The sequence below is a fragment of the Saimiri boliviensis genome, chromosome 17 (genome assembly GCF_048565385.1).
Source record: "Saimiri boliviensis isolate mSaiBol1 chromosome 17, mSaiBol1.pri, whole genome shotgun sequence".
Classification (NCBI taxonomy): Eukaryota; Metazoa; Chordata; class Mammalia; order Primates; family Cebidae; genus Saimiri; species Saimiri boliviensis.
In genome coordinates, this window is record NC_133465.1 from 43,697,633 (window position 1) to 43,819,528 (window position 121,896).

Sequence of the window (121,896 nt, forward strand, 5' to 3'; positions counted from 1 at the left end):
AGTAGAGACAATGTTTCACCATCTTAGCCAGGCTGGTCTTGAACTCCTGCCCTCATGATACACCTGCCTCAGCCTCCCAAAGTGCTGGGATTACCAGCGTGAGCCACGGCACCCGGCCAGCAAGGGCGCTTTTAACAGGACTATTCAACCTAGAGAAACTCGGCATCTATCCCCTGGGACCATGGTGCCTCCTCTGTGCCTTCCATGGTGCTGGATCAATGGCAACCTGCAATTTGGTGAAGAAACCCTGAGTCTGGGTTGGCATTTGTGGCCTGAATGTGACCCCTGCCCAAGATTCAGCTTCATCCTATCTCATCTTCCTCCCACAGTGGGTGAGAAACAGCCAGAGTTTAGGAAGGAAGAAAAATGAACCACACTGGCCTTGCGGACTTGGAGATCTCAGACCCAGGGTGGGGACGGGGTCGGGGGTGGCAAGGCTACCTTTTGAAGAGCAGGTCCTACCTGGGTCACGTTGTTGGACGCCCCCTTGTTGTTTGTGAGCTTTAGTTTCCCAAATGAAACTTCCTGGCGCATCCAGTGTGCTCCCGTGTTGGGGGAATCTGGGTGGACGTACAGGCGGTTTCCTGTGGACAGTTCACCACTTTGACATGCAGCCCCTGGGACAGAACCCTGGTGATACGGGTCTTTGCCTGCCCAGAGAGGGACGTGAGGAAGGGCACAGGGGGAGGACCAGGCAGGGAAGGGCAGACGACTCAGAGGACAGACTAGAACAAAGCAGAAAGCCAGAGGTGGGACGGAGTGGGAGGGGGATTTAAAATCTGGGCATTGGGGGAAGGGGCTTGGGGGGCCCACCAGGGGGCGCCCAGTCCCAGAGAAACAGAGCCCACAGCTCCCGGGGCCGCGCACCTGGCATGCTGCCCTCGGCCTTTCCACACTGCACCCACTTGCCGCTCTGGTACCGCCAGTGGTGCTGGTCCACCAAGACCACATCCACAAACATCCTGTATTGACTGGTGGGCTCCAGCCCAGCCACGGTAAATGACAGGAATGGGAACATCCGCCTGGAGAGAAGAGAGAGACCCCCCCACCCAGCACTCATCAGCCCCAGCTCCACAGCCAGTCCCTGCAACAGTGCCCAGGCATCAGTGGTGCGCTGTAGCCGGCTTCCTCCCACTCACAAGAACCAGCTGGAAGGTGTTTAGGGAGTTTGCCAGCCAGTGGTTAAACACAGCCATAATTAAAAATTAAATTACATAAACTTGCAATTCAAGGCATTATATTAACAATCAAGGTAGGCCAGGCACAGTGGCTCACACCTGTAATCCCAGCACTTTGGGAGATGGAGACGGGCGGATCACTTGAGATCAGGAGTTCAAGACCAGCCTGGCCAACACAGCAAAACTCCATCTCTACTAAAAAGTACAAAAAAAAAAAAAAAAAAATTAGCTGGGCATGGTGGTAGGTGCCTGTAATCCCAGCTACTCAGGAGGCTGAAGCAGGAGAATTGCTTTAACCTGGGAGGTGGAGGTTGTGAGCCAAGATCACACCATTGAACTCCAACCCGGGCAACAAGAGCAAGACTCCAACTCAAAAAAAAAAAAAAAAAAAAAAAAAAAAAGGTAATAAAAACTCTAAAGTCATCACTGCCCAGTTATTTCACCAGGTTTTACTATTGTCTGTGCTGTTGAGGTTCCTTCCGGCTATCACAGCCGCATGGAGGAGGTGCTAGATCACAGCACACTGTGCGTCTCTTCGCAGCACAACTGTCTTCAGTTGCTTAAAATCATCCATAGCAGGAGTATTTACCCCACAGGGGTCAGCAAACACTACACATCAGAGCTTTCTAACATGTTCTTTCAGAGGGTCAGTTGCTCGACATCTACCTGTACACCCGTGTCCCTACCTTAGCTGCTTCCCAGAAGGGGCACCAGCCAGCTCTCCACAGGCAGTTCCTGGTAGGTCCTCACACCTCAGTTTCCCACCCACCCTCCCTGCTGTGGCTCTTACAGAGCTAACGCACTCCCAGCCCCCTGGCACCCACTCACAGGCCCCCTCTCCCATGTTCCTGGCCCTGCCATCTGTGGTGTGGCGTGCCCTCAGCCTTCAGAGAAGTTGCACACATCCTAGTTGAACAGGGAGCTTCCCACCCACCTAAAAGAAGGCTCTCTTGAACACGGGGCTCATACTCAAAGTCCTGGTTTCCAGGAAAAGTTGAGGAAGTTAGGGGGTGGGATGCTGTGTGATTCCGCTATCGTGCCAGAGTAATAGACTCAGAAAAGAAGCACTCTCCTACTCTCCCCACCACTAACACCGTCACTACCCGCATCACCACCATCACTACAACCAGCGCCATCAGCACCAGCAGCACTGTAACCACCCATCACCACCATCATGACCACCGTCACTATGACCATCCCTCTACCATCACAACCACCACCACGATAACCACAGTCTCCACCGGCACCATCTACAGTCACCACCTTCCCCATCACAACCAGCACCTCCACCAGCACCTGTTCCATCACCAGCTCCAGTGGATTAGCTTTCTCTTCTAACCCAAGCAGGAAGAGCAGAGTTTTCAGAATGGCAGAAGCTAATCCTCATCAGAATTACTTTTCATTTCCACACACTTCCCCCTCCTCTCATGAGAAGCCCTGAAGGATAGGAGGAAGGGGACCTATCAATGAGTCAGGAAACCTGGAGGAGGGAGAGTTCCAGGGGCCCAGGAACAGTTTTTGAGGGATTTCTTATCCCCAGAGGTCCCCAGGACAACTTCCCTAGCAACCTTAGGAAGGTGTCCTAGAAGGGCGCTGTCCCACACCGGTCTTCCCCGACTCTCTTGAGTTGAGAAAAAGAGATTACTACCCTATGACTGGGGATAAGTTAATTCTCAAACCAAATCTCAGTTTCTTCTTGAAATGGAGTTTTGTTCTGTCACCCAGGCTGGAGTGCAGTGGCACGATCTCAGCTCACTGCAACCTCCACCTTCCAGGTTCAAGAGATTCTCCTGCCTCAGCCTCCTGAGAGCTGGGACTCCAGGCACGTGCCACCACAGCCAGCTACTTTTTGTATTTTTAGTAGAGATAGAGTTTCACCATGTTGGCCAGGCTGGTCTTGAACTCTGGACCTCAAGTAATGCACCCGCCTCAGCATTCCAAAGTGCTGGGATTGCAGGCGTGAGCCGCTATACCTGGCACTCCCAGCCCCATGGCGAGGAAGAAACTTCCTCAGTTTCTTCACATGTAAGTGGAGAGTCTGACTTCTGTCCATCTTTCCTCTGAAAACTGTTAAAAAGTTCCAAAGATGGCTGGCTGGCCACGGTGGCTAACACCTGTAATCCTAGCACTTTGGGAGGCCAAGGCGGGTGGATTGCCTGAGCTTAGGAGTTTGAGACCAGCCTGGGCAACATGGTGAAATCCCACCTCTACTAAAACACAAAAAATTAGCCAGGCATGCACCTGTAGTCCCAGCTACTTGGGAGTCTGAGGCAAGAGAATCACTTGAATCCGGGAGGCGGAGGTTGCAGTGAGCTGAGATGGAGCCATTACATTCCAACCTGGCCAACAGAGCAAGACTCCATCTCAAAAAAAAAAGAAAGAAAAAAAGAAGTTTGAAAGATGTGAAACTTAGGTCTTCCTTCCTTAGGTCCTACCTCCATCCACCTTTTCCCAGAGCCAGAGCTGTCAAAGTCCTCTGGCCTGGCTGGAGGAGCAAGACTCAGAGCCCTGGTGCCAGGCCTGAGTTCCAGAGGTTTGGTGCAATGACTGACTTGAGAAATCAAAGGTCAGAGACTAGGCTTTGGACAATGGAGGATGGGAGAATATTTTCAACCCATTGTCACCATCTATGATGGTGTCGAGGGTTCTCAAATGTTTCCTATATCATAACCAGTTCCTATCCAAACTTGTAGGAATAAAGGAATGAAAGGGAATATATTCATTAAACCTCTACTTATACTCCAGCCAGTTTGTCAAACCAGTCTGTTAAGACATATAATGTTATTTCCAATTTTATATTTGAAGAAACTGATGCTCCAAGAGATTTGGTGACAGTCCTTGGTGGAAGGGCAGAGGTGAGGTCTTCTGGCTGCGAGTTCATGCTGTGGTCTCCATTTCTTCATATTAATTTTTTTTTTTTTTTTTTTGGAGACAGAGTCTTTCTCTGGCCCCCAGGCTGGAATGTGGTGGCATGATCTCGGCTCACTACAACCTCTGCCTCCCGGGTTCAAGTGATTCTCCTGCTTCAGCCTCCTGAGTAGCTGGAATTATAGGTGCCCAATACTGTGCCTGGCTAATTTTTGTATTTTTAGTAGAGACAGGATATCTCCATGTTGAGCAGGCTGGTCTCAAACTCCTGACTTCCCGTGATCAACCTGCCTCGATCTCCCAAAGTGCTGGGATTACAGGGGTAAGCCACTGTGCCTAGTCCATACTGATTTTTTTTTAAGAGATGGAATCTTGCTATGCTGCTCAGGCTGAACTCAAATGCAATCCTCCTGCCTTAGCCTCCCCAGTCACCTGAGTGGGGTAGGCACTCACCACCACACCCAGCTCATCCTGTTTTTATTGCGAGTAGAGGGAAAGGGAGGAGACACAGGAAGAGGCTGGGGAAAAGGGAGAGAAGGGAGATCTGGGTTTCTCCCTAAAAGTCTAGAATCACCACCAGCTGGAATCCCAAAATAGCCCCTGATTTACATGACACTTTGCTGGGAAGGAACCGAGAGTGGCGATGGGTCTGGTGCCAAATCAAGCCTTTCTAAAAAACCACTTGGCATCCCACCCTCATAAGACAGGGTGCAAGACCCCACATTCCTCTGCTGGCCCTAAGAACTAAGTAGCCTTGGGATGGTTCACAGGGTCATCGTACTGCTCAGATTCTGAGCTCCTGGCACAGGTTCTGCTTCACTGTAATTAAGGGCAAATTTAAATAACAAGGAGATAGACAGATCTTCTCAGTCGTACTGGTAAATGTTTAAAAATTGATAATATCATCCAGGTGCGGTGGCTCATGCCTGTAATCCTAGCACTTTGGGAGGCCGAGGCAGGTGGATCACCTGAGCTCAGGAGTTCAAGATGAGCCTGGCCAATATGGTAAAACCTCGTCTCTACTAAAAATACAAACATTAGCCAGGTGTGATGGTACACGCCTGTAATCCAAGCTACTCAGGAGGCTGAGGTGGGAAAATCGCTCGAACCCGGGAGGCGGAGGTTGCAGTCAGCCGAGATCATGCCACTGCACTTCAGCCTGAGCGACAGATCGAGACTCTGTCTCCAAAAAATAAATAAATAAATGGATAATGTCTACTGCTGATGAGGCTGTGGGAAAATGAGTCCTCTCATAGACTATCGATGGGGGTGTAAATTGGCACCACCTTTTGGGAGGGTTTGTATCTACCAAAGTGCAAAATGTGCTCGGGCATCAAGGGACTTCCTCCTCTCACCAACCTCAGATCCACTTCATAGACTCAGACGGTCACTGGCAAACAGCCAGACAAAAAGCAAAGCTAGGGCCGGGCGTGGTGGCTCACGCCTGTAATCCCAGCACTTTGGGAGGCCGAGGCGGGTGGATCGCAAGGTCAAGAGATCGAGACCATCCTCATCAACATGGTGAAACCCCGTCTCTACTAAAAATACAAAACATTAGCTGGGCGTGGTGGTGCGTGCCTGTAACCCCAGCTACTCAGGAGGCTGAGGCAGGAAAATAGCCTGAACTCAGGAGGCGGAGGTTGTGGTGAGCCGAGATCACGCCATTGCACTCCAGCCTGGGTAACAAGAGCGAAACTCCATCTCAAAAAAAAAAAAAAAAGCAAAGCTACAGCCTGGGCAACATAGGGAGACCCCCATCTCTACAAAAAATAGAACAAAATAGCTGGACATGGTGGTGTGCGCCTGTAGTCCCAGCTTCTCAGGAGGCTGGGGCAGGACGATTGTTTGAGCCCAGGAGATCAAGGCTGCAGTGAGCCATAATCACACCGCGCTCCAGCATGGGTGACAGAGCAAGACCCTGTTTCATTTAAAAAAAATAATAAATTAAAGTTGTTTTCACTTGCTCCAAGAAAAATAAAACCAGTTAAGCATGCTTAAGCCTAAAAAAAATTTTTTTTTTAGCTGGGCACAATGGCTCACGCCTATAATCCCAGCACTTCGGGAGGCTGAGGCAGAAGGATTGCTTGAGATCAGGGATTCGAGACCAGCCTGGGAAACATAGTAAGACTCTGTCTCCATAAAAAAAAAAATTTTTTAAAATTAAGATCTGAAAATTTGGGCCAGGCACAGTGGCTCATGCCTGTAATCTCAGCAGTTTGGGAGGCCGAGGCAGGGGATCACTTGAAGTCAGGAGTTTGGGACCAGACTGGCCAACATAGTGAAACCCCATCTCTACTAAAAATACAAAAATTAGCCAAGTGTGGTGGCTCATACCTGTAATCCCAGCTATTCAGGAGGCTGAGGCAGGAGAATCGCTTGACCTTGGGAGACAGAGGTTGCCGCGAGCCGAGATCGCGTCACTGCACTCCAGCTTAGAGGACAGAGCGAGACTCCGTCTCAAAAAAAAAAAAAAAAAAAAAAAAAAAAAGATTTAAAAAGTTCTTGACTAAAGTTATCCATGTGGGTTCGGATCCATTCCTGGCCCATGAAAAAATTTATAAATAAAAAAAAAATTAAAGTTCTTGAAGTTGGGAATGTGGACAAGAAAAAATCATAATGACATAATGACTGTGAGGGTAGCAAGGATAGCGTAGGACTGAAATTGTTGTTTTACCAACCCCTGTCTTCACATGTACAAACCCAAATGCAAATTTGAGCTTAACACAACACAGCTACCCAAAGTTATCTTAATTATAATAATCAACCAATCACACCCAGCAGAGTGGGGATTGCCAGCAATTAATACACACCCACACACTCACAGAGACACAGGCCTCTCTCTTCCTCTACTGAGAATGTCTACCATCAACGATTGTATACTCTCCAACACATTCACAACACACACACACACTGCCACACAGAAACCCTCGCACAAGCCTGTGTGGGGCATTAACAGGCTGCCCCCAAACTCCTCAGACACAAACATAGACACCAAAGTCTCCTATTGGGCCAACCCATCGTTTTGTTCTCAGTTCCCCTCTCTCAGCCCCATTTGAGCTGCCTTAACCAATCTCCAGACCCGGGAATCACCCCCTGTTCCCTGCCCCATTTCTGCTCACTGGGGAAAGCGGGTCACTGGCGCTGGTCAATGCCCAGGGATAGCTAGGGTGGGTGGGAGAGGAAGGATCTGGGACGGTGTGAGTCAGCTCAGGCGAAAAGCCGCCGGGCTGTAGGTGGGCCTGGGGCGGGGGAGAATTTTTCAAAAAGGAAGAAGGCCATGGGTGATGTGGTGTGACTGGTGGGTCACTGGAACCCACGGAGGGACAGGCCACCCCACAAAAGCAGGAGGGCGGAAAGGAAGCTGTGCTATGAGCCCAAAAGCCTGTTTTGAGAGGAAATGGCCACTGACTTCCCAGATCTCAGGAACCCAAGCTGAGAAGGTACAGGGGTGATCGGGAGCTGGTGGGCCTGAATTGGGGTGGTGTGTCCTCTGTCCCCTCCATGGCAGCGTGGGGCTCCTGAGGCCTGATCCAAGAAAAAGCAGCAAAGGAAACAGTGAGGAGCCACTGCCCACTTCAACAGGGACTCCGCATTGCCCGAAGTAGCCCCTCAGGATGGAGCAAAAAGTGGGAGGATTGTGAAACACACACACACGTTCATGAAGCAATCAGAGAAACTTGGTGATATTTAGGAAACTCTTTTCAGGTTTGCTAACAGTATTGTGTTCATTTAAAAGCCATTTTTAGAAGTGCAGAGGTAAAATAATATCTAGAATGTACTTAGTAATTACTATATTACTGATACAGTAGCAGACAGAAGAGCCCAAGTGAAGACGCAGAAACAAGACTGGACTTGTGTTATTGACAATTGTGCAAACGGGGTGATGGAAGTATGTTACATTCTTCTGTCCACATTTGTATGTAGTAGAATTTTTCATAATAAAAAAAGTATGTGTACGGGTCTAAAAGGAGGACCAAAAAAACTTGTCAAGTGAGAATTACTCAGCAGGAGCACCAAGGAAAGGAGGCCCTATGAGTAGAGATGGTGATACACACTTCAAAAACCATCCCCTCAAGTGCCTCCCCGAAGTGCTGGCTTTGCGGAGCTCTCTGCCTGTAGCTGGCTCTACTGGCAGAGAGGCAGCCCCCCAGCACTGGCTAATTCCCTGAAATGCTGGCTGATGCTCCATCCACCCCATGTTCCATCCACCCCATCCCTCAAGACTGGCAGGGGGAGGCTGAGGCCTGGCAGAGGCTGTGGGGAGACCCCGGCCAGGGCCCAGGGTGGGAAGACCTCCTGACCACACGACAGAGTGGAAGGTTCTGCTGGCCTGCTGTGTGATGGAGGGCAAGCCACTATGTCCCTGCAACTCAGTGACCTCAACTGTAAAATGGGCAGACTGCTTGGCCTACCTAACGCACAGTGAAATAATGGAAGTGAAAGCACTCTGAATGCATCATGGCCTTCGGAGAGTGTGGGTGGCTGTTTTTACGGGTGGCCATAGGGGGCCAGAGAAAGAAACCCAGACGATACCATTTGGGCTCTAGTGCCAGCTCTGCCTGCAGTGGGTGTGTTGTGTGACCGGGGAAGAGTCTCTTGCTGTCTCTGGGCCTGCTTCCCTGTGTATGCAGTGAGAGGGACAGGATCTTCTGGGTCCCTTCCAATTCAGACACCTTGGGAGCAGAAGCCTGGGCTGTGTCTAGGTACACCCAAAGGGTTACTGACTAGGGTTGCGGGGAGCAGAGAAGAATTATCAGAAGGCTAAGGAGATGAAGGATGAGCCATCAAAGAACATGCCAACTTCCCTGGGTTCATCCGAGGGAAAGTGGAACAGCTCAGCAACTTGAAGCCAGTTGTGGCTGGCAACAGGTTCCCCAGTCCCAGGACACCCCACAAAAATCATCTGGAACAAGAATGTTCCAGCAATGCCCAGATCCAATACCAGGCAACCCCTGGGGCCCAACACGGCCTTCTCCCTCTCCCCTCTACCCCAAGCCCCACATTTGGTATCCACACCTCCCCGACCTCAGACACAGCATCCTAGGTCCACCAATGGCAACAGCCCCTCCACACTGGTCCTCACTGGTGCCCTGCCCACATCAGCCCCACTGGAAGGGTGGGTGCACACAGCCCACATCAGACAGGGCCCACTCAGGGTTTGCTTACTAAACAAATACCACACAAGGCACAGCTTTCTGTTTCTTCTCTTGTGCAGGAGGCTCTATCCGGAAGCAACACCCTCAGCCCCAAACCTCCCTATCACGCACAGGGCTCAGAGACCCTGAGCCATGGAGCCATGGGACTTCCCTTCCCCACTTCTGCCGGCCGAACCAGTGAATATCTGGACAGGAGTGTGGGACAGTTTTTACCAGACCAGCCTCAAAGGGTGCGGTGTGGGGCTGGCCACCAGGTGGGACCCCTGGGTGAACTTCATCTGTCCAGGCCCGGAGCAGTTGTGCCTGGAAGGGATCTGTGCCCCCTACAAGCTTTACTGTCACTCTCATCCCCATACACACACACACACACACACACACACACACACACACACACACACCAGACATATGATCTCAAAGTGAGACCGGAAAGGAAACTTGGCGACTGCTTCTCCATGTCACCAAATCCCAATCTCCCCCCCCCCACACACACACACCACCATCACCACTAAAGCTGACCTGAGCACACCAGGGGCTGGGGGAGGTGGGCGCAGGGAACCCGGAGATAAGAGGCTCCCTTCCCCTCCATTTTCCCATACAGGAGACTGAGGCGTCCGGCGTCCGGTCCGCGCGGAACTCAGGCTTTCGCTGCCCGCTGCGACTCCTCTCCCCCTTCCCCTAAACAAAGGTGACTTCTCACTGCCCCGCACTCAGCGTCTCCCTCGCGATCCTCTGGCTGTCGGTGAAACAGCCTGGGCACAGACGCCCCTCCGGAGCTTTCCCTGTCCTCACTACAACCCCACTCCCCTGTCTCCCCACGCTGAAGCCAAAGCTGTGAGGGACACGGAGTCAGAAGCACTGTCGAGCCAGAAAAACAGACGAGACGTTCCCGTTCCGGGCGGCGGCACCCCGGGCCGGCGCGCCACACTTACCGTCCCTGCTTGGTGATGATCATCTCCGTCTGGTGCTGATTAAACTTGGACCACAACAGGTGGTTGTTGAGCGCGACTCTCAGCTTCCCCGACACCTCCAGTCCCGCGGGCAGAGCGTAGTCCTCGCGCGGTCCCGGGTAAAGCCCGGCGCGCGGGTCCGGGGCAGCGTAGCCCTCGCCCGGCGGGTAGCCCTCGGCGCCCGCGGGCGGCGGGAAGGACTCGCCCGCCCCGGGGAAGCCCGCCGCCTGGGGCCGCGGAGGGTAGGCGTAGGCTCCGAGGAAGCGGCTCGGCGGGGCGGGCACCAAGGCGCCCCCCGGGTAGGGCGACCCCAGGCTGCCGTCCCCGCGACGCTCTGCCGCGTCCTGCGTGCCTGGCTCTGGGTAGAAGTAGCGGTGCTGCGGGTCGGCGCCTGGCGCCCGGCCCTCGTCGCTCGCCGGCATCGGCTCGGTGCCCGTCAGCATGTCTCCGCAGCCCGTCTCCACGATGCCCATCCGGGGCGGGCTGGCACCTTCCCGCAGCCGTCGAGGACCCGCCCCTCCGCGCACGGAAGCAGGTGAGAGGGTCGCGTGGGCTGGGGTGGGCAGGGGGCGGGCGCCCCGAGGGCCGGGTGGGGGACCCCACTGGAGCCGGGGTTCGGACGCCTGGCTTCTGCGCCGGCGTCCGGCAGGCGCGCGGCAGCTCTCGGGCTTCCTCTCCAGCGGGCTGCTGTCACTAGAGTCGCGGCGCTTTGCTGTGGCTTTATGAAGCTCTCCGACTCCCCCAACCCCGCCACCTCGGCCCTGCTCTGCCTCGCCCCACCCCGCCCCCTCGTGGCTAAGACTAGGCAAATTCTGCGTGGTTGGCGAGGATTGCAGGGCCCCCTACGGTGGCGACCAGCGAGTGCCCGCGCGCGCGCCCTGTGGTTCGAAGACCTTGCTTTCTGGGAGCATCAACTCCGCCGCCTGACACATCAGCCCGTGGCTCTTTCCTGGACCCTCGAGGAAATTCAGCCCATCTTTGAAGGCTCAGCTCAAAGGCCCTCTCCTACAGGAAGCCTTCCGAGATGGCCCAGGTGATACTCGCTGGGCCTTCTCGTAGCACTCAGAGGCTCGGGGAGCTGGCACACTAGAAGCAGCTTTGACCATAAACATTCAACCGATCTTTATTGATACCTACTGTGCCCGGGCTCTGTGCTAAGTGGACTTTGGGGTGTCCCTCTTTCTCCCCACCAGAGGTCCACATATGCTGAGTCGGTCGCATCTTGTACCTCTAGCCCTGGAGGCAAACCTGGATGCTGATGGACGGTAGGAAGCATTCCTTAAAGCTCACTGCATCAACGGCAGCCAGGGGCCTGGCGGGGCCCACAAAAGCTCCCCCACCCCGCATGGCAGTCATGGGCACTGGAAGTAGCGTTGAGTGCTGAAAGTCCCAGGTCTGGCTCTGCCTATCAGGTATATGTGACCCGGGCAAGTCACTTTCCTTGCCTGAAAGTCAGCCTCACGTGCCTCATCCATAGACTGGGGGAAATAAACAGATCTACTTTTCAGGGGGGCCGTGAGCCTTACATGAGAGGGTGTGCGTGTGCAGCACTTTCCAATCTATTATTATACCTGGATGGAAAAGCTGCTTTGAACAGATTCAGAGCCGGCTGACAGGAAGGAAACCCACCACATGCTCTGAAGGGCTGCCTCGGGGATGGGAGGACGGAGGCTTTTCTTTCTCCATTTTCCTTTTATGTGAACTAATGTATTAGACTCCTTTTATGATGAAAACTCTCCTTCCCCCCCCCCCAATTGAAAATAGCATCATTGGGAGTTTTGCTGTGTATAAAGATGAAACATACTTATGTAGGAAATTTAAGCAGCACAGAAAAGTAAAAACAAGACTGTATAAATCGCCCCAAATTCCACCCGCTAAAGGCCAACAGGATTACCATTTCGGCGAACGCCGCCCAGGCAGCAGTCCTCGCGGACTCTCTGCCTCTGTCTTTTGCACACACGCACAAATATACAATTGATATAAACACTACACATGCTGCTTTGTAATGTGCACTTTTTTTTCCCCTCCACAAGGTGTCACGGAATATTTTTCATGTCAGTATACAAAGATTTACATTTTTAAGAGTACTTTGAAAAAGTACTTTAATAATTTTTATCACGTTTAAGTCGAACTTCTCCTCTGCCTACCCTCACCCCAGCCCTCCCCAGTTCTCCCCTGGGAACTGGCCCCAGCTCTACATTTCTGTCCCAGCCTGACAGGGCTTCACCCGTAGGGGCCCATGGGGACTCTCTGCTCCCAAATAGAGCTGAACCAAGAGGCAGGTTGGCAGGCAAAGGCAAAGCTGGGGACCCCAGGAGGTGGGCATGATCCGGGGAGGGTGGAGAGAGACAGAATCAGCATATCCCTTGAGGTTGGAGACCGGATACATGACAGTACCAGAAACACAGGACTGGCCGCCTCCCCAACACATCGCCTGCCATTTCTCCGTGCCTTAAGGAAGAGGAAAGTTTCTGCCTGATGTTCAAAGTGGGGCAGCATTGCTTGGAAGAGGGTGATTTGGGGACCCTTCACTACTTTTGGGGAAACATGAGAGCTTTCAGTAAGACCCTCCTGAATGGCTGAATCCCTAGGAGGGGTGAGACTGTTGAATGCCGACCCCTCTTTGGATGGACATTTTTGCTCAGTGCTGGGCTGCTGAAGACCAAATGGAGTCTTTTCCACACTAACCCTCAAGTCAAGTGACCCATCCCACTGCCTCTGAAAAGGATGACCGGAGCTCCCACCCAGTTTTCTGGAGGAGGTGGGATTATGAATCTCAGAGTCAAGTGGTCCTGGGGCCATGCCTCCGGAAGAAGAGGAAAGGCTGGGGGCAGTCTCTCTAGAACCTGATGGGCTGTTACAGGGTCTTACCGCCTGGTTCCTCAACCCCAGATTTGTCGCCCCCTCTCTCCAATTCCTTCCACCCAAAAAAGAAAGTGCTTGTGAAAAGCGGGGGCTGAGTGGCTCTGGTGTCACTGCTGCCAGTCCCGCCCCTCTGCCAGCTTGGGTGAGAAGAAGGGCCCTGCAGTGACACCTTCTCCTCCAGCTGCCACCTCACCCTCCTCCCAAGCTCTGGGCCTGGAAAGGTGGGAAAAGAGGGGCGAGGCGACCAGGCCCCCTGGGATCCCCTCACTTCCCCATGGCCGCCCCTCCCAGCCCCTCTATCCCATGAACACAGGAAGTGTTTATGAGGCTGGCCCTGTTGGTACAGTAGTGAAGAAACACAAGGTAAGTGTCCAGGAATGAGAGAGACATGGCCTCCAACCAGCATCCCATTTTATGAGACCGGATGGATGGTAAATATGGAAAATGGAGTAAGACACCAAACGCACACTGGAACCCAGGTCTCTTGACTCCCAGGCCGGTGCTCTTCCCACAAGAGTGAGGAAAAATCATACTAACACTAGAAAAGGTTTAGAAAACAGGCCAGACACAGTGGCTCACACCCGTAATCCCAGCACTTTGGGAGGCTGAGGTGGGTGAATCACTTGAGGTCAGGAGTTCAAAACCCACCTGGCCAACATGGCAAAACTCTGTCTCTACTAAAAACACAAAAATTAGCTGGGCGTGGTGGGTGCCTGTAATCCCAGCTACTTGGGAGAATCACTTGAACCCAGGAGGCAGAGGTTGCAGTGAACCAAGATTGCGCCACTGTACTCCAGCCTGGGAGACAGAGCAAGAGTCTGTCTTAAAAAATAAACAAAACAAAAAATTAGACAAGTGTGGTGACTGGCCCCTGTAATCCCAGCTACTCGGGAGGCTGTGGCAGGAGAATCACTTGACCCCGTGAGGCGGAGGTTGCAGTGAGCCAAGATTGCACCACTGCACTCCAGCCTGAGTGACAGAGGGAGACTCTGTCTCAAAAAAAAAAAAAAAAAAAAGGAAAAGAAAATCATCCTGAATCCCACAGCCTGGACACTGGTTCTCTCCTCCCTGTCTTCCTCTGCAAGCATTCAGGGCTTCCTTTCAAACTGTTTCCCATCAAGACTCAAAATGAGAGAGGCTCCCCGGAGGTCACACGAGAGGGAGGCTGCTTCACCTATGGGCTGCAGACTGTGCCAGGAAGCTGTGACGCTGTGGATTTCTGGGACTCGCCTCTAGAGATTCTGAGGCCCAGGCCTGTGGCGGGTCTCTAGAGTCTGTATGTTTAAGGACTCCAGGGAACAAATCAGACTTCAGGGAGTCCGTGCACCCCACTCTCTGGCTCCCTCCCACTTTGCCGTCGCAGCTCCAAGTCCCATCCTGAGAATCAGTGTGCCCTGAGCTTGCTGGGTGTGCACACTGAGGGTGGTGGAGGCAGTTTTATGCCTGAGGAGGGCGGCTGCAGGTATTGAGATTTCCTTATTAAAGCTCTAGGACCAGCCAGGAACAGTGGCTTAAGCCTGTAATCCCAGCACTTTGGGAGGCCGAAGCGGGCGGATCACCTGAGGTTGGGAGTTTGAGACCAGCCTGACCAACATGGAGAAACCCCACCTCTACTAAAAATACAAAATTAGCTGGGCATGCTAGCACATACCTGTAATCCCAGCTACTCGGGAGGCTGAGGCAGTAGAACCCTTTGAATCCCAGAGGCGGAGGTTGCAGTGAGCCAAAATCACGCCATTGCACTCCAGCCTGGGCAACAAGAGCAAAACTCCATCTCAAAAAAAAAAAAAAAAAAAAACTCCAGGACCAGATGATTCCACACCCTAGTTTACCAGCCACCTGGGTCCCCAGGGACCTGGAGGACTCTTGGATGGGCTTGGTGGGGCAGCTGGGGAGGTGTGGCTATTACTGGATCTGTCCATGCAGCAGGGCATGGCACCAGGACCCAGGATTCCTGCCTTCCACCCTACTGGGCAGAGTCTTAGAGGCTGTGAGAGGGTAGACAGTAAAACAGAGGGGGCAGCGAGTTGGGTAGGAGGCATGAAAAGAAAGAGAGAGCAAAGCGAGAGGCTTACGGTACAGTTCCGAAAGAAAGATCTAGAGCCAGAGAGGGACAGGGACCATAAAGTCAGAGACCCAGATCTTGACTCAGTGGGAAAGTCTCAGGCTGGCCCTGTGAGAGAGGCATGAAAGAAAGGAGACAGAGAGACCTGGGCCAATGGGAGGAAAGTCTGCAGAGGCAGAGAGGCCCGGGGGTGCTGGAGGTGGGGCTGAGGGAAACCGGGTAGGGAGACTTAATTAGGTAGCTGGATTGGAACCTCAATCCCGGCCCTTACTGGCTGTGTGACCCAGTAGAGTCTCTTAACCTGTCTGGTTTTCTTGTCAGTAAATGGAGCTATCAGACCTCTACCAGGACTAACTGAGTCTGCTGTGTGAAGGTTGAGGGGTGCTGCCCTAAGGCTGAAACCAAACAGAGGCACAGGCTGTGCTAAGCCCTCTTCCTCTACTCCTGGCCACCTGCACCTGCCCTTTCCTCCCTCTGGCTTAGTGGCTCATCCACGAAGTATCCTTCAGGTCCATCCTCAGCCCCAACTCAGGGCCTGAGGCCAAAAGAGAGCCCCTCTGTTGGTAAGACTCCCATCTTAGAAAGGGACAGACTTCTCCTCCTGATACCCATACACCATCCCCCGGGTACCTGAAGGCTGGGATAAACCAGGCCTTTGGGGATCTTGGATCACAAAGATAAATTAGGGTCAGTCCCTGCCCCCAAAAAGCTCCTAGCAAGGTGACCCCGGAAGCCAGAAATCTCAAGCCCCTCAGCCCTCTTGCCCCTGGGGTGTAGACTCACAACACACCATGTGCACACACACCAGGGTCCAGACATGTGCACACACCCCACGCAGAACTATGCTAGGGAAATCTCTGCCTGTAGTCCCTGTAGCCCCACCAGCCCCACCAGCTGCTCTCCCCCGACATCCAGCCTCCCAGAGCTCCTTGAGAATCTGACTCTGCCCGCCCTGCCCGCCCTGAATCCCCTCCCCCTCTAGGCCCAGACTGCCAGTCCTTCAGAGGGCATGGCCGGAACCATCGGATTAACAGCCAGAGATGGGGGAAGGGGAGGGACAGGCACCTGTAGAACCCTCCGTCCCTGTGACAGCTGCAGGAGTTCCGAGTCCCCAGCACCCAGCACCAGGTGGTCAGTGTGAACACACAACAGAGGTCTCATCCCAAGGTCAAGAGCTCCAGGCTCTCATCCACAGGCTGGGTTACCCTTCCGCACGCGCACACCCCCAAGCCTGAGCGGCCCTTACCCCTGGGCTCTAGGCCGGGCCTGGGTGCCTTTCAGTCCTCCTCCATGACATCTTATCTTGAATCATCTATCCTCTCTCTATCTCTAGCTGCTCTCACCGCCCCCACCACAGCATTTCACACAAGACCCACACCCCCTACACACACCCACGCCAAGCAGCAGGCCGCCCCCGCTGCATTCCCAGGCTAGGGTTCCTGTGCCCTCCGGAAGAGATGTTCAGACATCTCGCACTTGGGTAACTGTTATCGGGGGTCATGCCAGGGTATGGATGGGCAAGCCCAAGCTTTGGGGAGCCCCTGTGGAGAGGCTGTGCCCCCACCCTTCCTGGGGAATCTCAGCAGACAGGCCCTTAATCTCAGGCAGGAAGTGGGGTCTGGTTACCAGGAGTTGGTGGGGGGGTTGAGGGGAGAAATAGCCAGGGCTTTGGGTAAAAGGAGCTGGGAGAGGAAGAAAGAAAAATAAGAGCCAAGGAGAAGCGACCTGGAGGGAGGGTGCCGGCTCAGGGGTTAATCCCTGTGCTGCCAAGCTCCTCTCTGCTTCCCATCTTGCCATCTTGGCACGACTTCCTGGCACAGTCAGGCTCTGCCAGGCCAGGCCTTGCTGTCCTTCAGAGCGCAAGCCAGCCCCTGGGGCCTCCTCTCTCCCCAGGGTTCTCTCTGGCTTCCTGGGAGCTGTGTACAGACCTGTGTGCCCGCGTCTCTCAGGGCTCCTGAGTCTCTGGGTTCTTCTGGTCTGATTCAGCCCCTCCCTGAGTCCCCGTTGCTTTTGCTGGCATCTTGGTGCACCCTCTTCACATCCACTCCTATCCCTGGGACCTGTGAGAGGCCTGCACGCTGGTCCTGTATGTAGATTCTGTGCCTCTCTCTGTGTCTCTGTCTGTCTGTTAGCTGTGGGCCTCGGAACCTGCTGATGCCTCTGCAGCGTGTTGGTGTCTGTCTCTGCATCTCCATGTTGCTGTCGGTGTCTCCAGGGCTATTCAGCGCTCCATGTATCTCCTGCATGTCTGTCTGTCCATCCGGGACTAGGCCCCATTTGTGAATGGGCTCTGGCCTGCCTGCACTTGGCCTAGAGCTTTTTGCCTTGTCCACCTGGTTAATGTCGCAGGGTGGGCCTGAGACAGGGCAGACTTGTGGACTCGGCCAGGGAGGAGTGAGAGAGGGAGAGGGAAAGGGGCATGGGAGGTGCTGAGGGGAAGAGTCCCATTCCTAATGGTATCAGAAGCAAGCTGCCCAGCCCTGAAATGCCAGGGTGAAGCCCTGCATGGCCAGCGGGCAAGGGAGAGAGGGCATGGCAGAGAACACGCCTGTTCAGGGCTCACAGTGGAGTTGCATAGAAACAGGCCTAGAATGGGGAAGACCCAGAAACAGGTAGAAAGACAAACCCAGAGCTCTGGATTCTGATCCTGGCTCCACCGCTGGCCTGGATGACCTTGGCCTGGGCCCTTTTACTCTGTGTGCCTCAGTGTGCACACGCGCCGTGTGTGCCTCAGTGTGTATGCGCACAGTGTGTGCCTCAGTGTGTATGCACGCAGTGTGTGCCTCAGCTGTGTGCCACAGCTCTATAACAGGAGATAGTTAGCAAGGACCATCCCCTAGAATTCTGTAAGAGAGCCAGAGTGACAGAAGACATCCCTAAACCCAGGCAGAACACTAGTTCCCCCATTCTGTCCCTCAAGGAGGTGTCCCAAACACCCTTCTAGTACCAACAGCCTCTGTGTCTGCGATTCAGCACCACTAGGGGCAGGACAGAGGGAAGAACGGAGGTTAGACAGCAGGAAGGACTTCCTGCCAAGCAGCGGGAGGGTGACGGGGCCCCAGCTGCTCCCAGCAGTCCTCCAGGGTCCCTCTGTCAGGGCTAGGGGTGGAGGGGCAGGAGTGGGGGGCGCTCAGCAGCTGGGTAATTAGCCATCGCTCTCAGGCCCTGCGGGGAGGGGCTGGCTGGACTGAGAAACCAACGCAAAGTGACAGGGGTGGTTTTGACACGCGGTGGAGCTGACGGGCCCAGGGGGCTGGGGCTTTGGTTTGGGGGGGGGTGAAAATCCCATCAAATGATTAAAAAATAGGTCAGAGGGAAGAAGCCACAGCCAGCACTGGGTCCGTGGTAAGAACGCCATGTCACTTCCCCAGGGCTGTGGGCCAGAATGGGGTGGGGGAGCTGAGGAGTGTTTGCAGGGGGCGGGTGAGCTGGGAGTGGGGGCAAGAAGGCTGCAGGCCCAGCAACTGGCCCTCTGCTTCCCTCAGCCCTGTCTCATGAGGACATTTTGGAATTCTACCTGTAGTCCACCTCCTGGCCTTCCTGTTGTACCATCTTCCTCCTCAAAGGCTCTTCTTCTGTCCCCCTTCCCCCACCCACAACATATATACACACTCCATTCCAAAAACACTGAGACTCCTCCTGCATGTGGAAGCCCTTCTTACCTGCTGACCTCGGCTTCTCCTGAGCAAAGTCAGCTTGCTGGCTTATCTTACATTTCTTGTCCATCTGAACTAATTCACCTGGCACTGCATCCCCTTTCCCATCTTGCCAACTCAGCATCCTGCTTGGGGTCCACTTTGGCCCTCTAGCTTGTTCTCAGAGCTTTCTTTTCCCTCCTTCCCTCCTTTTCTGCCTTCCCAACTTCTGCCACAAATCATAACCACAGTAGCCCGAGAAAGGCAGAGTGAAGTGGTAGACTCAGGCAGAGCCTGGGACAGGTTGGTCAACTCTAAGCACTTTAGATGGAGGCTGACTGATTCTGTCTGCATTGTACAGAAATCTGAGATTCCTGCTTGTGTTCCCTCCATTTAGGCAGTTTAGAGCCACCTCCTACCCTGTCTACTGAAGACTGGGACATTCTTTAGGCTGTCTTCCCACACGCCCTTAAACTGCAGCTTAATCCCATTTCCTTTTCTGAGGTCACTGAAACTCATGGAGAGATTAGCACCTGAAATTTGGGAGTGGAACGGAGGCCTGGGATCCACATGTCACAACTCCCTTCCTTATAAATCCCAGGCACAGGCAGCAATCAGGCAAGCAACCAGTGTCTGAAGCAGAAGGACAAACCAGGCATTGGGCTCCCAGCAGTGCCGTCTCCAGCCAAGTGGGCACCTGGGTCCCAGCCACTGCAATGGAGGACACCCAAGGCCATGTTGGCACGAAAATGGATTGGCTAGGTCTGACCTTGAGTTTAACCCCACTTACCACCCCAGACACAGATCTGCTCTGACACACAAGTCTATTTCCCCAGGAGCCTGCGGTCTGCTGCTTGCCCTGCTCAGTTACCCAGGAAGTGTCAGAAGGCGTCCAGCCTGCCTCCTCCCACCAGGGCCATGGGCAGCTGGCTGGACTAAGCTGGGCACTGAGAAGGGCCTGGACCGTCATCTCTGGCCACAGGGAGCATAAAGCTGGCATGGTTGCCCAGCATTGTCCCCTCTCCTTGCCCACCTCCATTTCTTTCCAATCACTGGCATCGGAACCTGACATTCTGTGAGTTGGGGAAGGATGGTTATGGTCAGGCGAGTTCTTAGCAACTGGACCAGTAACTGGGAATTGAGACACTCATTACCTTGCATTTCACACACATGTACACACTAACCTGGAGCCACTACCCAAGATCCAGGGTCCTGCAAATGGGCAGTGTTCTGGGGCTTCCAGCCTCCCATGCACGACCCTGGATGTTGCCAAATCTAACTTGTACTTTGTCTCCATCCTTGACTCCCAGTGCGTTTGGAAACTGTAAAAACCCCAGTTCTTCCTGATTAACCCCCTCCTCCCATCACTGCTGAGGGTTGAGGAGGAGCAGGTAGAGGATGAGATAAGAGAATATCCCCAGGCAACTCATTCCCTTTATTTCTTTTCTTTTCTCTTTTTTTAAAGACTAGTCAATATACCTTTGATTTCATTAGACTTCACAATGGTGTGAAGGCAACTGGGTGGGAACCATTGTTCCCATTTTACAGACAAGGAAACTGAGGTATAAAAAAGTTAAGCACCAATGGGCCACAGTGGCTCACGCCTATAATCCCAGCACTTTGGGTGGCTGAGGTGGGTGTATCCCTGGAGGTCAGAAGTTCGAGACCAGCTTGCCCAATATGGTGAAACCCCATCTCTACTTAAAACACAAAAATTAGATGGGAGTGGTGGCAAATGCCTATAATCTCCCAGCTACTCTGGAGACTGAGACAGGAGAATCACTTGAATCCAGGAGGCAGAGGTTGCAGTGAGCTGATCGTGCCATTGCACTCCAGCCTGGGTGGCAGAGCAAGACTCTGTCTCAAAAAAAAAAAAAAAGAAAGAAAGAAAGAAAGAAAAGTTTAATGTCTTGTCAAGATCACACAGCTGGTGACCTAACGAACACTTAGGCTTATACTGTGTGCTTTCCTCAGGGGAGCCTCCCACAACTGTGTGAAGAGGACACTATTGTTTCCATTTTGCAGATGAGAAGCTGGTGCTCAGAGATGTGACACAATTTTCCCAGCCTCTCAGTTATTTTTCTCCCCTGACCCTCTCTCCTTACAAGGTACCCAACCCAACCCGGGCTGAGTCCTTTTCCTCATTCTCTCCGGAGAAAGGCAAGATTGAAGGCCCATCCTATGTCACCGTAGTGAGCGTTCGCCTGGGTTTTGGGAAGTCATTCTGCTGCCCTAATATCATCCCTTGCCTCCACCTGGCCTCTTCTTGCCTCTCCTGGTGTCCTTTCTGTCTGACGACTCTGCAGAACTGGGCCCCGTTACTCAGCACATCCCCTCCCTCTGATGGGGCAGGAGCGTGGGAAGCAGGGCTGAGAGACGGAAAGGGACGGGCTCCATCACGCAGCCACTGTAGCAGTGGAGAGATGAGTCCAGACGGGAAGGACCCAGCCGTCCTGGTTTCCAGGTGGAGTGAGAGGTGGGGGTCTTCCTCACTTCAAACTCCCCGCCCCAGGCCACGGAGCCCACTACCAGCATCGAAGCTGTCAGGTGTTTCTGTCTGAGGAGGGGAGGGGCCTGGGCAGCTCCTGGAATGGGAAGAGGATGCTACTGGGCATGCGCCCTGCCGGGCAGTGCTGCCCACGCCCAAGTTCATCACACCTTCCTCTCTGGCCTCCTGCTAATCCAACCTGCACTCTCCTCCGTCTTGCTTCTCACCTTGGGACACATGAGCCAGTGGCCAAGAGTGAGGCAGCAGAGCCACGTGGAGCCACCAGCTGCCTCTTCCCCTCCATGCCAGCCAGACTGCCTGGGATTCTGGGGACCCCTGTGTGCCCCTGCTGCAGCCTCAGCAGTAGCTCTGCCAACAGCTTTTAGAAGCTCCTATTCTGGGCTGGAAGTGAGGAGGAGCTTTCCTTGACAACAAACAGGGAGATGGGGAGGGGCCCGAGCCCTGGCTCCAGACTGTTCTCACACTCTAACCGCCTAGGGAAGGCCTTTCTTCTCTAACAAACCCAGAGAAAACTTCCAAAAAGATGGTTTGAGGCAGAGTCCCTTTCTTGCCCAGGGCTGTAAGTTTTTCTTCTAGTCTAACCTTGATCCCTTGCAGAGGGGTGGAAGAGGGCAGAGATGAATTGCAGTTTCTTATAAACCTGGTGGCTTCTAGTTCCCCGACGACAATACAGCGGAGGAGCCCTGTGGTTCTGGCTCTGAGTCAGGCCCCAGCGCCCAGGCGTCCCCAGTGCCATCTCCCTCCGCCCCGCCCCGGACTGGAAAATCAGGCTCATGCCTCTGCCGAGAGTCAGTGCTTCCCCTGCTTCCCCTCACCATCTCGCTTTCCCCTAAAGGGAGGTGTTTCCTCGAAGCTGGGAAAAGTCAAGGGGGCAGAGACCTCACCAGCCACGGGGAGGCGGCACTCGGTAGGCTAGGGCACGGGGTGGGGGTGGGGCGACCCTGCCTTCCTGTCCCTTCCCCCTCCTCCGCTCCAGCCCGGCTCCCCAGTGCTGCTCTTCCAGCTGGCTGCATGTGTGTGTGTGTGCACACACTAAACACACGCGTGTGGTTGGTATGTGGGGGTGGGCCCTCTACCCCCAAGGGCGAGGGAGGGTGGAGGAGGGGAGGCATCATGCCTCTGACATGCCTGTGACACACATTGTTTCCACACGTAGGTTCTTCACACGTTCTGTGTCTGCACGTGCGCTCCATGCCTCCTGAGTCACAAGTCCGATCGGTGTCCTCCTCCCCCTCTTGGCATTGATCCCTGGGTATTAAGCAGATTCCCTCCTCCTCCCAATGAGGAGACCCGCCCACCTCGGGAGGGAAAGGTTGAGGATTCAGGAGTCTCTGAGGATACCGGCACCTCCCTCTCAGAAAACTGGCTCCTCCTCCCAGCAGAGGACCCTCAGCCTGGCGGGGGCAGGTCACCTACGTGTCGTGCAGACCCTCAACATTTTCACCTGTTTGAGGGCTCGAAGAGATATTAGAACCCCACTCCTGGCCCCTGCATGTGGGTAGTGTAGGTAGGAGAGTTTGGGAAGGGTCTCACCCCTTGAGGAAATTGAACCCTTGGGGGGCGTTGGGAGGGAGTGGTTAGGAAGGTCTGGGCCAGTGATCAGAAGAACTCCTGTGCAGTTCACTGTGTGTGTCGGGGGTGGGGGGGGGGGGCGGGGAGTAGGAGGAGCCGAAACAGAAAGTGAGCAGGACAGAGGGAGAAAGAGAGGGAAAGAAAAACTGAGATGATGGGGAGGGCAGTGCTGGAGGTGGGCGGGACCTTCGGGCCAGCAGGGCAGCTCGGTGAGGGGGCTGCAGAGAGGAAGGGTCTAGGTAATGGCTGCCTTTTCCCTTTCTTCTCTAGAAGCTCAGCGCTGAGAGAATCCAAGCCTTTATCTCAAGAAGGAGAAATTGAGTGTTAGAGCAAGACAGCTCAGAGCCACTAAAAGGGAACATGGAACCTGGTAGAGCCCACCCTCCTACCTCCCAGGCTGTGAATTTTCTAACCTCAGGGGCAATCAGGAGGACCCAGCACCTGGGATGTTCAGCACAGCAGAGCAGTTCCAGGACTCCCTGCAGCTCAGGCAGCTGAGTTGCCTTGCGGGTGCCCAGGCCTTGCCCAGGGGACCCATGGTACCCAGTCCAGCCAGTAGCAGCAGTAGCTCAGCTACCCCGAGAACTCGGGCTAGAAGAAGCGTGTTGAAAGGAGTTCAAGCTGTTGGGTGTGCAAGCCCAGGGATATTGCTACCTCCACCCTGGTGACCCCCCAACTCCTGAGCCCGCAGACATGCCAAGATAGTGCGCGCAGGCCCTGCCACCCGAGAACTAAGATCCTAGCAAAAGCCTCCAAATAAAACAATTTTCTGCCTTGGCCTCTGACTCCCCTGAAAATCTGGGGGTCTAATGGGAGGGGCTTTTAACCCCCTTAGTCATCCTAGGAAGCCAAGCTGAATAGCAGTGACTGATAGTCACCCAACCACAAGCCAATTTTGCGGTTTCAGTTGTTATCAGAAGGAGCAGCAAAGCAGTGGCAGGAGGCCCTGGGCAGAGGAGTGGGCTGTCTCCTGGACCCCAGCCCCTGCCCGGGACACTCTGCCCTGGCATGGCTCAGCCCAAGGCTCAGCAAGACCCAGAATTGCACCCACTTTACAGATTCACACGGATGGGGTTTGCAACAACTAGAAATAGCCCTCTGTATCTCCTCCATGTATCCCTGGTTACTTTACAGGCAAGGCTGGCTGCTCTCTACATCCATGATGAGCCCTTTTGCTTTGCTTATCTCTTTTCTTTTCCTTAATTTCCCTTCCTTCCTTTTCTTTCATGTCATTTCACTTCCTTTCTCTCGCCTGCTTTCATTTTTCTTTCCTTCTTTCCTTCCTTTCCTTTCTTTCTCTTCCTTCCCTCCTTATCCCCTCCTCTCTCCCTCCTTTTCTCTCTACCCCTGCCCCATTACATGTGTGCCTGGCAGGAATAATCCAGGAGCCACAATTAAGACAGCAAGAGATCAGAGGCCCCTGAGTATCCCAGTCATATTCCCCAGACCACATCTATCACCTCCCTCATGAGCTACAGGGAAAGAGATCAAGATTCGCTCTAAGGGAAGCTTCCCACTGAGTGGAGTTCGGAATAATCTCAGAAATAGAGAATGCCAGCGTGTCAGAGCCATGATGGACATTAAATCACTAGCCCAGTCCCTGCATTTTTTCAGACCGAGGAACAGAAGCTCTGAGAAGTGACACCATGTTCACAGAGTGCAGCTAGAATCAGAGGTGCCCTCTCTCAAAACTCTTAAGTGCTCTAAGAGACTCACTTCACTTCCCTGCAAGCTGAGAATTCCCTCCCCTTCTCACAATTTTCAGTGTAAACCAGACCCCTTGTCCTCACGACCAGGCAGAAGAAGAAAGTAACCAGGGATAGGCTTGGCTCAAGGATGTGGATACAGGTCAGAGGCAGCCCAGGCACACAGAGCTACAGCACGCTGGTAACACGTGGCATTGCCGTGTCCTCTTCCTCCAGGAAGCCTGCTAGAATTAGGGATGGGTCTGTCACTGTCCATGCCTGGTGGCCTCAGCCATGGCAGAGAGAAAGGGTGAACAACATGTACCAGCCGCTCGCACCCACACCCCTGAGTGACAGGGAGGGAGGAGGAGGAATGAGAGGGGAAGGAAGTGGGGTCTGGACAAGAGTGGGGGGGTGTGTGAAGCTAGGGAAGGGGAGGCACTCCCACGGGGAAAAAAGCTGCCCTGATGAGTCACCGCTGCCCAGGTGCAGCCCTCCTGGGGGCTGCCCAGCTGCATTTAAGGTTTATCATGTGACTTCTATGAAGGATAATGGAGTGGTGGGCTGGAGCTGGCTCATGCCAGCTCTTAAGAGCTGATGATGAGTATCTCTTCCCAATGCTCAGTGCTGAGGTAGCTTATGCCGCAGAGCCGGTTGTTAAACGTTTGCCAGCACACCACTGGATAATGAGGTCAGCTTCACAGCCAGGGCTGTCTGTGTCTACATACAGGTGTGGGATTGCCATGCCTACTTTGTAATAGCGTGCACTATTTCTGGGTCCCTGTGGCACTGGGATACACCTGTGTGGCACTGTGGCATTGTGTTCCTGGTTGTGTGTATTGGGAGGGGTGTGTCCCTGCACGCCTGGTAGGTGGGGAAGGGTGTACAGGGAACTGGGTCTGTCCTGTGCTTTGCGCGTCTGGGGTGATGTGACAAGGTGAGTCTGGAGGGTGGTGTGGTGACAATGCAACTGCCTGACTGCCTGTGGGGAGGAGACCTGCCTGTGCCCACTGTGGGGGACTAGGGCAGCAACTGAGACCAGAGACACACACTTCTGAGCTGCAAGGACATGGGGTGCTGAGACCCTGTGCCAAGTCTCACCTCTGCACTGCCTCTGTCCTCAGGCACAACCATCTACCATCCTGGGAGGGAGTGGGATGTTCAGGTGGGCATGGGGCTCTCTGACCCCCCATGCAAATTCTCTATGTGTGCTGGACACACCACAGAGGCCAGCACCAAGGGGAACTGTCCTCTCCCGCCCCCTCCCCCCTGCTGGGGTAAACTATGTCCTTCACACCATCTCCTGATCCTCCCCCTCACCTCCCATCCTCAGTGTGCTTTTGCTGTCTGTTGGGGGAAGGGAGAGTTGGGCTCCAGCAACACACACAAGGCCAAGGCCCCCAGGAAAGCAGAGGCAAGGTCATCACTCAGTCAGCCCAGCCACCTTCTCACCTCCGGGCGGGAGGACTGGCACAGGCGTCCCTCTGAAGTGACATGGCCCCCTGCCCCTTGTCTTGCTGGCTGCCTCCAGCTGCTCTACCCCAGGGGACCTGGCTCCACTGCCGCAAGACTTTCGAGGCTCCAAACGAGGTCTCAGTCTCCCCACCAAGAAGTCCTGCAGGACTCTTACACCAGGGAGGAATGGGTAGAAGGACCAGAGCTGTTTTTTCCCACCTCCTCTCTGCCCTGGCCCATAAGGCCAGAAGAAGAAAAGCATGATGATAGAGCAGGTGAGAGGATGTGCTGAGAGGTGGCCTTTCCTCCCTCAAACCCCTCAACCCAGGCTGTGGCCTGGGGACATGTATAGTCTGACGCCTGGACTCATCCTCATTCCTCCTGCCTGGGGCCTTCTGCCACGCCCCCCTGCCCCCTCTCTGCCTCCCCGCCCCCACACCCCCCGTAGTGGGTCCCTCTGCTCATCTCTCCCCCTCTGTTCTCAAGTGCAGGCCAAGTTCCCCAGCCCTAGAGGGATCTGTTGTGGGGACATCCAAGGGACAGGATCCCTCAGTTCATCTTTGGAAATGTGTCCCCAGGAAGTTCTTCCTAAAGTTTAACCTAAGGTGGCCGGGTGCGGTGGCTCACCCGTGTAATCCCAGCACTTTGGGAGGCCGAGGCATGTGGATCACAAGGTCAGGAGTTTGAGACCAGCCTAGCCAATATGATGAAACCCCGTCTCTACTAAAAATACAAAAATTAGCTGGGCATGGTGGCTGGCACCTGTAGTCCCAGCTACTCAGGATGCTGAGGTAGGAGAATCACTGGAACCCGGGAGGCAGAGGTTGCAGTGAGCCAAGGTTGCACCACTGCACTCCAGCCTGGGTGACACAGCGAGACTCGATCTCAAAAAACAAAAAGTTTAACCGAAGTTTCCTTCTACTGCGGCCAGTGTCCAGCCCCTCCCAGGCTGGAAGTTGAGTCTTCTTCCCACTCCAGCCAACGCTCTCCTTCAGGTGAAGCCAGATCAGGTGGAGAAACCACCCAACTCCAGAAACGAAAACAAAAGTCTCTGTTCATCGCCTACCTGCCCTGCCCACCCCTACCCCCAGCCGCCACAGAAACCCGCAGGGCATTGGGGCCTTCATCCCAAAATGAGTCAGGACCCTTCAGAGGGTTGAACTGGGGTGCAAGAATTCCCCTTCATGCCAAGCAAGGGCTCTAGCTGACAGCAATCTCCATCCAGCCTCCCTGGGCCAAGGAGCAGGTCGGCCTGGTCATCAGGAGGGGTCCGACCTCCTGTGGGAGCTCGGCTGGCCTGGATGCGCCCTTCGCCCTGGCTTTCTCTAACATCAAATTTCACCCCGCCTGCTTGGCACTAAGGGAGGATCTGCACAGAGCGCCTAAGTGTGGAGTTGGGGGCAAGAACTCCAGCCCTGCTGAGCCAGGCTCGGTGCCTGCCCCACAGTCTGCCCTCCACACCCACCTTCCAAGGAAGCGGAAGACATAGAAACTTCCCCCCAGGTCTGAGGCCCCAGGGACCCTCACACGGTACCAAGAAGCCAGCTCCAAATCTCCTGGATCGTACTTTCCACCCTCACACTCAAGGGAAGAAGACTTTTCCAGAGAGGAGGGAAGCACTCAGGGACCCCAAGGCCAAAGATGCCTAGGAAAGTGGAGGCAGCAGAGGCCCGCTGACCCCATGGAAGCCGGCCTGTCCCCACCCGCACCCCACACTGCATATATTCTCTCCCCCTGAAATAGCATCTCTGGAGAGAGGAGTGGGGGAGTTCTCAGTTCACTGTTCTTTCCTTCCCACAGTGCGTTCACAGCTCTCTCGCTGTCTCTCACGACCTGGTTTCCCTGCCAGGCCCTTCTGCTCTGCCTCCACCCTCACCACCTCGCCCTGTCAAGTGCCAGGACCTCTTGGCCGGAGAGAGGGCCTCCTCTCCACAGCCCATCATTTCCAACTTCCAAGCTGTGACTGTCACACCACTCCCTCCCCTCTTTGGGACAGAAGTGAATTCGGTGCACACAGTTTGAGCATCAGATGTGTCCGTGAGTCTGTGCTGCAGTCACTGGGGCAGGGGATCAGTGTTGAGCTACCACAGCCCTGGTCCTTTTCTTCCAGAGGCATCTGGCAGAGCTGGGAGTCCTGGAGTTGCGGGGGTGGGAATCCACCTTTGCCCCACCACACAGCCGCAGTCTCACACTGGACCCGGATTCACTTCATGTCATTTTTAGAATCTCATTGCAAGCCCTTCTGCTCTATTATGTGGCCGATTTCCCATGTAGAATGGTCCCTTGAGCTGCTCCCAGATTGTCAGGGGAGATTCGGACCTTGGCCCTGGGAAATGCCCAGTCTGATGGAGGAGGCAGTACACAGACTGAGAACATTGGCAGAGACAACTCCCCAGCTAGGTAGAGCTAGCGTCATCACAGCTGCCAGAGGGGTGTGCCAGGGAGAGGGTTCCCAGAGGAAGAGAGAGCGGAGAAGACTCTGAAGAAGGAAAGGCCAAGGCTCGGGCATTTGGGGTTAAGGGAAGTGGGAAGCTAGAAAGAGATGTCTGCCCGACCTGGAGAGGAATGAGCCACGGCAGGTGCATTGCTCCTGCACAGGGCCCCGCAGCGGGGCTGACCTCCTGCCTCGGCACCGTGGGAATTTGGAGGCAAGGGAAGGGAACCTCCAAGTCCTCCCAAGGGAACTGCCTCCCTTGTTATTTCTGGCTCCATTTTCTTGGTCAAGAAGGGTGTCAGTGGTAATGCAAATCAGGAGGTGTTGGAGGTGCTGGCCGACACCCATCCTGTCCCCTCAGCCCCCCCCTCCCCTCATGCCCACACTTACACAGCCAAGCGCGACATCTGTCAGCTACGCCTGGTGACTGCCCTTGGCTGAGTGGGCATGGAGAATAGTGAAGCTGAGGGCTGAGGCTGGCTTCTCAGGCGCATCTGCCTTAGCCACAAGGAAGGGCGGGCGCCAAGAGGGCCTCTAGCTGATGCCCAGGCTCCCCCTGCACAACCCCTTCCTGCCCTCAGCCCTACCAGACCTCCCCGGGTCATTACAGAGAGCCGCATGGCATCTGCATGGACCCTGAATGCACAAACCAGTAAGTGGCTCAAGCTGGAGCCCTCTCTCCCGGGCTGCAGTGTGAAGGGCACAGCTGGAGGCTTCTGAACAGCATGGCTCACAGCCCTCTGCAGATGTGGGGTGGCTCTCAGAAGGCAATCAGGGGGCATAGCCCTGAGCACCAAGAATGGCTCTGGGGTCAAAACAGAGAAAGTGGAGGAAGTGCAGGAATAGTGGCAGGCGCTGGAGGATTTCACATGTTTTCCCCACATTACCTGGCCGCCCTTCCCAGCTAGGATCCCCCTGGCCCATGAGGTTCATCCTTATGTCTGACCTCTATTCTTCCTGTGGACACCAAAGTTGCTCTGTTCTTGACTTGCTGAGGGGGAGATGGGACCTGTCCTGCTCCCCCGACACTATAAAGACGTCACTGATGAGCCCCGCACCCGCTCCGTGCGTCTTCATTAGTCCTAATCAGCTGGGTCAGGTGTTTCTCATTAACACGGCTGACTCACCCACACACCCGTCCCTTGTTAGGATCCGCCGCGCCATACTCTATCCAGCACATGTGTGCACGTACACACACCACGAGCTGCTCAAAGGAGCTGTTGCTGCGCTCAGCTCATCACCTGACACAGCCTGCACGGGGACCCAGGCCAGGGGCAGGTGTCTCCATGGCTTGGTATCTCTGGCTGGGGAAACCGTGTGGGGAAAAGGGTCAGAGCCAGAGAGACTGTGGGACACTGGCCTTTAATTCAGCATGTGGCGATGCACCCTAGGGTGGCTTGTTCCTCGGGAAGTCATCTTCCCCAACGCCTGCATGTCTGGCTTTGGGAGAGTAAGTGGGTCCCCCACGTGTCTCTCCAGCCTCGACAGAGGTCTTCCCTCCCTCCCCCTTGCTCCTGTGGCAGCTGTCTTGCCCTCCTCCCCTTTCCAGGAGCCTAGAGACCCCTTTGCCCCGCATTTTCTCAGCCCCAGTGCCCTGCCTCCCTGTCTCCACAGAGTAATGAGCAGCAAGTGTCCTTCCGTGATCATAGTCCTAGAAAGAGAAAGGATAAGGACTGGCAGGGCTCCCCAGCCCTCCCCCAGCTCCCCACACCATGTCCTCTCCTTCTGGTGGGTGGGGGGGCGTTAGACGAAAGGCTGGAGCGTGCTAGCTTTCTCTCCTTCCCAGTGTTCCCTCCCAGCCCCCAGCAACTTTCCGCCCTGCACCTGAGCCCTCTCCCAGGTCCCTAGAAATCAAGGAGACAAGCTGCCAGAACCTGGCCCTGTGTCCCCACACTCCCCCTTACCCTGCTGACAGGGGAATGTCCAGGTTTCGGGACACCTGGGTTCCCTCCCACCTTCAGACATGTGCAAGGACCAGCAGTGGTTTCCTGGGTCATCCGCCTGCCTCTATGCTCTCCTTCCCCGCCATCCTCTGCGCTTTTTCTCAGCAGCAGGATTTCTCTTTGCCTTGTGTGTCCCTAAACCACCATTATTCGTTCATGCATGACTCCCAAGTGCCTCCGAAGATCCAAATGGCACCCAGGTCCAGAAACTTGGGTGCTGCCTTCCTCCATGGAGGTGAAGAAATAGCAGGGGGCACTGAGCACCCATGTACCGAAGGTTCCAGAACCTCCTTCCCCAGGGCTGTGAAACCGTGTCACATGGGTACGGTTGGTCGAACTTCTGGCACTCAGGACTTGGCTGCAGACAGAAGAGAGCTTGGATGAACTTTGAGAGGGTAGCAGAGAATCCGGGGTGGCTGGCAAGTCTTCCCACAGGGGTGTGGACTTTGGCACTGGATGGGAAGGCACATTTGCCCTGGGTCTAGCACTGAACCTCACGCCTTCAATGAGCAATTGCCTTTGTCACCTCCCAAGGTGCTGGGATTACAGGTGTGAGCCACCGTGCCCCACCCCCTTTTTGTTTTTAAGTGAACTATTGGCCAAAAAGGGCCACATGGAAGAGAAAGGCATCCAGTTGATGAACAAGTCACTGAAGCACTTTTTGCAGACCTGGGGCCGAAGTCATGGGTTCATGACCCAGCTCTGACCTTCCACGGCAGCTGCTGAGCCTGGAACCCAGCCCCTCCATGAGAACATGGAACACCGATGTTCTTCCTCTTTGAGGCCCCAGCCTGGTTCATGACGTGTAAAAATCATTTGATAAAGACATAACTGCTACTGAAAACAAACCCAAGGGCTTTAGCACCTCAACTGGCAGACCTACTGGGTGGGAAATTCAAGAGGCCTGCCTGCTTCGGGCTGAGTGGCTGCTTTCTATCTGTTCTAATGACCACTTCATTAGAGCCACATCACAAGTCATCTGCGACCACTTACATGTCTGCGTCTCCAGAACCTCTCTGCATGTGGGTGCCCCAGGTATCCCCTACTTGCCCAGTGTCTACCTCCCACGGTCACAGTCCCCTGCTACTGAACGCTCTACCCACCCCCTCCCCCCCAGCCATAGAGGGCACAGACTGAGCGCAGATGGAACAGGTAAGTTTTATTTGGACTTTCAACTTGTTCAGAGAGCACAGGGGCCCCCGCCTCTCCTCTCCAGGCCCCCTTCCCCATTTCCCCTCCCTGGGGACGATCAGGGTTCAATGACAAGTGTCCTTTGCCCCTTTCCTGCCCAACACACCCCTTCACTCCCCTGTTCTATGGAGGGGAGGGGTGCGGGAAGGTGGGGCCTGGAAGAGTTGGATCAGAGCGGGACATGCGCTATCAGTGGCGGCCACTGCTCCCCGCCCGGAGCTGAGACCTGGGAGAGGTGCGCAGTGGAGGGGGGTGGATTCATTGTGGGGTAGTAGGCTTTCGCCATAGGAGGCTCCCCACCTCAGCCCTGGGGACCCCCTGGCCTCCTGCTTACCCGTCCTTCTGAGGGTACGACTCTGAGGTAGATTTCACAGAGGAAATGTAGGTGGGTGGGTGGGGTATGGGAAGGGGTTAGCTCTTTTGAAGTTGATCTCCACAGCACCCTGGGCCAGTTCTCAGGTTCTGGCCTGGGAGGCAGGGGCTGATGACACCCACCCAGCTAACAGAGGCTGAGTCCCACAAGGGCTCCAGGGCACCTGTGGTGTCAGGGGCTCCGTGGAATAAGGGTTGAGGGGGCATCTGCCTTGACGATATGTGCCTCAGTATCAGAGGCGCCAGAAGGAGGGCATGGGCCTAGGAGGCTGGAAGACAGTCCCCTGGCCATAGGGGCACGGTGCAGGGCCCTGGCTCTCTGAGAAGCCTCTTTTGGCTAGATCTTCCCAGTCCTCCAGAATCCCTCCTCTCTGCTCCTCCCGTCCCTTTTCGCCAGAGTGGGCAGAACAGGAAAGGGAGGACAGGGCTGGCCTACAGGGAAGGGCAAGGAACAAGATGCCTTCCTCCCCCAATGGGGGCCCATGCCATGAGCCCTAGGCTGGCCACGGGATGGAGACACTGGCGTCAGTGCACAGAGCAGGCCCTGGGACCCCAAAGACAGCCTGTGGGTGTTCCCCAGACCGAGCCTGGTCTAAGAAACATGAACATTTTGGGAGGGGTGGAGGAGCTCCTGGAGCCCTCTGACACCTTCCCCCTCCTCCAGGCCCAAGCACTAGACACCTTCTTGGATCCAACTCTGTTTAAGAACAGACAGGCAGAGGGAGAGGCCTGGGAGGGGTATGCTGTCCCCAACCCAGCCCAAGTCCCCACCTCCCACGCAGAAACCAGGAGCGTGGGGGGAGCCTCGGCTAACCTCCCAGGAAGAGCCAGAGCTGAGTGGTGCCTGGACCAGGGAAGATGGCACGCACGTTGACTCGGTAGCTAGTGGAGGTATCTGGGGGTCGCAAGGGGCAGGGGCCCCCCACGAGATTCATGCAGCATTCAAAGTGAGTGTTTGGGGTGATAGGAGAGGGCAGAGAAACAGCCAGTGAGTGGGGGTGGCGCCCTAGATCTTGCTGTTCTCCAGGTGGGAGTCAATGTGTTTGATGAGGGCATCATCCGGGTACCCGACAGGGAAACCCAGCTGGCAGAGGGGACAGCTTCGGATGTCAGAGCCCACTGTCTCCATAAGCAACTGTGGAGAGAGAAGCAAGTCACTTATCATCCTCAGTCCCCACCCATGGTCCCCACATCCCAGCCTGCCCTGTCCCAGGACCCAGGGCAGGGAGGGCTGTGGCATGCAGGGCGGTCTGAGCACCCTTTCTTCAGCACCATCCTCCCCCACACCAGCTCAGTGTCCACCCCCCTGCCCAGGGACAGGGTCCCCAGGAGGCAGGTATGAGAGCCACTTGCCAGGACATCTGTAGTAATGAGGGAAGCCAAGACCCAGACATGCCCCCAGAGTGACTAAGAGACAGCTCCCGGATCACTCAAAGCAATGGACAATCCTAAACAATGTACAACCCCAAAATAATTTTCTGTCTGGCTTTGGAATATATTTTGGTCTTTCCAGATTGCAAAGGGTGGCTCTGACATTCAGGGAACTCATTATTTCTGTGAAATGACAGAGCCCTGAGATAGGCTTCTGTCTTCTAGGACAGACAGAAAAGGGAAGCCTTCAGGCTCTGAGGCCTGAAGGAGGGAGCTGGACCAACAGGCCTGTTCCTTTGTTGGCTGGCGGCCGGCTATGGTCAGTAGCCACCATCACCATGGCCAATATAATAGCAGATGCTTGAGCCAGGCACTGTGCCAACTGCTTTAAGCTCACTGCCTGCTTCTTAAGAACCCTGTAAGATAATCAGATACTATCATCATCGTTCATTTTGCAGATGAGAATACTGAAGATCAGAGAGGATAAGCAACTTGCACGAGGTCCTGCAGCTATTAAGTAGTGGAGTTTAGAATCAAAGGCAGGACTCTCACTCCAAAGACCATATCCTTATCCAAGGAAATAAACGAAATCTTAATGGGGCAGGCCCCAATTTCTGGAAACAGAAGGCCAAGGGAAAGAGAGGTGAAGAGACCTAGACTGTGGCCAGGGGTCCAAGGAGGGTGAATAGTTTGGGTGCTGACACCCAAAAGGGTCACCCAATGGAGGGTGGGGCTCTGGGGTCTTCTCAAGGCCCGGGGTGGGTGGAACGCGGGTGCCCCACTCACGTTGATGGATGGCCAGGACTGCGCGTGCTCGGCGTGGGCGTAGGCGGCGGCGGCGGGCGACTCCGGGATGGGGAAGCCCGCGCAGAAGGACGCGCAGCGGATGGTGCCCACCTCTGGGCTGGGTGGGCTGGTGGGCACAGCCCACTCGTCCTCCTCCGACGGCTGCTTCTCGAAGCGCAGCCGGATGCCCTCGAAGGCGCGCCGCGGGCTGAGTGGCCTGCCGGGGCCGTAGAGCTCGCCGCCGCCGTAGGCCCGGGGCTTGGGGAGCGTGGCCGCCTCGGCCTGCAGCCAGGGTGGGGAGGCGCCCGCGTAGGCCGCGCCCTCCACCAGCTCGGAGTAGCTGCGGCGGCTCTGGAAGCCGGCCTTCACGTGGTGGCTGGGCGGCTTGGCGTAGGCGCGCTCGGTCAGCGTCCTCTCGCCCGGCGGGGGCGGCGGGGGCGGCCGGGGCTGCGGGGCCGGGCAGCTGGGGGGCACCGGGGAGCGGCGCTGCGGGCTGGGGGACTGGCACGGCGGCGGCACCGGCGAGCGGCGCTGCGGGACGGGCGACGGGCAGGAGGGCGAGGCTGGTGAGCGGCGCTGCTGCGGCGAGGGGCATGGGGGCACGGGAGAGCGGCGCTGAGGCACGGGGGACTGGCACGGGGGGCACGGGGGCGCCGCTCGGGCAGGCGGGGAGGGGGAGGGGCACTGGGGGGCCGGGGAGTGGCGCTGCGACAGCGGCGAGTGCCTCTGGCCTGCAAGAGAAACCGGGACAGGGTGGGGGGACAAAGGTGCAGAGAGAAGACCTCAGAACTGAGGCGCCGGCGGCTTGCCCCGACCCATGCCCACACACTCCAGGCCACAGGAAAGAAACTAGAGGGTGGTGCCCAGGACCCAGATGGTTGCCATGGCGACCCGGTCTTTCCCGGGGTCCCGCGGCGGCCTCCCCCTGCCCTGTCCCATCTCACCGCCACTCCGGGCCTGCTCCTGCAATAGAGTCCTCAAGATTCTCCCCTGCAGGGAACTCAACTCCCGAAGCCGGCCCAGCTCCTCGGTCAGCTCCGTGTAGGCCAGCGCCAAATTCACCCTGAAGTCAGAGGGCAGTGGGGAAGAAGAGTGGGACAGTGGGTCTACCGCTCCAGCTATGGAGGAAGAACTGGCTCTGCCCCAGCATCCGGCCCCACCGTGCTACCTCCCACCCACAGGGCCCTCCGATCCCAACTGCAGAAATCCTTCCTACCCTTAAGGTCCAGCTCAAAAGCCACCTCTTCCAGGGAGCCTCCCTCTGCATCCTGAGACCCATTCCCTGGGCTAGGGCAGTGGTTCTCAGCCTAAGTGCAGGGACAGGGAGCAGAGAGATTCCAAGGGCTCCCTGAATCCCTGCATGCATTAGGCACTGTTGGTGGTCTGAACACAGCTCATACAAGTATGTGTGAACGTTTTTCTAATCGGTGCAAAAGCTGTAATGATGAATTAAAACACAGATTCATCAAAAAGCTGCACTGAATTTATAGTAGCTTCTGCCACTGTGAATTTTCTCAAGCAGTGCATACTAAAAGTGTTGCAAGTAGAATCTATATACTGGGAGTGGGATCCAAGAAGAGTCCTCACCTTTGAAAAGGTTGGGGACCCTGCTGCATAGAATAGCTGGTTCCATAAGTGAAGATGGTTTCCTGGCTGGTGGAGGTGCTAACTGATAAACTTCACCCCAAGCCAGCCCCATTCCATGTGCACTGCTCCTGACTCGACCTCAGAGCTGCCTCTGGGCTCTGTGCAGCCTTGCCCCTTCCAGGACCTTGCTGTACAAGTCCACCAGGACCTTCACACTGAGATCTTTGTGACCTGTTCACTGCACACTTGCAGGGAGTGCCAGTCACACCAGGCACTTTTCAAAGGCTGCCTTGTTCTAGAACTTTATGGGGAGTTCCTTGATGGTGAGGATTACGTCACTGTATTTATATTCCCAGCACCTTGTCCAGGGCATGGAACCCAGCAGGTGTTCAGTAAGTGGATGATGCATTTGAGCCTCTCCCTCCATTTTTCTTTCTCCCTCCCTTTCTTCCTCCCTGCTTCCTGTTCAGGCATCTTGGGCACCCACCCTCATGGAGCTGGAACAGACTTGGCAAGGAGCCTCACTCACTCCCTTTTCCCTTCCCTTCTCTCTAGGTCACTCACAACTCAGAACCACAGAAGGTCATCACTCCACTGCCCTCTGCTTTCTCCTGCTGTGGCCTGCATGGCCCCAGGAGCCCTCTCAGACCTCGTGGGAGGCTCTGCCATGCCCCTGGGTCCTGCCTTCATCACTCTTCTAAGTGTGGACAGAGCCCTGAATCTCCCTGAAGGCAGAGATTTAGGTTTCTTTGGCTCTCCCAACCTCCAGCTCCAGAAGGGACTCCGGAACTGAGTGGAAGCTGGCGCTGGAAGGAAATACCAGGTGTCACTCCAGACGGATCTCCTCCCAGGGGAGGTCTTGTCTCAGGACACAGAGGTCAAGAGGGCCCAGTTCTAAAGCCTGGAGGATGCTGTCCCCACCCCATAGTGATGGACGTGTGGATGGGAGAGTGTGGAGGCAGGTGAGAGGCCAGGCTGATGAATGAGGAAAGGGGTGAGTGAACGTGTGTGTGTGTGTGTGTGTGTGTGTGTGTGTGTGTAACCCTAAAGGAGAGGAGGGGAAGTCATGAGGTTAGGGCTTCAGAAGGCAGGGTTCCCTGCTCTCGCTCACTGGCTCTCTCTTACTAATCCTGGGGCAGAAACTGCCCCTCCCACAAGACTATTTTTAACCCATTTGGGCCAAAGCCAAATTACTGCAAATGGGCCAGGTCTCTGAGAGACAGCCCTCTTCTTAGGGAGGGAGAGTCCTCACCGCCCATCTGATGGTGGGTAGGGCTGGGCAGGCAGAGGGGAAGGAGTCCCAGAAGCTGCTGCTGAGACCCTGCAGCCTCCATCCCATCACATCTCAGCCCTCGTTTTTGCTAAATGTGTCCTGTGCCCCCTCACCCTCAGCTTATGGGTCTATGGGAAGAAATGGCATCTCCCCCATCAGACTGGGAAGTCCAGGTGTGTCCCACATCAAATCAGGGGCTGGGAGCCCAAGGGAAGGCTCCCCCTCCAGACCGGAGGACACCTGAGGGCAAGAGCTTAGACTGGGGGCTTTCGGAGGGCAGGATCATGCTATCCCCTTGGCAGCAGGGTCAGGAGAGGGCTCTGGGCAGGGCACGGATGGAGTGTGGTCCTCTGTCCACATAGCCACAGCTTCTCTACTCATCCACTTTCACTGCTGTATCTCAGGTGACAGATACAGGTCGTCATCTTCACACCCCGCCTCAAAGATTTCAGCTGCCATACTCACTTCCCAGGCCCCTGTCACTCCCCTGCTGGCCTCCCTCCCCTTGTCAGGAGCTACCCCAGTTTCTACCACCCAGCTCCTGGCATCCTTCTCACAGTGAAACAGACAGGGTGGCTAAGAATGGAAGGAAGCAGCCCCTGGCCCAGAATGCCCAGCCCCTCTCCCAGTTTTGCCACCTGGGGCCTGGGGCAGGTGGGTTCTGTCCACCCAGAGCCTCAGGCAACCTTCACAAAGACTGCTAAGTCCCCGCAAGACCTGACCTCCTCCTGATGCCCTGCGGCCTTTTGGGACCTCCCCCTTCATTGAGTGTCTCTCTCCATCTCAAGATGCAAAGGCCTGGGCCGCTGAAGATTCCAAGTACCTCAGTGACTCACTGAAAACACTGCTAATTCAGTGGGGAAAAAATCTCGACTTCACAATACAACTAAGAGTTGCACACGTGCGCCTAAATACACATTCCATTTCCTGGCTTCCTGGCCCACACCTGAGCACTTTTTTTGCCATCATGACTGTTTGGGAAGAATGGGTCAGGTAAATGGCAGCAGATGGCTGCATCTGGATGCCACTGTATTGATTACATGACAGGAGAAAGTTCAGAGTCTTTCAGAACCTGGGAGGCACCCAGAGAGAAAAGAATTAAATGATCTGTATGAGTGCTCGCCCCAGGCCAGGCACTCTGCTAAGAACTTTATTCATCTGCACAACAACCCTACAACATTGCCACTGTTACCTTCCTTTTATCGATCAGAAAACCAAGGCTTACAGAGGTTAAGTCACTTGACCAAAGTCATAAAACCTACTAGTAATGAAGTTGCTGGCATGGGAGCTCTGGCCCTCTAGACTCCAAAGTCCAGGCGACTGATAGTGCTATACCATCCCCCAAAGAACTGGGAAGGAGGGGAGAGGAAAGGCAAGGCAGCAGCAGAAGGGGAGGGCGAAGAGGAGGAGGGGGCTGGGGACCTTGGGAGTGGCCTAGAAGCCCTGAGAATCACCACCACTTCTCTGGGAGGGAAAGGAAGGTGCTAGATACAGGTGGAAATGGAAGACCAGAGCGATTAAGAGGCTGGCTCAAGGTCACAGAGTGGCAGTGGCACACAGCAGAGTCAAACACAGGCTCTTGGCACCTCAGCCTACCGAGCTGGCACCTTCAGAGGAGCCAGTGAGCAAATGGCAGAGCTGGCAGGAAGGAGGGCCTCCTGGGCTGCAAATCATTCCACCCTTCATATCCTTTCATTCAGTCTTTCCACGAATAATTCAGGGATCTCACACACTCTTGTGGAGACGATAATCCTCATTGTACTATTAAAGCAACTGAGATCAGTAAGGTCTACCACCTAAGCGACCTCCTCTGTAAATAGCCTCTTTCCACCCACACCAGCTGTGAGACATTTGGGCTCTCGAGTGCCCGGTGCTGCCCTGGAGCCAGGTGAGGATGCCTTGGGGTCCAAATTCAGGCTAGTGCGGTGTCATTAGAGCTGGGGATGGCCTTGAGGACAGGATTCAAGGAGGCAGGTCACTCGTCATTCTATAGGTGGGGTTGATGTAGCACATGGCCAAGATTGTGGACAGAGTTGAGGGTCAGGATTAGGGATCGGGTTAGAGTCAGGGATGGGAACAGTAAAAGGGTTAGGATTAGGGTTAGGTTTAAAGCTGTTCACGTGGTCAGAAACATCATCTGATTCAGAATTGAGAGGGAGACAGAAATCCAGCCTTCCCGGGCCCTTCCATCGTAGAGGTGGTGCCCCAGCCACCTCGCCCCTGTGGGGGAATTTAGGGACCAAACTTTCCACCACCTACAGACACACCCAGTGTCGGTCTTCCCGCCCGACCCTCGGGGAGGGGACCACAGGCACCGGGCCGTGGAGCGGACTTGAGGTTGCGGGCCTCGGGGAGGAGGAAGTTGCTTTGCAACAACCCAGTGCTCCACCACTTCCTTTCAAGCGCCTTGAGCCCCTTCACTCTCCTCGGCCAGGTATGACTGGTGGGTCCTCAGAGTCCGGCTCTTCATGGCAGCCACTGCCAGGAATCCACCAGAGCTGACAGGCCGGGTCTAGATACCTTCCCAGATGTGGCTGATCAGAGCAGCTCAGGGGTAGGCCTGGAAACCAGGGTTCCCATGTAGGCGGGGTACTCAGAGGTCCCAGTGTGCCTAGGACTGTCCTGGGTCACACTAGTCACCCCAGCATAATTATCAGTGTGCCCCTTTTCACTTTCAAAAGTGATCCAGTTTGGTCAACAAATCACACGGTAGCCCTTCATAGAACGGCCTTCCACCTGAAGACGCTGAACCAGAAACACACGCAGAAGTGCCATCGCCCCATCCGCTTGGCATCTGCACTGAACTTACTCAAATTCTCAGATTATTTCACTTCTCTGTACCTCAGTTTGCTAATCTGTAAAAGGGGAACAATACCTACATCACGTTTGCAAGAATGAAATGAGATTTTGTAGATTCAAACACAGGCTTGCATAGCGTCTGGCATGGACAAAAATCAATCAATCAATCAGGAGAGTGCCCAGGAGACAGGTGGAGAAAGGAGGAAACTTGTTTGAGACTTTTTGGAGACACCAGCCTAGTGACTTTGGTTTAAGAAGCAGGGAAGATGGGCATTTCCCATTGAAGGAGAGGGTGCCAGCACCAGCTGCCCCACCCTGCTGGCAGGCAAAGCACCAAGGAGTGGGGCTGAAAAAGCCCACGCACCCCTCAGACCCACCTGGAGCCCTTCACCAGCCTGTGGGAGCCCCCGAGGCCGCAAGTACTTAGGGGTTAATTCCTGTGAGCACAGCCGAGGGTGCCCTGGCCGAAGGAGACTTGAAAGAAAGGAAGTAGGGAGGGTGAGAAGCGTGAAGGGGGAGGCCCTGGGCCCGCTGGTTCTGGGGCAGGAGGCTACGCTCAGGGTATGCGGGGGTCTCCGACTTCCGTCCTGACCCACCCCGTGCTGCCCTTGACCTCCGTGCAGAGTTTCCATCCTCTCTCTCGAGTTCACACTTCTTCCCACCACTAACCGCAGCCCACGCAGAGGCTTGTGGGTGGAGAGAGGGGCGGCGGGGTGGGGGGGGGAGTGCGGAAAAGGGCCCGGGCTGCAGTGCTGAGCCCCCAACGTTGGGAAGAAAGAAAGGCCTAAAGTTTTCTCCTCAGTGCCCATACTGAGTCCCCATCTTCTCCCAGATGGACCCTGCACAGATGAGCCCACCCTCCCTTACTGGGCCCTCATTCCTGTTACAGACCCCCTGTGCCCTCAGAAACGTCTTTCCCCTCAAGAAGCCCCCCCTCCTGCAATTTCCCCTCCCTCTCAGCACAGCCACACCCTCCAAAAGCCCCAGGCCAGGGAGTGGGCCCAGAGAGGAGGGGGCTGTGGGTGCTGCACCTGCCACCTGAGCTGGGGCCCCCAGGGGTCTTACCTCCCTGTGCATCCTCAGGAGCAGGGCGGGCTACGCTCCCACCACCTCCCTTATCACTGCCTTTGGCCTCTGGGTGACCCCCAGTGGCTCCTCCTCTAGGGCAGTTTGTCCCCCTGGGCTCTGCTCCCAGGAGCTGGGCTCCCTGGGGGGTAGCGGTCTGGCCCTGTCTGGTCTGGGTGTCTGTTTTCAAGAGAACATTAATGGCCAGAACCTGTGGGCCAGGGGCTGGGACGGGAGGGACTGGGAAACCCTGAGGCTGGGGCTAGGACCTAGGGAAGGGAATTAATAGAGATTTGGGGGTCGGGGGTGAACCTTGAGGACTCCTGCAGTAAAACTGGCTGCCCTGGAGGTGTCCGGACCAGGACAGGTGGGCACCTGTCGCCATAACAGAAGACTCCCAGCTAAGCGTGGGCTGGACTCAGGAACTGCGTGTCCCCTCCCCAGCCTTCACACCCTGGTCCTCCTCACCCCAATCACACCCCCAGCCTGGATCATCCAGCCGAAGCACTCACGCCACTCCCGGAAAAGCCTACTTGTAAAACTCCCTCCGGCCTGGAAAGTCAGGTGGAAGCAGAAGGAAGAAGGGCACTAGTGGGGAAGAGGAGCTGAAAGCAAGTGACTGAGCTTCCTGGGGGGGAAGACAGGGGAGGGAGCCCTCGGGAAGCAGCGTATTACCAAAAGCAGCTGAGTTTATAAGAAAATAAAACTACTGGGGGAGTGAAGACTTCCTGAGAATTAACGCTTGTCAAACCAGGACTATCCAGAGATGCTTGCCCGGACTGAAAGGAAGCGTGTGACTGGGCAACAGCGCCTGGCCGGCTCCAGATGCAGAGATCTGGGAGGCCGTGGCAGAGCTGAACCACATCGAAGGCGAAGGCGAGGAGGAGCCAGGAGACGGCCCTGGTAAAGCTGGCCCCAGGCAGAGTCTAGTTCCCTCCAGCCAAAGGGCCCGAGGAGGGCAAGTGCCTTGCGGGAGGGAGGGAAGGGGCCGCGCTGGCCAGAATGGGCAGCGTGGATGATGTGGCCTCCTAGCCCCCTATGGGGTGGGCTTCCTTTCACTCACACAACACAACCCTGGCCCCTGGGGAGCCACTGCCCCTTCTCTGCCTCTACCCACCTCCTCACCGTCCTCCCCCATCTCTCAGCAATAACTGGTCGCTGAGCCCATGAGGGAAGCTTGGGATCCAGAGAAGTAGAGTCAAGTCAGTAAAGAAAGGCCCCTGGGATGCAAAGCCTGAAGAGCCAGACTCCAGCCCCACCAGAATGTCCTCCCTTGGAGGTCTACAAACTTGGGGAGCTTAACTGCTGGCCTGATAAGAAGGGACTGGGCTAAGCGACCCATAAAGGGCCCTACAGCATGACTTCCAGGGCAAGCTAGGATTCAAGAACGTGTGTGTGGGGTGTGTGTGTGTTCCAGGTCTGGGTACACGGCTACGATGGGCCCAAACCCCAGCCACAAGCTAGGGTGGACCCTCTCCACTAAGGCCTAGCTGAGGAGTCCCACCCACTAGTCCCACAAACTGGGTTCTCACCACCTCCCCAGCTATCACAGCTCCACCCAGGCCTTCACCCTAAGGTGGGGAGGTAGGAGAGGGGTAGCCCCACTTGGCCAGAGGTTGGGAGGAGGATGAGGAAGAAGCCTGCTGAGCAGGAGACCTCTGGAGCCCCAGAGCTGGGTATGCTGCTGTGCAGTGGAGGGTTAGTTCCTGACCCTCTCTGGGCCTCAGTCTTCCCCTCCCATTAGAGTAGGGAGTCTGTGCCACACAGATCATCTTAGGGGAGAGGACTTAGGCGGAAAGAGATTTGAGCTCTATTTCTCAGAAAGTGGGAGAGGGTGAGTTCAGTGCGGATGTGAAAGGCACCAGGCTTCACTGTTGCCAGGCGGCCGCTCACCCCTCCCTTGCTGCCCAGTGCCCCCTGGAGGCCCCACAGCTGGGCTCCCCACCGACACAGCTCCCTTGCAACTCCCTGCTACCCCTTTATTGGTAGGATTCCAGGGAGCACCCCAGCAGAGCAGATTCTAACTCCCCACCCCACGGCTGTGTGAACCCATGGAAGCCTCTCCTGTCTCTCAGCCTCACGTCTCTCCCAAGACCAGCAGACAAGGCCCAACAAATCCCAAGAGACACAAACTCCCTCTTCCTCACTAAGGAGGGGAGGATGAACCCAACTGGCTAGGCTTTGTCACTGGAATAGAAAATGGGGCCCTATGGAGGCCCAAAGCTCAGTAGGGGACACACACAGCAGCAAAGCAGCCCAGTGTCACTTAGCCCTGGCATCTCCCGAAGAGATGGGCTCAGGCCCCAGAGGAAAGAAAAGATCCCAATCACTCTTCTTCTTTAGAAAGAAAGAAAAGAAAAAGAAAATTTAAAAAAAAAGAAAGGCCGGGCGTGGTGGCTCAAGCCTGTAATCCCAGCACTTTGGGAGGCTGAGGCGGGTGGATCACGAGGTCAAGAGATCGAGACCATCCTGGTCAACATGGTGAAACCCCGTCTCTACTAAAAATACAAAAAAATTAGCTGGGCATGGTGGCGCATGCCTGTAATCCCAGCTACTCAGGAGGCTGAGGCAGGAGAATTGCCTGAACCCAGGAGGCGGAGGTTGCAGTGAGCCGAGATTGTGCCATTGCACTCCAGCCTGGGTAACAAGAGCGAAACTCCGTCTGAAAAAAGAAAGAAAGAAAGAAAGAAAAGATCCCAATCACTCAAGAACCCCAACTCCCAGGAGTTCGAGACCAGCCTGACCAACATGGAGAAACCCCGTCTCTACTAAAAATACAAAATTAGCTGGGCGTGGTGCATGCCTGTAATCCCCGCTACTCAGGAGGCTGAGGCAGGTGAATCCCTTGAACCTGGGAGGCAAAGGTTGCAGATCACACCACTGCACTCCAGGCTGGGTGACAAGAGTGAAACTCCCTCTCAGGAAAAAAAAAAAAAAGAACCCCACTTCTTTCCTATGAAGACTGCAGAGCTACAGCAGCCCAGACAGCACACTCCTGAGGGCTGGGAGAAGAGGTCTCCCAAACAATACAGAGGGACAAAAGGCAAACCTAGGGGGACCAGGGTTAGGGTTACCGATGTGACTTACTGATCATCCCCAACTCTTTTCACCCATGCCATGTCCCGCTCCGACTGGTTGGAGGCCAGATCCTAAGGAATAAGATGGAGAGGTCAGAGCCCAAGCTCACCCTTGCCAGGGCCCTTCTCTACTGTTCGCTGGGCCAGTCTGCACACAGTGGGGAAGGCCCAGCCCTGGACCTCCAAAGGTTATTCCAGGCCCCTGCATTTACCTGGGCTCGAGTCTCCTGCAGCTGCTTCAGCTCCCCCTGCAGTCGCTCGCATTCAGCCTGGAGCTGCTCCTCCCGGAGCTGAGCCCCCCGGGCCTCTCCCTGCGCGGCCTCCAGAGCCTCTTCTAGCCGCCGCCGCTCCAGGTCACTCACACTGGGCGTGGAGCTCGGCCAGCCTGCTGTTGGGGAAGAGGACACATCGGGTGGGCTTGGCTGCCTCCTCCAGCTCCCAGAGCACAGAGTGAACCAGGGGAGGATGCAGCATGGGGGTTCCAAGAGAGACGCCAGGACAGCTAGCCAAGGAAGGTGACCCAGACAAGGGCAGTGAGAAAAGATGGGCTGAGCCACATTTCTAATCTTCCTGGAGGCCAGAAAAAAAATAAGACAGGCTCCTCAAGGCCTTACTGGCCAGGCTCAAGTCTAGAGCATCTTCAGGGGTCTCTCCTAGTCACAGCCAGAGACAGGCAGTGGGGGGACTCTGGGTGGAGGTGCCCTCTGCTGGCAGGCACAGGAATTGCAATGAGATGATCAGGAATGCCCAAACTAGAAGGGGAGAGATTAGGGTAACAGTGGGTGAGGTAAGGGGACAGTGCGGAAGGGACGATGGGGAGATTATGGAGATAGAGACTGTATTACAAATGGGATGATTAGTAAGCAGGAGATGTCTAGTAATGTTGAAATAGGGGCTGGGGACTAGGAGGTTAAGTCGGGGTCACTGAGATCTCACCATGACTCAAGCCAGATCCACCTCTCAGTGCCAGGTAGTGCAGGTCCAGATCAGCACAGGGCGGGGTGGGGGCTGCCGGCGGGCTCAGGTTGGAGAAGGCTGCATCCCGGAGGCCTTGCTGTTGCCGCAGCTGCTGCTCCAAACCACAGATCTGGCGCAGGTGCGTCTCCACCAGGGCCCTCTGAAGAGGAAGACAAGTGAGGGTCTGCACAGGCCCAGGACCTCCCCATGTCTGGAGAGGCCCCAGGTCACACATCCCAAGGCCACTCTCCAAGTGACCTGGAGTTTGAAGTCTCATCTTTCAGCCACCGAAATGCAGCTCTTGCAGGCTGTTGCCCCTGGTGAGGTCAAGTTAAAGCCTCCACTCTGTCATTAACACACAGAGACACTTAAAAGAACACTCAGCCACCTGTTCGGAGGCCAACCCCCTTCGGGAGCATCAGAACTTCTATTTGCATACGTGACAGGAACTTCTGGGTTTCACTCACCTCATCCACAAAATGGGGATAGCAGTCCCACACTCACCTCTTAGGGTCGTTTTGAGAATTAAAATGAGTTCATGGAACCAGGTGAAAAGAACAGTGCCTGGCACACCCTGAGTGCCACATGAATATTTGTGATTATGAAGGCAAAGCATCTATACATGAATGCCCCATCACCCTTACCACAGCCTGGCCAGGGTGTGATTATTTGCTGCACTTTTCAGAGGAGGGATGGAGGCTAAGTAACTTTTTTTTTTTTTTTTTTTTTTTTACTCATCTGAGAGGCTAAGTAACTTCTGAAATCATAGCTTGGGGTTGGCTGAGACCATGTCTCCAGAATCTTTTTTTTTTTTTTTTTTTTTTTTTTTTGAGACAGGGTCTGGCTCTATCACCCAGGCTGGAAGGCAGTGGCTCCATCTTAGCTCACGAGAGCTTTGATCTCCTGGGCTAAAGTGATCCTCCCACCTCAGCCCCTGAGTAGCTGGGACCACAGGCGTGCACCACCACACCTGGCTAATTTCTTATTTGTATTTTTGGTAGAAATGGGGTTTTGCCATGTTGCCCAGGCTGGTCTCAAACTCTCTGACCTCCCAAAGTGCTGAGATTACAAGCATGAGCCACAGTACCTGGCCTGTCTCCTGATTTTGACCTGTTCACGGGCACAGCCACACCCTGACTCAGAATCACACCCAAGGTCAGGCCCATCCTTGTAGTACACACTCCTGGTCACCTCTACCCTCACCCTCACACCCTCCCCGGGGCAGTGCTCACAGGCAGAGGGTCACCCCAGTGTGAGAGCCAAACATACAGAGACAGAGGTTCCCATGGGCCACTGCATGGCCAGGATGTGCACAGTCACTGCAACATGGATAGCACACACAGTCTCCCTCACGAGGCCAAAGAGGTGGGCACTCACAGATACACTTGAACACAAGCAGGGCACACATAAGCGGTGTGTGACACACGGGGTGGCATACTGTCACAGCCTAGAATGCTCACGCACAGAACTACACGCACACACACAACCAGTTACACATCCTCAAGCACCCCCAGCTCCCCAGGCCTCACCATCTCCCCCAGCTCCGTCTCCAAGTCGCTCTTCTCCACGCAGAGTTTCTCGTAGGCCTGGATCATCTCTCCAAGCTGTTCTTCCTGCTCCTTGTTCTTCTGTAACTGGATGGGGTCCAGAGGGGCCCGCCGCAGGGTCAGTCCCACACTGGACTTGGGGCTGGGGAGCTCCCCGTACCTCCCCACCCCCACCCCCAGCACCCTATGGAGGTGCAGGAGGAGCTGCAGCTGGCCTTAGGGAGGACCTGGCCATCTCTCATCAAAGGGGCAGAGGCCAGATCCCGGAGGGGTGTGGAGAAAAGGGTATCAGAAACAGACAAGAGCAAGATGCTCAGGGGGTGCGCACAGCCTGGGAGGCTCACCTCATGCTGGAACTGGTTGAGCCTTTGCTGCAGGCTGACCTTTTCCACCTCCAGCAGGGAGCCATCCTTGATTTCATACAGAGAAAAGCCGGGCTCCTCTCCAAAGTCACTGATCAGTGGATACTACAGTGGGGTAGGGCTTCAGGAGAACATGTTCCCAGGTGCCCAGCCCAGGCCTCAGCCTGGCTGTGACCCCCAACTCCACAACCTGCCTCAGACCCTTGACCCTCCTTCTACTTCGATAGTCGGATCCCAATTCCCATGGACCCGCAGGCATCTCCACCAACCAGATCTGTTTTAGATCCCAGATCCAGCCCTTCTGAAGCCGAAGCCGACAGGGCCAAGTCCCCATCCAGAACAGCCACACCTCTCATGGGAGACCCTCAAGTTCCTAAGAGTCTGCACCATGACCTCTCTTTCAGATCCCTGGGATCTGCCAGATTTCCAGTCCCCCTCCCCACCCCACACACTCTACCAGGTGCCCGCCCCTCCGGGTTCTGACCTTGATCTCGTAGACTTTGAGGCGGCGGCGGAGGGTGGCGTTCTCCCTCTCCAGGCCCCCCAGCCGTTCCTTGATGTCTCCATAAGCAGTGATGAGGGCAAAGTGGGAAGCGGAGCACATGTCGCCCCCGAGAGAGGGATCTTCGGGACCGTCCAGCCACACCTCGCTGGGCCCCAGGGCCTCCTGCGTCAGGATGCTGATGTCGTCCTCGAACATGGACTCCATGGTGACCACCGGGCCCCGGCCCACACGGGGCCTCCTGGGAGAAAAGGAGCAACCGTGGGCAGGGCCGTCTGTCTAGGGCTTACCCCTGGTACCCCTCTCCCTAGCTCCGCACACCCTGGTCTGGCTGAGATGCAACCCATCACCAGAAGCTTCCTACTCAGACAGAGCTCAGCGGGGACTGCCATGGCCCCTTCCCAGACTCCTCAGCCCCATCCTCTCTGCCGCCTTAGGGAAAAGGGGCTGAAACGGGTGAAGACCCCGCTGCCAGGGTGTTGACAAGTAGAGACAAGTAAATCAGGCCGGCAGCACGGACAGGCTCCTGCCAGAACCCAGGGAGACCTGTGGCTGGAAGAGGGCTGCCTTCCCAGCCGGGCCGGCCCGGTCCTCAGCGCTTCTCCACCCCAGGCCTCACTTCCCCAAATACCTCACCGCCCAGCTCCTCAGCCCGGGCCTCTGGCACCCCAGCTCCTCCCCAAGGAAGGCCCAGAGCTGCGCGAGGGTCGGCTGCTCCACAGTCCGCACGCCCTCTGCTGCACCCCCGCCCAACTTCCCCGCTTCCGCCCGCAGGATCCCAGAGTTCAGGAAAAGGAAGCGCCTCCCCCGGGCGCACCAGGGCTGTGGCAGCCGTCCAGGATCCCTTGGCCCCTGACCTGGGACCCACAGGAAGTCCTTGGTTAAGTGTCACGGGGCGCAAACTGTAGAAGGGGGCCCAGGTGGAGGGGGACGCAAACGAATTCCTAAGGCGGTCTGAGGGTGCTCGCGCGCCAGAAAATAGGGAAACCTACGAGGGGGCAGGAATGACTCAGCCTCCCGAAAGCAGGAGTAGGCAGTGAGGGGGTGCGTGTGTACTTCTTGCAGGCCTGGTTATGAATGTATGTCTGGGGTTGGCGGAAGGGGGGGAGTGTGCGTCTGTGAATGAGTGTAGGTGTGTCAGTCAATGAGTGCCTTCGGGGGCGCAGGGGCGTCGGGACGGAGTGGGACAGCGGCCGGGAGGCTGGTGTGTGTGCACGCGTGCGTGAGCGCGTGGGCAGGGTGGCACGTTCGGGCCGCGTGTCACGTGAGACGCGAGGGGACTGTCCGAGGTGTGTGCGCGCGCTGGAGCGTGTGTGCGCCCCGGAGAGGGGGCTCAGCGGGGAGCTGTGAGTTCAGACAGCGGGGGCCCCCAGGCCCGGCTGCAGGAGCTTGGGGTGCAAAGGGCTCCGGCGCAGGCTCTGATCCAATCCGCCCCCCCACCACCCACAGCCCCATCTAAGTGCCAGGGAAACGCGTGTGACTGGGTCTGAGTAAGGAGTGTGTGCGCGCGTTTGTAGGGCCGGCCCCACCTTTAACCCTCTCCTTTCCATGCCATCCCCTCCCCCAGCTCCGCGCGCCAGCGCTCACCACACCCCCCAGACCCCCGCCCACCCCGCTGCGCCCACCCCGCTAGCGGGGCTCTGTTCCCGGGGCCCTTCCACCAGTGCCTCCCTCCTCCGCATTTCTCTCCGGGCCCAGCGCCCGACTGAGCGCAAAGGAAGGCGGCTGGGGAAGGGGTGAGTGCCTGGGTCGGCCCAGGCCCCTACTGCGGCCCCTTTAAGAGCCGCCCTTTAAACCCCTTTCGCGCGGCCGACAGAAATTGTCGCCCCTCCCCTCTCGGCGGCCGAGACCACGCAGCCCCTTCCCCCACAGCCGACCGAGGCCGGGGCCCCCGGACACCCTCCCGGAGCCGGGGAAGGGGCTCCGGGGGCGGCGCGGCCTGAGGAGCGGCGGCGGCGGAGGACGGGAGGGGATGCGGTCGGCCGACGCCGGACCCTTCCCCTCCCAGCCATCCCTTGCGCTGCACGTCGCCCTCCCGCCGTCTCCTCCTGCCCACCCCGCGACCCCCGGGGCCGAGCCCGGTCGCCGCTCCCCTCCCCCCGTCCTAGCCTCAGCCGGGGACTCACAGCTGCTGCCGGTTCCTGCTTGTAATCGCAGCTTACCCCCTCCGCCTGCTCCCTCCCCAAACGGGCACCAGTGCCCCCACCCCCCTGGCACCGCGCTCTGCTCCTCGCCCTGTCGCCGCCGCCGGGTCTCTCCCCACCCCCCACCCCTCCCCCCAACCCCCTCCCTCCCGCCCGCCCCGCTCCTCCTCCGCCGCCGCCGCCTCCTCCGCCTCCTCCTCCCCGGCTGCTCCGGCTTTCTCCAGCTGGGAAGGCGCCCCGGACCCCGCCGCTGCCACCACCACGTGGCAAGGGGCGGCGGCCCCCACAATGCATCTCCTCTGGCAGTGCGCCGGGAGCCCACCGGGCTCCCTGCGGCGGCCGCTGCCCGCGCTGGCGCCCCCTCCCCGACGCCTCCCGGCGCAGTGTGGCGTGGTGGCGTGTGTTAGGGGCGTCTGCGGTCAGTGCAGGGGCTCCGCTGGTGCTTTGATTGTTTGGGTTGTTTAGTTCAGGGCTGTATATTTGGGGAGGAAGTGCGGCTGTTTATTTAGAGTCTTTTTTTTTTTTTTTTGGTCTTTGCGCTTTTGAGAAGGAAATCATTAGACCTACTCTTCATTGCTCTTGGAAAAGGGGACATTGCTGTGATAAATACATTGAACACAGGGTGCAGAGAGATTAATGCTGTAACTTCTATGGAAGTAAGAGTGAACTAAGGAAGTCAAAGATTCAAAGGACAGCAATCTTCCTCCCCGCACACCACTTCCCGGCCACCCACAAGTACCCACAGGTCAAGGCAATGAAGAAACAACAGATTTCACCCTATCTACAAAGATTATTTGAGCACCTGCCAAACTGTTAGGCAAGAGAAACAAGTTTTTTTGCCACTTTCCTGCTGTGTGACCTTGGGCAAGTTACTTTAACCTTTCTAATTTGGAGATCTTGCCCCACCTAAGGACTCTCATGGAGGAAGAATGGCGATCAGAACCAAATGCGGCCTGCGAATGCTCAGGAAGTGTTAACGAGCCATTTTGAGTATTCCCTGGTGGGTTAAACAATGTGGACAGAGGCATAGTCAGCCTAGCTGCAGGTAGGGAATGATCAGGAGAACCCTGGAGGACTCTGGCTAAAGAGCATCCTCTGTGGACAGCGGGGCAAACCCTGGAAGCAGGGGATAATCGGAGCAGGGGCTTTTGGCAGATTCAGCCTTCAGCTGCGACGGTTGCTGGGAACCTGAGCCTACCTTTTTGGATCCTGAGGTAGGAGGGTGGGACTCTCCAAGGGGAAGGATGAAAGAAAAAGGTTTCTTGCTCTCTGTGAGCTTTGGGAAGCGGCAGCTGCCATTTTTCCTCACTGCTGGGAGAAGGTTGGACTGAGAGGTGAGCTGCTTCTACCAGGAGAGCCAGCCAGAACTCTATACTCCTTCTCTTCATAGAAGGGGATTCTCACTGGCTTCCTTCCTCCTCCTCCTGATGGGTTCCCTTTCAGTCTTTCCTGCCAGCACCAGCTCACTTTTGTAGTCCAGAACAGGAAGGCAGGTTAGCCACTTGCTCTCTGAGAAACTAGCTTTCTCTGAGCCGTGAGGGATCCCATCTACCCTCTAGATATGAAGGCAAACCAGCAGGGACGTCTGTCACCCCACTAATCCCAAGGGCTAGGCAGATGTTCCTTTCCCTAATACTCCCCAAGATCTCTTCTGAAGCAAGGGACCAGGCAAAAGATTGGAGGCTAGGCCAGGAGGTATGGGGTTGTCTCTGGGACCCTCGGTGACCATGGACTTGGCCACAAACAGGACCCATGAGACCAACTGGCAAGCCCTCTCTCACTGGAAGATGGCAGTGGGTCCCAGGACCCTCTGAGCACACACTCTCTGGGATGCCCCTGGTGCTGCTCGGATGCTCAGGGCCTAATTGAGTCACCTGTCAGGGTGCAGTCAAATGGTTCTGTCCTTGGTTCTAGTGGTTGGTGGCAAAAGTCCAACAGAGATTAGGCCTGGTTTAGGTGCCCTAAAATCCTCCCCCTCATCCAATCTGGACCTGATTTCATTGCATTCTCTGTTTCTAGTTCTGCTGCTCATACCAGGCAGTTCTGAGGGCAGGGATTATATCCCATCCATCCTTGTATCCTCAGGTGCCCTGAGGGTTGGTACCTGCTCATTATATATTTATTCAGCAAAGATTTTTTGAATACCTATTATGTGCTGGGTGCTGAGAATACAGTACTGAACATGTTTCTAACAGGTGTACATGTCTCTTGCTCTCGTGGAGCTTGCAGTATGGTAGAGAAGTCAGAAAAATAAAAAGATGAGTAAGTAAAACCACTGAAAATTGAGATAAAGGGCCAGGCGCAGTGGCTCATGCCTGTAATCCCAGCACTTTGAGGGGGCTGATGCAGGCGGATCACCTGAGGTCAGGAGTTCCAGACCAGCCTGACCAATGTGGTGAAACCCTGTCTCTACTAAAACAACAAAAATTAGTTGGTGTGTGGTTGTGGGTCCCTGTAATCGCAGCTACTTGGGAGGCTGAGGCAGGAAAATCACTTGAACCCGGGAGGTGGAGGCTGCAGTGAGCCGAGATCACACCATTGCACTTCAGCCTGGGCAACGAGTGAAACTCCATTTCAAAAAAGAAAAAAGAGTGCGTGCCTGTAATCCCAGCTACTCGGGAGGCTGAGGCAGGAGAATTGCCTGAACCCAGGAGGCGGAGGTTCCGGTGAGCCGAGATCGCACCATTGCACTCCAGCCTGGGGAACAAGAGCGAAACTCCGTCTCAAAAAAGAAAAAAGAAATTGTGGTAAAGAAGAAGAAACACCAAGGGGCGCAGCACTAGAGAAGAATGGGAAGGTGGGATCTGCTTCACAGGATTCAGAGAAGGTCTCTTTGATGAGCTTTTATGATTTAATTTTTTTTTTTTTTTTTTTTTTTTTTGAGACGGAGTTTCGCTCTTGTTGCCCAGGCTGGAGTGCAATGGCGCAATCTCGGCTCACCGCAACCTCCGCCTCCTGGGTTCAGGCAATTCTCCTGCCTCAGCCTCCTGAGTAGCTGGGATTACAGGCATGTGCCACCATGCCCAGCTAATTTTTTGTATCTTTAGTAGAGACGGGGTTTCACCTTGTTCACCAGGATGGTCTCGATCTCTTGACCTCGTGATCCACCCGCCTCAGCCTCCCAAAGTGCTGGGATTACAGGCTTGAGCCACCGCGCCCGGCAATTTTTTTTTTTTTTAAGCCAGGGTCTCGCTCTGGCACCCAGGCTGGAGTGCGGTGGTGCGATTTTGTTCACTGCAGCCTTGCTCTCCTGGGCTCAGGTGATCCTCCCACCTCAGCCTCCAGGCGTGGTGGCTTGCATCTCAGCTGGGACTACAGGTGCACACCACCATGCCCAGCTAATTTTTGTATTTTTTTAGAGATGGTGTTTCTTCATGTTGTTCAAGCTGTTCTCAAACTCCTGGGCTCAAGCCATCCACCTGCCTTGGCCTCCCAAAATGCTGGGATTACAGGCATGAGCCACCATGTCTGGCTAAGCTAAATCTTAAAAGAGTAAGAAAGTATGTTCTTTGTTGAATTAATAAATAAATGAGGCAGTGTGACTTAGGACTAGCTACTTCACTTCTCTAGACCTGTTTCCTCATCTGAGAAAGCTGAACATTGGTCTGCATCTTTTCTAAGAGCCCCTCATATTAGCAGGGCTCACTGTGGTGGAGACAGTAATAGGAGGTATGGTAAAAGGGGAAGCGAGGCAGGAGCCAAGGGGGGAAGAGTGGGGAAAGTTGTGGACCGTAGTCACGCATGAGTTATAAAACATTTCTAAACGGCCGTCACAGGTGTGGTAACAGAGGATCTGCCTCCAGTTATTATGGTAGGAGAGACAGTTCAAATGCCAGCCCCTAGAGCTGGCCCTGCCAGTGTTTCTTCCTTGGAAACCACCAGGGAGAGACTCTCCCATTCCCATGACTCTTGCTCTGGAGAAAGACTTTGTCTTTTCTGTCCCCTTCTTACCTGAAACAAGTAGGGGGAAGTGACATTAGCAGCCAGTAGTGAGGCTGAATCAAAATAAAACCCAGATAACACAAATGGAACCTGGCGGGCAGGAAAATTGATTAGCCCCATGTGACAATGCAGGAGCTTGGTGCCATCTTCACCCTCCAGTTCCAGACCCTAGAAAATGAGCCATTCACTGTGTAAGCATCCCAGGACTCCCACTGTAGCTGCAGGGCTTCCATCAGATTGGAGGTTAGGGCAGTGGTAGAAAGACATTCCTTCAGCAAGTCTCCAAATTCCTGTGGAGGTAATGCAGAGCCTCTAACTGAATTAGCAGGGTTTGGGAGGGAATAGAATGTTTTTTGTTTATAACTTCATATGTGCTTCATTTTGCTCCACAACCATGTTCATTTCTATCTTCTAAACAGAATTTTTTAAAAAAAATTGTATTGAGGCCGGGCGCGGTGGCTCAAGCCTGTAATCCCAGCACTTTGGGAGGCCGAGGCGGGTGGATCACGAGGTCAAGAGATCGAGACCATCCTGGTCAACATGGTGAAACCCCGTCTCTACTAAAAATACAAAAAAATTAGCTGGGCATGGTGGTGTGTGCCTGTAATTCCAGCTACTCAGGATGCTGAGGCAGGAGAATTGCCTGAACCCAGGAGGCGGAGGTTGTGGTGAGCTGAGATCGCGCCATTGCACTCCAGCCTGGGTAACAAGAGGGAAACTGTCTCAAAAAAAAAAAAAAAAAAAAAAATTGAAAAAAATAAAAATAAAAATTTAAAAGGTAAAAAATTATATTGAATTATTGAATATTGACTAAGTATTATCCATTAGAATGTGAGCTGTATAGGAAAACTTTGCTTAGTTCACTGCTAAATCCCCAATGTTGTCTTAGACACTGTCTGACACGTAAATGGTTGTTTGGTAAGCGCAGTCAGTAGTGCAGTCACAGCTTATTACATACTTGATCACCTGGGCCCAGGTGATTCTCCTGCCTCATCCTCTCACCACACCTGGCTATTTTTTGTTTGTTTGTTTTTTGAGACAGAGTCTCGCTCTATCACCCCGGCTGTAGTGCAGTGGTGTGATCTCAGCTCACTGCAACCTCCACCTCCCAGGTTCAAGCGATTCTTCTGCCTCAGCCTCCCCTGGCTAATTTTGTTTTGTTTTGTTTTGTTTTTTGTTTTTTGTTTTTTTTTTGAGACGGAGTTTCGCTCTTGTTACCCAGGCTGGAGTGCAATGGCACGATCTCGGCTCACCGCAACCTCCGCCTCCTGGGTTCAGGGAATTCTCCTGCCTCAGCATCCTGAGTAGCTGGGATTACAGGCACGTGCCACCATGCCCAGCTAATTTTTTGTATTTTTAGTAGAGACGGGGTTTCACCATGTTGACCAGGTTGGTCTCGATCTTTCGACCTTGTGATCCACCCGCCTAGGCCTCCCAAAGTGCTGGGATTACAGGCTTGAGCCACCGCGCCCGGCCTAATTTTTTTGTTTTGTTTTGTTTTGTTTTTAAAAAGTGGCATTGTTTTATTACTATCCGCAGGTGGGACCTGCATGAGGTGGCTGGTGTGCTGGGTTCAAGGGGTAAGGGGTAACGTCTGGGCTGTGGAGATGATGACAGAAAGGCTGGAAGGAAATGGGGTGGATTTGAAGGCCAGGCCTAAGAAGTCCTCAGGTCCGCTTCTGGGAAGGGACAGCCTTGAGGAAGGAGTCATGGCAAGCCATAGCTAGGCCACCAATCAGATTAAGAAATTCTGAGAAATCTAGCTGCCCATCACTGTTGGTGTCCAGTTTCTTCATCATGTGGTCAAGGACACCAGGGTCCTTCTGGTTTTTTGTGAAGGCAGCCAGTTCTGTATTCATGAAGCTCAGGAACTCCATCTTTGAGAGAGTGTAGTTATAACCATCTTTTCCAGCATACTTCTGGAAAACAGCAATCAGGGACTCGATGCACCGCTCAGTCTCTGTAGGGCTGGAGATTTTTGCCATGTTGTAGCCGAGTGAGGCGCACAGGAGGCTGCAGCTGGGAGTGGCGCTGAGAGCTCTGGGAGCGCAGCGTGCGGGTTTCCCCTGGCTAATTTTTATATTTTTAGTAGTGATGGGGCTTCACTATGTTGGCCAGGCTGGCCTCAAATTCCTGACCTCAGGTGATCCGCCTGCCATAGCTTCCCAAAGTGCTGGGATTACAGGCGTGAGCCACCGTGCCCAGCCTGTTTTTTATTACTTGTAGAGACAAGGTCTCACTATGCTGCCTAGTCTGTTCTTCAACTCCTAGGCTCAAGTGATCCTCCTACCTTGGCCTCCCAAAGTGCTGAGATTACAGGCATACACTGTGCCTGGCCATTAGTTGATTGGTTAATTAATCCATGCATTATCTTTCATCAAGATCCCTGTTTTACAGGAGGAAATATGCATTATCTTTCATCAGGATTCCTGTTTTTTGTTTTTGTTTTTAAAGATAGGGTTTCACCATGGTGGCCAGGCTGGTCTTGAACTCCTGACCTCAGGTGATCCACCCACCTCAGCCTCCCAAAGCGTGAGCCACAGTACCAGGCCGGAATTCCTGTTTTACAGGAGGAAATAGAGAATCAGAAGAGTTGGAGAATTTGCCCAAGGTCATACTCAAAAGACTAAAATATTTTGAAGGGCAATGCCCAGAAAATAGCAGGCATTGCTCATTGCTATGAAGAGCTTATTCACACAGAGTCATTTGTGAATTCTTTCCTTCAGAAATGATGACCGGCTGCCCCTCTGCATCCAGAGCTAATGCTGATTGCCAAAGCTGAGATGTACTTTCCTTTTAGACAAAAAGGTACATTTCACACTGAGGACAGCTCAGCTTGGTAACCTGTGGCCAAGGAGCACCTGATAGAGGGAACAGCTCAGGCTTTGAAGGCCTCCTGCCTGTGCTGTGCATGGGATCAGCTGATGGAGTTGGGATAATTCACTTGGGGAGCTTACTCAGCAGCCTAGTGGCCTTTTGGCCACCAAGCACCAACAACCGCCCATCCCCCAGCCCCGGTCCCCAAAAGCTTCCAGCTTAAACTGAGAAGTGCAGGGAGATGGTTTGGTTCAAACTCCAATTAGGAGGGAAGCTGATCACACACACTTTCAAATTCCAATTAGGAGAGAAGCTGCGCGCTCTCTCTCTCTCTCTCTCTCTCTCTCTCACACACACACACACACACACACACACACACACACTGAATTAAGTCTGGCAGTTACCAAAGGTTAATAATCGGACTTACTGTAGAATTAAGACAGAATGGCTTTGCTACTGAATTCCAAAAACCCTTCATCCAGGGTTCTCTCTTCTATCTCTAAGCTCACTTACAACACTGGTACACAATGTAGCCTTGAGGTATAAGTCTGAAAGGTTAGCACTGCCTGCATGACTTTAGGCAAGGTTCTTAGCCTGTTTCCATTTCCTCCTGTAAAATGGGACTAAATGGTGCCTTCCTTACAGTGTTGATACAAATTAAGTTTATTACTCTACCAAAGACACTTATTACAGGGCTAGTGTAAGTACCTAAAAAGATCATGTAGCCGGGCACGGTGGCTCAAGCCTGTAATCCCAGCACTTTGGGAGGCCGAGGCGGGTGGATCACGAGGTCAAGAGATCGAGACCATCCTGGTCAACATGGTGAAACCCCATCTCTACTAAAAATACTAAAAATTAGCCGGGCATGGTGGTGCGTGCCTGTAATCCCAGCTACTCAGGAGGCTGAGGCAGGAGAATTGCCTGAACCCAGGAGGCGGAGGTTGCGGTGAGCTGAGATCGCGCCATTGCACTCCAGCCTGGGTAACAAGAGCAAAACTCCGTCTCAAAAAAAGATCATGTAAAGAATGACTATTCACTAATCCTGTTCCATCAGTTAGAATCCAAGGTTGAGAGGCTGGCCTGAAGTCATCGAGCAGAAGAGCTAGAAACCCATCCTCTGCACCTCTTGACATTCCTAGGTTTCTGGATGCTCTGTCCTTCAACAGCTAAGTGATGCCATCACAGGAACTCTGTGAACTGTACTGACATGTCATTAGTTCAACAAATATTTATCGAAAGTCTACTATATGTCAGGCGCTCTCTCAGCTGAGCATACTAAATAAGGCAGCCAAGGTCACTGCATTAGGGAACTTACTGAGGGAAACTGGCAACAAATCAACAAATTTAAAATATACATTTAGATAGCGCTGGGAAGGAAATGGATGAGGTATCCTAAATATGTACAATATGGACCTTTGTTTTGTATCACTAAGAGGTTCACAGCCATCTGTCCAGGGCAAATGCGGTCTTGGTTTGACAGACCTGGCTCTGAATTCTGGCTCTAAGTGACCTTGGTCTGATGAGTCAATCTTTCTGCGCTCCCTTCCTCATCAGTAAAACAGGAATACTCACTGTTAAGGTTGTTGTACACATTGAAACGTAAAATCTCAGTGTTTACCATTTTTCACTTCAGGTGGGTCAACCTGGGACCGTGGAGGCCAGGTAGAACTGCAGGCTTGCACTGTATATTTCTGAGTGTTTGTTTTGGGAGCAGGTATATGGTAATGGGGTTTCTTGTGGGAGCAGTTGCTCCTTCTCTGCCATTTGATGAATGGCTTTTCTCAAACCTCACCTTCAGTGGAGAGATGTTCTCAGTGAATCATTGCTGTTCAGGACTTAATGCAGTCTTGTAAGAATCACAAGTTACTCTCTGTAACTCAGTAACCTCCAAAGTGCATTTAGAAATACTAGAACTTCTATTTATCATGTTTTCTACTTTCTCTTTTTTGTCTTATGATTACACAGTATGTGGTTATAACAGTCCAAGTAAATAATTTATAAACACATGGGGTATGCATGATCAAGTTTCTAACAGGATGTACATCAGAAAAGGGGAAAGGCCACATGGAGGCTACAGCCCTCATTTTGCTTGCTCAACATAAACTAAGAAAGGGTGTATTTCCATGAACTGGCCTGCAGGCACCACTATGCTAATATGCAGCAAGATTAAGGAAAGGGCCCAGTCTCCTAAATCCCAAACTAGTGCTTGTTCCAAGTTTCTGTGGCAGGGCAGGGAGTCGGGGGGAGAGGGGATACAACTAGAAATGAAATACGTGATGAAACTAAATGAACAGCCAACTTTTGGACCATCCATTTAGATGACACGTTAGCTTGAGAAACAGACAAAGCAGATGACCATCTCTGCTACTGCTTCAAACTCTCCAAACACAAAACCTCCATCTATTTTTCCCTATCTCATTTGTAGGACACTATTTGATCTGTATCACATTATACTATGTAGAGTCCATTTCAAAATGTGTCCTTCCTGTCCCCCCGCCAACACATAAACACACACCCCACACACCCCTCTCACCACACATTCCAACTTCTTTCAAACCATTTCACCTCCATGGAGGTGACACCATTTCAGACAAAAAATAAAAAATAAAAAAAAAATAAATGCAGCAGCAAGATGTTGAAAATAAAAATAAAGCGGACTTTATTTAGAAGATAAAGGTGGTGGTTATCGGTTTTGGTTAATCGAGTTGGGCTCAAGTGTTTTACAGGTCTTAAATGCCATCACACAGACTGGCATGCCAAGGGCATTCTGAATGCCAATTACAGACTGGAATTGTTTCAAAAACCAAGATGCTATCAAAAGCTGATGGAGTTTAGATTTCTCTTAAAGTCGGACTAACACACTTCTTAAATAGAGTAAATAGATTGCTTGCTTCTGAAAGTCAAAACACTATGCTGAGCAATTCCCCTCCCTTTCTCCACAAGTCCCTAAGGCAGTATTACAGTTGCCTCTGACAGCAAAAATTCCAACATTTCAACAGAGGGGGGCTGAGAACTGGGAAAAATGAAAAGCAAAATTAAATAAATGTAATTGATACAGGCAGCTGCCACTTGTGGCAAACCAAAGCCTAGTCCGATGCCCATTTTCTTCACATTTGCACTGACATCTTCCCAAGTAGACGGTAACTACATTCTTGAAGGAATGTGCCAAGACTAGGGTGGGGAAAGCCCAGACAGTGAGTGGACAGAATGCATTTTGCATCCAGTTACCTTAGGTGGTACAATTGATTTAAGGACAAATACCCAGACTATGGAAAATCCACTAGCAAATACTAGAAAAGAGGAGGATTAAATGCATAACCAGTGCAGAATAACTGCAAGGCACCAAGACCACATCCAACCAGCCCATTTCCTCCTCTCCACCATTGAATGGATCTGGGAGAAAGCATTAGTAACAGCACTCATCAACTGCTTCCCTGGAACAAAACATGACAAAACACACGGAAGGTTTTTTTCATTATGGTTCTCGGCGTACTTTATTCTCCTGCTGTCTAGCTAAGCAGCCCACACAGGACAGAAATGGGTAGCACTGAGGAATGATCAGATTTTTTTTTCTATCCCCAATATTTCTGCCCCCTCCCTAAGCCCTGACCCAACCCTATCTAATAATCAGGAATGGTTAGTACATCATTCTCTTTTAAACAACTGAAATGGAAACAAGGCATTAGAGGACCATGCCTCTTCTTAATAGGGCTTAGGAGCTGGTATGAGCTCTTTATTCACAATGGAGCGTCTCTCCTTCAAATACCTGGATTTTTTTTTTTTTTTTTTTTTGTACACTGGTTCATAGATCGGCACTTGACTCTGAACCTGGCACCAAAAGGCACAATATCCGATACCCTGTACAAGAGCTATTAGAGATGCTGCCATATGGATGGGTAAAACTGAGCCAATCCCACTTATGAATGGAAGGCTTGGACATGGAAGGGAAGATACAAACAAGCTGGAAAAAACACAAGCCCATACTTTTTGCTAGAGTGGAAATGAAAGTCTTGTTTTTTAGTCCTCTAAGGACCAGGAAGCAATTTTAAAACTTCCTTGGTTTTTCTGAAAGCAGCATATTCAAAATGCCAGCAGAAACTCCTAACAACTGCAAAACCAAGAGGATCAAAGCTCACCAACATCCCTTCTTATTGCTGAGTCTGAAATTCAGGGTGCCCTGTTCCCTTGTACAAGGGAAAATAATTAAAGTCTGATTTATGGTACTCATACCACATCACACTTCTAAAAAAATATTAAAGTGTGTGACCAGGGGAACGTTTGACACCATTTTATTAACCTTCAACTTCAGTGGAAAAATATAACCTTTTTCAAGTGCCATTTTCATCACAAGAGTTCTAGTTAGTGTGTGTATTCACACACACACAATTTTTTCTTTTTGTTGGTTGATTTTGAAGTGCAGCAAGAGACCAATACCGCATTGTAGTCAATCAAATAAAAGAACAGAAGGCCAAGCAGTTTCCAAACGGTTATTTTATCAGATTGTTTGAACATTAAATTTATCCTCTTTGCAATCCAAAATAGTTACCTGAAGTTTGCTGTTTTGTGTGTATGTGTGTTTACTTTTATCGTGTATTTTGTTTTTCTAAACTCTTTGGCACAATTTTCTGGGGGCGTTCAGACTGCCACAATACAAGTCAGGAGAGGGCGTTTTCTTTGTGCTGCCAATTCTGATCATTTAAATTTTGGTTTGTTTGGGTTGTGATTTATTTTGTTTTTGAAGTCTGCGTTCTTTATTTGTAACAATTGTACTTTTATTTTTCTATATCCTCTAACGCCAGAGTTTTTTTTTTCTCCCCCCTCCCCCCCACTTCTACATTCACAGTTGAACCATATTAGGAAAGGCGCCTTGATGAAAAGATCAGGATAGGAGCTCTGACCATTCGTCAGTGTTTTCCCTAGAGTAATAATAATTAAAAAAAAAAAAAAAAACAAAAACAAAAACAAAAAAAAACAAAAACAAAACCTAAAGAGCGTCTTTCCTCTTTTTGTTTTTTTTTTCTTTTGTTTTTTTTTTTTTGTTTTTTTTGTTTTTTTTTTTACATCTCTTGTGCTGCATCAGTAGACAGAACTTCGGTTAGTTTTTATGAAATGCAACATCTAACCCCTTGTTTTCTGGGAAAAAGAAAACTGCAATGACTTGAAGTTGAGAATGTGGATACCGCCTCATTCACACACACTCATTCTCAGACTGTAAAAAATCCCTCACCCTCCTTCTAGCTGGCAAGCATACAGTACCATGTGGCAAAGGTACAGCGAAGGTGGGCTTGAGACCCAGGCTCCATCTTTCTCCTCAGTAGCAAAGGCCAGGCTGCCTTTTACAACAAAGCACCACAGCTGAACCCAGTCCCTCCTCCTCTCCCAAACCAGTCATTCCACTCGGCACCGGCCAAAAGACAGAAAAGCTACTTCTAGCCTCTCCTGGGAAGAGATAGCTTTCTTTTTTCCTTTCTTTTTTTTTTTTTTTTTTTTAAGTAAGTAACTCCATTGTTTTCTCTTTTCCAAGATGGCCGATGTTATGGTTTTCTACGAAGTCAGTGCTTACTTAGCTCACTAACAGCGCTGCTGTTGGCGGCTGCGGCTGCTGCTGTGGCAGGATTTTCAATGTGGTGTGTTTTCAAGCCTCACTCACTCATCCTCTCATTCCCAAACATTCAGCATCCGTGCACACTCCTCACTTCCAGGTTTTTCAAAAGATTGGAGATTTCCAGTGGGGGTCCTCAGGTTATCATCCCAATGGTGACAGATCTGAAAACAGATGGAAAAAAAAAGTCAATCTCTGAGATCACATAAACTGAATGGAATTTGTCAACTTTTCAAGGATTGACACTCTTCCTTTGTGCCATTGACTCGCTCTTATTAGCACCTACATCAGAGGGTGGGAGGGAAACTCAAAAGAGCCAATTTTACTGAGATCTGCATGGTAAGATAACTAATTAAGAGGGAAAGAAATTGAAACTGTATTTCAGTCTGGGTGCAGTGGCTCACGCCTGTAATCGCAGCACTTTGGGAGGCAGAGGTGGGCAGATCACGAGGTCACAAGATCAAGACCTTCCTGGCTAACACAGTGAAACCCCGCCTCTACCAAAAATACAAAAAATTAGCCAGGCATAGTAGTGCATGCCTGTAATCTCAGCTACTCGGGAGGTTGAGGCAAGAGAAGAATCACTTGAACCCGGGAGGTAGAGGTTGCAGTGAGCCAAGATCACACCACTGCACGCCAGCCTGGACAACAAAGCAAGACTGTCTCAAAAAAAAAAAAAAAAAAAAAAAAAAAAAAAAAAAAAAAGCCTATAAATCCCAGCACTTTGGGAGTCTGAGGTGGGCAGATCACCTGAGGTTGGGAGTTCAAGACCAGCCTTGCCAACATGGTGAAACCCTGTCTCTACTAAAAATACAAAAATTGGCCCGGGCGCGGCAGCTCACACCTGTAATCCCAGCACTTTGGGAGTCCGAGGCAGGTGGATCATGAGGTCAAGAGGTTAAGAACAGCGTGGCCAAGATGGTGAAACCCTGTCTCTAGTAAAAATACAAAAAAAAAAAATTAGCCTAGTACAGTGGCGGACACATGTAATCCCAGATACTTGGGAGGCTGAGGCTGCAGTGAGCCAAGATCGTGCCACTGCACTCCAGCCTGGGTGACAAAGCAAGAGTCCGTCACACACACACAAAAATTAGTCAGGTGTAGTGGCTCGTGCCTGTAATCCCAGCTACTTGGGAGACTGAGGCAGAAGAATCACTTGAACCCAGGAGGGCAGAGATTATAGTGAGCTAAGATGGCGCCACTGTACACCTGGCAACAGAGCGAGATTGTCTCAAGAAAAAAAGAAAGTTAGTCGGGTATGGTGGCATGGCATGCACCTGTAATGCTAGCTATTCGGGAGACTGAGACAAGAGAGTTGCTCAAACCTGGGAGGTGGAGGTTGCAGTGAGTCAAAATTGTGCCACTGCACTCCAGCCTGGGCAACAGTGAGACTCCATCTCAAAAAGAAACACACACACACACACACACACACACACACACACACAGCAGGAGCCAGACAACTTTGACTTTGGAAATCTTCTGTAGAGCTAGGCAATGTCTAAAAGCACTGCTGTAAAGAAGAGGGCATGAGGAAAGGAATAAAAAACAGAAAAGAGAATTGGGGGAAATGACATTACTGATGATTTTATTAGGACTCAAAATACTCTTTCAGTGAATTCCAGTTATAAAAGTTATATTCTCCATCACTACGAGGAGTCAAACATTTGGCTCAAAGAAAAACTGAGGTTGCCTGACCCAGAAGCACCTAAATGGAAAAGAGTACAAACAAACAAAAAAAAATGCCACAAGGCAGTGCTTGCCAGAATGGCCTAAAGAAAACAGAACTCCCCTCCTCCAGGAAGTAGAAGAGGACAGTAGAAGCAAGATCTTACCAAGCTTGGTTCTTCAGTTTCCTCAGTTCTTTTGTTGCCCATGTAGCAAGGGTTTTTGCTTTGTTAGTCTTCGATCTCCGCCCTTCAGTTAACAATTCATGAATCATTGGCCTAGCTTCTACTAATTTCAGTACATCCTTCCCAAATGCTGTACATAAGTCCCTGTGCAAAATAAACACAGCTGAGAATGAGCTCTTGGCCCCATACCAGTATCATGTTTTGAGCCTTCCAAACCAGTGCTAAGCTGGCTATGGGTTTCTTAGCAAATTTCAGAGATAAATAAAACCCTCAATAGAGGTCACTAAACAGAGGCAATCTGTTGACCAACATCAGAGTTTAATGGAGTGCAATAGAGACCTTGAGGGTCTGGAATAAATATCACATGAACACTCAAAACAGGACATAAAGGGTTCTACAAAGAAGAAATCTCTGTGCCACAAGAAGTCAATTGTTGCTATCCATGCTACTCTCAAAATTACTTACATGTTTTCTCATTTTCCATGAGTAGTTCTATTCAGCTCTTAGAAGCAGGGTGTAACTTACCCTATTAGTCCAGCAGCACAAGCTACTACTCCATCTGTATGATCCTCATCTCCAGCAATATGGTCAATGAAAGACAGAATAAATTCTACTCTGGGTTGTACCAGCATCACATCCGCTACAAAAGAGAGAGAAGGTCTGATGCAGCTGTCCCTCATATAGCAGGACTACATCCTTTTTCAAAACTTCCAACTATTATACCCCTATCAATAAGGTCCAAGCTGGATAACTAGATGCACAGCATAGTTATATTAAATTATTCTTCCTTTGATTAATGTGTCATCCCCTCAAGTCAACAGAAGAGACAAATATTCCTCTTCCTACAGGCAAATATAGAAGGTTACGTAAAAAATTTTCCCAATCAGCAACAAGAACAAGTAATGGGAATTCTGATTCCCTCAAACTCCAATTTAGCTTGCAGGGGTGGGAAGGGGGTAGGAGACCTTCCACTCAGTTGACACAGGAAGCATTTATGTTGGTTTCCCGTCCCCCCGCCCCCCAACAGTCTTGCTGAATCTCATCCCTTGCAACACTCAAGATATATGAGAAAAAAAAGCAGAGGGCTGGGCACAGTAGCTCACACCTGTAATCCATAATTTTGGGAGGCCAACTGGCTGAGCTCAGGAGTTCGGGAGTGGCCTGGACAACATAGTGAAATCCCATCTCTACTAAAATACAAAAAGCCAGATGTGGTGGTTCATGCCTGTAGTCCCACCTACTCAGGAAGCTGAGGGATGAGAATCTCTTGAACTGGGGAGGTGAAGATTACAATGAGACACAATCATGCCACTTGTACTCCAGCTTGGGTGACAGAGTGAGACTGTCACCAAAAAATAAAAATAAAAAGGCTGGGCACAGTGGCTCAAGCCTGTAATCCCAGCACTTTGGGAGCCCGAGGGGGGCAGATCACTTGAGGTCAGGAGTTCAAGACCAGCCTGGGCAACAAGGCAAAAACCTCGCCTCTACTAAAAACAAAAAAATTAGCTGGGCGTAGTGGCAGATGCCTGTAATTGCAGCTACTCTGGAGGTTGATACAAGAGAATCGCTTGAACCTGAGAGGTGGAGGTTGCAGTGAGCCAAGATCACACCACTGTACCCTAGCCTAGGCGAGAGTAAGACTCCATCTCAAAAAAAAAAGGCAGAGCAAAAAAGTCTAGAGTCTTCCCCAAGCCACTCACTTCATTAGGGCACTGCTCCCCCTTCTCCCTGCCTTTAAGCAACAGGTGCTAGTTCACAAGCGAGCTACAGAATGACAGACATAGCCCATCTGGCTAAGTGCACACTGGCCAGTGGACGAAGGGTTGTATACTCAACGGTGTACGTTTTCCTGATCCCCCTTCAATCCCTGGACAATTCCGGTATAGGCTTCCAAGCAGCTTTCCCTTAGCTCATTCAAATAATCCACCATGTCATAGTCTGACTGTAAGACACAAAGAACAAAGAACAGAACCTACATTGTGCTGATCGCCTTTGGCTGCATGTTTGTCAACAGTCCCTCCAATTAGAGTTGGACTTAAAGAACAGCCAAGATAGCTTCAAGCTTACCTTGTCCACCTGGGCTTGGGAGGCCTGCTGAAGAGTATTCAATACAACCTCTAAGTATTTTTTAAACTCTCCACCAATAGCGAGGGCAATATCACCAAACACTGACAGAATCTGCGGCTTCACAGACCTGTGGACGTTCTCATTCTGACAAGGAACAAAAGGAAAAGTGAATAAAAAATCAAAACTTGTTTGGTCCAAAGGTTCAAGAAACTCATTTCTAACAAGCAACTATTGATTTTAAATATTTGGATGGGCCGGGCGCAGTGGCTCAAGCCTGTAATCCCAGCACTTTGGGAGGCCAAGGCGGGTGGATCATGAGGTCAAGAGATCAAGACTATCCCGGTCAACATGGTGAAACCCCGTCTCTACTAAAAATACAAAAAATTAGCTGGGCATGGTGGCACGTGCCTGTAATCCTAGCTACTCAGGAAGCTGAGACAAGAGAATTGCCTGAACCCAGGAGGCGGAGGTTGCGGGGAGCCGAGATCGCGCCATTACACTCCAGCCTGGGTAACAAGAGCGAAACTCTGTCTCAAAAAAATAAAATAAAATAAAATAAAAAAATAAAAAAATTTTGGATGGTCCTTTACAGCTTACAAAACCTTTCCCATTTGCACCTCACATTAATTCTAAGAAGCCAGCCCAGGTACTGTTATTCTCACTTTACACATGAAGAGACTGACTTAAGAGTCAATCAAGGCCGGGCGCGGTGGCTCAAGCCTGTAATCCCAGCACTTTGGGAGGCCGAGGCGGGTGGATCACGAGGTCAAGAGATCGAGACCAGCCTGGTCAACATGGTGAAACCCCGTCTCTACTAAAAATACAAAAAATTAGCTGGGCATGGTGGCGTGTGCCTGTAATCCCAGCTACTCAGGAGGCTGAGGTAGGAGAATTGCCTGAACCCAGGAGGCGGAGGTTGCGGTGAGCCGAGATCGTGCCATTGCACTCCAGCCTGGGTAACAAGAGCAAAACTCCGTCTCAAAAAAAAAAAAAAAAAAAGAGTCAATCAAGTGACTTGTCTGAGAACACAGAAGCAAAGTAGCAAAGCTGGGTATAAAGCTTAAAGACACACATAATAATTAATGATGGCTATCTCTGGAGAGAGGTATAATATACAAATGGTCCCCTACTCATGATGGTTTGATTTTTCCACTTTACAATGTGTTTATTGGGACCTACATGCATCATAAGTCAAGGAACATCGTATTTACTATTCCTCTGCATTTTACTGTTTAAAAAATCTCTAGTAGAGCACATGTTCCTTTAATTAACTTTACAATCTTTCGTGGCCAGGCGCAGTGGCTCACGCCTGTAATCTCAGCACTCTGAGACGCTGAGGTGGACGGATCATGAGGTCAGGAGATTGAGATCACCCTGGTCAACATGATGAAACCCTGCCTTGACCAAAATTACAAAAATTAACTTCGCGTGGTGGTGTGCGCCTGTAATCCCAGATACTTGGAAGGCCGAGGCAGGAGAATCGCTTGAACCTGGGAGGCAGAGGGTGCGGTTCAGCTAAGATTGCGCCACTGAACTCCAGCCTGGTGACAGAGGTAGACTCCGTCTCAACTTTACAATCTTTCTTTAACATAATCTGTGAAATGAACAACTCCTCTCTTTATAAGCCCACAGCCAATGTTCTAGAAACTTACAGCTCCCTGTCACTGATGTTGATTTTTTTTTTTGGTGGTGGGAGGAAACAGTTTCACTCTTTTCCAGACTGGAGTGCAATGGCGCAATCTTGACTCGGCGCAATCTTGACTCACCGCAACCTCTGCCTCCAAGGTACAAGTGATTATTCTGCCAAAGGCTCCCGAGTTGGGATTACAGGCGCCTGCCACCATGCCCAGTTAGTTTTTGTAGCAGAGATAGGGTTTCACCATATTGGCCGGGCTGGTCTTGAACTCCTTTGTGATCCACCTGCCTCACACTCCCAAAGTGCTGGGATTACAGGTATGAGCCATCACAGCTGGCCTGATGTTGACATTTAACTATCATTCCAACTGTTGATTTCTTCAAAGACTGGTTAATTAGATTGTGTGTAGATACTCACCCCCAAGTTTTCCAGAAGCAGCTGCATCACCTCGTCACAGAAAGGTATGATGTTGGATTGCAGGGCACGGCATAAGTCTCCCACTAAGCCCACAGCTGCCAAACAAACCTGCCAAGAATCAAGGATATAATCTTCAAACAGAAAGGCTGCCTGCTGGGGTAAGATATTACTTTTACCTAGCTGCTGGGCCTTTATCACTTGAACCTAAAGTCAAAGGAGAAAACATCTTCCCTCTGCCTAATTTTTTAACAACCAATACAGCAGGAAGTAGACAAAGACTATCTGAGAGATATTACTGACAAAAGTTTAAAAAAAAAAAAAAAAAAAAAAAAGCCTTGCTCTCCAGGGTGCTGGTAACTTTATAGCTGCTCCTGCATCAGTACTGTCTAGGCAAATAGTCATCTTGTGAGCCTTTATCTGGTGCATCTAATAACTTGTTTTTCATGGACTACTTCCAGCTCAAATGCTCAGGCAATGAATAAAGCAGCTTGCCTTTTAGGACAATGTATAACAAAAAACTACCTAAGGTGTAAGAACCTGGTTTTATCTGCACTACAGTGGCTATCAGGTATAAATGAGAATATACTATTTTGAAAAGCATATCCTACCTGGTACTCAGCATAATTTTTTAATCCAATGCCCAGGAAGGGTTTAAAAGCCTCCATGTACTTGAGGAATTCACCTCCTAACACTGTAATGAAACAAACTATTAGTCAATGACAGCACCACAAGGTAACAGAGTAGGCCAAAATAACCCATCCTACCTCTCCCCAAATGTACTCATTCCACTCAACAGGTGAGGTGGAATGTGAGTCAGTTACCGATTTATCATGAAGACACTGAAGGCTTACATAAGCCACATTTATTATTGATGGAAAGGTCCTAATTCTTATGCCACAGAGACAATGCTAACTCTCCAAAGAATAGGGCTTTACTCCGGCGAATACAATAAAATGGTATGGACCTCAAGGAATGTTGAGGTTAATTTTAAATGGGCTGAACCAGCAATACTGCCTCTTGTCCACCCCCTCATCTGATAATAGCGTGTCCTTTCTGCAGGCCAGCTTCAAAGCAGGGTCCTTCGGCAATCCCATCAAGGGCTTAACAAGCCACGGTAAGGAAAAGTAGCAGTGGACTTCAGATCCAAACCAGCCACTCCAGGAGCCAAAATTAACTTCCGTGCCCTTTCAGAAGGGTGGTCAAATTTTGACAGAACAGTTGCACATAGACTGTTTATGCCAAAAATAGGTCTGGTCCTCAGGAGAGTGGTCCTTAGGTAAATGGCCTAAGTAATCTACTTATAAGCCACCCCTGAAGAGGCATTCCAGATTCTTTAAGTGCTTTGTAATGGCCCTTCAAAGAGTCTTAAGTCAGATATGGCTTCCCTAAAGCAATGTTGCAGTCACACATGAAAAATCAGAAAATCAATTCCTAGAATGTGCTCAGTGTTTCATTTCATCCCATACTAGGCACCATGGTGTGTCAATCTGAGCCCAAAGCATTACAACCCAAACCAGGTGATGGCAAGTACCAGGAAAGAAAATAGAAACTTTTGGCTGGGCACAGTGGCTCATGCCTATAATCCCAGCTACTCAGGAGGCGGAGGCAGGAGAATCGCTTGATCCTGGGAGGCGAAGGTTGTGGTAAGCTCATGCTACTGTACCCCAGCCAGGGCAACAGCAAAACTCCTTTTCAAACAAACAAAAAAACACTCAGCCAGTCTTAGCTGCAAACTGACTCCACATTTAAACAGACTGACGAGGCAGTAAGGCAGTTATACAAATTTACATTTAAGTTCAATCTAACTTTGAAGTGACTCATGCCACAGTAAAAGGATTATGCTTTCTGCAGTTAAAAATTCTTTAACGTCCTGGCATGGTGGCTCACATCTATAATTCTAGCACTTTGGGAGGCTGAGGCAGGAGCATCACTTGACTCAGGAGTTTGAGACCAGTGTGGGCAACACGGCAAAACCCCGTCTCTACCAAAAATATACAGATTAGTCAGGCATGGTGGTGTGCATCTGCAGGCTAAACTACGGGTGTGTCGGGGAGGGGGGTGAGGGTGGGGCTCAGGTGGAAGAATCACTTGAGCCCAGGATGTGGAGGCTGCAGTGTGCCAAGATCATGCTACTGCACTCCAGCCTGGGTGAAAATTATTTAAGGCCATTGAAATGCCTGCATTCTAAAGACTTTCCCTGACCAGACAGTATTTTTCACCGACCTTCCACCAGTGTGCTAACTGCCATCAGGGCATCCTCTTGTACTCCCCCAGACCCAGCTGTGCTTTGGAACATCCTTAACAGGGAGGCCATGACCACATCAGAGATCTGCAATGCATCTTGATGTTGCACTTTCCGAAGAACATTCTGTGAAATGAATAAGAGTTCGAGATCAGTTGATTCCAAATCTCCCAATCAGAATAGTACACCTTCTTTTTAAAAATCAATTAAGTCCTTTGATTTTTTTTCTCTTTTGCGAATGCCAAATGTACTTTTTATACTCAAAAAGTCTGACAATACCAATCATTAGCAATACTTTTTATTTTATTTTATTTTATTTTATTTTATTTATTTTTTTTTTTTGAGATGGAGTTTCGCTCTTGTTAACCCAGGCTGGAGTGCAATGGCATGATCTCGGCTCACCGCAACCTCCGCCTCCTGGGTTCAGGCAATTCTCCTGCCTCAGCCTCCTGAGTAGCTGGGATTACAAGCACACACCACCATGCCCAGCTAATTTTTTGTATTTTTAGTAGAGACGGGGTTTCACCATGTTGACCAGGCTGGTCTCGATCTCTTGACCTCGTGATCCACCCGCCTCGGCCTCCCAAAGTGCTGGGATTACAGGCTTGAGCCACCGCGCCCGGCTTACTTTTTTTTTTTTTGAGATGGAGTTTCACTTGTCGCCCAAGTTGGAGCGCAATGGCGCAATCTCGACTCACTGCAACCTCAGCCTCCTGGGTTCAAGCGATCCTCCTGCCTCAGTCTCCCAAGTAGCTGGGATTACAGGCGCACATCACCACACCTGGCTAATTTTTTGTATTTTTAAGAGAGACGAAGTTTCTCCATGTTGGTCAGGCTGGTCTCAAACTCCCGACCTCAGCTGATCTGCCCACCTCGGCCTCCCAAAGTGCTGGGATTACAGGCATGAGCCACTGCACCTGGCCCTCCCGCTGCTTTTTTTTTTTTTTTTTTTTAAAGACAAGAGTCTTGCTCTGTCGCCCAGGCCGGAGTGTAGTGGTGTTATCTTGGCTCACTGCAACCTCCACCTCCTGGGTTCAAGCAATTCTTGTGCCTCAGCCTCCCAAGTAGCTGGGATTATAGGCACACAACACAGTGTGTCCAGCTAATCTCAAACTCTTGACCTCAGGTGATCCACCCGCCTTGGCCTCCCAAAATGCTGGGAATACAGGGGTGAGCCACTGCGCCCAGCCAGCAATACATTTTAACATCTCCCAGTTTCTGAATTTCTCAATTCAGAACCAATGTGAGCTGATCCTCCATTGTGCAGAAGGTCATGTCCTCTGCATTTTTTATGTCTTACTGTCTGACAAATCCATGCTGGTAGCCTCCATAGTCTAGTCTTACTAGATAGTTAAATTACTTCAGCTTTAGAGAAAGCCCTGTTACCTTATAGCTCTTTTTCATAAAACAAACAAAAAGCAACCCTTCCTGTATCCTACCCATTTACAGATGGTCTAGAAATAATCTTGATAAAAATCAAACCAACTTGGCTTCTCTCAATTCAATATACATTCATCAAACATTCCTTCCTCTTGTTTCAACTAACGTCACTGACATTAGGTCAAACAGCAAATGTTTCAAAAGACGATGGTACAGCCGGGCGCGGTGGCTCAAGCCTGTAATCCCAGCACTTTGGGAGGCTGAGGCGGGTGGATCACGAGGTCAAGAGATCGAGACCATCCTGGTCAACATGGTGAAACCCCGTCTCTACTAAAGATACAAAAAAATTAGCTGGGCATGGTGGCACGTGCCTGTAATCCCAGCTACTCAGGAGGCTGAGGCAGGAGAATTGCTTGAACCCAGGAGGCGGAGGTTGTGGGGAGCCGAGATCGCGCCATTGCACTCCAGCCTGGGTAACGAGAGCGAAACTCCGTCTCAAAAAAAAAAAAAAAAAAAAAAAAAAAAAGACGATGGTACAAACTCAAGGCTTTATTTTTAGCCAACTGAACTATAGCTGGAAACCAAATCTGACTGAGCTAGGCTTGAATAACCTAATTAAAAACCAAGAGTTCTTTTGTTTTCCAAAATCAAAAAACAAACCATTCAAGCTGTCAACACAAATGAGCTATACAGCTGGGAGGAACCATCAAACATCAAGTAGTTTCCTTCTCTACACCGTGACATTAGTTGAAACAAGAGCAAAGAAGGGAGGTTTGATGAGTGTACACTGAGTTGGGAGAAGTCGAGTTGATTTGAGTTTATCAAGATTATATCTAGACCATCTGTAAATAAAGTAGGATTTGAATCTTTCTAGACAGTGAGGAAAGGCCGGTGGGAAATTTCTCTCCCAATCCATCAATCACAAACCAAAGTCTTCTGAGAACAGCTTCTGATCAGCATCATCTATACCATTTTTCAGTTCTGTGTATACATTAACTTGTCATACTGAGATATTAATTATCTTCCCTGGAGTTACTAAGAAATGATATGGCACCATCATACCTGAAGAGTTGCGCAGAGTAAAGACTGAAGGTCATTGAACTGGATTCTATCGGATGTGCTCTGGATATGTGACTACAAGGAAAAGAAGAAAACATACTCTATATAACCATTCAATAATCTTCCCTAATGCTAACACAGGAAAGTAAACAACAAACCCACAATATATATAACACATGTATGAGTAAACCATGACAAGCAATGCTAACATTAAGGTGTAATTTTTTCTTTAATAAGCTTCTTATCTTTCTGAGAAAATATATAAACACCAAAAAGACAGAACAGGCTGTAAAACAGACCTAGGTGTCTAAAGTAGACCTATGCGTCCAAACTACCGCTCTATGCCCACCCAGAGTCAGGGGCCTTCTTAGGTCTTACCTCCATCTGAAGCACCTGCTGCAGTCGCTCCATGATGACCAAAGTCGTTTTCTGGACAGCAGGGTAACAATCCTTGGCACTGTTTTTCACAATTTCCATCAGAGATTCATATGCAGAACTCCTCAGGTTGTTCTGGTGTCCATCAGGTCTGTAAAGAACACAGCAGAAATCTTAGAAAGGACAGAGAATAATATAGAGAATACAGACACTGTCTTGCCAAAAATAATAACTTAGAAACTGGTAGGACTGCAGACATGGTTTTGAGTTTGGAAACACAATATCTAAGAACCAAATCTTCAAGTCCTTTGAGCCAACAGTTACGTTCATTATGGTCTCCAGACAGTTAAAATTTAGAATGGCCCTTTAGGAAATGAGCTAAAATTACAGAGGGAAAAATGGTTTGAAATGGTAAAGAACCATGTTAACAATTTAGCAGGTTGTCTGAATAGCTATGAAGAAAATACCCCAATTTTCTTGGTCGGGCACAGGTGGCTCATACCAGTAATCCCAGCACTTAGGAGGCTGAGGTGGGCAGATCACCTGAGGTGTCAGGAGTTTGTGACCAGCCTGGCCAACATGGTGAAACCTCATCTCTACTGAAAGTATAAAAATTAGCTAGGCACATTGGTGAGCACTTGTAGTCCCAGCTATGTGGGAGGCTGAGGTATGAGAATCGCTTGAATCTGGGAGGTTGCAGTGAGCCAAGATCACGCCATTGCACTCCAGCCTGGGTGACAGGAGTGTGACTCTGTCTCAAAAAGTAAAGAAAAAAGAGAAAACATTTTGTGCTCAGCTCCCTTCTTTAGGTATAGCTGACATAAAGCATGAATCATTAAAGGTTGTCTCCAACTTATAAACCCCTTTAAACAACATTTCAAAAGTTTGTTTATAAGTCAACTGTATTTACCCCAAGTTCTTGATCCCATATAAAAATACGATAGTTGTCGGGGAGTGGTGGCTCATGCCTGTAATCCCAGCACTTTGGAAGGCCAAGGCGGGTGGATCACGAGGTCAGGAGATGGAGACAATTCTGGCCAACATGGTGAAACCCCGTCTCTACTAAAAATACAAAAATTAGCTGGGCGTGGTGGTGTGTGCCTGTAGTCCCAGCTACTTAGGAGAATGAGGCAGGAGAATCGCTTGAACCTGGGAGGCAGAGGTTGCAGTCAGCTGAGATCGCACCACTGCAATCTAGCCTGGGCGACAGAGAGAGACACTCCGTCTCAAAAAAAAAAAAAAAAAAAAAAAAAAAAATCAAACAAACAAAAAAGGAAGTCAATGATTTGGTGTGGCAATCAAATTAATAATGAGTGCTATCATTTCTCTTACAACAAAATACTCTTGTTAACTGTCAACACTGCAAAATGACGTAACCTCTCTAGATCAATTACTCTTTAAAAAGAAAGTAGATAAATTATACTATTTTTAGATTTCAGCTGTAAACGGAACAATTCTAAGGTAGGCAGAATCTGTATTTCTTTCTCTATCTTTAAACAAACCAATCAATCAATCATGGGATTCTTATATTTTTTGAGACGAAGTTTCACTCTTGTTGCCCAGGCTGGAGTGCAATGGCGCAATCTCAGCTCTCTGCAACCTCCACTTCCGCTTTCCAGGTTCAAGCAATTTTCCTGCTTCACCCTTCCGAGTAGCTGGGATTACAGGCATGCGCACCACGCTTCGCTAATTGACAGTCTCACTCTGTCCCACAGGTTGGAGTGCAAGGGCGCCATCTCGGCTCACTGCAACCTCTGCCTCATGGGTTCAAGCGCCCGCCACCATGCCCAGCTAATTTTTGTATTTTTTAGTAGAGACGGGGTTTTACCATATTGGCCAGGCTGGTCTCAAACTCCTGACCTCAGGTGATCCACCTGCGCTGGCCTCCCAAAGTGCCGGGATTACAAGCGTGAGCCATCATGCCTGGCAGGATTCTTTTAATTCCTCTAGAGAAGGTAGAGTCTTGTCCTTTCTCACTATACTTCTATGATTAAGCTAGATATCCTCCACACAGAAGGCAACAGAACTTGGATGCAAAGATGTCCCTCATTTTTTTTTTTTTTTTTTGAGACGGAGTTTCGCTCTTGTTACCCAGGCTGGAGTGCAATGGCACGATCTTGGCTCACCGCAACCTCCACCTCCTGGGTTCTGGCAATTCTCCTGCCTCAGCCTCCCGAGTAGCTGGGATTACAGGCATGTGCCACCATGCCCAGCTAAAGATGTCCCTCATTTTTGTGGAATATCAGTTACCTGTCTGTAGTCTCTAGGAGCTTCTGAACTATGAGTTCAAATGAAGAAGATAAACAGTAAGTAGCTGGTTCTTCCTGATCATCAGCAACATCTGCAGCTTCATAAGCAGCTTCAGCCAGACTCGAGAAAGCCTGAAATGCAGGTAAGTTTAATGTTAGTTCTGAAATAACCCCACATCTTAGGATTACCTCATTTTTCATTAGGCCATTTTCGGGCTGTCAGTGAACCTCCAGTTTTTTTTTTTTTTCAAGGTCAACCTTTTAGTTATCTTTTACATTGACTATTTATTTGATTTGTACTTTCTGTTCACCCTGTCTTGATAATCTGACAACTCTCTAAGCAGCAGAGTATTTTCAGCAACAACTGCCGTTTCATTTCTTATGTTTTCAATCACAAAAATCCTGTCTGATAATCTGACAACTCTCTAAGCAGCAGAGTACTTTCAGCAATACCTGCCGTTTCATTTAGTCTGTTTCCATTCACAGAAAGACTCTGAGCCCCATTCCTTCCTTATTTGAACCTCCTCTGCTTAACAAATTACATTAGGCCATACTGACTCAGCATTTAGGCTACCTACCTTCCTTCCCTCTTGCTCTCTTCTCAGCAATTACAGTTCTTGTAGCCAACAACTCTCTACCTTAATCAAAACTTTTTGTCCCCAAGTAATTTAAGAAAGCAAGCCAAGTCCAGATAGTTTCCCCACTGGGTTACCATGGCTGTTCTAAGTGGTTCAGGAACCAGTAACCATGAGTCAACTGCTCCCACTGGCTCTTGCAGTTGGAATCTCCCCCACATTTTAACCGAATAAATAAGAAAGAAAACGCTATTCAGAAAAAGCCTTCCAGTGAGGCAGATCCATTTCTCTCCCACACCTTCTACTTTCTTGCCAATGGTGCAGGCAAGCGCCTTTTCTCACCAGGAACAAAATCCCTTACCCAGCACACATTTGAAGCCACTCTGGGTTCAGCACTGAGGCCCTCAATCAGACACTGCAGCAGGGGAGCCAAATAGACATCATTGATGGCAGCTTCAGGGAGCAGCTCACAAATTCTGCCTACGGTCCATGCAGCTGTATCTCGAACAACTACACTGGGGTCTTTCATTAATTCTATTAGGGTGGGCATAGCCTGAAAAAATAACGATTATTAGCAAAGTAAAACAAAAATTAAAATTCATGCTACCTTCTACCTCAGAAAAAGAAATACTAATTGATGGGTTAACTCAAAAAAGTCACCAAGATCCGTTCGTAATTTTACAAGAGATGGTATCAAACACCTTTCAAAATATTTGAAAATAACTTTCAAAACTCCAGTTCAGAATTTTATATTCAGAATTAGGTGTAAATGCTTTCAGTAGTCTGCAATGAATTATTCAGATAGACGGCCAGCCATGATGGCTCATGCCTTTAATCCTAGCACTTTGGGAGGTCAAGGCAGGCAGATCACTTGAGGTTAGGAGTTCGAAACCAGTTTGGCCAACATGATGAAACCCTGTCTCTACTAAAAATACAAAAATTAGCCAGGCGTGGTGATGGGTGCCTGTAGTCCCAGCTACTCAGGAGGCTGAAACAGGAGAATTGTTTGAACCCAAGAGGCAGAGGTTGCAGTGAGCCAAGATTGCAGCATTGTACTCCAGCCTGGGTAAGTGAGACTCCATAACAAAAAAGAATTACTCAAAATTCCCAGGATACAGTTATGAAGGCATCTGGCTATATCCAGAAAGACTGAATGCCTTAAGCACTAAACTCAAGTACAATAAACTCTTTTTTTATTCCTTGAGACGGAGTTTCACTCGTTACCCAGGCTGGAGTGCAATGGCATGATTTATAATAGCAAAACAAGCCTAATGTTTTGATAAGGACATTTTCATTACATAAATGCCATTTTGTCCAACTAACAGATTAATAATGCTATTATTAAAAATTACGGGGAATCAGTGCTAGGTGCAAAAAAAATTATCGGGAAATGTTTACAACATAGTAATTAAGTGAAAAAACAAGTTGTAAAACAATCTGCACAGGAAGATCCTGTTGCACACACGTGCACACAGGAAAAAGCTGCAAGGATAAATACAGAGTTAAGATTGGTATTTCTGGGCAATGAAATTAAAAGTGACTTTTATTTTTTGGCATTTTTCAAAAGTCTCTGGATCATGCTGCCTTACGTAATTAAAAACCTGAGAAATATTTTTTACCTTTACTGAAAGGAAACAGCTATCTAGAAATAACCTTTGTAGATGACAATTTACAGTTTTGTTTTGAAAAATAAAGATATGGGCCGGGCGCGGTGGCTCAAGCCTGTAATCCCAGCACTTTGGGAGGCCGAGGCGGGTGGATCACAAGGTCGAGAGATCAAGACCATCCTGGTCAACATGGTGAAACCCCGTCTCTACTAAAAATACAAAAAATTAGCTGGGCATGGTGGTGCATGCCTGTAATCCCAGCTACTCAGGAGGCTGGGGCAGGAGAATTGCTTGAACCCAGGAGGCGGAGGTTGCGGTGAGCCGAGATCGCGCCATTGCACTCCAGCCTGGGTAACAAGAGCAAAACTCCGTCTCAAAAAAAAAAAAAATAAATAAAAAAAAAAAAAAATAAAGATATGCAAGTTTAAATATTAAATATCCTACTTTCCACTCCAAAAATCCCTTAGCTTCACCTGTATAACTAGTGGTTTGAGCTGACTGGGCTCTGGTCCTTCCAAGATACAACCAAAAGCCATCACTGCTGCATCCCGGTACCGCCAATCTGGGTTCTTGATGTGTTCTTTAATGAAAGGGAGGACATGTGGGACAATGTCATCTTCACAGCAGGTAGCCAAAAGCATGAGGCACACCCCTGCTGCTTTGCAGGGGTTCCAATCATCATCATCGTCATTTTCGTCCTGGTGAAAGAATATGGCACTAGTTAAGATTTTGTCCAAAGAATCATTTAAACTCTAAAGGTCCTCTGACTACTCTCGAACATTTTCAGAACTGAAACTTCAGGGAAGAAATATAAGACCTTTATATTTTATCTCTTCCACAAACATCACAGCATAGCCTTTGTTAAACAAGAGTCAGATGGAAGAAGATTCCATTTAGTACCACACAACAAGAATGAAAAAATTTCAACTACATGCAAAACATTTAGAATAAAATGCAAAACGAGTGTATGCTGCATGAAGTCCAAAATCGGTCAGATGTGGCGGCCCACACCTATAATCCCAGCACTTTGGGAGGTCAAGGTGATCACCTGAGGTCAGGAGTTTGAGACCAGCCTGTCCAACATTTTTAGAAGAAACCCCGTCTCTTCTAAAAATATAAAAATTGGCCAGGTGTGGTGGCATGTGCCTGTAGTCCCAGCTATTCAGGAGGCCAAGGCAGGAGAATTGCTTGAACTTGGAAGGCAGAGGTTGCAGTGAGCAGAGATTGGCCGCTGCACTCCAGCCTGTGGGACAGAGTGAGACTCTCTCTCAGAAAAGTCCAAAATTAACAAAAATTAATCTATGGGGTAAAAGGCCAGGAAAGTGAGGGGGTTCATGATTGGGAAGAAGACATGTTTCAATCAAAAGTTCAAAAATCAGGCGAGGCACAGTGGCTCACACCTGTAATCCCAGCACTTTGGGAGGCCGAAGCAGACAGATCACTTGAGTTCAGGAGTTTAAGACCAGCCTGGGCAACATGGTAAAACCTCATCTCTACTAAAAATACAAAAATTAGTTGGGCATAGGGGCACACACCTGTTAAGCCCAGCTACTTGGGAGGCTGAGGCAAGAGAATCGCTTAAACCTGGGAGATGATGGTTGCAGTGAGCCATGACTGAACCACTGCACTCCAGCCTGGGTGACAGAGCAAGACTCTGTTTCCCCCACCGAAAAAAACAAAATACAAAAAACAAAGACAAGTAAGAAAGTTCAAAGAAGAGAGATTCTACTAATATCTCCCCCTTAAGTTAGAATCCAAGGTATAGCTTCCTAACTGTGGCCATTTATACCACATAGTAATTTAAGGCAGGTTGTCTATGCAGTTTCAGAAACCATCAAAGAACAATTTGTTCTCAAACAAGAAAAGCACAATAAAAATATACAAAAGTAGCCGGGCACGGTGGCTCAAGCCTGTAATCCCAGCACTTTGGGAGGCTGAGGCGGGTGGATCATGAGGTCAGGAGATCGAGACCATCCTGGTCAACACGGGTGAAACCCCGTCTCTACTAAAAATACAAAAAATTAGCTGGGCATGGTGGCACGTGCCTGTAATCCCAGCTACTCAGGGGGCTGAGGCAGGAGAATTGCCTGAACCCAGGAGGCGGAGGTTGCGGTGAGCCGAGATCGCGCCATTGCACTCCAGCCTGGGTAACAAGAGCGAAACTCCGTCTCAAAAAAAAAAAAAAAAAAAAAAAAAAAAATATATATATATATATATATATATACACACACAAAAGTAAAACTACTAAGTCAAAAGATTAAAAATAACAACTATAGGCCAGGCACACTGGCTCACGACTCTAATCCCAGCACTTTGGGAGGCCAAGGCAGGCGGATCACCTGATGTCAGGGGTTCAAGACCAGCCTGGCCAACAAGGTGAAACCCTGTCTCTGCTAGAAATACAAAAATTAGCCGGGCATGGTGGTGTGCAACTTCCAGCTACTTGGGAGGCCGATGTGGGAGGATCACTTAAACCCAGGAGGCGGAGATTGCAAGGAGCTGAGATTGTGCTATTGCACTCCAGCCTGGGTGACAAGAGTTAAGACTCCATCTCGGCCGGGCGCGGTGGCTCAAGCCTGTAATCCCAGCACTTTGGGAGGCCGAGGTGGGTGGATCACGAGGTCAAGAGATCGAGACCATCCTGGTCAACATGGTGAAACCCCGTCTCTACTAAAAATACAAAAAATTAGCTGGGCTTGGTGGTGTGTGCCTGTAATCCCAGCTACTCAGGAGGCTGAGGCAGGAGAATTGCCTGAACCCAGGAGGCGGAGGTTGCGGTGAGCCGAGATCGCGCCATTGCACTCCAGCCTGGGTAACAAGAGCGAAACTCCGTCTCAAAAAAAAAAAAAGACTCCATCTCAAAAAAACAAAACAAAAAAACAAACCAAACAAACAAAACCTGAGAGATATAAAATTTAAGGGAACACCCAGTACATTCATTTCAATCCAAGCACATCTATACTTGGCTTTTGAAACTGCTATATTGAGAATCATACACATCCCTAAAAACAATTATATTCCTGTGTACAAAGAAATGTTGCAGTGCTCAGTTACCAGCATTGCTTCCTCAGAGTACTAGCAGCTCTTTGGTAATACTCCCAAACTCACCAGATCAAAAAAGACTCTGATGCATAAAGTCAGGAGAACCAAAGCAACCAGGACACAGTTCTTACAGAAGAACTAGTATATTTACTCATTAGACCTCTATCTTTATGAAGTTTTGTCACTTTAATTTCATCCTGAATCTTAATAATTGATGTTAATGATCTTAAAGGATCAGCAGAAGAGTTTCTTTCATGAATTGGGTCCTTCATTCAGATCTGAATAAGTCACATCCAACCTCCTTAGCATTTTAAAAACATATACCCTGTGAACTCACAAAAGTATCCTAGATATTAGAACAGATACACAAGTGGCCTAAAACTAGCACATCTTTGCTCCCAACCTTGTTTCACTGAAGCTTTGATAGAGCACCTTTCTTCTGTGAGTTTGGACAATGGAGCACTCAGGAAGTCAGAGCAGCATGTGGCTCGCTCCTGAGCAAGACGCATCTGAGCTGTTAAGACCCAGTTCTCCTTCACAAACAAGTCAGAGCCTAGGGGATCTTATAGATCCAGATTAGCTGTTCCTGAGTCATCTACAACAGAACATCAAATAGTTGATGGGTTGCCAAGTTCCTTCCATGGAAACTGTTCCACAGCAAACAGTTTACTCTTAGTAAGGTTTCCCAGTTTACCTACCTAGATTTGGAAGGTAACTCACCTGTTTAGTTAGTGTCTGTGTGAGGATTGGAACCAGATACTGCAGTGCTCCCTTGGCATAAAACTTGCTGGTGTGCTCAGGGGGCCGTCCTTGTTCTGCTGCCTGAGGAGAAGCAAAGCAAATTCTAGACAAAAGCAACCAAGCTGCATATACTAAAGGCATGCAATGAGAGCTGACTGGGGATCTTTTAACAGAAACATACAGGGACAAATGGTAACATACAGTGTGATCTTGGAAGGTACTCTTTTTTTGGTCTACTTCAATGAGAATCTTTTAGGCCATACATTATAGGTCAAAGGCAACATTACGTATAATTTTTTTTAATAAGTTCAATTCGTATTAACAATCTGATAGATCTAAGTGTTCCTTGGATCAACAGATGGACCCAGTTTGCCTAAGGATGCCAAAAATAAAACCTTTTTTGTTCTGAAATAAAAGTGTGTAAAGACAAAGTTGGAAACAAAACTTGAATTCAAAGATTCCAATTACAGAACTCCTCCTTCTCCCTCGTATCATCTGACTCCTTCACCAGAGTTAGTAAACTACCAATTATACATCGCAGGCTTGCATTAGGACTTCCAAAAGGAAATAATTCAGCATCAGGCATCCTCTTGGTAAACTGCGACAGCCTGCTGCCCCCTTGTGTTCACAGCACTAATACCACCGTTTACCATCAAGCATGCATGATGGCTTGGCAAAAATGAGAGATTCCCTCATTACTGATTTGCCTCCTTCATGAAGGGCTCTGCCTAGCAGAAAAATCAAAACCTCTGTCAATGGAGATACCCTCTAAGCCCAGACAGAATAAAGTTCTCCTAGAAGGGAAATACCATCCACAAATGAGGTATGTTCCAAAGTCTAGTCAGAATAATAGCCCCAGCTCACCTCTGAAGCCTCAATGGCCAAATCCATTTCCTCATCACAGACATTGGACCAGAATTCTATCCCTTGTAGGGCCACTTCATCAATGTCACTTTTCATTGCTTCAATTGTGATCTAAAACAAAACAAAAAACACCCCAGGCTCCAAATAAGTACTGATTCAAGTGAGCCCCTGCTCCCAACCTGGCTTTCACAGACATGCAAATTATTTAAGAAATTTAACTTATAAAAAGCAAGCTATGCTTGGAAAAAAGGATAGAAAAGGGAAGCTCTTTCTTTTTTTTTGGAGATGGGGTCTCACTCTGTCACCCAGGCTGGAGTACAGTAGCACAATCTCAGCTCACTGCAACCTCCACCTCTCAGGCTCAAGCAAACCTCCCACCTCAGTCTCCTTAGTAGGTGGGACCACAGGTGCATGCCACCTTACCCAGGTAATTTTTGTATTTTTTTTGTAGAGATGAGGTTTCACCATGTTGCCCAGGCTGGTCTTGAACTCCTGGACTCAAGCAATCCATCAGTTTCAGCCTCCTAAAGTGCTGGGATTACAGGCGTGAGCCACCATGCCCAGACTGAGATTTTCAAAATGCAGGTCTTTTTTTTTTGTTGTTTGAGACGAAATCTTGATCTGTGGCCCAGGTTGGAGTGCAGTGGTGCAATCTTGGCTCCCTGCAACTTCCACCTCCCAGGTTCAAGCAATTCTCCAGCCTCAGCCTTCTGAGTAGCTGGGATTACAGGTGTGTGTCACCACACTCGGCTAATTTTTGTATTTTCAGTAGAGACAGGGTTTCACCATGTCAGCTAGGCTGGTCTCGAACTCCTGACCTCAGGTGATCCGCCCACCTCAGCCTCCCAAAGTGCTAGGATTACAGGTGTGAGCCACCGCACCCGGCCTCAAAATGGTCTTTTACGCACGCAAAGCTAGCACCAGTTTTCTTGGCAGACTACTGATAAGTTTCAATCTAACAGTCTCAAGGAATTTCCTCGATTCCATAATATTAAGAAAAATATTATAGAACTGGTAAAACAGCAACTAAGAATGATGGGCTCTATAATTAGCTATAAGCTCAAATTACATAAAGAGAAATACTTACTGCAAAAAGAGCAGGACCCATATATGTCTCCATGTACTGATAATATAAGGACATTATCTTCACCAGATTCTGTAAAGCAGCCACTCGTACCTTTTATGAAGAGCAGATCAGATAATTTACTAAGATAGCAATGAAATATAACAAAGGTAGATTCACTCAAATGGGCAAATAATCCTAAGGATTAATTGAGGTAAATATGGGATACATTATCATTTGCCTAAAGCTCACTCTCTCCCTTCAATTCTCTCATTATCCGTTCCCATTTTCACATTTCTTTTCTTTTTTCTTTTTTTTTTTTTTTTTTGAGAGTCTTGCTCTGTTGCTCAGGCTGGAGTGCAGTGGTGTGATCTTGGCTCTCTGCAATCTCCGCCTCCCGGGTTCAAGCGATTCTCCTGCCTCAGCCTCCTGAGTAGGTGGGATTACAGGCGCGTGCTACCACTCCTGGCTAATTTTTGTATTTTTAGTAGAGACGCAGTTTCAACATGTAGCCCAGGTTCGTCTCAAACTCCTGAGCTCAGTAAATCCACCTGCCTCAGCCTTCTAAAAAGTGCTAGGATTGCAGGCATGAACCACCGCGCCTGGCCATTTTTCTCTTTTTTAAGACACTTTTCTGGCTCTGTTGCCCAGGTGCGAGTATAGTGGCCACAATCACAGCTCACCACAGCCTCAACTGCCAGGGTCAAACAATCCCCCCACTACAGGTGTGCCCCATCACACACAGCTAATTTTTGTGGACACGGAGTTTCGCCATGTTGCCCAGGCTGGTCTCGAACTCCTGGGCTCAAGTGATCCTCTGACCTCGGTATCCCAAAGTGCTGGGATTACAGGTGTGAGCCACCACACTCAGTCCTCTTTTTCTTTTTTTGAGATGGAATCTCACTGTCGCCCAGGCTGGAGTACAGTGGCGTGATCTCGGCTCATTGCAACCCCCGCCTCCCGGGTTCAAGCAATTCTCCTGCATCAGCCTCCCCAGTAGCTGGGATTCCAGGCATGTGCCTGTAAAGTGTTGAGATTATAGGCCTAAACTGCACCTGGCCTCAGTCCTTTTTTTCTCTTCTTCTTCTTTTTGCATTAAAGGTGCACAAGGAACTCATGGCAGGGCTAAATTCACTAATACTCTTCAGACTGAAGATGTTACTTCTACCTTCTTGAAGGGCCAGGTTTCAGTTATAGCAATAGCAAAGTTAATGGCTTCAGTGGAAAACAATCACTTGAATAACCTATGGCAATTAAGTAGCGAAGCCGATCAAAAACCTTTTCTCTCTTAACAGTTTGTATATGTATATTTTTAGTAGAGACGGCTTGAATAACCTATGGCAATAAAGTAGCTAAGCCAATCAAAAGCCTTTTCTCCCTTAATTGTTTATTTATGTAGATATAAGTTTTAGTAGAGATGGTGTCACTATGTTGCCCAGGCTGGTCTCCAACTCCTGACCTCAGTGATCCTTCGGCTTTGGCCTCCCAAATTGCTGGTATTATATCGTGTAAGCCACCATATCTGGCCCCTTAAACCTTTTTTTAAGAGGATGGCAACTTCCATTACAATTCTTCCCTCTTCTCCAATCTTTTTATTAATAACATTATTCTTATTTAAGTCTCACTGTTTGCATGATCTCAGCTCACTGCAACTTCCGCCTCTCGGGTTCAAGTGCTTCTTGTGCCTTGGCCTCCCCAGTAGCTGGGACTACAGGAATATGCCACCAAACCTGACTAATTTTTGTATTTTAAGTAGAGACAGGTTTTCACCGTGTTGGTCAGACTGGTCTGAAACTTCTGACCTCAGGTAATCTGCCTGTCGCTGCCTCACAAAGTACTGGGATTACAGGTGTGAGCCACCATGCCCAGACAGAATATTAATTATTAATAACAGTATCAATCAAACCTTAATTGCTGAAGTCAATTGATACCCAATATTTCAAACTTATATTAGATTTGACACTTCCTAAGGAAGATATGAGACCTATTTTTCACATTAACTTCACACTTACTCTCGTATCTGGACACTGTGTGGCTTCACAGACCACCTGCATAATAAAGTGCCTTTCAGACTGTAGGAAGAATAAAAATAAAGAGAATTAGGAGAGCATAACCTGTACATAGGAAGATTTCCAGACTCCTTCTACAAGGAAAACCTCTCACTCCCTCAGGGCCCCACACAGTCCTGCTTGGTACAGTCAAGTCACTCTGCTTTGAGATGGTATGGCACTATAAAAGCCAGAGTTTACCTTCAGTGTCTGCTATATGACCTGCCCTCCAATAAGGTCCCTAATCGTTTAATCTCCAAAATAACCTTCACTAACAGACTTCAGGGAGGAAACAGGAAAATCTAGGTCACAAGGTTTAAACAAAAATGGTTGGCTAAAAGATAAAAATCTACATGTAGGAAAATCAATTTCCTTATAGTTAAAATATAAGAGAATTCAAAACATCTGAATTCAAAGACCAAATTTGTTTTCTGAGAGGTAGCAAATTCACATCAAATGTGGTGAGAAGAGAAAAGGGAGGACAGAATAATGACATTTATGTGCTACCCTCCTAAATCTTTAAGTCCTCTAAAATCTTTAAGGAAAAATCCAGTTTTCTAATCAATTAGAACTGCCATTTCCTCTGGGGTTTGAGATCTTTCCAAAGTCAAAAAGTGGTAAAAAGTCAGCTAAAGTGTCAACAAACATATATACAGAAATACTTTCAGACCATGAACCCAGAAATTTTACTTGTAGGTATTTATCCAAAAGGACAGAGAGCAGAGTCTCAAAGATACACATGCATACCCATATTCATACCAGCATTACCCACAATAGCCAAAAGGTGGAAGCCAGCCAAATGTCCATAGACGGATGACTAAACAAAATGTGGCATATACATACAATGGAATATTATTCACCCTTAAAAAGCAAATTTTGACAAATGGTACCCCATAGCTGAACCTTGAGCACATCATACTAAGTAAAACAAACCAGTCCCAAAAAGACAAACACTATATGATTCCATTTACATAAGGTATTTCATTATAGTAGTAAAATACAAAGAAACAGAAAGTAAAATCATGGTTACCAGTGACTGAGAAAGGGGAAAAAGAGGAGCTGTTGTTCAGTATGTACAGTTTCAGTTTTGCAAGATGAAAAAGTTCTGGAGATTGTTTCTACAGCAACGTGAATCTACTTAACTGTATATTTAAAAATGATTAAGATGGCAAATTTTATGTCATGCATTGCATTTTCAGCCAAAACGTTTACATATATCTCTTTATATATTTTATTTTTTTGAGATAGTCTTGCTCTGTTGCCCAGGCTGGAGTACAGCGGTGCAATCTTGCAGCCTTGAACTCTGGGCTCAAGAGATCCCCACCTCAGCTTCCCAAATAGCTGGGATTACAGGCATGTGCCAGAACACCCGGCTATATGTTACTATAATTATTTCCTTTTTCTTTTTTTTTTCATTATAAGCCCTGTAAACAAAGAGTTCACAAAATAGGTTAAAAACTCAGTTGTTCCTCTCCACAGGAATCTTTATTTTTTAGAGACAGGGTCTTATTACATTGCCCAGGCTAGTCTCAAACTCCTGGTTTCAAGTGGCCCTCTTGCCTTGGTGGCCCAATGTGTTGGGATTATGGATGTGAGCCCTGGCACTCAGCCTCCACAAAACCTTTAATAAAAGGCAGAAAATTCATGCAATTTTAAAAGAAAATAAAGTATACAGGATATACCATAATTTATATTTGCTTTTTTTTTTTTTTTTGAGATGGTATATGACTTTGTTGTCCAGGCTGGCCTGAACAACTGGCCTCAAGCAATCCTCCTGCCTCAGCCTCTGAAGTAACTGGGACTACAAATATGAAAAAAAAACCAACAACATTCCACATTTTGGACTGCAAAAGGGAAAACCTAAGCTAAGAAATACTTTATTTACAAAAGCATGATGGGAAATGGCAAAGACTCCATGGCCTTATCTCACACAATACAAATTTGACTAAACTGGAAACAAAACACTTTTAAGAAGGGCGGTGCTTTCGAAATCATAAACTTAAGAAAACAAAACAAAAAACTTGCATTTAACTCTTTCATTTCTTAGTATCTGAATCTACACCTCTTTGTCAAAAAAACTTACCTCTTTATCAAAATTTGCTTTGGTGAACTCCAATGAGTTCAGGAGTGCATTAGTAGCAGCTAGCTTCACATTATTACTAGGCTCTTCTTTCCTCATCCCCTGGATTATGGCAGTCAAAATCTCATTGGATTTATCTTGTAGCTGCTCTGGGTCCTGTAACAAGCAGAGAAGTACAATGAATATACAGTTGGCCCTCTGCAGCCATAGGTTCTACATTTGTGGACTCAAGCAACTATGGATTCAAAATATTCAGAGGAAAAAAAATGGAGTTACATTTGTACTGCATCAAAAGGTGCACATTCACCTTTATTTTCTGGCATCATTCCCTTAATACAGTGTACCAACTATTAATATAGCATTTACATTAAATTAGGTATTTTAAGTATTCTAGAGCTGATTTAAAGTATATGGGAGGATGTGCATAGGTTATATGCAAATATTACACCTTCTATGTAACAGATTTGAACATCTGAGGATTTTGGTATTCTTGGAATCAATCCCTTCCAGAGGACTGCCATAAGGAGCTCAAGCAGTCTTTTCCTCTTCTTAAGAGACAGTGTCTCACTACGTTGCCCAGCCTGAAGTGCAGTGGCTATTCACAGGCACTATCACAGTGCACTGTGCCCTCAAATTCCTGGGTTCAAGCAATACTTCCACCTCAGCTTCCCAAGTAGCTGGGACTACAGATATATGCTACTGTGCCTGGCTTAATCGGCAGTACTTTTAACTGTAAAATTCACTCAAGAAAGTATCATGACTTGGTGGTCTTTCCCCACCCATTTCCATTTGGGAATAGCACTGCAAACCACCTGCAAAGTATCCCATGGTATTGGCAGTTCAAAACTGAACAGAAACAAGTCAAACTCATTAACTTCATCTTTGACTTCTTAGCATAATGACTGTGGATATGAGGTAATACTAGCTTTTTTTCCCCATGTGCAAATGAAGATGGCAGCCTGGTGGCTGCCAGGCCATGTGTACGCTCAAGTAAAGCTTCAGGACATTTAAGGACCAAGGATCAACACCTGGGCACATCTAGGGAGCCTAAGTCCAGGTCAAATGCTGTGTACTCCTTTGCTTCATAAAGTACACACACACACACACACACACACACACACACACACACAAATAGACACCACAGGTGGTGGTGCTTCTCATCAGGAACAACAGTGCTAGGAGGGCTGCGTCTGTGTCTCCAGTGGCTAAACCAACTACATCAAGAGTTGGCAAAACTTTCTGTAAAGTAGTAAATGAAAATGCACCACAACATTCACGGTACATGCAGGATCTTAAGAAAAAGGATTGGGTTAGGGATGTTCCAAATGAGAATCTCCTCATTTTGTATGTCTAGAATCTAACCTTCTTCAAACATGGACTTCCATTTTGAGTTTGTAGTCCTCAGGTTTCTTTACTTTAGGGCATGATTAGCAATGTGAAGACAGAGGCCTAAAGGAAATAAATCAGTCTTACTTTCAAAACATTGTGCAGTTTAAACTGGCTTTCTTCGTTGTTCAATAAGGTAATACTAACATCATTCACGTCACAGCTAGAGGCAATCAGAGATATATAAACCAGGTAAATTAGGCAAGCACTTACTATATCTTGGCAAATATAACCGATAGCTTCCAATGTCGACTCCTTCATGTGCTCTGTGCTGTTGGGGTTTGTGACATTGGCCACCAGCTGAGGAATGAGTTCTGGCCACTGGTTTACTGGGATCTCTGCACAAGCAATACCAGCCACACACTGTGAGGCAGAACTAGGCCGGTAAGTTTCTGTGCCCAATGTCTGCAAAACCTGCACCAAAGAAGACAAAAGATACATATTTCTAACATTATTTGACCACATTTTGCCCACCACCATATTTAGTGTCTCTGATTTTTTTTTTTTTTTTCTTAAGACAGGGTCTCACTCTGCTGCCCAGACTGGAGAGCAGTGGCATGATCACAGCTCACTGCAGTCTCAACCTCTACTGCACAATCTACCCTCCTGCCTTAGCCTCCTGAGTAGCTGGGACTAAAGGGGTGGGCATGCTGACACACCCAGTTATTTTTTTGTAGAGACAGGGCATCACCATATTGCCCAGGCTCCTTAGAAAAAAAAAAAGGAGGCCGGGCGCGGTGGCTCAAGCCTGTAATCCCAGCACTTTGGGAGGCCGAGGTGGGTGGATCACGAGGTCAAGAGATCGAGACCATCCTGGTCAACATGGTGAAACCCCGTCTCTACTAAAAATACAAAAAATTAGATGGGCATGGTGGCATGTGCCTGTAATCCCAGCTACTCAGGAGGCTGAGGCAGGAGAATTGCCTGAACCCAGGAGGCGGAGGTTGCGGTGAGCCGAGATCGCGCCATTGCACTCCAGCCTGGGCAACAAGAGCGAAACTCCGTCTCAAAAAAAAAAAAAAAGAAAAAGAAAAAAAAAAGGAAAGGAAAAAACAAGGTCTCACTGTGTTGTCCAGAGTGGAGTGTAATGGCACAATGATACTGCAGCCTCGCTCTCCCAGGCCTTCCAAGAGTAGCTTAGACTACAGGCACACACCACCGTACCCAGCCAACACTTTTGATCTTCAGTAGAGATGGGGGTCTCCCTATGTTGCCCAGGCTGGTCTCAAATCCCTGGCCTCCCAAAGTGCTAGGATTACAGGTGTGAGCCACTGTACACAGGCAGTGTCTTAGAATTCTTCTCTATGATATCAAGAAGTAGAGAAGGCTGTCAGAAAAAAATCAGCCCCAGTAGCAACATTAGCACAATCAACACTGCCCCAGAATCTAGAAACAAAACCAATCATCCCCGGCTTCCAAAAGGAATTCTCCAAAACTACACAGCTCACACTTTAGCCTTCAACACGAGGTGGGAAACCAGCAGTTACAAGGGGAGGTAGCAGTAAATGGCAAAGGAGAGAGATGGGCACACAAAACTCATCTTCCAGGCTCATTGTTGGTGGTATAAGAAAAGGATGTTCACAACCTTGTTTTGTGGCCAGACATGGACACTAGAATGAAGCTAGTTATGGGGTATTCAGGTGGGTCTCATTCACAGATCACTCTCTAACCTGATCCAAGGAGGAGATCTCACTCATGAGACATGGGTTGAAAAAAAACTTTTTCCTTCTCATCACTGACAACCCAGCACTCTGGGTGACTTCCATAGAAAGGCCTTGGTCAAGTAACGGCATCACTGAACACAAAAACAAAGGTGCTGATGATAACAACACCTACGAACTAATCTTTATTTAACTTCCAATCTGAAAGGATTTGTTCTGTTTGTCCAAGAATCAAAGAACTATTCTCTACCACTGACAGATACCAAAAACTAGCCAGATGTCAAAAGAAGATCCACTTGTCATTAAACATCTCTCACTTGACGCAGTACCACACCAGCATTTATGTAAAGGGTAAAGGCACAGGTATGATAAAAGATGAAGCCACAATTAACCTAGAGTTAATCATTACAACGCTCAGCTAATTCAGTCAATGAACTCACTAAGAATCACCAATCCACTCAAAGGCAAACAGTTAACTAACTGTTCCTGGCATGAACACAGGACAAAGAATAGCTGCCAGACATTCAGGCCAGCTCTGCTGACTGGGTCGGGTCACTTAGTATCCTGCTTTGCAGCTAGGACTAATAATGAACTCCCCCCTTTTCCTTCTTATATGGTATATATCATCATACCTGGCCCCCACTCCCATTAGCTCTACCAACAACAAACAGTGCTGATTGATTCTAAATGAAATCAGAAATCTCAAGGACTAGCAGAGCTAGAATGGACAAAAACTGTATGTCAAAGACATGAAGGAACAAGGGGAAAAATCAAGGTTAATTGTCCAAAATGTCAGGGGCTGAATGGTACTATTAACCTAAGTCCAAGGTACCTTCACACCACACTTCACCATCTTGTAGTACATATGTGGAGCGTACTGAATCCCATTCTAACTTTACCTTTCTTCTTTGGATTGCTTTCTGAAGACTCTATACTACTTGAGGTAATTTAGAAGCTACAGATTTCCAACTCCTGAGTACTAAAAGTTTTCCGTTTAAACTAGAGGTAACTTTAATAGTAATATTCAATCATCAGAATAAAATAAGAAACTAGCTCTCAATTGTGCCCCAATATCCAGATTTCAAAAAAGATCACCAACAGTGAAACTTAGTATTATCAGTTGTGCTATGAAAGGGAAAAACGCCAAGGTAATCTAGCTGTTTTTGATGTCCAAGGGCTTAACCATGCCTATAAAAATTATTATATAATTATGACTTTTTTTTTTTTTTTTTTTAAGACACAGAGTCTCACTTTGTCACCTAGGCTGGAGTGCAATGGTGCAATCTTGGCTCACTACAACCTCTGCCTCCCAAGTTCAAGTGATACTCCTGCCTCAGCCTCCCGAGTAGCTGGGATTACAAGCACCAACCACCACACCCAGGTAATTTTTGTTATTTTTAGTAGAGACAGGGTTTAGCCATGTTAGCCAGGCTGGTCTCAAACTCCTGACCTTGGGTGATCAGCCTGCCTCTGCCTCCCAGAGTGCTGGGATTGTAGGCATGAGCCACCGCACCCGGCCGTGATGATCTAATTATTTTTAAGGTTGGTGTTAAGAGTGATGTGCCAAAAAATAAGCCAATTCCAAATCCATCTTATCCCATTTACTAGTGTGTAATTTGAAGAAGATGGGCACTATCAGTATTGAGATTTCCAGTGATACTTCCATTTATGTCACTTAGCTGAGGGAGAAGGAATCAAAACATTACAATATTATTACACAAGCAGACCCAACATGAATAAAAACAGCTTTACATATTCCAAAGAAGATTTGAAACCAAGTTAGATTTAATAACCTGGTTCCCTATCATGCGTATGCAAACATATCCAGACAGAGAAGTTGTTGCCTTACAGGGCACTAATTTACCTAATGCTGACATCTAGAACCAGGAAATAGCAAGTATGATGTGCATAACCATGACCTGCACAAGCACATATATAGTAATTCCCCACTGGTTTCCACTCAGATACCAAGGAGAAAATGATAATTGCATAGATAGTTAACTCACTCCTCTTTGTGCCTTACAGACCATTAAAAAACTTAATTAAAAAACAAGGCTCATGCCTGTGATACCAGCACTTTGGGAAGCCAAGGCAGGCAGATCACGAGGTCAGGAGTTTGAGACCAGCCTGGCCAATATCGTGAAACCTTGTCTCTACTAAAAAAAAAAAAAATACAAAAACTAGTTGGGCATGCTGGTAGGCACCTGTAGTCCCAGCTACTCAGGAGGCTGAGGCAGGAAAATCGCTTGAACCTGGAAGGCAGAGGTTGCAGTGAACCAAGATTGCCTCATTGCATTCCAGCCTGGTCAACAGAGCAAGACTCCGTCTCAAAAAACAAAACACAAAACACAAAACCAAAAAAACACACCAGTCCATTTATTCTAAATCCTTTGCTTCACCTCGAACTATGAATTTCTAATTCTACAAGACAGTAACAAGAATGTCATGATTCAGGCTGGGCCCAGTAGCTCAAGCCTGTAATCCCAGCACTTTGGGAGGCTGAGGCGGGGGGATCACGAGGTCAAGAGATCGAGACCATCCTGGTTAACATGGTGAAACCCTGTCTCTACTAAAAATACAAAAAATCAGCTGGGCATGGTGGTGCGTGCCTGTAATCCCAGCTACTCAGGAGGCTGAGGCAGGAGAATTGCCTGAACCCCAGAGGCGGAGGTTGCGGTGAGCCGAGATCGCGCCATTGCACTCCAGCCTGGGTAACGAGCGAAACTCCATCTCAAAAAAAAAAGAATGTCAGGATTCAAAATTCATCACCTTTCCCCCAAATTCATACCACTCTAAATGCCTTGGTAAAAAACTCAGGTGTTTTTGAAGAAAGTTTTTCATAACTTGCTAAAGGAGATAAAACACCATTAATGTTGCACTCCTATTTCACAAACTCTTTGGGCTTGGAAGGCCCAAAAGATCACGACGTAATTCTCCTTCTGACTCCACACAGTACCATGCCTAAACCACCAAAGATTGAGATTTATCTACAGCAGAAGGTCAACAAGAGCAGGTGCTGGCTGACTGCAGATCACTTGGAAAGACCGTTCAAAAAAACATCCCTGAACTGTACTTCACCAGTATCAAACCAGAATTTCTGGAGCACTTGGAAATACATATTAACAAATTCCCTAAGAGATGTGGATAGACAGCACCAATTTGTGTACTACTCTAATTTGCCAAAGAGAATTTCAAATTATGGAACCTAATTAAAGTTTCCCAAACTGCTGCAGCCTACCTCAGTCATCTAAAAAAGAATTCCAATCTATCAACAGGAATGGACAAGCTGTGTTGACAAACATTTAAAACAAAGACAATTTTTATCTTTAGGTGAAGTTCAGACTGTCAGCTCTATCCCATGCAAACAGGAAAAGAAACGAGAAAGTGACTTCTTGTTCTCCAGGCAGTATAAGCAAACAGATGAATGTTACTTACATAGTTCTTGACTTCTCGTCGAGCATTAGCATCAATAGCAAGCCACCTCTGCTGATACTGTGCCTTGATATCTGGATCTTTAGATGTCAAGGAGTTCTTGATTTGTAGACCAGCTGCAACTCTGGCAACCTGACTGTTTCCTGGATTTGCTAGCACTCTGGACAGTTCCACAAGGAAAGTAGGCTGTAAAGGGAAGATAAATTTGTAAATAAAAAAATATCTTAGGAATTTCCGCAACTGAGGATAACTTATGGAGCACTAAAACACCAGAGGGGACTGGGGATGGGGGAAACTAATTTCTAATTTTTTTTTTTGATATATCATGAGCATCTCAGGAAACCACAAAATATTGACTTGAAGACTTCTATAAAAATGTTATTTAGTATAACAGGAAGTCTTCCACTTTTCTCATGGAGCCTAGCACTTAATGAAGAATTACAGATTTTCTTATCATGATCAATCTTAGTGCCCAAAGTGTCACATCAGACCCACTGAATTGTAAGGTTTCACGGGATGGTGGCAGTCAGTGCAGTCTTCTATGTATACTGAGGTGTCCCAAGAACATATAATAATGTCTGGTACTCAGTAAATATTTGTTGAAAGGCCAGGCGTGGTGGCTCATGCCTGTAATCCCATCACTTTGGGAGGCTGGAGGCAGCTGGATCACCAGATCAGGAGTTCAAGACCAGCCTGACCAACATAGTGAAACCCATCTCTACTAAAAATACAAAAATTAGCCAGGTGTGGTGGCAGGTGCCTGTAATCTCAGCTACTTGGAAGGCCGAGGCAGAATTGCCTGAACCCAGGAGGTGGAGGTTGCAGTGAGGTGAGACCACTGCACTCTAGCCTGGGCGACAGAGCTAGACTCTGCCTCAAAATAAATAAATATTTGTTGAATGAATGACTGTTATGATGGGGGTAGAAAACAAAATTGTTTATCTAAATTTCAAAAACCTTGGTCCAAAAAGAATGATCCAACTTTCCATCCCATGGAAGCAGGGTAGCTTTCTATCCCATGGAAGGATGTAATCTTTTATGACAGGGAAATATAGATAAATCTAAAACAAACTTAGGACTCTCGTCCTCTGTTTTATTTGTGGGCACCCAGCAAAAAGAGAACAATGAAATAAGCGGATTTATGAGGGCAAGTGGTAAAATATGTAAAAACAGGGAAAAATTGAAAGAAAAAATGTTCAAGTAAGTTGTTCAAGAAAAATAACTTTGTATCTAATAATCAACAATTACTTGCTCCTATGCATTTGGACTTTAGTTGTGGAATACAGTGGATCCCTGAAAAGCATGCTCTTTTGTAACCTTTTGTAGTGCACTGGCCTCAAAAACTACTCCCTTTCATTTAAAAATTTAACACACACACCCTTCTCTCTCCATCAAAAACACTGTGCCCAAATAGCAAAGTTAGCAGGAAAAGCCAAAAGCAGATACATTCTTACTGCTAACAAGTTCTGCAATCGCAGAAGATAATTCTTGAAAGTTTCGTTAATTATGTACAACTAAAGAATGTTAAGCATGTTAGACGTAAGATAAAAAGCTTCTTGCAAAATTGGCAAAAGCAGAAACAGAAATATCCTAAATGGAATTAATCAGCCTATACTGGTGAAAAAATCACGTTCTAAGAAAGGATAAACAGATTACTTGTAAAAACTGGCGCATGAGGAAGAAAAAAAAATAAATCTTTCAAAGGCAGTCTGTATAAAATAAGCCTTGTCACTTTGTTGACATTTTGCCTATGTAACACAAAGAAACACATATGGTTACAGTGTTATTCAGACTTATTTCCTATTACCTTTCTCAAAGACGTCAAGCATCATCCAACCCTTCCCTCTGTCCCCATCTCCATCCCCCAACAGGAGATGGACAGGACAGCAAACTTAACCGGCACCCAGGCTGCTTCAACCAATTCATTCCACATTTTTATGCAGAGGTCCAGGCTCTAGTGGACTTAGCTTCATTTTCTCTGTACTCCTTAAATTTTAAAATATGAAAAACGAAGAACTTTCCTCTTTGATTACATCAGGAAATAGGCCCGATCTCAAAGATGAGCCTCAGTCTGTTTCTGTTTGTCTGGGTGCAGATCCCTAGTGATTAGGTCTCTACTCATCCAGGGCAGAAAGAATGGGGAAAAAAACAGGAAAAAAAAAAAAATACCCGAGAAGAATAACCGGGTAGAAGAGAGAAAAATATTAGTGGAAATGGGTTAAGAGGCAGTCGGGTGCCAGGCCTGGCCATGAGCACAGACCAAGGGAGCTAGAAAAGGGCAGAGCTCTAGGAAATTAGGTGGGGAGAGCCACAGGGGCCAGGGGACGGGAAGAAGCAGCTGGCCGGGGTCAGACGGGGCGGGCGGCGGGCCCCGGAGCTTCCACATGGCCCCTAGGCCCGGCTCCCCAACCCCCACCCCTGCTGAACACGCAGCGCCGCGCAACCTAACTTCCCTTCCCTCCCTCTTTCTCCCTCCCGCTGCACCGCCGCCCTCAGGCCGCGCGGCGATTGGGCGGCAGGAAGCCCGGCGCGCCGCGCCATTGGCCAGCTGCGGGGCCCGGGGCGGGACACACCCACCGGCTTCCCGATGGCGGGGTTAGGTTGGACCGGGTGGGGGGAAGGGGGACGGGATGGGGCGGGGTGGGTTCCTGAGGCCTGGGCCTCCGGGAGGGCGGGAAGGCCCCGCACGTAGGGGATGGGGACGCGGCGGGATGGGCGCGGCGGGGTAGCACGCACCAGGTTCTCCACGGCCGCACGCTCCAGGAACTTCTGCGCCGCTTCCAGCTCCAGCCGATCTAGGGGGAGGAAAGTGGGAGACACAGCGGGGTCAGAGGGGCCGGGCCTCCCCTCCCCCACCCCAATCACCTCAGCCCGACCCCCGGCTCCCGCGTCCTACCGGGAGACACGGTCTTCTCGAGGATGGTGATCAGCTCCATGGCGGAGGTGGCGGCGGCGGCGACTCCTCCTAAGACGACGGTCCGGCCTCTCGGGCGGCGGCTCGAACTGGGGATGGGGGTTGGGGGTCGGGTGGGAAGGGAGGGTGGGGTGGGGGGCGGGGGTCACCACAAGCCCATTCACCGGCTCTTTCTGGGTAGTCGCTCGGGCTTCTCTTCCTCTCCTCTTCCCTTCCTTCCTCCCTCCGAATGGGCTGCTGGCGGCGGGGGAGGGACCCCGGGGGCAGCTCACAGCGCGCTGGTGCTCGGGAGGCGGAGGGAGAAAGAAGGAAGGGAGGCTGTGAGTGAGAGGCGGCGCTCTGGAGGGAGCGAGGGAGGGAGGGAGGAAGGCGGAGGGATATTCGGGCCGGACCTCTCCGCGGCGGCACCGCGCTCCACAGCGATTGGCCGCCGACCTGGCCACGCGGAATCCCCAATTGGTCAGGTGCTCAGCGTCGAAGGGCCGCCTCGCGCCCATTCGCCTGCTGGTTTCAAGGCCCGGGTTGGCTGGGCGGGCAGCGGAATGGAGCGTGCGGATAGGCCGAGGGGAGGGAGATAGGGGTGGGGCAGGAGAGAGCCGGCCGCTGATTGGGTGGGCCTGGTAAAGGCCTTGAGCTCAGACCGGCTGAGCACTGGGAGGAGGGTGGACCGAAGGTAAGACTCGGATCCCGCGCGATTGGCTGGGATACTAGGCGTTGATAGGATAGGGTGCCCGGGAGAACTAGGGAGAGGAGTTCGGGGTCGGGGCGCGGAAAGGCGGGAGGCGCCTGGCCGCCTTTGGAGCATTGCGCGGGGCACGATGGGACGCCCCCGGGAAGAGGCGGAGCTGGGTTCGACCGCTGTGGCTGCGGTTGGGTAAGCGCCGTCGCTCCGAGGGGCGTGATGAGCGAGGCTTTCGCGGGCCTGAGCGGGGGAGGGGGGACCGTTAAAGTCCTGCGGCCGCGCCCACAGGAAGCTGCTTTAAAGGCTACATCTACTTGGTACCCGGCTCTGCTGGGACGGATCCATAAGACCATGTGGCTCCACTTCCAATGTATAGCTGTGGAAACTGAAGCCCAGAGAGGGTATGGAACTTGTCCAAGGTCACACACCCGGTTAGTGGCTTTGTAGCGAATGGGCTCAAGCTCTCCTGACTGCCCTTGTCCCTAAAAAGAGCTTCCTCTCTGAAGAGTCCCTAAGCCTGCTTATATAGGGCTTAAGACCCGTGCTGTGATAAGGTCTGACTTGCTTAGGGTGGGCTAAGGGGTTCCTCCTTTTAGACCCCCATCCGTAGCTACCAGGTGCTTAACAGAATGGAAATGTTTCAACCTCCAGAAGTGTCCCTGTAAAGGCCCAATTTCAAACCAGAAAGAATGTGTGTACAGGCATAAAGGATGGTGTTTCTTGACCTGCTTAAGTTCTGAACCCTGGAAGAAAGTCATGAATGCCTCCCCCCCCCCCCCATAGAGTCTTGCTCTGTCGCCAGTCTGGAGTGCAGGGCGTAGTTTCGCTCACTGCAACCTCCGCCTCCTGGGTTCAAGGGTTCAAGCGATTCTTCCGCATTAGCCTCTCGAGTGGCTGGAACCACAGGCGTGTGCCACCACGCCCATCTAATTTTTGTATTTTTAGTAGAAATGGGGTTTCACCATGTTAGCCAGGATGGTCTTGAACTCTTGACCTCGTAATCCGCCCACCTCGGCCTCCCATAGTGCTGGGATTACAGGCGTGAGCCACCGCACCTGGCCATGAATGCCTTTTTTAAGCAAAATGCGTATTTTTAAAAATATGGTCCAGGAGCGGTGCCAGCACTTGGGGAGGCCAAGGTGGTTGATCACGAGGTCAAGAGATTAGAGACCATCATGGCCAACATGGTGAAACCCTGTCTCTACTAAAATACAGAAAATTAGCTGGGCCTTGTGGCACACACCTGTAGTCCCAGCTTCTCGGGATGCTAAGGCAGGAGAATCACTTGAACCTGGGAGGCGGAAGTTGCCGTGAGCCGAGATGGCACCACTGCACTCCAGCCTGGTGACAGAGCAAGACCCCGTTTCAAAAAAAGAAAAAAATATATATGCATACAGTGTCTTGACTTTCTTTGACATTGGTAAGTGGGCTCCAGGTTAAGAATTTCCTAGACTGGGAGCGGTGACTCACCCCTGTAATTGCAGGACTTTGGGAAGATCGCTTGAGCCCAGGAGTTCAATGCTAACCTGGACAACACAGCAAGATCCTATCTCTCTTTAAAAAAAAGATTTTTAAAATGATAAAGGAAAAGTGTAATAATAGGGCCAGGTGTGGTGGCTCATGTCTATAATCCCAGCCCTTTGGAAGGCCGAAGAGTTCAAGACTAGTCTGGCCTATGCAGTGAAACCTCGTCTCTACTAAAAATAAAAAAAATTAGCCGAGTGTGGTGGCACTCACTTCTATTCCCAGCTACTTGGGAAGGTGAGACAGGAGAATTGCCTGAACCTGGGAGGCAAAGGTTGTAGCGAGCCCAAGACTGTGCCACTGCACTTCAATCTGGGTGACAGAGCAAGACTCTATCTCAAAAAAAGAAAAAATAAAGAATTTCCTGAATTGTCTCATTTTCATACTACTGATGTAAGGGTAATTGGGTGTCACTGGTTCACAGAGCTCTTTACCATATGGCTTGAGCTTGTGAGATAATTGCCTTGCACTAGTCACACTGGGAAAACCTAGGAGGAAGTCTGACCTTGCTGAAGGGTTTCACCAAGAATTAGGAAAGCTTGGCCAACTTTTCAATAAAAGAGGAGGAAGTGTTTTTTCTTTGCTACAGATATATCTTTGCAAGTTTTGAATCTAGAAGTGTAGGGACACCATTTCTTACACAATACTGTGACTAGTGTATTTCCCATGGCTTAGTAGTTCCCCTAACCCCAGCATTTTACTTCATTTATTAACTGTGGAAGAATTGCCCCGTGTGTATAACTGTTAGAAATCAGTGAAGATTGGGCCAGGCATGGTGGCTCACACCTGTAATCCCAACACTTTGGGAGCCTGAGGCAGGTGGATCACCTGAGGTCAGGAGTTGGAGACCAGCCTGGCCAACACGGTGAAACCCCGTCTCTACTAAAATACAAAATTGGCCGGGTGTGGTGGCGGGTAACTGTAATCCCAGCTGCTTGGGAGGCTGAGGCAGGAGAATAGCTTGAACCCAGGAGGTGGAGGTTGCAATGAGCCGAGATTGCGCCACTACACTGAAGCCTGGATGTCCATCTTAAAAAAAGAAAAAAGAAATCAGTGAAGACTGGCCACTCACGGTGGCTCACGCTTATAATCCCAACACTTTGGGAGGCCAAGGCAAGTGGATCACTTGAGGCCAGGAGTTCAAGAACAATCTGGGCAACATGGCAAAACCCTGTCTCTACAAAAAATTCAAAAATGAGGCAGGTGTGGTGGTGTGTGCCTGTAGTCCTAGCTACTCGGGAGTCTGAGGCATGAGAATCACTTCAACCCAGGAGGCAGAAGTTGCAGTGAGCCAAGATGATGCCACTGCACTCTAGCCTGGGCAACAGTGAGACTATACCCCCCACCCACCTAAAAAAAAAAGGTCAATGGAGATTAAGTGAGATGACATCCATGAAAATCCTGGTATTGTCTTTATGTGAGTGTATTGTCTTTATGTGAGTTACCCACACTACAAATTATACATAATTTGCTTCACTCAAGCTAACTTTCCCCTGCTCTCCAGCAGTTTTGTGGGCCACCTCTGTCTCAACATTAGTCATGATAATACCAGTAAGGAAAATGGATTTTTAAAGCAACTGAAACAAGATCAAAAGCCTGTCTCAATTTTTTTTTTTTTTTTTGAGATGGAGTCTCACTCTGTCACCTGGGCTGGAGTGCGGTGACAATCTCAGCTCACTGCAAACTCCACCTCCCGGGTTCAAGCAGTTCTCCTACCTCAGCCTCCCAAGTAGCTAGGATTACGGTTGCTTACCACCACACCCAGCTAATTTTTTATTTTTTTGTATTTGAGACAAGGTTTTACTATGTTGGCCAGGCTCGTTTCAAACTCCTGACCTCAATTGATTCGCCTGCCTTGGCCTCTCAAAGTGCTAGGATTACAGTCATGAGCCACCACTCCCAACCTATACACTTTTTTTTTTTTTTTTTTTTTTTTGAGACGGAGTTTCGCTCTTGTTACCCAGGCTGGAGTGCAATGGCGCGATCTCGGCTCACCGCAACCTCCGCCTCCTGGGCTCAGGCAATTCTCCTACCTCAGCCTCCTGAGTAGCTGGGATTACAGGCATGCGCCACCACGCCCAGCTAGTTTTTTGTATTTTTAGTAGAGACGGGGTTTCACCATGTTGACCAGGATGGTCTCGATCCCTCGACCTCGTGATCCACCCGCCTCAGCCTCCCAAAGTGCTGAGATTACAGGCTTGAGCCACCGCGCCCGGCCCAACCTATACACTTTTTAAAAATTAGCCAGGCATGGTGGCATATACTTCAGGAGGCTGAGGCAGAAGAATCGCTTGAACCTGGGAGGCGGAGGTTGCAGTGAGCCAAGATCGTGCCACTGTACTCCAGCCTGGGCGACAGAGCGAAACTCAATCTCAAGTTAAAAAAAAAAAAAAAACTATCTTGGGGAAAATATGTCAATATTTTAATGGTGGATATAATTTGAGGTTGCAGGTGGTTTCTGTTTAACTCGTTTTCAAAATTTCTACAGTGAGGAACACATATCACTTTGATAATTTGAGAAAGAGGAAAGCAGCCACACGCAGTAGCTCATGCCTATAATCTCAACACTTTGGGAGGCTGAGTCAGGCGGATTGTTGAGCTCAGGAGTTAAGTAAGAGACAGCCTGGGCAAAGTGATGAGACCACATCTCTACAAAAAATACAAAAATTAGCTGGGTGTGGTGGCGTGTCTTTGTAGTTCCAGCTTGCATCCAGGAGGTAGAGGCTGCAGTAAGCTGAGATTGTGACACTGCACTCCAGTGAGACTCTGTCTAAGAAACACCTGATGTAATCCCATGCATAGTTCAAGAAAATGCAACTTGAAGTCCCTTGTGTAATCCTCCCCATGCTACTAAACCATGTGGCTGCCAACTCCTCCCACTTGGGAAACACTGCAAAGTGGCATCACTACCCATTCCACAGTGGAAGCCAGAAATCTAGTAGGCACCAGTGGATGCTTCCCTCTTCTTTCAATCAATCACCAAGTTCTTCATGCCACTGCATTCCAGTCCGAGTGACAAAGCGAGATCCTGTCTCAAAGGAAAAAAAAGGATCGGGTGCAGTGGCTCATGCCTGTAATCCCAGAACTGTGAGGTGGGTGGATCATGAGATCAGAAGAATGAGACCATCCTGGCCAACATGGTAAAACCCCATGTCTACTAAAAAAACACATATGGTTGAGTGTGGTGGCACATGCATGTAATCCCAGCTAGTAGCTAGTAGCTGGGATTACAGGTGCGTGTCACTATGCCCAGCTAATTTTTGTACTTTAAGTAGAGACAGGGTTTCACCATATTGGCCAGGCTGGTCTCAAACTCCTGACCTCATGATCTGCCTGCCTTGGCCTCCTAAGGTGCTGGGATTACAGGGATGAGCCACCGCACCTGGTGATATTTCTGTTTTAAATGGAAACCAAAATATACCCATGTATCATTTCTTGTTAACTGCAAAAACTGTACTCGTAATAATTTTATTTATTTGTTGAGATATAGGTTCTTGCTCTTTTGCCTATGCTGGAATAAAATAGCATGATCTTGGCTCACTGTAGCTTCAGCCTCCTGGGCTCAAACAATCCTTCAGCCTTAGCTTCCCAAGAAGCTGGAACTAGTGTGAGCCATTGCACCTGGCTAATTCTGTTTATTTTTTTGTAGAGGCAGGGTCTCCCTATGTTGCCCAGACAGGTCTTGAACTCCTGGACTCAAGTGATCCTCCTGCCTCAGCCTCCTAGGGTTCTGGGATTATAGATATGATAATCTTTTAAGACCTTTCCTTTTTTTTTTTTTTTTTTTTTTGAGACAGAGTATTGCTCTTGTTGCCCAGGCTGTAGTGCTGTGGTGGGGCCTTGGCTCACTGCAACCTCCACCTCCTGGGTTCAAGTGATTCTACTGCCTCAGCCTCTCTAGTGGATGGGATTACAGACATACATCACCACACCTGGCTAATTTTTGCATTTTTTTTAGAGACTGGGTTTTGCCATGTTGCCCAGGCTGGTCTCGAACTCCTGGCCTCAAGTGATTTACCCGCCTTGGTCTTCCAGAGTGCTGGGATTACAGGTGTGAGCCACTGTGTCTGCCCTGACATAATTCTTTTGTGGGGAGGCTGCCCTGTGCATTTCAGAAGGTCTAGCAGCATTTCTGGCCCCTGTCCACCAAGTTCCACCAGGTCCTCTCCCACCAAATCATGGTGGGACAATCAAAAAATGTCTCCAGATGTTAAAAAATGTCTCCTAGGTGGCCGGGCGCGGTGGCTTAAGCCTGTAATCCCAGCACTTTGGGAGGCTAAGGCGGGTGGATCACGAGGTCGAGAGATCGAGACCATCCCGGTCAACATGGTGAAACCCCGTCTCTACTAAAAATACAAAAAATCAGCTGGGCATGGTGGCGCGTGCCTGTAATCCCAGCTACTCGGGAGGCTGAGACAGGAGAATTGCCTGAACCCAGGAGGCGGAGGTTGCGGTGAGCCGAGATCGCGCCATTGCACTCCAGCCTGGGTAACAAGAGTGAAACTCCGTCTAAAAAAAAAAAAAAAAAAAAAGGCCAGGCGCGGTGGCTCAAGCCTGTAATCCCAGCACTTTGGGAGGCCAAGGCGGGTGGATCACGAGGTCAAGAGATCGAGAACATCCTGGTCAACATGGTGAAACCCTGTCTCTACTAAAAATACAAAAAATTAGCTGGGCATGGTGGCATGTGCCTGTAATCCCAGCTACTCAGGAGGCTGAGGCAGGAGAATTGCCTGAGCCCAGGAGGTGGAGGTTGCGGTGAGCCGAGATCGCGCCATTGCACTCCAGCCTGGGTAACAAGAGCGAAACTCCGTCTCAAAAAAAAAAAAAAAAAAAAAAGTGTCTCCTAGGAAGGGGGTGAATTCTTTCCCAAACCCTCCCCACAATTAAGAACCACATTTATAGCTCCTCGAGGTTAGAAGCCATGTCATATAAATTCCTGTGTTCCCTGCCTAGCTCATGGTAAGCATTTTTATTGTCCAAACAATATCATTGCTTCAAGAAAATAATAAGCCTTATTTTTTTTATTATTATTTTTTTGAGATAGTGTCTTGCTCCATCATCCAGGCTGGAGTGCAGTGACGTGATCCCACTATAGCCTTGAACTTCCCGCTCAAGTGATCCTCCCACCACAGCCTCCTCAGTAGCTGGGACTACAGGTGTATGCCACCATACCTGGCTAATCTTTTTGTTGGGGGGTTGGTATTTTTTGTAGAGATGGGGTTTTGTCTGTTGCCCAGGCTGGTCTCAAACTCCTGGGCTTAACCGAATCTCCCAAAGTGCTGGTATTATAGGTATGAGCCACCGAATCCAGCCTGATATCTTTAAAGCACTTATTCTTTGTATTGTTTAAGGGTCTTTACATATAGCAACTCACGTAATCTTCCCAGCAACCCTCCGAGTTAGGTACTCCTATTGTGCCTGTTTTGCAGTCAAGAAACTAAGGTTCAAGGAGTTTAGGTTAGTTGCCTACAGTCACCCAGCTGGAAGAAGTGACACCTGGGATCTGAACAGTAACCCAAGTAGTCTGGCTACAGATTGTGAGCTCTCAGTCATTTTACTGTTTACTGCTTTTAAATACAAAGAAAAGAATTAACTCATGACACTGCTTTCAGAAGGCCTGATGTTAATCTGTCTGCCCACAGAATTTGAATAGACAAACATATGGTAAAAATAAAATTTCCTGGCCAGGCACAGTAGCTCACGCCTGTAATCCCAGCACTTTGGGAGGCTGAGGTGGGTAGATTGCCTGAGGTCAGTAGTTGGAGACCAGCTGACCATCATGGAGAAACCCCGTCTCTCCGGGTTTCACCATGTTGACCAGGATGGTCTCGATCTCTCGACCTCGCAATCCACCCGCCTCGGCCTCCCAAATTGCTGGGATTACAGGCGTGAGCCACTGCGCCCTGAAAAAATATTTTTAAGCTGATGGTGGCTAAACTGCTTTAAAAGTTTTATTTGGAAGTAGAACTAGCTTTAAAATGGGGTTCAAGAGGTTGCCATTAGCTTTTTCTTGCTGTTCAAAGTTTGTTTTTTGTTTTTTTTTTTTTTTCTTTGAGACAGAGTCTCGCTCTGTGGTCTAGGCTGGAGGCAGTGGCATGATCTTGGGTCACTGCATCCTCCGCCTCCCTGGTTCAAGCAATTCTCTGCCTCAGCCTCCCAAGTAGCTGGGATTATAGGCATCCACCACCACGCTTGGCTAATTTTTTGTATTTTCAGTAGAGATGGGGTTTCACCATCTTGGCCAGGTTGGTCTTGAAGTCCTGACCTCATGATCCACTCCCTCTCAGCCTCCCAAAGTGCTGGGATTACAGGCGTGAGCCACCGTGCCTGCCTGTTCAAAGTTTTAAATTGTATTCTTGGTTTTTAAAAGACTGACAGTGTTTATTATTATTAAAATAAGCTGTGTTGCTTATGTTGCAGTAGAATAATGAGAACTGAATTTTTAAGTTCTATGAAGCAGCTAGCATTGAAGTTTTATTTTTGTTATCGCTCTTCTCACCATTCTGCTCTACTGGATAATAGAGAACACTCTTTTTCCTTCATTTTTTAAATAAAATTAAGGTTATATTTAAAAAGTAGCCATGTAGAGACTCAAAAATAAATGAAGAAGCTAGGCACTGTAGCATGGGCATGTGGTCCCAGCTACTCTGGAAGCTGAGGTGGGAGGTTCACTTGAGCCCTGGAATTTCATGCCAGCCTGTGCAACATCATGAGACCCCATTTAATAAATGAATGAATGACTAAGTTTTGCTCAAATGTTATTACTAGGTACTATGAGTGACTTCCATGTGTTTTAAAAAGTCAGTGTGTTTCACAGAAGCAGAAACAAAAATACTGAACATCTTTGCTCTCAAAAACAAAGTAGCATTACAGATTTCTTTTTGTTAGATGATTTGCTGTATATAAGAATATTTAAGTAGGCTGTGAAATATTTATTAATATAGATGTGAATATCAAAAAATGTTTCTAAGGTATTATGTCATGATGCATCAACTAGTTCTTCCATGTAAAATAATTTTAGTGCAATATAAAGATGTAGAAATTTAAAATATGATTTGAATTGTTATCCTTTATATTAAGAAAATGGTTTAAAATGTAACAATTCCAAAAAAAAAAAAAAAAAGAAACCCCGTCTCTACTAAAAATACAAAATTAGCCAGGCATGGTGGCGCATGCCTGTAATCCCAGCTACTTGGGAGGTTGAGGCAGGAGAATCGCTTGAACCCAGGAGGTGGAGGTTGCCGTGAGCCGAGACTGTGCCATTGGACTCCAGTCTGGCAACAAAAGCGAAACTCCATCTCAAACAAATAAATAAATAAATAATAAAAAACCTAAAATTTCCGGGCCGGGCACGGTGGCTCACGCCTATAATCCCAGCCTATAATCCCAGCACTTTGGGAAGCCGAGGTGGGTGGATCACGAGGTCAAGAGATCGAGACCATCTTGGTCAGCAAGGTGAAACCCTGTCTCTTCTAAAAACAGAAAAATTAGCCGGGCATGGTGGTGCACGCCTGTATTCCCAGCTACTCGGGAGGCTGAGGCAGGAGAATTGCTTGAACCCAGGAGGCGGAGGTTCCGGTGAGCCGAGATTGTGCCATTGCACTCCAGCCTGGGTAACAACAGCGAAACACCGTCTCAAAGAAAAAAAAAATTTCCCATTCTGCCACAAAAGATGATACAGTATAGCAAAACGTGTTTCTGTGTTGCTGAAATCTAAGTTGTTTGAATGGTTGCATCCTAGTCTATCAAAAGGATAGACAGTAAACTAAGGTAACCAGTCCCTTGTTATTGGACATATGGGTTGTTGCTGTTATTTTATTTGAAACATAACTTTTTGAAATATTATTTACATGCAATAAAGTACATAATTTTAAGAGTGCAGTTTGGTAAGTTTTGACAAATCTATAAACCTGTGCTACCACTAACACATTCAAGATACTGACCATCTCATCACCTTTGTTCCTTTCTGTGGTAGATAATGTCCTGGAACTGGCTGTTACCAGCTCGGGAGCCAAATATGTACATCTCTTCCCAAATCTACGTTAGAAACATCATATTAGAAGCTCAAAGTTGGTCATGGTGTGAGTATTTACACCACAGAAAGCAGTAAGTACCACAAATCCGAGCTTCCTTCTTTTTCTTTCTTTTTTTTTCCTTTTCTTTATTTTTTTCCTTCTTTTCTTTCTTTTCTTTTCCTTCCTTCCTTCCTTCCCTCCCTCCCTCCCTCCTTCCTTCCTTTCATTCTTTGTTTCTCCTTTCCTTCCATTTCCCTTTCCCTTTCCTTTCTTTGTTGAGAACCAATTTAGCAGCATCATAACTTATACTCCTTTGCAGTCAACCCCCTCCATCCTACAGCCACAGTCTACTTTTGGATATTATTTTATTTTGTATTCTCCAGAATATTATATAAGTAAAATCATAACTGTGTGTACTCTTTGGTGCTTCTTTTGCTCAGTGTATTTTTGCAATTCATCACGTTGTTACACATATTAGTAGTTCATTCCTTTTCATCATTTTCCATTGCATGGGTGTCCCAGACATTTCTTCATTCATCTGGTGATGGACATTTGGGTTATTTCCATTTGGGGACTATTAGAAATAAACTTGTCATGAACATTTATGTGCCAGTCATTGAATGAACAAGTTTGAATTATTCTTGGATAAGTAACTAGGAGTAGAGTTCCTGGGTCATATGTTAAGCTTATATTTTTATGCAAGGAGCTGCTAACCTGTTTTCCAAAGTGGTTTGAGACAGGGTTTTTGCTGTGTTGCCCAGCCTGGACTGCAGTGGCCTACAGCCTCAACCTCACCACTCAGTCTTCTCACCTCAGCACCCCAAGTAGCTGGGACCCCTAGTACATGCTATCACACCTGGCTAATTTTATTTTTTGTAGAGACAGGGTCTCACTATGTTGCTCAGGCTGGTCTCAAACTCCTGGGCTCAAGTGATCCTCTCATCTTGCCCTCCCAAAGTGCTGGGAATACAGGTGTGAACCAATGCACCCAGCCAGTCTTTTTAGCTTTAGACATTCTAGTGGGTGTATGTATAGTGTTATCTCATTGTGTTTATTTTTAAATTGCCTTTATTTTGGTATAACTTATATTCCAAGACATGTAGGTTTTAAGTTTATATGCTAATCTGATCACCCTCACAATCAAGACAGTGAACATTTCTATCACCCCCAAAAGTTATTTCGTGACTTCCAAATGATTCTCCTCCTCCACCTCCTTCTTCAGGAAACCACCTATCTGTCCTCTGTCATTATAGATTGGATTTGTCTTTTGTTTTTTTTTTTCTTTTTTGAGACAGGGTCTCACTTTGTCACTCAGGCTGGAGTGCAGTGGTGAAATCTCAACTCACTGCAACCTCTACTTACTGGCTCAAACAATCCCCCCACCTCAGCCACCTGAGTGGCTGAAACTACAGGAATGTGCCACCATACCCGGCTCTTTTTTTTTTTTTTTTTTTTTTTTTTTTTTTATAGAGACAGGGTTTCATCATGCTGGACAGGATGGTCTCAATCTCCTGACCTCATGATCTACCCACCTCAGCCTCTGTGCCTGGCCTTTTTTTTCTTCCCCTGAGATGGAGTTTTGCTCTTGTTGCCCAGCCTGGAATGCAATGGCTCGATCTCGGCTCACCACAACCTCTGCCTCCTGGATTCAAGTGATTCTCCTGTCTCAGCCTCCCAAGTAGCTGGGATTACAGGAATGCACCATCATGCCCGGCTAATTTTGTATTTTTAGTAGAGACAAGGTTTCTCTATGTTGGTCAGGCTGGTCTCGAACTCACGACCTCAGGTGATCTGCAGGCGTTAGCCTCCCAAACTGCTGGGATTACAGGACTGAGCCAGCGCGCCCAGCCCATTTTTGTATTTTTTGTAGAGACAGGGTTTTGCTATATTGCCCAGGCTGGTCACAAACCCTGGACTGAAATGATCCTTCTGCCTCAGTCTTCCAAAAGTGCTAGAATTACAGGCATGAGCCACCATGCCTGGCCAGTTTTGTCTCTCTTTTTTTTTTTTTTGAGATGGAGTCTCATACTGTCACCTGGGCTGGAATGTGCTGGGATTATAGGCATGAGCCACTGTGCCCGGTCCAGATTTGTCTTTTCTAGATTTTTGTATAAATAAAATCATAAAACATGTACCATTTTTATGTCGTCATTTGCTTAACTTGAGATTCATCCAATTATTCCATATATCAACAGTTTGTTCCTTTTTCTTGCTGAGTAAGAAGACTGTTGTGGGAATATGCCAGAATTGGTTTAGTCATTCTGTTTATTGACATTTGGATTGTGTCTGGGGCTGCTATGAATTAATGCATTTTTGAATGTTTTTGTGTCTTTGGCTGGACGTGTTCTTGCTTTTTTTTTTTTTTTTTTTTTTTGAAACAAAGTCTTAACTCTTGTCACCCAGGCTGGAGTGCAGTGGTGTGTTCTTAGCTCACTGAAACCTCTGCCTTCCAGGTTCGAGCAGTTCTTCTGCCTCAGCCTCCTGAGTAGCTGGGGTTACAGGCACATGCCACCATGCCCAGCTAATTTTTTGTATTTTTTGGGGGCGGGTACTGGGATGCAGTCTTGGCTCTGTTACCCAGGATGGAGTGCAGTGGCACTATCTCAGCTCACTACAACCTCCGCCTCCCAAGTTCAAGTGATTCTCCTGCCTCAGCCTCCCAAGTAGCTGGGATTACAGATGTCCACCACCACGCCTGGCTAATTTGTATTTTTAGTAGAGATGAGGTTTTGCCATGTTGGCCAGGCTGGTCTCGAACTCCTAATCTCAGGTGATCTGCCTGCCTTAGCCACCCAGAGTGCTGGGATTATAGGCGTGAGCCACTGTGCCCAGCTTTCTTGTTTTTTTTTCCTATGGAGATGGCCCAGCTGGTCTTGAACTCCTGACCTTAAATGATCTGCCAGCCTCAGCCTCCCAAAGTGCTGGGATTACAGGAGTGAACCACTGCATCCAGCCTGGGCATGTGCTTTTATTTATCTTATTTCCACCTAGGAGTAGAAATGCTAGGTCATATGGTAGGCATGTATTTATAAGAAACTGCCAAACCTTTTTCCAAAGTTGCTATATTACTGTACGTTTCTACCACAGATGTTTGAGAGTTTTAGTTGCTCCACATTCTCATAAACACTTGATATTGTCAGTCTTTTTAATTTTAGCCATTCTAGTCATGGTATTTCATTATGGTTTAAATTTGCATTTCTATGATGACTTAATGATGTTGAACAGTTTTTACTAGCTTTTTTTTTTTTTTTTTTTTAAAGACAGGGTTTCACCATGTTGGTCAGGCTGGTCTTGAACTCCTGACCTCAGGTGATCTGCCCACCTTAGCCTCCAAAGTGCTTGGATTACGGGCGTGAGCCACCATGCCTGGCCCGTTTTTTTACTAGTTTATTGGCCATTCATCTATCTTATTTTGTGAAGCATCTGTTTAAATATTTTGCCCATTAAAAAAAATTGATCTGGGCTGGGTGCAGTGGCTCACATCTGTAATCCCAGCACTTTGGAAATCCAAGGTGGATGGATCACCAGAGGTCTGGAGTTTGAGATCAGCCTAGCCAACATGGCAAAACCTGATCTCTACTAAAAGTACAAAAATTAGCCAGGGGTGGTGGTGCACCTGTAAGCCCAGCTATGGCATCTAGAACAGGACAAAACAAAATCTCAACTTTAAATAGAGGATATATTTTCTCAGAGCTATAACAATGTTGTGTCAATGAAGTAAGAACAGGTTCTTTTTTTTTTTTTTGAGACGGAGTTTCGCTCTTGTTACCCAGGCTGGAGTGCAATGGCGCGATCTCGGCTCACCGCAACCTCCGCCTCCTGGGCTCAGGCAATTCTCCTGCCTCAGCCTCCTGAGTAGCTGGGATTACAGGCACGCGCCACCATGCCCAGCTAATTTTTTGTATTTTTAGTAGAGACGGGGTTTCACCACGTTGACCAGGACGGTCTCGATCTCTCAACCTCGTGATCCACCCGCCTCAGCCTCCCAAAGTGCTGGGATTACAGGCTTGAGCCACCGCGCCCGGCTAGAACAGGTTCTTTTTAAAAAAAAACATTGGAGCCGGGCGCGGTGGGTCACACCTGTAATCCAAGCACTTTGGAGGCCAAGGCAGGTGGATCACCTGAGGTCGGGAGTTCAAGACCAACCTGACCAACATGGTGAAACCCCGTCTTAAAAAAAAAGAAAGAAAGAAAAAAAGAACATTGGAGAATAGAACATCTAAAATATGATAACCATTAACTTTAATCAATGAGTTGGAAGATAAAATTGAGAAAATCGCTTTTTAAAAGAACCCCAAAAGCTGGAAAAAAATTTTTTAAAGCTAAAGGGCCCAGTAAGACTAATATTCAATTAAGAAGCATTATACCAGCACTTTGGGAGGCCGAGGCAGGTGGATCATGAGGTCAAAAGATCGAGACCATCCTGATGAACATGGTGAAACCCCGTCTCTACTAAAAATACAAAAAATTAGCTGGGCATGGTGGCGCGTGCCTGTAATCCCAGCTACTCAGGAGACTGAGACAGGAGAATTGCCTGAACCCGGGAGGCAGAGGTTGCGGTGAGCCGAGATCGCGCCATTGCACTCCAGCCTGGGTAACAAGAGCGAAACTCCGTCTCAAAAAAAAAAAAAAAGAAGCATTACAGAGGGCTGGCTGGGTGCAGTGGCTCATGCCTGTAATCTCAGCACTTTGGGAGGCTGAGGTAGGCGGATCATGAGGTCAGGAGTTTGAGACCAGCCTGACCAACATGGTGAAACCCCATCTCTGCTAAAAATACAAAAACTAGCCAAGCACGGTGGTGCACACCTGTATTTCCAACTGCTTAGGAGCTAAAGCAAGAGAATCACTTGAACCCGGGAGGCGGAGATTGCAGTAAGCCAGATCGCACCACTGCACTTCAGCATGGGTGACAGAGTGAGACTCTGTCTCAAAAAAATAAATAAATAAGCATTACAGAGATATGGAACATAGAGAAATGGAGGGAAAGCAATCATTGAAGGAAAAACTTAAAGAAATCATCTCAGACCTGAATGGCCTAGATTTCTAAAATGAAAGGCCCACTGAGTACACAACATAATGGATGAAAATGTTCATTCAAAGACATATCATGCAGTTTCAGATCAATGAGTTAACAGAAGATCCTAAAACCTTCTAGAGAGAAAAAGCTGGTCACATTCAAAGGAACAGCAATGAAAATGGCATCATGCTTCTTATTAGCCATGCTGAAGGATAATGTAGGAGTGCTTTCCAGTGATTTGTGATATAAATTACTTAAGGCCGGGTGTGGCGGCTCATGCGCGTAATCCCAGCACTTTGGGAGGCTGAGGTGGATGGATTGCCTGAGGTCAGGAGGTCGAGACCAGCCTGGCCAACATGGTGAAACCCCATCTCTACTAAAAATACAAAAATTAGCCAGGCAAGGGGGCAGGAACCTGTAATCCCAGCTACTCCAGAGGCTGAGGCAGGAGAATCGCGTGAACCTGGGAGGCAGAGGTTGCCATGAGCCAAGATCATACCATTGCACTCCAGCCTGGGCAACAAGAGTGAGACTTCATCTCAAAAATAAAATAAATAACTTATTTAAATTGTGAATTCAGTAGAGTAAGCATGTTTTCAAGCCAAGTGTAGTGACTCTATAATCTCAAGCCTTTGGGAGGCCACGGCCAATGGATCACTTGAGCCTGAGGAGTTCAAGACTAGCTTAGGCAACATGGTGAAACCCCATCTCTACCAAAAAAAAAAAAAAAAAGGGCGTGCGATTGGAGTCCCAGCTACTTGGGAGGCTGAGCACGGAGGATCACCTGAGCCCAGGGAGATCGAGGCTGCAGTGAGCCATGATCATGATCATGCCACTGCACTCCAACATAGGTGATAGAGTGAGACCCTCTCTCAAAAAAATAATAAAAAAACATGTTTTCAGATATGTGACATCTTATTTCCTATCGATGTACCCTTTGTCAGGAAACTACTAGAGGACGTGGTGCACCAGAATAAGAATAAACCCAGAAACAGGAAGACATGATCCAGGCAACAGGATATTTCAATATAGGTGAGAAATAAGAAAGTCTCTAAGATGATAATGAAGGGAAATCCTAGGGTGATAGCTGGCCTGGCTGCAGGCCTAGGGAACAATCAGTAAGGCTGGAGCCAGAGGACAGAAGCCTCCAGGAGGGAGATACCCAAGAAAGAAAATGCAATGAATACAGGAAAAATCTGCACTTTTAGTGAATGATAGAGAATAAATTCATGATTGGAACATTGAAAACTAAGCAGATAAATCCTAATTTTGTGTTTATGTATAATTGACTCCATGAGTTTGTTTTTGTTTTTTTTGAGACGGAGTTTCGCTCTTGTTACCCAGGCTGGAGTGCAATGGCGTGATCTTGGCTCACCGCAACCTCCGCCTCCTGGGTTCAGGTAATTCTGCCTCAGCCTCCTGAGTAGCTGGGATTACAGACACGCGCCACCATGCCCAGCTAATTGTTTGTATTTTTAGTAGAGACGGGGTTTCACCATGTTGACCAGGATGGTCTCGATCTCTTGACCTCGTGATCCACCCGCCTCAGCCTCCCAGAGTGCTGGGATTACAGGCTTGAGCCACCGCGCCCGGCCTTTTTTTTTTTTTTTTTTTTTTTTTGAGATGGAGATTTGCTCTTGTTGCCCAGGCTGGAGTGCAGTGGCGCAATCTCTGCTCACAGCAACCTCCGCCTCCCGGGTTCAAGTGATTCTCCTGCCTCAGCCTCCTGAGTAGTTGGGATTACAGGTGCACCACCACACCTGGCTAATTTTGTATTTTTAGTGGAGATGGGGTTTCTCCATATTGGTCAGTCTGGTCTCAAATTCTCGACCTCAGGTGGTCTGCCCGCCTTGGCCTCCCAAAGTGCTAGGGTTACAAGCGTGAGCCACCATGCCTGGCCCAAGATTTTTTTAAACTAACAAAGAAAACGTAATCATAGTAGGCTAAATTTTGCAGCTGTGGATAATACTTACAAAGGCATAAACAGAGTATATCAATTTCCACCAACCCCAGCATAACATGGGCTTTCCTTGGTCCAAGGTGGCTTCTTCCTTTCTAACCATCCTGCCTGCGCTCCATCCTGCATGAGTCCTCTTTGTTCCAGCTATCCTGGGTTTCTTTTGGTTAACTAGAAATTGATGAGTGAAATTTAGTTAATAAATTGAAGCATTAAATTAATAAATGTTTGAATTAAAATGTTTTTTTTTTGAGACGGCGTTTCGCTCTTGTTACCCAGGCTGGAGAGCAATGGCACGATCTCGGCTCACCGCAACCTCCGCCTCCTGGGCTCAGGCAATTCTCCTGCCTCAGCCTCCTGAGTAGCTGGGATTACAGGCACGTGCCACCATGCCCAGCTAATTTTTTGTATTTTTAGTAGAGACGGGGTTTCACCATGTTGACCAGGATGGTCTCAATCTCTGGACCTTGTGATCCACCCGCCTCAGCCTCCCAAAGTGCTGGGATTACAGGCTTGAGCCACCACGCCCGGCTGAATTAAAATGTTAGTCTGGGCATGGTGACTCATGCCTTTAGTCTCAGATATTCAGGAGGCTGAGGTGGGAGGATCGATTAAGCCCAAGAGGTGGAGGCTGCAGTGAGCGATTATTGTGCCACGGCAATCTAGCCTGCATGACAGTGGGAGACCCTGTCTCAAAAAAAAAAAAAAAAAAGCCGGGCACAAGGCTCACACCGGTAACCCAGTGTTTTGGGAGGCTGAGGTGGGCAAATCATTTGAAGTCAGTTCAAGACCAGCCTGAACAACATGTTGAAACCCCATCTCTACTAAAAATACAAAAAAGTTAGCGAAACGTGATGGTGAGTGCCTGTAATCCCCGCTACTTGGGGGAGCCAAGGCAGGAGAATTGCTTCAACCCAGGAGGCAGAAGTTGTAATGAGCTGAAATCATGCCACTGCACTCCAGCCTGGGCAACAGAGAGAGACTCGGTCTCAAAAAAAGTCCATAAGAAAATGGGTCTAGGCCGGGCGCAGTGGCTCAAGCCTGTAATCCCAGCACTTTGGGAGGCCGAGACGGGTGGATCACGAGGTCAAGAGATCGAGACCATCCTGGTCAACATGGTGAAACCCCATCTCTACTAAAAAAATGCTAAAAATTAGCTGGGCATGGTGGCGTGTGCCTGTAATCCCAGCCACTCAGGAGGCTGAGGCAGGAGAATTGCCTGAACCCAGGAGGCGGAGGTTGCAGTGAGCCAAGATTGCGCCATTGCACTCCAGCCTGGGTAACAAGAGTGAAACTCCGTCTCAAAAAAAAAAAAAAAAAAAGAAAAGAAAATGGGTCTAAGCAAAACAGCTGTAGACAAATGCATATATACATACATGTGTGTACAGGTGTATACATACATGTGCATGTATAGATGTTTGTACGTGTATGCATGCGTGTTCCTGTGTACATGTATATACATATGTGTGTGTATACATGGGACAGTGGAAGAGATGATAAAAACATCAACCACAGTACAGACCACAAGGATGTGGTAGTGCTGTGTAAGTGACTGAATGTTATATAACCAGCTCAACCTCCCAAGTAGCTGGGACCACAGACACACATCACCATACTTGGCTAATTTTGTTTTGAAAGGGTCTGGCTCCATCCCCACGCTGGAGTGCAGTGGTGTGATCTTGGCTCACTGCAACCTCCGCCTCCTGGGTTCAAGTATTTCTCCTGCCTCTGCCTCCCGAGTAGCTGGGATTACAGGCACGCACTACCACTCCAAGCTAGTTTTTTCTATTTTTAGTAGAGATGGGGTTTCACCATCTTGGCCAGGCTGGTCTCAAACTCCTGAACTCAGATGATCCACCCGCCCCCATCTCCGCAGTGCTGGGATTACAGGCTGAGTCACTGTGCCCAGCCAACCCTGTGGCTAATTTTTAAATTATCCATAGAAATGAGGTTGTGCTGTGCTGCCCAGGTTGGTCTTGAACTCTTGGGCTCAAGCAGGCAATCATCCCACCTTGGCCTCCCAATGTGCTGGGATTGCAGGCATGAGCTGCCATCACCGGTGGTGATTTTTCAAGAAAAGCCATTAATCTGGATTTTTATTTAAAATACTTTGAGTTTTAAAAGCTGGCATGTAAATTTTCAAGCAGATTGAGGATTTGTGACCTTCCCACATACTGGCCACATGAGAAAACATAAATAAATAAATAAAATTTCAAATAGATTTTGAAAGCATTGTATAGGTCAAGAAAAAATGCAAGTTTGCAACCTCTGGGGTGTCATACTGTGGAACATTTAGAGTAGTCACTGACCTCTCTGTGGAAGAATTGTGTCTAGTTCTACTCAGAGCTAATAAGAGGTTGTGGTAATGGGTGCTAAATCACATACCTATCTGGGCAGAAGCTCTGCCCTCCTGTACTTAGGTAATGTTTCATATTTTGCAGGCAGAGAGGAAATGGCCCAAAATGAACCATTACATTCTCCATGGTGGTATGTCAGGGCTGGTTGCAGTGAGCTGAGATCGCACCACTGTACTCCAGCCTGGGTGACAGAGCAAGACTCCATCTCAAAAAGAAAGAAATTAAGAGACAAGTATGCTTTGGTGATTCTGCTCTGGCGGGTTTGAGGAGGAGGCAGAATGATCTTTTCTGGAAGTGGTATTGGGAATTTGGTGTAAAGCTGAGAACTCCACATTGCCATAAATGGTGTGATCTTGCTCCAAACAGCTTCATTCACTCCCAGGCTTCATAAACCTAACACGGGAATTTCCAGCTGAAATAAACTTACGACTTTTACATCGGCTCCCTGGAGTAGGTCAGGTTTTTAGAGGGTATTTCATACTCTCATTAGGAGGTGGTTTGAACCCTTGGGTCCTATTAAGAAAGCAGTAACACTTGTTATTACTAATAATATCTTAGTAGTGTTCCTATAATGCTTTATAACTTACAAAAGACTTTTTATTTATATTCTTCTCATTTTGCTCCCTGGTAACTATGAGATAGCTGTTGTTATTCCCACTTTGCAGATAAGGAATCTGATGTTCTCCCATTGTTTTTTAGTTAGCGTTCTGAATATTTTTACCTTTTTAGGAGAATGGAGTGTTTCCCAGGCTGGTCCTGAACTCCTGGGCTCAAGTGATCTTTCCGTCTCTGCCTCCCTAAGTGCTAGGATTACAGATGTGAGCCACCATGCCTGGCCAAGTTTTGAATCTTTAACAAGACCCCAGTTCTTGCCTGTCTGGCCTTGGTCTACCTCTCCAGACCCCTCTTGTACCACTTTCCCAAGAGCTTTCTTTATTTCTGTTATCCTGTGTTTCTTTTTTTTTTTTTTTTTTTTTGAGATGGAGTCTTGATCTTGTCGCCCAGGCTGCAGTGCCGTGGCACGATCTTGGCTCACTGCAACCTCTGCCTCCTAGGTTCAAGCTATTCTCCTGCCTCAGCCTCCTGAGTAGCTGAGGCTACAGGCATGCACCAGCACACCTGGCTAAATTTTTTGTATTTTTAGTAGAGCCAGGGTTTTGCCATTTGGGCCAGGCTGGTCTCAAATCCTGACAGGTGATCAATCCATCTGCCTCGGCCTCCTAAAGTGTTGAGATTACAGGCATGAGCCACTGCACCTGGCTATTTTTTTTTTTTTTTTTTTTTGAGACAGGGTCTCGTTCAATCGCCCAAGCTGAAGTGCAGTTGCTAGATCACATCTCATGTAGCCTCAACTTCCTGGACTCAAGTGATCCTCCTTCCTCAGCCTCCCAAGTAGTTGGGACTATGGGCGCATGCCACCACACCTAGTTAATTTTTTTTTTTCAGTAGAGACTGGGTCTCACTATGTTACCCAGGTTGGTCTTGAACTCCTGGGCTCAAGTGATCCTCCCACCTCAGCCTCACAAACTGCTGGGATCACAGGTGTGAGCTACTGCACCCAGCCTCTCCTGGATTTCTTTTGCTTTTTGTTTTGAGACAGAGTTTCGATCTTGTTGTCTAGGCTGGAGTGCAATGGCACAGTCTTGGCTCACTGCAACCTCCGCCTCCTGGGTACAAGCAATTTTTGCCTCAGCCTCCAGAGTAGCTGGGATTACAGGCGCCTGCCACCACACCCAGCTAATTTTTTTGTAATTTTAGTAGAGATGGGGTTTCACCATGTTGGCCAGGCTGGTCTCAAACTCAGGACCTCAGGTCATCTGCCCAACTTGGCCTCCCAAAGTGGTGGGATCACAGGCGTTAGCCACCGCGCCCAGCCCTCTTTTGCTTTCTTAAATAGGTCTGTTTCTTTCTAGCTACAGGCCCATTGCACATGCTGTTTCTTCTAATAAGTACACTTTTTCCTCCTCTTTGCCCGGCTGGCAACTATGCGTCTTTCAGGTTTCAGTTTAACATTTCTTCCAGGGAGACTTTCCTGAACCTTCAGACTACTTTGAACTGCCTGGTATAGCATTCTAAACTTCCCACTCCAGAATTGGCACACTTAAAATTACTCATTCGGTATCTGTTGTCCCTGCTAAATCGTAAGCTCCATTAGGGCAGAGACCAAGTCTACCTTACTTGATACTGTAGCTTCAATGCCTAGTATAATAAGCATTTCCTTTTGCACTAAAAGCTTTTGCAACTACTGTCTGCCATCTGAATCCCATAGCTATTGAACAAATCCATCAGAACCTTGCCTTGATTACTGCACTCAGGTTTAATGTATTGGGGCTTTTCTGACAAGGTTCTTCGATAACCAAAGTCTTTAGATCAGCGGCCAAAATGCACACCTGTCACATCAAATAGCAGCTTGTGAGGTTGGAACACAGTGCCACTGTATTATTTGATAATTACTAGAAAAGGCTGGTCCTCTTCTCACCAGCCTTCTGTTGTTTCTGTGATGCTCCTATACCAATGAGAATCTTTGCCAGCATCTTACTGGGGATAGCCAAGGGTGGATCCCAGAGAGTAGGGACATTTAGATTATTCCCGTCTCAGGTCTTTCCTGGGTTTAGTGCACACTTGGGTCATTTCTGGATGGATGGCACATTTGTTTTCTTTGTTGAAAGCAGTGAGGTGTAGACCAAGTTAATGGGAGCAAGCCTAGGAGTCAGGATGACAACACAGTTGCTCCGGCTGGCATGGCAGGCAGCAGGTAAGCAAGCCCCAGTGGGAGGAACATGTGGCCTCATTCAACAGCGTCAGCAAGCTGAGGTCCCCACACATTGGGAATCTATGAGAAGAGCACTGTCATCCCCCCTTTTTTCAAACCAGTCACATCTCACCAGAATCTTTGTGAAATTCATCATCATATAACTTCCTGAATCTAGTTAATGGTGATATTAACCAAAATTATAGCTCAACACCCAGGCAACAGTTTATAGGATTGCAAGTGTTAGTTCCAAATATAGTGCAGTTCACATCTCCAGTGAGGAAAGAACACTAAGTGGATTCATTACATGAGCCATTTAAACTAATTGAGCCAGGAGCTTAAAGCCACATTCTTCAAATGTGTGCACTCCACAAAACTGGCATTTAACATCAGGAAGTCAGGCTGGAAAACATTCATGAACCAATGGCTCTAAGCAAGAAACACTTCTCAAGGTATGCATTTGCCAGCTGTGACTGTTCACAAGTAGTCTTTGGGTATGAGCTTCATGACTTAGGGCACGGGTGAGCATGGCACGTTTAGCTTCATACAGCAAAGACTGAAAACGGTGCTAGTTACATGGTCAGACAAGTGAAGGAGGCACAGCTTATCTTCATTACTAAAAACACTCAAAATGACAGTTGGGTGCGGTGGCTTGCGCCTGTAATCCCAGTACTTTGGGAGTCCAGGTTGGGGGGGATCATCTGAGGTTCGAAGTTCAAGACCAGCCTGGCCAACATGGTGAAACACCATCTCAGCTAAAGATACAAAAAATTAGCCGGGCGTGGTGATATGCGCCTGTAATCGCAGCTAATTGGGAGGCTGAGGCAGGAGAATTGCTTGAACTTGGGAGGTGGAGGTTGCAGTGAGCCAAGATCATACCGTTGCACTCCAGCCTGAGCAATAAGAGTGAAACTCCATCTAAAAGAAAAAAAATAGATGAGTTTGTAAGAAGAGAGTCACTTTTTTTCCTTCAATTTTTGGAAAATGAATACGACATGTATTACGTTCATGAAAAAGAACACATTAAATGAATAGGGGTTAGTGATATTATGTTCTTTAATGAACAACAGTTAGGAGATTGGTAAAAATGTAACTTTTTTTTTTCGAGACAGGGCCTCACTCTGTTGCTCAGGCTCTGTAGTGCAGTGGCATGACTCACTGCAGCCCCCAACTCGTGGACTCAAGTGATCTCCCACCTCAGCCTCCCAAGAGTTAGGGCTACAGGTATGTACTACCACACCCAGCTACTTTTTTCAAGTTTTTGTAGGGACAGAGTCTCACCATGTTGCCCAGGCTATTACTTTCAGTAATACACAAAAAATATGCTTGCATATACTAGGTGTACTAGGTGTACCTTGGGGTGGTCCAATAGAACTTTACTGAGTGATGAATATGATTTATATCTATACTGTCAAATACAGTAGCCACTAGCCTTATGTGCCAAGCAATTTTTTTTTTTTTTTTTTTTTTTTTTTTGAGGCAGAGTCTTGCTCTGGTTCCCAGGCTGGAGTGCAGTGGTACAGAGTGCAACCTCTGCCTCCTGGGCTCAAGCAGTTCTGCCTCAGCCTCTCTAGTAGTTGGGATTACAGGCATGCACCACCATGCCTGGCTAATTTTTGTATTTTTAGTAGAGATGGAGTTTCACCATGTTGGCCAGGCTGGCCTTGAACTCAAGTGACTGCCTGCCTCAGCCTCACAAAGTTCTAGGATTACAGGCATGAGCCACTTAACTTCTTAACTTTAAAACTATAAGCTAATAAACATTAAGGAAGAAAATGTCCAAATTAGCACAAATAATGCAAGGTAATCAGTGCCATATTAAGAGTTGCCCAAAATTGCAGTATAATGTAATACACCTGTAAAATTTGTCAAATTGATGATGAAGGTTAAAGTTGGTTAGAGTGGGGGTAAGGGGATGTCTCAGAGGACCATACTGGTACTGCCAACCAAACCATGGCAAGGATTATTTTTTTCTTCTGGTAGTCATCTTCTGCTGTTAGCTGCTACAACCTCCCTGAGAAAGCACAGATCATAATAGTAAACTATGTTCATTCTCTGCTAATTCCTCCCCAGTGTTGGAAGCAGAGCTGAGTAGTGAAAGCTACAGCTGCCAGAGACTTGCAGTGGAGTCACGGGAGCAATCAGAGTTCTTTGTAAATGGCAGTAACAGGCCAGGCGTGGTGGCTTAACGCCTGTAATCCGAGCACTTTGGTAGGCCTGAGGTGGGCGGATCACGAGGTGGGAAGATCAAGACCATCCTAGCTAATGCAGTGAAACCCCGCCTCTACTAAAAATAAAAAAAAAATTAGCTGGGCCTGGTGGCCCGTGCCTGTAGGCCCTACTGCTTGGGAGGCAGAGGCGGGAGAATCACTTGAACCTGGGAGGCAGAGGTTGCAGTGAGCCGAGGTTGCACCACTGCAATCCAGCCTGGAGAGTGAGACTGTGTCTCAAAAACAAATCAAAAAAGTAATAAATGGCCGTAACAACTCACTTGACGTTCCTTCATCTGACATAGTCACCTATCATAATGTTGGCTATCAAACTGGTAGAACAACCAGTCCTCTGATTTGGTTTCCTAGGGAAGGCAGTTGTTTGGCCCAGTGTTTTGTTAACATCAAGGCTCTTATTCTTGCATTTGAAACCAAACACCTTAGTCACTTTGCTTGCATCAAGGTTGGCACAAGAAGGTATGATCCTTCTTGGGTGGGTATTTTGCATTGTCGCAAATAATCTTATTTATAAAAAACGAACTCCGAAATCCTAAAACTAGTATCTAGCAAAAGAAGAGATTCAATTCGATTGGGCAATTTATTACTCAGTCAAGAATAATGCTGTAAGTATAGATTCAGCAGTATAAACATTATTACCAAAAGCTTGCTTTTATTCATTTTAAATTATTTATTTATTTATTTATTTCTGAGACAGGGTCTTGCTCTGTACCCCGGGCTGGAGTGCAGTGGTGTGATCTCAGCTCACTGCAACCTCCACCTCCTGGGTCTGGGTTAAGCAATTCTCCTGCCTCATCCTCCCGAGTAGTGAAGATTGCTCACGACCATGCCCAGCTAATTGTTTTAATTTTTTTTAGTAGAGATGGGGTTTTACCATGTTGGCCAGGCTGGTCTTGAACTCAACCTCGTGATCCTCCCACCTCTGCCTCCCAAAGTGCTGGGATTACAGGTGTGAGCCACTGCTCCCAGC

General features: G+C 49.2%; 4 protein-coding genes and 1 long non-coding RNA gene across 8 annotated transcripts in view; 1 reads left to right on the top strand and 4 right to left on the bottom strand.

The window, feature by feature from the left end:
* The window catches only part of TBX21 (T-box transcription factor 21), a 19,128-nt gene extending 8,318 nt beyond the window's left edge, over positions 1–10,810 (bottom strand). The window contains exons 1-3 of the mRNA XM_003931206.4: positions 10,132–10,810; positions 868–1,022; positions 463–584 (exon numbers count right to left, since the gene is read on the bottom strand). Of these exons, the coding sequence (XP_003931255.2) occupies positions 463–584; positions 868–1,022; positions 10,132–10,622 (768 nt within the window). The 5' untranslated portion in view covers positions 10,623–10,810. The remainder of the gene's footprint in view (positions 1–462; positions 585–867; positions 1,023–10,131) is intronic.
* A 20,636-nt stretch (positions 10,811–31,446) lies between these two features.
* Positions 31,447–49,472, bottom strand: TBKBP1 (TBK1 binding protein 1). 3 transcript variants are annotated; one of them, XM_039476742.1, is made up of 10 exons: positions 49,328–49,472; positions 47,184–47,442; positions 46,682–46,804; positions 46,320–46,424; positions 44,770–44,950; positions 44,046–44,221; positions 43,844–43,905; positions 34,977–35,095; positions 34,033–34,763; positions 31,447–33,010 (listed from the first exon to the last, which is right to left on the bottom strand). In XM_039476742.1, the coding sequence occupies exons 2-10, from the start codon at positions 47,406–47,408 to the stop codon at positions 32,882–32,884; spliced, it is 1,851 nt and encodes a 616-aa protein (XP_039332676.1). In that variant the 5' UTR covers positions 47,409–47,442; positions 49,328–49,472; the 3' UTR covers positions 31,447–32,881. The 3 variants fall into 3 exon arrangements, with proteins under 3 accessions (XP_039332676.1, XP_074244757.1, XP_039332677.1); XM_074388656.1 differs by lacking the exon at positions 49,328–49,472 and adding an exon at positions 48,019–49,315; XM_039476743.2 differs by lacking the exon at positions 49,328–49,472 and adding an exon at positions 47,833–49,315.
* Positions 49,473–54,800: 5,328 nt separating this feature from the next.
* LOC101029472 (protein S100-A11) lies at positions 54,801–55,415 on the bottom strand. The gene has a single exon (XM_003931204.4). The coding sequence runs from the start codon at positions 55,270–55,272 to the stop codon at positions 54,955–54,957; it is 318 nt and encodes a 105-aa protein (XP_003931253.1). The 5' UTR covers positions 55,273–55,415; the 3' UTR covers positions 54,801–54,954.
* A 4,155-nt stretch (positions 55,416–59,570) lies between these two features.
* On the bottom strand, positions 59,571–96,735 carry KPNB1 (karyopherin subunit beta 1). Its single transcript, XM_010341825.3, has 22 exons — positions 96,377–96,735; positions 96,217–96,275; positions 93,484–93,666; positions 88,601–88,801; positions 87,005–87,157; positions 84,886–84,945; positions 82,898–82,987; positions 81,811–81,921; positions 80,926–81,027; positions 77,637–77,861; positions 75,918–76,109; positions 74,983–75,113; positions 72,736–72,883; positions 72,361–72,432; positions 69,900–70,044; positions 68,285–68,367; positions 67,677–67,784; positions 65,624–65,767; positions 65,393–65,498; positions 64,082–64,196; positions 63,539–63,700; positions 59,571–61,870 (listed from the first exon to the last, which is right to left on the bottom strand). Coding segments are annotated over exons 1-22 (2,631 nt in total). The 5' UTR covers positions 96,417–96,735; the 3' UTR covers positions 59,571–61,869.
* A 242-nt stretch (positions 96,736–96,977) lies between these two features.
* On the top strand, positions 96,978–116,381 carry LOC141581866 (uncharacterized). Of its 2 annotated transcripts, XR_012514655.1 has the most exons (4): positions 96,978–97,268; positions 106,576–106,706; positions 112,577–112,664; positions 116,031–116,381. It is a non-coding gene; the product is annotated as an uncharacterized LOC141581866 (long non-coding RNA). The 2 variants fall into 2 exon arrangements; XR_012514654.1 differs by lacking the exon at positions 116,031–116,381 and having other exon boundaries at positions 112,577–113,237.
* Positions 116,382–121,896: the final 5,515 nt, after the last annotated feature.

Bases quoted from the DNA above. Each gene is read 5' to 3' on its own strand.
- TBKBP1 (XM_039476742.1), bottom strand. From the start codon at position 47,408: ATGGAGTCCATGTTCGAGGACGACATCAGCATCCTGACGCAGGAGGCC. The intron at 43,906-44,045 runs GTAAATGCAGGG...CTTATTCCTTAG, and splicing joins TGCAGGAGACTCGAGCCCAG to GATCTGGCCTCCAACCAGTC. The intron at 33,011-34,032 runs GTGAGTGGGGCA...CTCTCTCCACAG, and splicing joins AGTCCTGGCCATCCATCAAC to TTGCTTATGGAGACAGTGGG.
- LOC101029472 (XM_003931204.4), bottom strand. From the start codon at position 55,272: ATGGCAAAAATCTCCAGCCCTACAGAGACTGAGCGGTGCATCGAGTCC.
- KPNB1 (XM_010341825.3), bottom strand. From the start codon at position 96,416: ATGGAGCTGATCACCATCCTCGAGAAGACCGTGTCTCCCG. The intron at 93,667-96,216 runs GTGCGTGCTACC...TTCCCTTTACAG, and splicing joins GTGCGGCCGTGGAGAACCTG to CCTACTTTCCTTGTGGAACT. The intron at 72,433-72,735 runs GTAAGACCTAAG...TTTTCCTTGTAG, and splicing joins AGCAGGTGCTTCAGATGGAG to TCACATATCCAGAGCACATC.